The sequence below is a fragment of the Canis aureus genome, chromosome 8 (assembly GCF_053574225.1).
Source record: "Canis aureus isolate CA01 chromosome 8, VMU_Caureus_v.1.0, whole genome shotgun sequence".
Lineage (NCBI taxonomy): Eukaryota > Metazoa > Chordata > Mammalia > Carnivora > Canidae > Canis > Canis aureus.
This window is the reverse complement of record NC_135618.1, coordinates 13,162,769-13,306,947: the sequence shown is the minus strand read 5'-3', so window position 1 is coordinate 13,306,947 and position 144,179 is coordinate 13,162,769. Positions and strand designations below refer to the sequence as shown.

General features: G+C 36.2%; 1 long non-coding RNA gene and 1 pseudogene across 2 annotated transcripts; both read right to left on the bottom strand.

Moving 5' to 3' along the window:
• Positions 1-47,056: 47,056 nt before the first annotated feature.
• LOC144318023 (uncharacterized) lies at positions 47,057-130,356 on the bottom strand. 2 transcript variants are annotated; one of them, XR_013383887.1, is made up of 3 exons: positions 130,045-130,356; positions 129,712-129,808; positions 47,057-47,310 (listed from the first exon to the last, which is right to left on the bottom strand). It is a non-coding gene; the product is annotated as an uncharacterized LOC144318023 (long non-coding RNA). The 2 variants fall into 2 exon arrangements; XR_013383888.1 differs by lacking the exon at positions 47,057-47,310 and adding an exon at positions 109,031-109,114.
• Positions 100,869-102,247, bottom strand: LOC144318022 (elongation factor 1-alpha 1 pseudogene; annotated as a pseudogene).
• Positions 130,357-144,179: the final 13,823 nt, after the last annotated feature.

The following is a 144,179-nucleotide window of genomic DNA, read 5'->3' as shown; positions in this document are numbered from 1 at the left end:
TAGATTTGGTGGTTGCATAAGACACCAAAATGTCTACTTAATTATGAAGTAAGTCCAAAGTACCAGTTGGACCATTTCCCCTGAAAGAAAGCTTGAAATAAATGTCAAAAAGTCATCACTTACTGAATGCAAATTCCATGAGTTCATCTCTGTGTGTGTTATTTTTCCTTAAGGAATAAAATTCAAAAGAGAAACTCATCTTAGATGCAGAAGTCTTTAAAGGTCTCCCTTTGCTTTCTTTTTAGTTTACTCAGGCCCTGTGTCTTTTGGGTTCATTCCCAAGTTTCCTGTGCTACATTTTGCTTTGAAGTATTACCATCAATTCAATTCAGACTGGGGCATGAGGTCTATGTTTACAAAGTACTAATGCCTTCATTTGGGCTCCCAGTCTTTCTTTCTGACCTTCATACCTGCTGTTACAGAAAGAGCCTTGCTCTTTAAACAATAGAGTCCTAGACAAACATCCATCTCCCCTCAGAAGTGTTTCTTCACAGGCCAGACAGCAAAGAAGACATTAAATATCAAATCTAAGTTTGCTTTTCCAGACAAAGTATAAAGCCAGAATCTCGAATCTACAGTCTGTTTCTAATCTCAAACAAACATGGTTACCTTTTGAGAGGCTAGTGATTCCTAAAAAATATTGGCTAAGAAGCAATAGATCCTATGAATAAAAAAACAGATTAATCAACAAGTAAATGCTGAATTTTTCATAGGCTCTAGGTGATCATTATTGTAATGGACATTAAAAGACAAATACATCTGTCAGCCCATTAAAAGCAATGTTATTATCCAAATGGATTCACAAACATTAAATACATCTTCCCATAAAACATAAATAAAGTACTCTGGTTCTGACCTTTTTGAAGGTCTGTGTGAAGCAGAAGAAATGTTCATTAATGTTACTGGCCCGCATCCAGGTCTGAGCCAAGAGAAGTTGGTTTATTTATAAACAAAAGTCCCAATAACTTGCTTTTGCAGGATCACAGATTCCTACCATGAATCATTCTGAATTGTCTGATATGTTTTCTAAATTTAGGATACAATTCATTATCTAAATCCTTGCATGTTTCAAGACTTTTGCCCTTTGTTCTTCAATGTGTAAAAATAAAATAAAAGGTCCCTAAATCTACAGCACAATGTAACATGATAAAAGCTCTTTGTTTTAGAAAATTACATGTCAGTACTGTGTAATCTATGGCACCAATTAACCAACAATGATAATTATAAGTTTTTAAAAGCTAGCAAATTTGTTGCTGTGTCTTGGAGATGATGTTGATTTTTTTCCATATTCTTTTGAGATTTTCCCCTTACTTCATTTCATAAGGCCCCCCTTTTAAGAGTACAAAGCTATTTATAACAATAGATGTTTTAGGAATTGGCAAACTGTGAATTCCTAGATGGAATGGCATAATAGCCCCTCAAGGAGGGAATGGACTTTATTCTTGGTGAGTTCCAAATACACAAAAATAAAGGGCTTGCCAGTTGCCAGTGGGAAGTGAACATAATTATGACTTCACAGCTGCTTCTCCTAAAGAAAAAAGCAAGAGAGAGAAAAAAAGGAAGAGTCATGCTTTTTTTTTTTTTTTTTTGTACTGCATCTACAAAGAATATTCACAGAGGGAATATATTTGTGCCAGATATAAGAAGCCATAATCAAAGTAATACTGTACTACCAAATTCATGCCAAGAAATTCAGAGATAAGAGACATGCATTTATGGTATTCTAGTAATTAGAGCAAAGTATGGAAAATCAAGGTCCCCAAATATATTCCCACTAGCTTATTTTCCCTGACAGAAGTAGAATTTCAGCAAAATTGTCATCATCTGCTTTCTTCCTTTTTTTACAAAGTGACCTGTTAAGAGAAGAGTTTAAAACTTGATGTGTGGTCTTAAGGAAGGACAGTTGGAAAGTTTTGCTTGGGACATAGAAAATTAAATTTTATGAGTGCTATAAAATAGTCAAGGTTACTATTCATACCTGCCAGGACTGATCTATTATTTAATCTAGAACAATTGTTGGCAGCTTTTTCTGTAAATGGTTGGATTGTAAATATTTTAGACTTTGCAAGCCATATAGTCTCTGTCCCCGTTACTCAACCCTGATGTTGTAGCATGAAAGCAGCCACAAACAATATGCAAGTGAGTAAGTGAGAAGGTTGTATTCCAAGTTTATTTACAAAAGCAGGCAACAGTTAGATTTGGTCACAGGGCCATAGTTTGCAGACCCCTGAGCTAGACCCCCTCAACGGTGTTATCTGTTTAATGCCATTAGGGCTTTTAAGAATCATTTTATTTTATTTTGTTAATTGACTTGACAGAGCCAGAGAGCACAAGTGGTGGGAATGGCAGAGGGAGAGGGAGAAGCAAGCTCTCTGCTGAGCAGGGAGCCCAACCCAGGCTCCATCCCAGGACCCCAGAGATCATGACCTGACCTAAAGGCAGATACTTAACTGACTGAGCCACCCAGGCATCCCAAGAATCATTTTTAAGTGTGAGTAATTACTTTGAAAAATTTTGTCAGTTAGTCATGAAGAAATGGGCACCAGTAAAGAGCAGTTCTTTATCAAAAACACTGCAAAAACTGGATGCCTAGGTGGCTCAGCGGTTGAGTGTCTGCCTTCAGCTCGGGGTGTGGTTCCAGGGTCCTGGCATTGGGGTCTCTGTTGCGTTTCTTGTGAGGGGCCTGCTTCTCCCTCTGCCTGTGTCTCTGCCTCTCTCTCTGTGTCTCTCATGATAAATGAATAAAATCTTAAAAAAAAAAAAAAAACACTGCAAAGATACTTTGGTTACTTGCTTACAAAATCATTATATCAAGCAATCACATATAGGAACTTGTACTGGAACCAAAACTCTAAATAATTTTTTTTAAGATTTTATTTTTACTATTTATTCATGACCAAAACTCTAAATATTTTTTGCGTTCATTGGTCTGTACCAGATTAACAAATAAAAAGAACAGATGGACAGTCAACCTGATCTCAGTATAGATATTTTGGGGCAGGGGGAAAGGAGGTGCTGGCTGAACTGGAGTTAATTGTGAATCTTCTTGAGAACGCTTCACGGAAAAATAATCTCTTTAATCTGCCTCCTACATTCATAGGCTATCTCAGCCTTCTGAAGAAATGTCAAATTATTTGAGTGATAACTGTAAGTGAGTCCATGGTGATGTCTTTCCCTGGTTCTTCATGTAATCTGCTATTGACCTCTATATGCCACTTAACTTGTATTTGATCTATTTCACAATTTATAAAATAAAGGAGAATAAAGAGATGTCTGTAGAGTGGTTTGAAAGCCTGAGTGAAAGGCTCTCTAAAACAGAGACCTGAGCTTTGAGCTGAGCTTCAAAGAGTTAGGAGGATACTTTGGTTATTGAGAATACATTCTAAATTATGTAAGTGGACACAATCGTAATCTTGTGAATATCATATTACTCAGCAGTATTTCAGAGGGTCAAATAGGTAAGGATGACATAAAAGTTTAATATTCAAGTTAAACCTTTTGATTAAAATAGATACGAGAAAAATATATAGCAGGGGTTTGAATTGAAAGTTGTTATTTTGTGATGTGAGCATAGACATAAATTCACCTAGACATTTTTTCAGATGTTCTTTCATACATAAATGAGACTCTAGTTTTTCTTAAATTGTTTTTACTTACTTTTTTTACTCTATTTTCTTTCATATTGTCCTCTTTTCTTTGAGAAACACTACCTTGAACATTTTTAGTAATCCTGATAATGCTATAAAGTTAATATCATAGAAGCAACAGAAGGTATTGTGCTAAACCCAATACCAAAATATGGATCTGTATCATTTGCTTTCTTCAACCTTTAGTTTCTCCATCAGTAAGAAATAACAAGAAGCTTACAAGAAGTCTTTTAGGGAGCTAAAGAAGATAATGAATAAGAAAGTACTTAAGAGTTATAGGGGTTTAGTAGTGAAGACTTGAATTTGAGTTTGAATATGAATGAAGGATGCCGATTAAGTGAGATACACAGACTTAGTTAATTTCTCCTATAGGAAAAAGAAAAGGAACAAATAATTGCAGCTTTCCTAACAAAGGATGTGTTGGCATTGGGGCACAACAATTTTCACTGTGTCTTAACGCTCTTATTATAAGATATTTAACATCCCTCATCTTAATCCAAATCTTCCAAGAGTGCTCTGCCAGTCAGGTCATGGTAAAGACAAAGGAATGAACTTTTATGTTTCTAAAGGGTGGGCAGCAAGCCTGGGTGATAGTATAAACCATCTGTGAAACCAAAGAATACTGGATTATTTTGGCATTAAAAAATGTTACAGATACACTTGGGAATATACCAGCATATTCGTACCCTTCTCTTTAATGACTGACTTAGAAGTAGGGCAACTGTGAAAATGGAAAATTTCATAAGTACTAAAAACTAACTATAATCGTTGAAAGGATACAAACATATCCACACATACCCTCAAGATGGTTCAGTAATGTAGAGCCAGGGAAAAATGGTCATAGGTCCCTGTATCACCCTAGTAACTCAAAGGTAACATGGCTCAGGGCAGTTGGGCAGTCAGAGCTGGTGACAGACCATCACAGTTGGTAAGACCCTTATATGTTGGTTGGCTTTTGATTGCTTTTTATACACAGGAGAGATGCATAGGAGGTTGTCTAGCAGCAACAAAAGGAAGTTCCTTTGCTCTATGCTTAGGAAAGTATGTTGTTTGTGGAGGAAAAGAAAGGAGGAGGAGGGAATCAGATTTAGAACATTAGTTAATCCTATGATACAATTGTTGGAGAAGAACTTGACTTTTTGTTCCCATTAATCAATGGTAAAAATAAGAAAGTGAGAAAAGGTAGTTTTAGTGTTCATGACTAGTTCAAGGTGGACATAAGGGAAGTTTAGACTAAATAATTTATGACTAAATTTTTCTTTCCCCTGATTATTTTGATTCTACTATGAATAAGCTGAGAATTGCTTCTGAGTGTCTATTCAGGCTGCCTTCAAACAGAAATGCAGAGCTGATCAGTCTGGTGAAAAATGTTCTAGCTAATAGCATCCATTCATTGGGTTCTTAATATGTCCAGTTATTGTCCAAAGAATTTTATGTACTTAGTTCTATTCTTCACAATATATCCATTAGGTTGGTACAATTATTGTCTCCATTTTCAGATGAAGACATAGAACATGGAAAGTCAAATGTCTTACTTGAGATCACATAGTCAATAAGAGAAAGAACCTGGAATCAGAGCCAGAGCTACCTGATGAGTAACTCATATCCTATCTGGTGGGAGCACTGAGGCAGGGCTGAGGAATGGCAAGTCTAGTGAAAGCAGAGGAGTGATTCCAAATGGATCTAATAGTGCCCACACCACTCTCTGGGATCTGGGCTGCAGAGGACTAGAGAAGCCCACAGTTCCTAGATTATGTAGATGCCCAGATTCAGTGTTTATCTGTTTAGTTTGCTTAAAACCTTGCATCACCCCTGAAGGGAATGTGACTTCTATACCACCCACAAGGAGACAAAGTAAATCAACATATGAGAGGATTATCTTCAGGGCCCTTTAAGGAAATTCCCCAACCCCTACTCTGACATACTCTATCTGCAGGAAGAGATTTTCAAAGGAACGACTCAAAGTATACAGGGTGATCATGAATTTCCCCTCAACTCACAGGTAAAAGAAATCTGACTCCTAGTCACCAGGAAATAGGAAGTCTCCCCCAAGGTCTTTTGATCTTTTGTTTCTCTGAGGGGGCCCACATATCACTGCTTTGCCACTTCAGGCCATTAAACCCATTTGCTCCTTTATCTATCCGCTAAACACAGACACTGAAATGAAGAAATACAGCCTAAATAAGGACACCAATAACAGCTTGCAGGACACCAATAACACCAATAATTCTGCAGAAGGTAAGGAGCCACGCTCCTTCCACTGTGAGCTTTAAAGATTCTCTCTTTGATCAGCCACAAGGTCTCTTCACTACAGATAAAAAATCAGAAATGTCGAGGACTGTTGGATACTGAATTTTCACAGTGGATCAGTTAGAGGCTACGAAGCACAGGATGCTCAAGTCATAATGTACTGAGAAGGCAGGAAACTCACGTGTGTTCCTGCATCCATGTCCTGGAGGCCACTCATAACAGCAACCTCTTTGTGTGTCTTCTCTGTCCTTTGGTTCTGTGGGGCTGTGCCTGAGCTGATAAGAGTAGGGACCTACAGAAAAGCTGTGAGCTTGGAAGTCTGACAAACTGACCAGGACTACAGACACAGGAAGTTCCTCTCCAAGAGCAGATGATGAAGGGCGCTGCACACTGTCAGATTACTCATGAATCAGGGCTTTGGGGGGGCAGTAAGGCATAGGGGTTAAGCTCAAGGGCTTTGGAGACACATAGAGCTGGATCTGATACCTGATATGGCATGGACTAATTATGGGACTATTGGAGAACCACTTTATGTCCATAAGATACAGTCCTATTTTGGAATTCATATTAGTACTCCCGACATATAGGATTGCTATGAGAATGAAATACTTAATGCAATGTCTGGCTCATAGTGAGTGTTTCATTCATGGAGGGTGTTGTTATGGAGCAGCTTATTACGTGTGCATTACTATCTATTTGGAGTGCTGGGCCAAATAAGGAAGAAAAAACCATGTGGTTTGCCCTCCAAATGCATATAGTCTAGATGGATTCACGAGAACATTTGCAAAAAAAAATTAAATAATGTTAAGTAATATACAAACAAAATGTAAATTGTGTAGCATGAATGGTATGTTTTATCCATTTATTTATTCATAAAACACACAATGAGTGCTTCCTATGCAGAAGCACTGTGCTAAACACAGATGGGTACTGGAGCTTAATCTTCACAGTCACCTCTATTTTTGCTGTGGAATAACTGAGGCTTAGAAACAAAACAGAACATACTCAATGTCTCACAAACTATAAATTGCAAAGCTGCTATTTGAACCCAGGCCGGTGTGACCCCAAAGTTCATGATCTCGTAGAGCTGTTAAGAGCACAGAGGCTAGATGTAGAGCAATTGGCTTCACATCTGGACTCTGCTACTCATTAGTTCTGTGATGTTGGGCAAGTTACTTAATTTCTCTGAACTAGAGCTTCCTCATCTGAAAAGTGAACTTAAGATATTAGATTTTACTTTATATGCTGTTTTTTGCTTTGTTTTTGAGGATTAAATGAGTTAATACATTTAAAGACTTATCATACATTCTGGCACACTGTAAACACATATAAGCTCTATTATTATTTAGTGAGCACTATAATTATTTCTATCGTAACTGAGCTATAACGTGCATATAGAACATTATTTGGTATACTGTAAGCACCCTGTGCTATTATGTTTATGATTATTATTGCCCAATAGGTTACACTACACTTGAATAGTATGCCTGCCTTTAATCAAAATTGACATTCCCGGGATCCCTGGGTGGCTCAGCGGTTTAGTGCCTGCCTTTGGCCCAGGGTATGATCCTGGGGTCCCGGGGTCGAGTCCCACATCAGGCTCCCCACATGGAGCCTGCTTCTCCCTCTGCCTGTGTCTCTGCCTCTCTCTTTCTGTGTCTCTCATGAATAAATATATAAAACGTTTAAAAAAAAAACAAAAACAAAATTGTCATTCCCTACCCTTAAACCTCCATACTCCTTCACCCTGTTTAATGGTATCACGATACCCCTTATTTTTTTTAAATTTATTTTTTATTGGTGTTCAATTTACTAACATACAGAATAACCCCCAGTGCCCGTACCCCTTATAACACAATTTGAAAAAAAAAAAGATGACTTTGTTGACTTTGATAATCACAGAAATTCTAGGATTAGAATAGGCCTAGCTTTAATTTCTAAATCATGTTTTTTTTTAAATGAGAATCAATGTGTGATTACACATATATGATTGTAGCATGTCGTACATCCTCAAAAATGTTGGTTATTGTATGATGAGTTCATCTACTTTCTTTAAACACATCATAGTCAGTGAGTCCTATCACTTTTCTTTTAAAACACTTTTCATATCATTCCTTCTTACGAATCTCCTCCTTACAAATCTCTGGGCTCTAGGTGTCTCTACAGGTACAATCCATGCTGTGTACCATTGTCTGTGCCTTTAACACTTCAGTTACAGTAACACCACCATCCATGGTTTCCTATTTCCCACCATGTCAGACACTGCCTGATGGCCAAGGTCTTCTTTAATCCAGCTCTATTTGTCTGACTCATTTTACTTCTCATGGAGCCCCCATCCTATTCAAAGTACTCTCCTTATTATCGTGCTGTCTATGCTGACTTTACATTGCCTTCAGTGCTTTCTCATTCCTACCTCCCAACACTCTGTTTCACTCTCCACTGACCAAATTTGCCTATCCCTCAAGGCCAAGATCACATACTATCTCTTACTTGACGCATATCTTAACTAGATCTTTCCTTGTCGACCTTCACCTTTTCTGAAACCCTATAGCCTTGACTCTTCTTTCCCAACACAGTACACGATTCAGGGTAACATTATAAAAAGGTTAATTTAAACACACAGCTTCTTGACTTCTATTATCTGGGTTCCAAACTTGGTTCCATCTCATCCTAGTTATAGGATCTTAACTTTGATCCCATCCTATCTATGGGAGCTAAGGCCTCAGTTTCTTCATCTATAAAGTAAACATAAAAAGATCACCTGTCTCATAGAATTATTTGTTCTTAAATAACTTAAACCATGCAAAACACTTAGCATAGAAGCTGATATGTGACAAATATTCAATTATCTTATGATATGGTTGTTTATTAAGAATTCAATACATGTTTAAATGGATTAATTCAACTATTCTTTTTATTTCCATTCAGCTTTATAACGTACATGTTTAGATATAATATTCATGGGTGGATTGTTTGTTTCCTTGCTGTTGAGTTTAATAAGTTCTTTATAGATCTTGGAAACTAGTCCTTTATCTGATATGTCATTTGCAAATATCTTCTCCCATTCTGTAGGTTGTCTTTTAGTTTTGTTGACTGTATCCTTTGCTGTGCAAAAGCTTCTTATCTTGATGAAGTCCCAATAGTTCATTTTTGCTTTTGTTTCTCTTGCCTTCTGGATGTATCTTGCAAGAAGTTACTGTGGCCGAGTTCAAAAAGGGTGTTGCCTGTGTTCTCCTCTAGGATTTTGATGGAATCTTGTCTCACATTTAGATCTTTCATCTATTTTGAGTTTATCTTTGTGTCTGGTGCAAGTGAGTGGTCTAGTTTCATTCTTCTGCACGTGGATGTCCAATTTTCCCAGCACCATTTATTGAAGAGTCTGTCTTTCTTCCAGTGGATAGTCTTTCCTCCTTTGTCGAAAATTAATTAGTTGACCATAAAGTTGAGGGTTCACTTCTGGATTCTCTATTCTGTTCCATTGATCTATGTGTCTGTTCAATCATGAAATGAGCAAAAGACAGGAACAGAAATCTCACAGAGGAAGACACAGACATGGCCAACAAGCACATGAGAAAATGTTCTGCATCACTTGCCATCAGGGAAATACAAATCAAAACCACAATGAGATCCCACCTCACACCAGTGAGAATGGGGAAAATTAACAAGGCAGGAAACCACAAATGTTGGAGAAGATGTGGAGAAAGGGGAACCCTCTTGCACTGTTGGTGGGAATGTGAACTGGTGCAGCCACTCTGGAAAACTGTGTGGAGGTTCCCCAAAGAGTTAAAAACAGACCTGCCCTACGACCCAGCAATTGCACTGCTGGGGGTTTACCCCAAAGATACAGATGCAATGAAACGCCGGGACACCTGCACCCCGATGTTTCTAGCAGCAATGTCCACAATAGCCAAACTGTGGAAGGAGCCTCGGTGTCCATCGAAAGATGAATGGATAAAGAAGCTGTGGTTTATGTATACAATGGAATATTACTCAGCCATTAGAAATGACAAATACCCACCATTTGCTTCGACGTGGATGGAACTGGAGGGTATTATGTTGAGTGAAATAAGTCAATCGGAGAAGAACAAACATTATATGGTCTCATTCATTTGGGGAATATAAAAAATAGTGAAAGGGAATAAAGGGGAAAGGAGAAAAAATGAGTGGGAAATATCAGAAAGGGAGACAGAACATGAGAGACTCCTAACTCTGGGAAACGAACTAGGAGTGGTAGAAGGGGAGGTGGGCGGGAGGTGGGGGTGACTGGGTGACGGGCACTGAGGGAGGCACTTGATGGGATGAGCACTGGGTGTTATTCTATATGTAGGCAAATTGAACACCAATAAAAAATAAATTTATTAAAAAAAAGATATAATATTCAGACATGATAAGAAATTCAATAGTCTGCATAGGATTTATATTTATATTTATATTTACAGTTGGAGTGTTGTTAGAGTCCTCAGCATCATAGTGTGCACAGTCAGAAGGTCTAAGTGCCCTCCTCATCTTATTTTGGGTTTATCATCCCACTTCCACTGATCCTTATTGCTGCTAACCCCTTACTCAATCGTTGGAGAAAGGAAGAGGGTGACAGAGACTTCATGTCACTTTAGATAAAATGCACAAAGACAAACCCATTTTTATACAGAGAATGCTTTGGGGGAACGTTTAAGTTGAAGTCATTTTCCCTTTCGGAAGCATGGAGACATCAGTGGTTTAGAATCCAGAAGAACAATCAGATAGGGAAGGAGCTTTCCCTGCTTATGGAAGCAAGGACTGTCTTACAAGGCTTTCTTATGTAGTCAGAGCTTCAAAAAGGTTATCAGCCCTTTCTCCCTAACTACCTGCTATGCTTTCTTCTAGAGGTACTTCTACCCTTCTCTGATTTTTTTGACAGAAAATTATTTTTCCCACCATTCTCTTTTCTCCTCTTTAATCTTCTCCTTATTTCTTTTCTTTCTTTTTTCTTTTTTTTTATTTAATGACCTGGCTTTGTTGTCGATCCCAGTGTACCTTTCCAAGGGCACTTAGTAGAGTGATTGTCTGTCTAGGGTTTGGGTTTTCTCTGACCAGTAATAGAAGGAAGGACAAATGCCATCTCTCCAAGTAGCATCTCTCTTTACTGAACCTTTGTTCTGTTGCCTTGGGCCTTTTTTTCTTATTTACTGGTCTTGCACTTGGGCAATTTTCTTCTTATGTTTTATATTATTTCCCAATCTCTAGAATGAGTAGATTAGACATATTGTTTCTGGTTTCTCACTTGTAATAAATCACTTAACACATTTTACTAAAATTTTGGTGATAATATGGAAAGATGGAAAAAATCAAACCAAGGCCCAACTTCATATTGAGGTCCCCTGCTCTAGCTTGGTGGCCAGAGCCCCAGTCCTGAAACTCCAAATCATCTCCAAGATTAGCCAAACCTCCAGAGCTATTGAAGCTGGACTAGCTGGTCAAGGAACTGGTCCCACCTTCTTAACAGTCCCCTCCCTATTGGGACATGGAAGCAGTTTTGGAGGGCTGTGGAAAGGGGCCCTTCAAAATTTAAGGGTGTAATCACTCTATTAGTCATTCTGTGACCATTTAAGGGAGTCCCGTGATTCCACCATTCTGTGCCTACTTCTCACGGCTTCCTGAGACCTGCAGCCAGCCTAACAACCCTGGCCCACCACCCACCTCCTCCTTTCCACAATTACTGCCTCCACCTTAATGTCCTCACTATTTTTTGACTGAAGTTTTCTAGTACTTGTATTAGTTTCCTGGTGCTGCTATAAGAAGAGTACCACAAGCTAGGTGGCTTAAAACAACAGAAATTTATCTTCTCATAGTTTTGGAGGCTAAAAGTCAGAAATCACAGTGTTAGTGGGGCCATGTTTCCTCTAAAGGCTCTAGTGAAGAATCTATTCCATGCCTTTTTCTTAGCTTTTGGTGTTGGTGACAATACTTGGCTTTCCTTGGCTTGCAGCTGCATAACTTCAATCTCTGCCTCTGTGGTCACCTGGCATCCTTGTGTCTCTTTCTTTTTTCTTGTAAGGACAATAGTCATATTGAATTAGGGCTCACTCTAATGACTTCATCTTAATTTAATTACATCTGCAAAGACCCTATTTCCAAGTTAGTTATATTCACAGGTACTGAAAGTTAGGACTTTAAGATATCTTTTGGGGGGACATAATTCAACCCATAATAATCAATACCCTGATGGACCTTCCTATCACCATTGTTTCCTTCCTCTAATCCATCCTCCTTGTACCATCTAGTTGGCTTTCTAAAACACGTATCAGATCATTCACACTTGAAATAATAATAATAAAAAAAAATCTGCCCACTCTCTCCTTCAGATAAAATCTTCAGAATTGTATTTCAGGCCATTCTCATTTTAGATTCCATGTTTCTTGCCAGCATGTTCTTTCATTGTCTCTATCATAGACCCCATGGGCCTATCACTATGACTGTTAAAACGTTTGAGCCCTTACATATTTTCTAGCTGTAGCTCACCCAAGCCCTATTCCCTCCTTGAAATGAATCAATCCATTCTAGGTTTATTTATAACCCTTTGTTTATGCTGCTACTATAGGATTTGTCACGTCGTTCCATTATCTTATCCGCCCTGAATTTCCCACTGCCTGGTACCTATTATCTATAAATAAATGGTGCTGAATAAACTATTTCAGAGAGGAATAAACTATTTGGTAATTAATGTTGCAAATCTTTTTTTTTTATTCTTGTACTCTTCTTGAGTTCCAGAAACTTGACAGTAATTTGTCAATATAAATATCTCATTCAGATATTTTTAGCATGTAGATAAGGAGGCAGGGTTTGAAACCAACTTGCTTCAATTAGGAGTTATGTGATTTTGAGTCCTTTACTTAACTTCCCTGTCCTTCAATTTCTTCATCCATTAAATGACAATGAGTTTCTAATTTATAGAGTTGTGAAGATAAAATTTAAAAAATCCGTAGTGACTGATACAAATTAAATGGTTACTTTTCATTGGCTATCATCTTTTTGACTACTCTTACTATTATTCTTATTAGTTGTCCTTGTGGAATAAGAATTATATTATGTGTGGCTCTGAGGTTTAGTCAATAACCACTTTTTCCCACCAGAGATCAGAACTGTAGGTAAATATATTAATCAGACAGGCAAAAGTTAAACTTCATGTTTTATTTCTGATAAAATTGTGGGAAAACACAGCTTAGATGTTTGGCAATAAAGGACCTCCCAATACTCCAGCCCAGACCTGAGCCTTTCCATCCAGTCTCAGACACAGCTGAGAACATAGAGCTCTTTGCAGACATCTAGTGCCAAAAGAAGAGAGCCATATATGCCTAATTCTTTCCAAATGCTCCAGTTAGATAATATCACTTCCTCAGCTCCCTTGTGCTCTCCCCCACCACTTTCTCAACATGTGAGTGAGAGTGAAGAGAGGCCCAAGGAGCTCTTCCACATGGAAGTAAGAGGAAAAGGGGAGGAAAAATATCCCCCAAACATACAAGAGAACTCCTCACTTCATACGTTTTATATGTATTATCTCTAATCTTTAAAATGAATCTGTGACAGGCATAATTATTACCATCATTCAAAAGATGAAGGATCTATGGCCCTGGAAAGTTAATTAACTTACCTGATGTAACCTAGCAGCAGGTAGAAGAGGCATAAATTAAATCCAAAGTCCTCTGTGATGGAATGCCACCTCCTCTCTTTGGCACAAATAATAGTAAGTTACATCTATATAGATAAAGGAATTTTATTTCTTTTAATTTTTAAATTTGGACCTTTATAATGACAACAAAAAGCATTGCTTAAAAAATTGCCCCTATACTGTGTATAGTATATTAGTGGGTCACAGAAATACATACAAAGATACACAGTGGACCACAGGGAATATCCAATGTGATTGATCATTTTAGCTTGAATCTCAGCATAGTTAAATTGGAAAAACTGTGGCCCTTTGTGGCTAAGGGAAATATTTTTCTCCTGAATCCTTTTTCATCATCTGCTTCATATTATTTATTGTTCCTTACCTGTGTTTCATAATATTCTTTATGTGATGGCAGTTCCTATTGGATCATTTCATGGCAGAAAAATCTCTGACTGGGTCATTTGCTCAGTTTTCACTTAAGAACACAGTATACATTACTATGTTTCTAATCTTAGCTTTTCCTTTCACAGATTCTTACTATTCTTGGGTCTTTTAGCTTCTGCTATCCCCAAAATAATTTTGGACTCCCTAACCCATTCTTTTGCAACTCCAATGTTTTCTTTTCATTTTATCTCTAAATTGCTAAACTGCAAGTGACATGGAAATTAATGATTTATCTGCCTTTGTCACAGCTATATCTCTTGTGCCTAAGCAAAGTGCCTGGCCCAAATTATTTATCAAAACAGATGAATTGAGTGAGGTAAGATGGTGATCGTGGTGGTGATGATGACCTTATTCTTTAGCTTTTTGAAAAGATTAGAATAGCTTCCAGTTTGGAAAAAAAATCTTAATTGTTGGAGATCTTAATATAATTGTTATTGGTATCACATGATCCAATATTCTTTCAGCTCCAGTAGCTAAGAATTTTTCTCTTTATTTTTTTATTTAAGTTTCTGTGGACTATAGATATGTTTCATATCATTATCCTCCATTATGAATGGAAATATAATATATCATTGCTTCTCTCCAGCCGCTCAAAAAGTAAAGTGTAGAGTTTATTTTACATTCCAGGTGAGCCCTGTGAGACAGAATGAGATCATGTTGGCCTTGAAGTATGGTTTTGGGTTTTGGAATGATAGCTGCAACCTGTTCCTTTGACAATGCTGTTCAGTAGTTGTTCTTATTAGCAAGAGCTATTCACATTACATTGTCTCTGTACAATGTACAAATGTACAAAGACACTGTACAAATACCAATAGAACACAGTCTTGAGATGTGTTCTTATGTGACAATGACTGCAAATTTTTATTCACGGTTCCATTCAAGTGCCTGGTATAGAGGTAAATCTACAAATGGCAAATCTACATAATAATAATTCTGAACACAATATCATAACAACAATAATAATGGATGATGATGACTCTCCTCCTAAGTAGGCACATATGCCTTCTGTGGCTCTGACTACAACTTGTAAATCATATGGATGGAATCTTTGGGAAGTTTTTGCATAATCATACATGTAGTGCTAAAAGGTAGATTCTTAAGAGAAAAAGCTGCATTTACATTGGGAATAAGACACAGTCTAATTTCATCAGCATTTAACATGGGGCTCATTTTGGTTTCCCCAAAGAAAGAAGAGGCAGTGACTGAAAATTTGGTCTTACAGTCTCTTTCTTTTTCTTTCTCTTTTGATGTACATTAGTTCCCATGGAAACTCATTGGGATGGCTTGAGAGTGACATCTACAAATGTAGTGTAAGGTCATTTTTATCTAATGCTTTGAAATTTAAACCATGATTTGTGATGTACAGTGAGCCCTCCTTAACATATTCTGAAGGACTATGAAAAGACAATATTCTAAATGCAGAAACAAGACACGTGACTGCATTATGCCAGTTCTCAGAAAGTTCAACATTGTTCTGCACAGAAAAACAGAGCCTCAATTCCCCAGTTTGCCTCCAGGAGATCCTGGCAATGCAGTTGGCCTTCTTAACATGAAAGGGAGAGAAGTCCCTCTTTCTTTCTCCTTTCTCATTGCTAGTAGCCAGTGAGGCCACCAGGGAAGAGAAAAACAAGTGCTCAAGGTTTTAAATGCGGTAATAAGTAACTGCACATGGACTATGATAAAGCAGCAGGGATTTTCTTTTTTCCAAGCAGTTTCTACCACGACCCCTGGCCTGCCCTTCTTAGACCAGTGATGTGATTTCCTTTATTAATTTTCCAGGGTTTCACCTATAAATTCCAGGTCCATTTAGAGGGAGATACATTTCTAAGGAGGGAAACTAGAGCCCTGGGATAAAAATGACCTGAGGTTTAGTGGAATATGATCATCTCAACCTTTTCAGGCATTCTTCAGAGAAGGCCTGTCTGGACACTGAGTCAGGAGGTCTGGATTAAAATCCTGACTCAATAAAATAAAATAAAATAAAATAAAATAAAATAATAAAATAAAATAAAATAAAATAAAATAAAATAAAATAAAATAAAATCCTGACTCATTTCTTTTCTAGCTAGGTCTTGAGGAAGTCAAAACTTTTCTGAGCCTTAGTATCATGATCTAAAGAACACAATGACATTTAAATGGGTAAATATGTGCAGAGGGGATAATGTAGAAAGAAATGCTTAGTATAAGTTATATGCTAGGAATTCAAAATACTTGCATTGCATAAATGACTTAGTTATCCCATAAAAGTTTGTTCATACCTATCTTTATTCTCATTATAGTCCTTTATGCCATACGATGTGAAAATGTCCATCTCTTGTCTTGTGTCATAGTTAAATGTGAGTCAAATGGTTATCTCCATTTTACAATCACCATCTGGAATATGTAGTCTCTAAGGTCACTTCTGTCAGTGAGAGAGAGGGCTCCTAGTTGTCTCAACCCAGAAGTGACATGCATCACCTCCACACAGGCTACAATGATTCTAACCGAACTGCAAAGTTAGGCTGGGAGGCATCAGCAAATATGTCAATAATTGGTACATACTAACTCTCTCTTCCACGTTAAAAAGTTCAATAAATTTCATTGTTTAAAAGTGATTATTAAAATTTAAAAAGAGACTCATAAAGCAAGCACATTTCAAAAGATTGGCAAATGCTGTGTTCCTGATGACATTTTTGTATGATCTGCTATTCCAACACTGCTAATTTTATCTACATGGAGAAAAAGAACAATACATTCTTCATTGATATAGTAAGTCACATTTCTTCATGTCTCCTGCCCACAGACTTAAACTTTAAGAGGCATATAAATAAGCAACTTAGCATATGTGACCCCCTGACCGTGAAGTGTTAAATTCCAGGAACTATATTACTCCACCACTTTTATTTGTCTGTGGGAAATCACTTGATTTATGCCTGATCCCAGGATACAATAAAAATGTGCAGGTATGCCAAACTAGAACTATTGGAACCTGTCAAATAAAAATTTTAGTTGCTCTTAAAATCTACAAATAAAAGTAACCTTTGATTAAAGATAACACAGTTTATATCATACTTTTATCAGTATTCAGACAAAAACATATCCATACAATTGAATTTCAATATAGCACAATGCACCACAGCCTTTGGAGAGAAAGATCCCTGTATGATGAAAGGGAAATTTTCTTATCTGGGAAGAAGTTATAGCAGAAAGGCAGTTCTAGCCAGAAGAAGCTAAACCAGTATAGACACGGTAGATTAGCAGAAATATTCAGCCACGTAAGGTCTGAAGTTTCTCAAGTTTGCCTTATTTACATTGACCGTCCATTCTTATTTTATGGGCGTTAGAACTTCAGATGAGGTCCAGCTAGGATTATAAACTGAAGTGCCAAAAAAATCCACAAGACTTTAGGAAAGTAATTCCCGCTAAATTTTCAGGCTCAAGAGGTTGGAATCATTCCAAAATGATTCTCAGCTCTTAGATATTTTAGGCAGGTCCACATTGATGCAATGAATCTCAAAAGCAACCTGGAGAATTTCCATCTCATTAGCACTTCATTTATAGTATACTTATGTCAAGCCTAAGACTTGGGGTTCTGGTCTTAGCTTAAACTGAGGAAAACAAAATCTCTTCTAGTACAAAGCTGAGTACAGATTCTGTAATGTAGAATCAGCTGAAGCATGCTCACATCACCTGTAACTCCAACCATGCACTCTGAGTGTTCTTCAAAGGCTGAAATATTTCTTCTAAAAATTTTATGCCTTTATTATTTTTTTGTCATTAAATGTCATGTATTTGTATTCTGGTTTATTTTTCAAACTGGAAGTTTCGAGATATAATTGATATATAACTGAGATATAACCTTATATTAGTTTCAGCTGTGTAACATGATTAAATATCTGTGTATTTTATGAAATGATCACCACAATAAGTCAAGTTAACATCCATCACCACACATAGTTAAATTTTTTCCTTGTGATGAAAACTTTGAAGATCTACTATCTTAGTAACTTTCAAAAATACAATGCCCTATTTATTAACTACATGTTGTACATTATATCCTAATAACTTATTTATTTTGTAACCTGAAAAGCTGTAACTTTTGACCCCCTCATCCATTTAACTCACCCCAAACCCTCTGCCTCTAGCAACTACCCGCCTCTTCTCTGTATCTATGAGTTCAAAGATTTTCTTTTGGGAGGGGGTTAGATTCTACATATAATGAGATCACCCAGTATTTTTCTCTGTCTGACTTATTTCACTTACTGTAATGCCCTAAAGGTCTATCCACATTGTTACATTACAAGTGGCAACATTTCTTTCTTTTTTATAGCTGACTAATATTGCATTCTGTAGATAAATAATATAAATATGTGATATATGTGAGATATATATATATATGTGTGTGTGTATATATATATATATATATATATATATATATATATATATATAGCATTTTCTTTATCCATCATCCATCAGTGGATGCTTAGGTTGTTTCCATGTCTTGGCTATTGTAAATAATGATGTAATGAGCATAAGGGTGCAGATATCTTTTCAACTTAATGTTTTCATTTCCTTCAGATAAATGCCTAGAAGTGAAACTGATGTGAACTGATACAGTAGTTCCACTCCTAATTTTTTGAGAAACCTCGATACTGTTTTCCATACTGGGTACCCCAATTTACATTCCCACCATGAGTGCACAGGGTTCTCTTTGCTCTATGTTCTTGCCAACACTTGTTATTTCTTATTTATTTATTTTTTGTTTAATAGCCATTTTAACAGGTATGAGATGGTATCTCATTGTGGGTTTAATTTGTATTTTTCTAATGATTGAGTATCTTTCCATGTGCCTGTTGGCCACCTGTATGTCTTCTTTGGAAAAATATCTATTCAAATCTGCTCAGTTTTTAATTAAGCTGTTTGTTTTGGTTATTGAGCTGTATGTTATTATTTATATACTTATATATTTTATATATATTATATATATTAGCTCCTAGTCAGATAAATGATTTGCAAATACTGTTTTCCTATTTCATAGACTGCTTTTTCATTTTGTTAATAGTTTCCTTCACTGCACAAAACTTTTTAGTTTGATTTACAAACTGGATTTTTGTTAAAGTTATTAAACAAAATCACTTGGGTTTTAGGTCATGGTACATCTTTTTAGAGCATGTTCAGTGCTACTCTGAAAACACTCTGTACAACTTGGAGTTCAAAAAATGGCATCGTGAAACCTCAGCAGTGGTCAGGCAAGGTTTGTTCTTTATTCACCTTGGCGCCCCAGTATTCAAAGTTGTAACTGTCAAGCACAGATGTTCAATGTTTCAGGATGAGGAAATGAATGAATGAATGAAAATGAAATATTCTTGAATGCATCCACAGCTTATTCCAGATAGACTTTGCTCAACACTCCCCTATGAATCAGAATAAGACATTAGTCAAGCTGCAGAGTACATAAGATGGCACAGGTAAATTATCATCAGGATGGTGGCAGGCTGTAGAGAGGCAGGGAGACCTGAAGAGTTGCCACGTGACTGTACAGGTTATCTCAGAAAGTGATTCTAGCCAATTGTTGTGTTAGAGTTCCCATAGTTTCATAAATGCATAGTTTTAAAAATTTCTAGTAACTTTCAGTCACCTGTGATTCCACAAATGATCAGACCATGCAAAGTAATAGGCATTTGCAAAGTCATTTGTTTTAAGTTTGATATGCTATGCATCAGATTTACATTTCTAGTTGTGATTTTCACAGGCCAAGACTAACATCAGTTATTCTCAGTTTTTTTGTTTGGTTGTTGTTGTTATTCTCAGTTTTATAATTGAATTTGACTAAAGGTTATTTGAGATTAAAAACATGAAAAATTCAAAGATCAAAATATCTATATACACACACACATACAGATGCACACATGCATAAAACATAATTATGTATGAGCACATACACATATACTTCTATAAAGGAATGCTTATATAATTTCATATCATATATAACATATACTTCACAGTATATATTAATATGTATATGTGTATACACATGTAAATATGGAATACATATAATATGAAATTGTATGGATATTATGTAAGTATGTGTATGTATATATATACACATATGCATATACATATATATGCTATATAGGTATATATTTTATAATGACACCATTGCTTTATTCACCAATTATTATTGAATATTTATTGTATCTAAGCATTCTACTAGGCACTTAGAATATAGAAAGTAAATCTTTTCCAGACCCTGTCTGCAAGAAAATCACAACTTACTAGGGAAGAAAGAAACAAACCCATAAACAATTTAATGATGATACAGGCAAATACTTCCTAGAAACCCTCAAGAAAAGAATGTTCCAAACATTTACCAGTGTCTTCCATTTATTATACGCAGGTCTTTCCTCTTTTATCTAATCTATCCATCTTCCAAGTAATGAGCTTGCAGAAAATTTTTACCTTGATAAAAATCTCAAAATAGTTGCAAATGTTGGTGGCAAAATTTTGATTTATGCCTCTAAGAGCTATTGCATTTTTTTGCTTTTTCTAACATCACATGAAAATTTGTTGCTTGAATTTTCAAGAGGTTTCTTCCCTTTTGAATTTCTTCCCTTTTATCATGTTGCAATTTGTGAAATACAATGATTCATTTTTTTAAAAGATTTTATTTATTTATTCATAAGAGGCACAGAGAGAGACAGAGAGAGAGACAGACAGAGACAGAGACACAGGCAGAGGGAGAATGAGGCTCCATGCAGGGAGCCCAATGTGGGACTCGATCCCAGGTCTCCAGGATCAGGCCCTGGGCAAAAGGTGGCGCTAAACCGCTAAGCCACCCAGGCTGCCCAATACAATGATTCATTAATGATTTTCTTGTGATTTTCTTGTGTCATGCTATTTATAAATATCTTAGCAACATTTAGAGAGTATATGAAACTGTATACACCTGGAATGTAAATATACACACAAACATATGCATATCCAGATGATAAAAAAGTATAGCACAGCTATTTGTACCATGATGTATATGAGTACAGGGACGGTTGGAAAATTTAATATATTCTATTCTAAGTGTCTTAGAGTTTTCCATCTGTAAAATGGAACTACATTCCCTTCCCTTCCTGTTACACAGGATTGCCATGAATTTCACATAAGATAATATGAGTAAGTGGTTTATGAGGTAAAATATACTATGCAAATACATGTCTGGCCAAGATGTGAAGGCCATCTGGCTGCATGTCAGATTTTCACAGGTTCCTAAACTACCAGAATGGCTTCTACAGGTGACTACAAGGAAGCTCAAGCATATATTTGATATAGTTCTCTTCCAAATTACTTTTCCACATTTTTCAAAAGCCCAATTCTGTGCTCTTTCCTGACCTTCTTGTATGTGTTCTAGTTTCTATCTTTGCTTCTGTCTTTGAATTTGATGCTTTCTCTGGTACCAACATTGATTCCTCCTAAGTAACATTTGAGTAGGCAACCCAATCCTGTCCCTCTATCACTTTCCTTAGGTTGATGCAGAATTCTTTCACTGAGAATCCACCTCTTCTTTCAAGCCCAAGCTTCTGTGGTCATATGAAATTTTTACTAGGTTTTCTCAAATATTTCTAAAGATTGCCAATAGGGGGGAAGATTGTGGAGTAGGAAGATCCCAGGCTTACCTTGTCCCTTGGATATAACTAGGTAACATCCACATTAGTAAAAATAACCCAGAAAATGTCTTGTAGACTGCCAGAATAGACTCTCCACAGCTGAATGTAGAGAAGAGGCCACATCAGAAATTAGGAAGGGCAGAGGTGTGGTCAGGAACCAAAGAGATCTGCAGGACTGTGGAGGAACACTGTGGGCACAGAAAAGGGAAAGAAGCATACTCCACATCAGGCACCCTAGCACAGAGGACTTGCACTGGGAAGAAGAATCCCCCCATAACACTGGCTTTGAAAATCAGAGGGGCTTAACTTCCGAGTTTTTACAATCAGTGGGGCTTAACACATAAAACTTTAAAAATCAGTGTGCTCAACTCCAAGAGAGTTGGAGGATGGGAAACTCAAAAAGATAGCACAACAAACAGCCTCACTGACATACAGCACAGAAGCAGCAGTTTGAAAGATGCCCAAGATGTACTGGAGGGAGATTTGTTTGTTAATCTCAAGACCTGTGCTGGAGAGGGGCAGGGATCTTTGAGAGACTTCTATAAGAACAAAGGAGCTGATGGGTGCCGTTTCCCTCCCTGTCCCCACCAGCATGGAAACTTGTGAGAATCAATGCAGCAAGCATACTCTCCACCTAGTTTGCTAACAGCATACCCTGCTCCTACATACTTCTGCAATCCATTCCCTCCAACTTGGCCTCCTCCCACAGCAGATCTGTGCAAACCCTGCTAACACTACATGTCCTGCCTCTGTGTTCTTCTTTGGACTAGCCCCCTCCAACATGCCCTTGGTAGGAGTCCATCCAAAGCTGTCCCATAAGTGTGGTGGTATGCAAGCAGGCCTGACAGGGGTCAGCACCACCTCAAAGCAACTCCTTTCCTGGGGAGAGGGAATGATAACCACAGACACCAATCTGACTGTGACCCCAACAGGAGGCTGGGGGCAGACATACAGTCTGACTGCAGGGCCTGCCCACCAATGAAGGCTTTTCAGGGGACAACACAGGGAAAGCACCCTGCAGTTAGGTGAGACAGAGCTCTGGCAAACTCCTGATCTGACCCAACTCAAACTGAAAGCAACCCTAGAGTGGTTCACTAACAACACAGGGACCAAACCCTGACTACAACAGGCAAAAAGAGTCACTACAAATAACTGGACTAAAAGCAAACATGGCTCAGTCACAATAGCAGGGCACAACACATGTATGAGACACCTCTGAAGTGCCAGGTTCTGGTGAACAGGGGGCTTTGTACTGCAGGGCACTCCAGAACATCTTCTTTATAAGCCCACTACTCTTAAGAGCAACAGACAGAGCTGATTTTCCTAACATGTAGAAACAGACAGAGTTAAACAAAATGAGAAAGCAAAGAATATGTCCCAAATGAAAGAGCAAGACAAAATCACAGTAAAAGAGTTAAACAAAATAGAGAAAAGTAATATATCTGATAGAGAATTTAATATAATAGTCATAAATACTCAATGAGAAAAAATGGAGGATACAAAGAGATAGAAAACATAAAAAAAGAATCAACCAGATATGAAGAATTCAATAAGTGACATTAAAAATACACTAACTGGAAAAAGTGGTAGACTAAAGAAAACAGAAAAACAGATCAGTGACCTGGAGGACACACTAATTGAAAGCAATTAAGAAGAAGAAGAGAGACAGAAAAATAATAAAAAATGAAAACAGACTAAGGGAACCCAGTGATACCATCAAGTATGATAACATTCATATTACAGGGATCCCAGAAAACAAAGAGAGAGAATGGGACAATGAATTTATTTGAAGAAATAATAGCTGAAAATTTCCTGAACCTGGGAGGCACAGAAATCCAGATCCAGGATGCACAGAAGGCCCCCAACAAAATCAACCTAAGGAGGTCCACACTAAGACACATAGAAATTAAAATGGAAAAAAGTAGTGAGAAAGAGAAATTTTCTCTAAAAGATTTTGTTTATTTGAGAGAAAGAGAGAAGCACAAGCCAGGGGAAGGGCAGGGAGAGAGAGGAAAAAGCAGACTACCTGCTGAGCAGGGATTCCCTACTTGGGGCTCAATTCCAGGACCCTGACATCATGACCTGAGTCTAAGGCAGTTGCTTAACCTACTGTGCCACCCAGGAGCCCCTGATAAAGAGAATTTTAAAAGTAGTAAGAGAATATAGATATAAAAAAGGGAAACTCCTTAAGACTATCAACTGATTTTTCAGCAGAAATTTTGCAGGCCAGAAGAGAGTGGCTTGATATATTCAAAGTGCTGAAAGAAAGAAACCTGCAACCTAGAATACTCCATCCATCAAGGCTATCATTAAGAATAGAAGGAGAGATAGTTTCTCAGACAAACAAAAACTAAAGTAATTCATCACTACTAAACCAGTCTTACAAGAAATATTTTTTAAAATAGGAAACAATTTGAGTGGACGGGAAAGAACATAAGTAGAAGTAAGAAAAGCAGGAAGCACAAAAGCAGTGAAATTAAGTATATCTATAAAAATCAGTCAAGGGATTAAAAAAATAAAAGGATATGATGTATGACATCATATATCCAAAATATGGAGTGGGAGAGAGAAGTAAAAATTTAGCACTTTTAGAATGGGTTCAAATTTAAGTGACCAGCAACTTAATATATATGTAAAGGTATATAAACCTAATTGTAATCACAAATCAAAAACTGGTAATAGATATGCAAAACAAAATTAAATAGAAAGGAATCCAAGTATATCACTAAAGAAAGCCAACAATCCATGAGAGAAGAGAGCAGGAGAAGAAAAGAACAGAAGAACTACAAAAACAACCATAAAACAAGTAACAAAATGGCAATAAGTACATACTCATCAATACTTACTTTGAATGTAAATGGACTAAACAATCCAAACAAAAGACAGGATGATGGAAGGCATAAAAACAAAATCCATCTGTAGGCTGCCTATAAGAGACTCATTTCAGACTTAAAGACACATACAGATTGAAAGTGAAGGGATGAAAAAGCATTTTTTATGCAAATGGAGTGAAGAGAAAGCTGGGATAGCAATACTGATACTGGACAAAACAGACTATTTTATTCTTTTTAAGATTTTATTTGTTTATTCTGTGTGAAAGGCACACACACACAGAGAGGCAGAGGCATAGGCAGAGGGAGAACCAGGCTCCACAGAGGGAGCCTGATGTGGGACTCAATCCTGGGACTCCAGGATCACACCCTGAGCCAAAGGCAGACACTCAACCTCTGAGCCACCCAGGCGTCTCAAGAAAGTAGCCTTTAAACAAAATTGTACCAAGAGACACCAAAGGATACTATATAATCATAAAGAAAACAATCTAACAAGAAAATAAAACAATTGTAAGTATTTATGCACCTGCCATAGGAACAAAGAACGAGATACATAAAGTGCTAATAACATAAAGGAAGTAATCAGTAGTAATACAATAATAGTAGAGAACTTTAACACTTCACTTAAAACAATAGATAAGTCATACTAATAGAAAATCAACAAGAAAACAGTGGCTTTGAATGACACACTGGACCAGAACATTCCATCCTAAAATAGTAGAATACACATTCTTTTCAAGTGCACATGGAACATTCTCAGGAAATGTCACATGTTAGACCACAAAACAAGACTCAACAAATTAAAAAAGATTGAAGTCATACCATGCATCTTTCCTGATCACATTATGAAACTAAAAATCAACCACAAGAAAAAAATCTGGAAAGAACACAAATACATGGACGTTAAATAACATGCTGCTAAAAAATTAATACCAAGATATAATTACCAAGATATTAATACCAACCAAGATATCAAAGAGGAAATTAAAAAAATACATGGAAGCAAATGAAAATACAGTGGTCCAAAGTCTTTGGGATGCAGCAAAAGTTGTTCTAAGAAAGTAGATTAGCAACACAGACCTACCTTTAGAAGCAAGAAAAATCTCAAATAGACAACCTGACCTTACACTAACAGAGCTAGAAAAATAAGAACAAACAAAACCAAAATCAGTAGAAGGAAATAATAAAGATTACGGCAAAAATAAAACAGAAACTAAAACCACCAATAGAACAGATCAATGAAACCAGGAGCTACTTATTTGAACAGATCAACAAAAGTGATAAACCTTTATCCAGACTCATAACAAAGAGAAGACTCAAAAAAACAAGATGAAAAATGAAAGGAGAAATAACAACCAACACCACAGAAATACAAATGATTATGAGAATACTATGTGAAATTATATATGTCAGCAAATTGGACAACCTAGAAGAAATGAATAAATTGTTAGAAACATATAATCTCCCAAAACTAAAGGAGAAGAAGTGGAAAATTTGAGTAGACTTATTACCAATAATGAAATTGAAGCAGTAATCAAAAAACTTCCAACAAACAAAAGTCCAGGACCAGATGGCTTCACAGGTGAATTTCGCCAAACATTTAAAGAGTTAATACCTATTCTTCTCAAACTATTCCAACAAACAGGAGAGGAATGAAAGCATCCAAATTCATTCTATGAGGCCAGCATTAACCTGATACCAAAAACCAGATAACAACACTAAAAGAGATCTATAAGCCAATAGCTGATTAACTTAGATGTAAAAATCTTCAACAGAATATTAGAAAACCATGTACATTTAAAAATCATTTAAAAATCATTCGTCACGATCATGTGGGATTTATTCCTGGGACATAAGGGTGGTTCAATATTCATAAATTAATCACTGTGATACAACACATCAACATGAGAAAGGATAAAAGTCATGATTATTTCAACAGATGCAGAAAAGGCATCTGACAAAGCACAACATCCACTCATGATAAAAACCCTCAAAAAAAGTAGGTTTAGAGGGAACATACTTCAATATAATCAAGGCCATATATGAAAAACCCACAGCTAACATTATACTCAATAGTGAAAACCTGAGAGCTTTTCACCTAAGGTCGGGAACAAGACAAGGATGTCCACTTTCACTACTTTTATTCAACATAGTACTGAAAATCTTAGCCACAGAAATTGGACAACATAAAGAAGTAAAGTGCATTAAAACTGGTAAGGAAGAAGCAAAACTCTACTTGCAGATGACAGGATACTATATATAGAAAACCCTAAAGACTCCATCAAAAACCTTCTAGGACTGGTAAATGAATTCAATAAAGTCACAGTGTATAAAATCTATGTACAGAAATCTGTTGCATTCTTATACACTAATAATAAAGCAGCATAAAGGGAAATTAAGAAAACAATCCCATTTATAATTGCACCAAAAATAATAAAATATCTAGGAATAATTTCACCAAGAAGGTGAAAGACCTGTACCCTGATAACTGTGAAACACTGATGAAAGAAATTGCAGATGACACAAATGGACAGGCATTCCATACTCATGGATTGAGAAAATAAATATTGTTAAAATGTCTATACTACCCAAAACAATCTATAGATTTAATGCAATCCCTATGAAAATACAAACCGGATTTTTCTCAGAACTGGAACAAACAGTTCTAAAATTTGTATGGAACCACAAAAGACCCCAGTAGCCCAAGCAATCTTGAAAAAGAAGAACAAAACTGCAAGTATCACAATCCCAGATTTCAAGATATGCTACAAAGCTGTGGTTATCAAAATAGTATAGTACTGACAGAAAAGTAGATATGTAGATCAACAGAACACAATAGAAAGCCCAGGATTAAATTCACAATTATATGGTCAATTAATCTTTGACAAAGGAAGCAAGACTATGCAATGGGAAAAGACAGTCTTCAACAAATTGTGCTGGGAAAACTGTACAGCTACAGACAAAAGAATGAAACTGGACCACTTTCTTACACCATACACAAAAATAAACTAAAAATGGATTATAGACCTAAATGTGAGACCTGAATCCATACAAATCTTAGAAGAGCACAGGCAGTCATTTTTCTGACGTCAGCCAGAAAAATGTTGCTATAGCCAATAGTATATACATTTTACATAAATTTTTAGAATTATCCAACCCTATTTAATAATGGCAGAAGTACTAAGCATTTACTTTCGAAAATGGCTCAGGCCTCTCAAAAGGGTAGAGATTTTCTAGGATAGTAACTTAAAAAAAAAAGAAAAAAAGTTCCATCTAGATTTGTTTGGGGGTAAGAACCTTGACTCTCCAGATAATTGTAGCATTCCTTCCAGTGCTCCACTGAAATAAAAAGGGAAATATCTAAGTCTGATTAGACTTATGTAGACAGGTAAAATATGATCTTTTGGCTAAAAGATCTTCCAGGATGCATTTTAGTGTTGTGTTTAACACAACAGACTATTATTTCAGAAAAACTTGATTGTGAGTTTTGGCCATGATATTTAACAGATCAATGACACACAACAAGTTACTTGGCTTTGGCAAGTCTCAGTGTTTCCATATAAAGTGGTCCTGGTTGGCTACTTTTTTGCTTCAAATGTAGAAAGATGGAAGAGAATGACACTTTATCGTAACATTAAGGAAAAAAAAATCTATGAAGCCCTTATTCTTCTTAAAATCATTAGGGAGATGAGACTTCTAACCAGATGAACTGATTTCTAAAGACTAAGAAACCCCCTCCAGAGAGAGGTGAAGCCAATAAACTATTTCCTCTTCAGAAGAAAGAGGTGACTGCCGACTACAGCAGGTAAGGAGAAAAGCTAAGTATGAGTTAGTATGACAGAGTAAAATCCCCAGGAGTTGCAGATACAAGTAGAGTTTTTACTTTCTCAGAAGTGTTCTTCTTGTGAGCAAAGGCACTCACCAGAAATATTCTGGGGCAAGAAGGAAAATTAAGTGAACTGTCCCCTCAGCGGTGTATCTACAATTCTCTCAAATGAAGTAAAAGTCATAAGCTACCAATGAAAGAACAGGTGACCCCCTCATATCTCATCCTTCGAAAATATGAAATACTTAAGGATATATGTAACAATATATCTGCAGGATCTATACCGTGAAAATGACAAAATTTTGCTAAGAGATATTTTAAAAGACCCAAATAAATGGAGATATATACCGTGTTCATGGTTTTAGAAGACTCACCATTTTAAAAATATAGATTTCCCCCAACTCACCTATCAGATTCAATGCAATCCCAATCAAAAGCTCAAGACTTTTTAGTAGAACTTGTCAAGCCCATTTTAAATTTTATGTGGAAAAGCCAAGGGCCAAGACTAGCCACACAATTTTTAAAAAGGACAAAGCTGGTAGACTCATGCTACCTGATTTCAAGGCTTTATTTGCCAAAAGGGTGAATAAATTATACTTTAATAAATCGGACTTTAAAAAGTGTACATAATAAAGCACTGACTTCAAAGGGTTGTTTCATGAATTAAATGAGGTGACAGTACCAATATAGGGGAAGTGCTCAATAAATGGTAACTGTTGTCACTGGCATTTGTTATTTGTTAGAGAGTCATAAATTGTAATTCCCAGTTCCCTTCTGTTCCCTCTCCCCTACCACAAAATGTTCTGGAACTGAAATAGGTCTTTTTATGTGTGACATTATAAACCCTTTCTTTTCCTGGGTACTCTCTAGAGACTTAAGTTATTACTGTGTCTTGGATATGTATTCTGATGTATCAGCCTCAGAAGTGGGCATCCCTCATTTTACCTCATGAGTGCAACTGTGGAGGCTTGGCTGGAAGCATTGTCTTCACAGTGAGATAAATATGCCAGCTCCCCAATTCCCTTTTGTTAACACGTAGGTACTTTAGGGATTGAAGCAGACTCACTATAAAGAAGACTAATCTTCAGATCCCCTCACTTGCACTGGTTTCTTTCAAGGTCCCTGGAAGGAGACCCAGCAAAGTATTCACATTATCATAGCTTGCTGTAAAATTTGTAAAAGTAGAATATTTTACCACAGTTGTGAAAACCCACCACCTCTTTCCATTATGCCCTCTGTCATGTTGGGTAGTTTTAGAGTGGCAGTAGGTCTTTTTTTTCTCCCTTCATCCTTTTCTCCCTTTCTCTTTCCATCTTCCCCCCCCCCTTTTTTTTCCTTTTTTCCTTTCTGCATTTTGCTAAGGGACAGTTGAGTTGGAGGGACAGTTTGACATTTTTAGTCACCTCCAAGTATAATTAATTTATTGTTAACCCGAGTTTGAATGTCTTCCGGGATTATTCCTGTGATTCACTATGCTGACTTATCTACATTCTGATATAAAGGTACTGGGGCAAGATCACGTTGTGATATGGACATGAACTATAGAGCCCAGAAAAAAATATTTGGAGAGAAATAAAATTTTAAATATGTGGAGCTAGAAACTAGTCTTTGAGAATTCTTCTGAACCTCAGACATGAACAATTATAGGATGGAGGTTAGAATTAACTTTTTGTAAATAGCTAGTCAAAAGAAAGTTTCTCTCCCATTAGAAACACCTGAAGTACATATAATTATATTCTCTGTATATATATATATATATATATATATATATATATATATATATATATAATTATATTCTCTGTGTATATATATATATATATGTATATACATACACACACACAGGGATTATGTAAAGCAGAGTTTATCAGATTTATTTTATTTGTAGGCACAAACCTAGAGCAGTATTACAAAGAATGGGTGAGAGCTTCACACTATATCTGATCATACTGAGTGTATCAGATATATCTTATCCTAATGAAATCTGGCAGTCCTTTCCACCCTGTCTCCCCCAAAAAGTGTGCAAGATTGCTATACACAGTTAAGCAGCCTGAAAAAACAAGTGTCCCTGTGAAAAAGCATCTGCATACATTCATCAATAAGTCAATGAAAGTATTATATAAGAACAATTTGATTACATAGTTATCTAGCTCAATACAATACAGAAGACATTTAAAAATCCATTAGTGGGGGCCCCTGAGTCGCTCAGTAGTTGAGCCTATCTATGCCTGTGGCCTAGGGTGTGACCTGGGTCCCGGGATTGAGTCTTACATCAGGTTCCCTGCATGGAGCCTACTTCTCCCTCTGCCTGTGTCTCTGCCTCTCTCTCTCTCTCTCTCTATCTATCTATCTCTCTCTCTCTGTGTCTTTCATGAATAAATAAAATCTTAAAAAAATTGAATTTCTCTTATGCATGCCATAATTTCAACTAATTTTATGTATTTTTAAAATTATTGATCATATTATTGAGCAAAAGAGAAAAGATAATGTATGTGTACCACATACCATGATGCTAAACTAAGCACATGGGTGCTTTATAAAAAAACAGCTGCTAATTATTATTTCAATGTTTGGCCCATCAATATATAGCAACTATTTATTCTTGAGAGTGCTGCTTAGTTGATTATGAAGATTCCCTTGGGGAGTTTCTAGTGGAAGATGGATGGAGTGCACTGGCATGGACCTTTGGGCAGCAGACATTTATTTTTGTAGAAGACTTCTGCACCCTCAGTACTATCCTTTCAGACTTGCCTTGCTCCAAGTGGAGTCCACAAACGACCCTTCAAATCTTAAGGCTGCAGACCTGATCAATCTTCTTGCTCTTGTCAGATCCCTAAGAGAATTTCCAAATGCTTAGATCTGCAAAAGCATTTCTTTTTAATTATTTGGAATATAGGAGAAATGCCAGATGCCATTGTCACTGATAGAAAAGCAAGAGCAGAATCTCTCTCTTGTTTTCTTTTGCTGGCCAGATACTAGGTCAACAAAGAAATAATACTTAACTGTGCATCCTTAGAACTCCAGATATTTTCACACTACAGCAAAACATAATGGTTATGGAAGTAAATAGCTACTGGATATGTTATAAAAAAAAAAAAGAATGGGAACGGTTTTATATTCCATACCTGTTCAAATTCCTTGATAGCTTAAATTGAAAATATCTGAATGGAGTATTTTCCAGATTTCACATGTCCCCTTATGTAAATAATTCCAGCCTCATTAAAGTCCACCAGTAATAGAAATGATGATGGAGACATTGAATTGTCATTTATCTTTTTACTTGTTTTGTGGCACCTCATATAATAATAATTCTGCATTTGGCTATATGCAGCCAGGTAGAAAACTTAACAACAACTTAAACAGATGCGGGGTTATTTTTCTCGGCAAGAAGTTTGGAGATAGTCCAAGTTTCTGTAGTGGCTCCATGATGGCATTAGCGACTCAGGCTCCTTAAGCTTTCCACTCAACTCTCCTTATTTGTGGCTTTATTCTTATAGCTGCCTTAGAATCAAAAGATAACTGTTTCACTTTCAGCATCACCTTTCCTTTCTGGCAAAAATACAGTATAGTAAGGAGAAAAATACAAGGTGCAGGTCAGAACTTTCACCTTCTGAAAATATTTTTTTTTATATTTTATTTATGAGAGAGAGAAGAGAGAGAGAGAGAGAGAACATGAGCAGGAAGGGGAGAGGGAGAAGCAGATACCCTACTGAGCTGGGAGCCCGACCCAGGACTCTGAGATCATGACCTGAGCCAAAGGCAGATGCTTAACTGATTGAACCACTCTGATGCCCCCTGAAAATATTTTAAATAGCTTTCTTTTAAAGTTCTAATCTTCTGCTTCTATCTCATTGGCCAGCACTGTGCCAGATATGACACACTTGTCCGTTGCCTAGCTGCAAAGGAGGAGGTGGAGGTCTATGTACATAGGTATGCACGCACACAGGTGTGCACACATTTTTAAGGAGAACACTTTGCTGCCACAAAGGGATTCTGATAGAAGGATAGAGAGACTAGCACTGGAGTGGGAAACACATAGGGTCTGCCATACATAGTAACATAGGAACCTTTATAAAAGTCCTAGAGGATGGGTGTTAATATTTCCTGTCAAGAACAATAAAAGAAAAGTTAAAGAATCTTTCAAATAAGTTGCAAAAATTAAGTTTGCACCTAAGAAGTCATATAGGAGGGGAACTATTACAACCAACTTATCATTGATGTGCTTCAAAGACATATGGAAAAATCATAAGAAACCTTCGCAGGCTTAGAATTGTTTGTGCTTTGTAATTTTCTTCAGTTTATGAATGTTTTCCCGCTTCCATCCTTCTAGGCTTCTCTTGGTTGCTCTAACACTCCTTGGGGCTTTGTTCTTGTTGTTTCCTCTGTTTTGAAATGTTTTATCTGGTGTTTTGGCTGTCCAAATTATTCTCTTCCTTCAGGTTTCAGCTCAAATGCCATCTGCTCAGAAAAGCCTTCCATGAACTCCCCACCTGGGTGCTGACTATCCTTAAGTCACTATGGTATTATTCTGGGGTTTCCTACCTTTGTAGCTTATTACAGTAGTCCTCGCCCTGTCCACGGGGGTTACAGTCCAAGAGCCTCAATGGATGCCTGAAACCACTGATAGTAGCAAACCCTGTACGTGCTGTTTTCTATGCACATACACCTATGATGAAGTTTAACTCAAGTTAGGCACTGTAAGTTATTAACAACAATAACAATAACAAACTAGAACAATTATAACACTATTTGGTAATAAAAGCTTGTGAATGTGCTCTATCAAAATACCGTGTATTGTACTCACTGCTTATGATATGAGATGATAAAATAACTTATGAGATAAAGTGAAGTGAATGGCTTAGGCACTGTGACATAGTGTTAGGCTACTATTGGCCTTCACACCATGTGTCAGGAGAAGGATCGTCTACTTCCAAACCGTGATTGACTGTGGGTAATTGAAACTGTGCAAAGTAAACTGCAGATAAGAGAGGACTACTGTATTATCCAGAATTATTTTATTTGTTTACTTACTTATCTCTGTATTTGTCTCCACCAGAATTTAAGTTCCTGGGACGCTTAGATTTTTATCATTTTTTTTTTTTTTTTTTTTTTTTTTGTTCACCGATCTTTAACTGGTATCAACTTTAATGCTTGATAAATGGTAGAGTCTGAAGACATGTCTGTTTAATTTGTGAATGAATATACTCTGACGGAGGGTGGGCTTGTGGCAGTAGAGAGTGAGAGACTAGGGTGATGGGCATGTTTTTCCCAGGCTCTGGGTCAGTATTTATGCTCCTGTAGAAGCATGTGTGGTGGTAAGTGGCTGGATTCTGGCCCTAGGTAGATGGTTCTATTGAGCACAGTGAAGGCAGAGTGAGTGTGAACTATTAACAGACCAAAGTCAAGCCATCGGAGCCTTTTGGCATACGAGTGGTCTGGTTATTAATGGTGTTTACGTGGAATGGTGGGAAGAGAAAGCACAGAATGTGCTGTGTCTCTTTGAACTTTCAGAGTGCTTATTGCATAGACATCCGGCATGTCTGGAAAGAAATGCACAGCTGAGCAGAAGGCACCAGTTCTTAAGACATGTGGGTGACATGAAGTATAGTTCTGAGAAAAACCTAATTCAACCCAGAAAGCTCAGGAATGAACCCTTCAGAAATATTTAATTCGATGGTTATGAAGCATTTACTTGAGTTGAATAACAACTAAAGTGTTTTCCCCTTGCAGAAGAAAGTGAACAACCTTTATGCTCTTAAGCAGCATTTTCTTGCCAAGCTAAGAATTGTGACCCAGCAGATTGCATTTTGCCTACAGATGTTAGAGGGAACTGCAGGAACCAGTGGAGCTTCAGAAACAATTTAAAAGGTTAAAATTTTGACTTAAGAATCAAGTTGGTAAATTGTGCTTTTGTCACCGATAAACATTTTATTTTCCTCAGGTTTGGGGCTAAAGTATTGCTGAAAAACTGTCTCTTTGTTCTTAAATTATACGAGATGATTTCAGTGATATCATATGATATTATTATATTGTCTGGAGTGAGGTTTTTTAGAAGACAAAACCACTTGCTATGTTCTGTATGGAGACTTCCCTCTGGCTTGTGTTGACAGTAATCTCAAGGTAATCCTTTGAAATAAAAACCTATAAAAAATGCTGTGACAGGACAAAGAGATAACATGTGTGGCAGAGGAAATGAAACTAAAGTGTTTATTTTTCTGATAAAATAGGAGTGTCTCCTCTCTCCCAGTTGCAGCATAGTGACTCAGTTCACTGAACTATATAATCCTCTCTGGAGCTTAATTAGAAACCTTGTAAACTGAGTGCAAGAGGCCAGAATGTGTGTTGGATGAACACAGAAAAGGCTTTTTATGAAGACAGGAACTCCCCCCGAATCATCTTACAGTGGGATCTAATGACTTTGTAATTGAATTGCCCAATTTGGGTTCAAAAGAGGGAAACTTCTGTTTCTACAGAAAGATGATGAGAAATGTGGACTTCACATGTTTATAACAAAAGCATTCTTCTTTTGCTCCCTAAGTTTCAGAGGCATAAACCATATCGATCCAGAACCTCCTGGTAGCTGACCCGAGGGCTTATGAACTAAAGCACTGTATTGGTTTCCCGAAGGGTACCCTAACGAGCTGAAAGAGTTAACAGCCAGCTTCTCTCAGGGTATAGGGAGACCCTGGCTCAATAAAATAATAAAATAAAATAAAATAAAATAAATAAAATAAAATAAAATAAAATAAAATAAAATAAAATAAAATAAAATAAAATAAAATAAAAAAAATAAAATAAAATAGATAATAGGCTGTCAGGAAGGAATCTAAACTTGTTACTTCCTTGAGTAATTGTATGCAGTAGTCCCGCCTTTGAGGGGGGTGCTCTCTTCAAAGGGGTCAGTTAATTTCCTATCTCTTGAAAAGATAGAATCCATTTTTCTGCACTCAGATGGGTCCCTTCTAAATATCTCTGTCCTTTCATTTTTCCATTCCCCTTTCCTTTCCTTTCCTTTCCTTTCCTTTCCATTCCATTTTGCTCCCCCCAACCACCCCTTCATTAGCTCCTGCTTCAGCTTTTAACCTGTTTACTTAGTCCTAATGTGAACTTTTACTGTTTTTATTGTTAGTTTATAAGTTTCCATTTTGGAGGTTATTATGGTTTAATGAAAGCTGGTCTCCATTTTGAATCCCAGCTTGATTTATTTAAAAAACCTGCTTTCTGGGAGTGCATTTTTATTGACCAAAACAGCCATATTCTTTTCTTTGCCTTGGAGTTTATAGTCTAGTGTAGCTAAAGGTGTGGAAGGACTGGAAAGACTGTCCTATGTATGACTTTAGAACTTCTAAGTTCCAGTGGTAAGAAATTATTCTCTAAATTAAAGTATGTTTTGCTATTCATGTGACTCACCTTTTTATCAGTCACATCCATTTATATACTAATGTGTGTTCAACTTCTATGACATGAATAATAGTATATAAATGGATGTATATTTTTAAGGGGCAGCTTGTGATCATAAACACACATAAAGTTAACATCCAGTCAAATTCTTTCCGTTAACTCATCTTCTCAACTCCCTACATCTCCCATTTTCTGAAATATGGGAGAAAATGCTTACAATTGCATCCAAAAAATGTCCTTAGAAATTGTTTTTATATTTTTTGAACTTTTAAAATTATCACATGGTGGTGGTACAAGTATTTCTATGTGTCTTTCAGTGCTGATTTTGTGTTTTTGATTTTGTTTTCTTTTCTTTTCTTTTTACTTCATTCAACTGTATAACTGTTAGGCCTGGGAAAGAAGAGAGAAAATTGATGACCTCTTCTGACTGCAACATGCCAAGTGACATTGTGTATTCCATTCCCGTTTGCTAAAAATCAATCAAACAAACAAAAAAACCCTATAAGTCCAATGATGTTTTAAGATAGATTTAAAAAGTTTTCCTATCCCAAATAAGCTGTCATGGTTCTCTATATTGCTTCAGATGCCCAGCAAATCCTTATTTTGGCTGATGTTCTTCCCTAGTATATTTGGAGGTATTCAATTAGCAATTTCCCTAGTACCTATTACTTCTAAGTATATTATGCTAGAAATTAAGACATAATTCCTGCCCTTCAAAAACTAAGGGAGAATTAAACAAGGACCAAAATGACTATGCCACAAAGTAGAATATGACACATGCCATAAGGACAGCGTTAGTGAAGTAATATGTTCAAAGTGCCAGGCACAGAACTCCAGAGAGTATATGCTCGTGGATGCTGGTTTCTCTCTCCTCCTCACCAGGGTGGGAAATGGCATAACTGGTTAGAAGAATAAGTAAAGCCCTTTATGGACAAGATGCCATTTTGGTAAGAACAATGTGGGGAAATGTCTGTGGAACAGAAAGCAGCTTAACTAGAGTTGAAAGCAATGTAAGTATAGGAAGGAAGTTGAAATGCTTTTTGGAAAGGTGAGCTGTGGGTGGCCTCATGTGCAAGTCCTACCATGGTAAAAGGAGACATTTTAACTTAATTTGATCTATGTGAGGATGGCATAGAGGGATTCAAAGTAAGGAAAATCACGCTATGGCTTGTGTTCTAGAGAAATATTCTGAAAATTATGTGATAAATTAGAGAAAAATGTGACTTTGCATGGGTCCCACAGTTTGCCTAGGACTCAGTTTCTTTATATGAGGAGGCAAATCAAAGTTTAAAATTCTACTATCTATTTTCATACATCTAATTCTTATTATGGCTAGTACTGTGTGTTTGCACCCTAAGAGACAAGGGAATCAAATAGAAACCAATATGAGATTTTATCAGAACTTATTTTCTAACTAACTGAGCAAACTCCTCAGGCTCAAGTATAATGAATTTTAGCGAATTTTCATAGTACAATTTTTATAACTAAAATGACAGGAAATTTACATTTATAAGTCATACAAATTCTGTAGGAATAAGATATATTTAACTACAATTTTATAAGAGGTACATTTAAAAAGATCCGCTCAATGACATTTCACTTGCAGATATTCTAAAGTTAAAAAGGAAAAGTTTGAGGAAAAATATAAAGGCCCTAAACCCCTTATTACTTCGGTTCAACAAGGAATCAAGAGCAGAGTTCATCACAAAGATAATTGAAGACACCCTGGGAAGAGGGGGACTGAGGTTTTCAAGTTTATCATAAATCATTCAATGCCTTTGGCAAAGCCTTGGTGGAAATTAGGAAACTGAATATTGTAATGTAATTTAAGTTTTCACTAAGGACTACATTCTGATTCTGATGGGAATTTTGCCCAAGAAAGGGCTGCAGAACTAAATCCCAAGAGCCAGATTCTATTGATCATGATAATGTTTTGCCTTTTGCAAAAAGGTGAGCTGCTGTTTTGAACCCAAATGAGAAGCGTTTTCAGAAGCACCCCATCTATTCCTTTTATACTGAGCAGGAGTAAACCAAGAAGAGGATGTGAAATCTATTCCTCTTCTGGAAAAAGGATAAATCAGAGTACCTTTATTTGTATAGAACTGAACTTAGAAATCGTCTCTGAAATCTGTATCAAGTGTTTCTAAATAGTATAGGCGTGTGCATCAGTGATGGCTCAGTAGATCTAAACCTGTCTGAAAATCAGAGCAATTGGAAAATGTTTGTGCTCACTCACCTCCTGACAAAGGAAACAATAACTAACACAGTAGGAAGCTATAGCTATCTTCTGACACATTATGTTTCCAGCCCCAAAATGTCACCTGAAACCACTGAATGGAGATGAATGAAAACCAGCAGTGGTCGTGAAACATGCAAAAGGAGAAAAAGCACCAGCTACAAAAAAGGCCAAGGTTCTTCAAAGCCCAACAAGCTGTTGACTCAGACCTCCGCAAAGTCGAAAGCGTATGTTCTCTGGTTGAGGCCGAGGGTCTTATAATTGACCAGGCAGGGAAACTTAAAATGTCTAATTTGAGGTATAACTGCAACATGTGGATTCTTTGCAAGAAACCTTTAGATAGAAGAGCTACAGCAAACCTGAGAATGATTTTCCATTTCTCTGTCTTGAAAATGCAAAGAAAGACTCCGAAGCAGGAACATTCAAAGGAAAAGGGACCCAGGAGCTTCCAGGATTCAAACTTACTCTGCCAGGGTTGATCCTACAAATTTTGCACCAGGCATCCTGTGACACTAATGAAAAGAGTCCTTTGCAACTTCGTGAGACTTGAAGACAGCTGATAAGTGAAGATAAGTTATTCACTTTCTAGCAATGTCCTTCTCAGAGCTTTACCCGATCACTATTTTGGGAGTCAACATGAAATTTTTTTAAAGCACAAACATTTCCTAGTGAGTGAAATTAGAAATGCATACTCATTTTAAACTGAGTTATCCTTCATAACTCTTAAGCACTCTTTGGCTATTTGAGCCAATAGGAAAGAATTCCTCCATTCTTCCTAGTTTTCTATTTTCATTGACTGTTTGCCATGAATTGGTCTAGATTAAAATCTTGGCTATCTTTTGAATAGGTGCACAAAATCACAGTGTCTTTTGAGATCCAAGAACGGCTGATTTTGCCATGTTTGTGTGATCAATGTGGCCCTGGGTCGACATAAAGCACCAAGTTTTGTGACTTTTCCTGTTTCAGAAAGGCAGTGTTAGTGACTTAAATTATTGTTTAATTATTTTTTACCGTTGTTTCAAATTATTACTGTCTTTTCAATAATATTAACAAGCTCACAGACAGTCGGACCAATGTCACATTTTGAAAACTGTGTAGATAACCTCCTTAATTGAGAAGATGATATTCAGTTAAATGACTGGTTTCAAAGGTGAGAAACTGCAAAGAGAGAAGGGAATTAACTTAACTTTCTAATTGGACTACCTGCACTGCTCCCTTGAATAAATGAATTGCATTCTGACTGTGAAGGGAGTAGAAGAAATTAAAACAACTTTTAGGAACTTGTTATATTTGTGACCAGGATTTTTGGACAGGCTATCTTTATATTCATGAATGAGTCCTTGTATTGTTTTAATATTTTATTTATTATGAGGGAGAGAGAGAGAGAATGGGAGAGAGAAAGGCAGAGACACAGGCAGAGGGAGAAGTAGGCTCCACGCAGGGAGCCCAATGTGGGACTGGATCCCAGGTCTCCAGGATCATGCCCTGGGTGGAAGGCAGGAGCTAAACCACTGAGCCACCCAGAGATCCTGAGTCCTTGTATTTTTTTTTCCTTACAATAATATGAGATTTCACAAGATTGTTTTTCAACCCTGTGGAATTTGGATGCTGATAAAATATGTACAAAGACTAATGTATGTGCACATTTTAACTAAAATGAAGCATTCACATTAGGTTATGTAAATAGATTCCATAGGTCTTCAATACCAATTTGTAGTTCATAATTGGACAAAAAAATGGATCTTCTCTAATTTTTTTCAACAGTTGGAGCTGTCAGAGCTCAATAACTGTTCCATGATTCATGATAAAGTGACTCTGCAAAAAATGGAGGTATAGTGACTTTGTTTTCCCAAGAACTCGAAATCCCTTTGGCAGGTAACCCAATATGATCTATCATATAGTGAACTGAAATTCATATGAAACATTACACATTTACAGCTTCCCCTTTAATCCTGCAAAACTTCATTTTAGTCCTGTAGGTACTATTTTCTGCTATTTTAGCAAGAGTGGGCAAAATATATTATTGGAGAAATAGGCTGGAATAGTAAAGAGAACAAGGGTTGGGGCTATTAAGTTATATTAACAGCTTTCTCTAGCTTTATTTAAAAAAATTGATGCAATAAATGTCATTTTAAATATTTTATCATATATTTAATCTGGTAGAGTAGGACTTTGACAATTTATTCTTGAACATAATGTTTCTTAATGAGGTTTTCATACATGAAATTCATTAGTATTTAAGACAAAGAAAAATAAGTGAATATGTGCTATATTGTCAAGTTTATGATATGTTGGTACACTAAAGTAAATAAATATGGTGTATGCACTAATAGATTAATTCCACATACATTATTAGAGTGAACTCAATTTTCCTAATTTATTTTTTGACATCATATGTGCTAATTATATATATATATATATGTCTAAAAGTAATTGCTCACATTTTAATCATGTGAGGTACTAGTTTATAATGAATTTCCATCTCTTTGTTCTGTGACTTTGAATGTTCCTGGATATCCAAAGATTTAAAGTGATTAATTGAACCTTTCATTCATTCATTCATTCATTCATTCAGAGATATGTGTTGCTTGCCTAAAATGTGCCTGCCTAATCTACGTTCTGGGAGTATGATAATGAGAGGGCACAGGTGTCTGCCTCAGAGAATGACAAAAAGATATAATTTAGATAAAAGATATAAAAAGATATAATTTGTGGAGTTTGTGCTTCCCATGCTGTAAGTTACTCTTCTGGATTAGGAGTCTGGTTGCCATGGGGCAGGAGAACACTTCATTAGGAGGCATAGTAAGTGCCTTACAACCTTGAAACTATGACTAATGCTTTTTGGGCTTCTCATTTAAGTGGTCCCAAAAGAAGAGAAGAAAGTGATCACGTTGGTGAGGATAACTGAACCTGATTACTATGAACAGCTATGACTGCTGCTCCATAATAGTGCTCTGAAAAAGTATATTTAGAATCCAGGGGCTTCACTGGAGCTTTCCTCATGAAAACAGAAAATGGACCATCATAAAGACAATGGCCTAACCGGGATAAAGTAATTAACAAGTCTGACCACTCGAGGATGAGGGTCTGGGTTATCTCCAGACAAGTAAGTCTGAACCAACTGGGATGGCAAGTAAGAATGGAGGAAACAATGAATGGGATGAGTGGAGAAAAAAGATAATTAATATCAGTTATGGCCCAGGGACAAGTTGCAACAGAAGGGTCTCCAGTCTTTTCCACTAACTTTTCTATATTGAGTTGATTGTAGAAATTGCTGCTGGCCACTACGGTGAAGGTTCTCTGAAAGGTATGAGTGATGCAAGCGGTGGCCTTTTTGGAAACCTCTTATGTCTCATCCCACATCCTCTCATCTAACCTTTTTATTTCAACATTGATACAGCAACTAACTGATTGCAGGTATAAGCAGGCATCATCTAGTTCCAACCTTTGCCCAAGGGCTATTTTGTGTGGAACCAACTAACTAAACTCCATGGGACGACCCTTGAACAATGAAGATAAGAGCATATGACTCAGGTAGGTAATTCTGAAGTGTATTACACAAGGCTCCCCAGAGGATTCCTAATGATGCTGAGCCCTAATTATCTACAGGGGTCAGCAACTTGATAATGTGCTGCTACATCAGCTTTCCTTTCTTTCCCATTTCATTCTTTTCATTTTCCTGCTTCTGTGTCTTGCTATTACTTCCAAAAATACTTGCCTACATTCAAGGTCCTGTCCCAGGCTTTTTGGAGAGAAGTGGTGATATAGGAAAAATGGCGAGAATTGTTGTAAAGAAAAGTCAAGTAGGGAATGGGGTATAGGAGTTGAGTGAAAGAGAGAGAGAGAGACAGAAGAATTGGTGATATTTAAGGAGAGACCTAAGCATGAAAATAAGCATGTGGATATTCAGTGGATGAACAATGAAGGCAGGTGGAACTATAAGCACAAAAACCCTGTGGAAGTTTGCCTGACACACTTGAGGAGTATCAGGTGTCTGGTGGGGCTGGAGCAGAATGAATGTGGAAAAGAGTGATAGGAAGTAAATTTATAGAGATAATTGGGCTGATGGAATAGAGGCTTTAGTGGCTCTGTCAGCATATTTAGTATCTTTGGGCTCTCATTTGTAAGTGTGGCTCATAATGCTGACCTCTCATGGTCTTGGCAGGTATTCAAGAGAATGTAATGGATCAAAAGACTAAGCCTCTTATCTATATCTATATCACCTATATCTATATCATCTATATCTCTCCATCCATCCATCTAAGTTTTCTGCATTTCACTTTTTAATGCTTTCATTCTCCTCCATTTCCTCCTCTAGCATAGCATCCATTGAAATATAGTCTACTATGAACTTTGGCCATATAAGCAGTGATGGGAAGATACTAGAAAGCTGAGAACCTTCAGAAGATGGGATTCTCATACCTATGTATATGTCACATCACACCATTTCCCTCTTTTTTTTTCCTCCCCCCTGAGTCTCCCTTCAGTCTCTGGAGCTCTGTCATCTATTAGCCTAAACACATCATACTGCAAGGAAAACTTACATCCTGTTCACCTGGAGGGGCATACCCTTAATGATGTACTTTCTTTAAAGGAGCCTGTTGAACTTGTGAGGACCCTGACCCTGTCATGTATTATTAGTAGCAGGAAGGCTCTTACTTGGTTGAGTCTTATTTTATGCTATCTTTTTCATTCGGGCTATGAAGAAAATGTGAGTCACCATTATTGGAAAAAACACGGTAAAGGTGAGTAAGTTGGGGCTCATCAGAATATGTGTAAATTACTTGACACTTCCCACAGCAACTGACTTTATAATCTGTTATGAAGCTACTTCCTGTTCCACACTTTGTCTACTCACACATCTGTTCACTTTGTATCTGGTGACTTCATTCCTGTTCAGTACTGTGAATTTTACTGCTTATAGACTATATGAGATCCATTCAGTAATTTATTTGCCAGGTAATGTTTAATTTTATAGAGTTGTAAAAATTATTATGATTGTGACTTGGAGTATATTCAAACCTTGTCATCCTCTGCAAAAAATTTTTTGACACTTTTTACCAGGGCAGATTGGATCTCTCACTCTTTTCTTCAACAGGTATGCAAGTGTGGCTGATACAGTGCCAGCTAATGGGACTATAACAACATAGAAGATTTGAGCTTCCCTGGGACTCAGAGTCCTGGACTTGGGGTATTTGAAAAGTAGCTGTAGCAAAGGAGAAGTACAGGAATCAAAGGAGCTAATAACAGAGGGACTGGATGGGCATGGGCAGTTCTGGGAGCCCTGTAGTGCTATGTTCCTCATTTATGCACTTATCCTGCCACTTAAAGTCTGCTACCAATAATTGGAATAAGTTAGAGACTCAAGCTGGAACAAGAGGCAGTCTGCCAAAAGGCAATGTGCTCGCAGGAAACCAGGAGAGGAAGTTCAGCAGAGGACTTCTATAACGGAAGAGCCCAGGAACCCCTTAAAAACAGGCTTCTTTGAGACTCAACTTGGGTTCTGAATTACGCAGTTGGGTTTAATCTGGAATTAAACTAACAGGATAGTTGTCAAATTGTTTTGTTCTACTTTCTTTTCCTACCTACTCTTTTGTCCCCACTAAAGCCAAAAGCAGATGAAATATAAGCATTTTCTTCAATAAAAATGGTCTCCTATCCGGTGGTATTTCAAGTTATAAGGGCACTGATACAGCTCCGAAATTGGTGTGTAAAATCATAGGGAGTATATAAAGCCCAACTCACAAAATGTCTCTCGTGGCCTAAATATTGCAGAGTTCAGACTTTCACAGTGTCAGGAGTAGGAAATCCAAAGATGAAACCTTCAGGTTGACAGAATCAAAAGTCAGAACAAACATAAAGTAAATGGTTAATAGGAAATTCTAAAATTGGAGAATTTTTATACTGTCTAATATTAAAAAGTATATACATGACTGCCCCAAAGCAAACATACATATATGTGCTTATATTTGATTAATGTTACATACACGTAACACTATAAAAAGATTAAAGGAATTTCAGAAGAGATTTTTGGAATCTCAAAAGAATTAGGACACACTTTTGAATGCTCATGACACTATTTTAAATAAAGAGGAGATTTCACTCTCAGTTCTGTGCATGTTTTAATCAATGACTGTACAACTCAGATACTTTAGATTCCAAAGTAAAAATTTTTGTTTAAACACATTTAAATATATTCATTATGTTAAAATGCCATGCTATTTGGGGATGAATAAATGATTTCTTTTTTAGAAATAAGCACATAGTGTTCATCATTTTTAAAATGATTTTCTTCATTTGTCTTCTAGGACTCCATGCTCTTTCCCAAATTCTTTCTTTCCTAACTGACCACTCCTTCTTAGGCCCACTTGTTTCATTCTTCTCATCACCTTGAACTCTAAATAATAAGTGCTCAAGAACCTCATCCTTGAACTTCTCTCCCTTATCTGCTCTCCTAACCTCAGAGTCTCAAGGATTAAGAGGTCTGTAGTGAAGATTTGCCTAATATACAGACTCCTACTGACAATCGGTTACTCAATCTCTCCTCCTATATAGCTAATGTCCAAACTTCGGACCTACTTGCCCTCACTAAATGGTGCTTCTCCCCAATTTTTCTCCATTTCATAAATGGCAACTCTATCCTTCCGTTTCCATTTCCTCAGGTTAAAAACTTGGAAGTATCCTCGACTGTTTTCTTTCACATTTTTTATCCAATTTGCCAACAAATCCTGTATACTCAAACTTCTAAATCTATCCAGAGTCCAACTTCTTCATTCTACCTCTACTGATGACATAGGCCTGTATTATCTCTTATCTGGATTATTTTAATAGCTTCTTAACTACCATCTTCATTTCTTTTCTTATTCCCAATAGTGTTTTCTCAAGGTAGCTTGAGTGCACCAAAGTCATGAGGCCCATCATGTCACTCTTGTACTCACAAGCTTTTGATAATTTCCTACCTGAATCAGGATAAAATCCACTCAATGGCTCCTGATCGCCCTCACCTCCACACACACATTCCCCTACCATCACCATCTGTCTGACCTCATCAACTGCAGCTCTTTCTCCCTCAGTCTTTCTGCCTTTTCACACTGACCCCTCCACTATTCTTCACACACTCCAGAGATGCTCCTGTCTGGGGGCTTTTGCATTTGCTTTGTGCTCTGTGTAGAACACTCTCTTCCAGCCACCAGCTGAGTGGCTTGTTTCCTCACTCTTTCAGTACCCTTTGCTCACATGTCACCTTTTTAGAGAGGTTCTCTTCTTTTTCTTTCCTGCTTTTTCTCCATAATGCTATCATCTGCCAACATACCATATGGTGTACGGCATCTCTCTACTACAATGTAAGCCTTATTGTGGCAAATATTTGGTCAGATTTTGTCACTGCTGTTTCTCCACGTTGAACTAAATTTTAGGGAAAAGTTACTAATATGCACACATGAAGAAGCATGCATATTACACATACAAGAACTCAATGAGGTATATGGTATAGTGAAGACTGCATGTGGATTTGGCCTTGAAGCAAATTGTATGCAGTTAAGATGCATAAGGTGTCTTAAAGATCAAGACTTCTGCTTTCAGACTTTAAGAGTATATTTAAACAATCACAAAAAATGTCAAAAAAATATTTCTCTAAAAATATCATTTAAGTTTAAAATGTTTGCTACTTAGGTTAACATGAGATTACCAGCAGAATTCAATGTGTTAATAAATCACTGAAAATACCCAAAAATGATGAAACAAACTTCCAGAGCCAAATCTGTCTTAAATAGTGTAGATAGCTGACTATCACAGAAGACAATTCTATAATCCACGGTATGAGACAATTTCTCACGACCATTAAAAATCTCTACAAGTCCTGTGGGGCTCTAAATTGAAACAGGTCAGACATCATGGCATCCATGAAAAATTAGGCATGACGATTCATTAAAAAGTTTTATCTTTTGGGGAGAATTGATGGTTCCCTTAAATTCAGTACTGCAAAATAAAAGGAAAAAGGAATAAAATCCTAATATCATGTTTAACTGGCTGACATCCTTTCTATTTTTTTTAATAAAAAAAGGATTTCCAGTGCCACAATACCATATTCATTGTCAAACATAAGAATGGTGTGTATGCATGGGAAATAAGTGGAGATGAGCACGGTATGGATGATTGTCCATGTGAAATTTGTGAAGTTGTGCACATTTACGAACTCTCATGGTGCTGCACTTTGCATTCCTGGTAATAATAATCTTTGGAATTCAGGACTGCTTGTTTATAATTTAGGAATATAGTGTTTCATTTTTCCTGAGACTAATGGGCCTTATTAGCAATGGCATCTTCTTATTGTGAACACAAACATTTCTCAATAAATTCACAGCTTGGTGCTTTGGCAAAGTGGAAATGCCATTTAAAGGACAGAGCCTGCAAATTGAAATATGATGCAGAAAAACAGCAATGAGGAAATTATTGAAAATGAAACTCATCCTACGACAAGTTTAACAGCATTATTGAACCAATCAAGATTGCAATTTGGAGGCTGATTTCACCTGCTAATGAGTAGGCCACTCACAACTCCTAAGGTTTTGAGATCAGATTTTTTATCTTTTACAAATTTAAACACAAAAGCAAAGATTGGTCTACTTTTCCCTGTTCCTATCTGTGTCCTCAACCTACGTGAAATCTTTCTTAGGCAGCCTGGTTCTTCCCTGCTCGATAAAGTCAGATTGCTGTGGAGTGATAATTGCTCGGAATTGAACTATAGGCAGCTCTGTCCATAAGAGCGTATCATCAGACGAATATTTCAAAGAGAATACTGAAACTTAGAGAAGCACAAATGATCTTGGCTGTGGATGTCTTAGGATTTCAACTCCAATCAAAGGGAATAGGACCTGCTTAGAAATAGTCATCTCGATACACTGCAGCCTCAAGTTAGACCTGCATAATCACAGACAGCCCCTGTCAAGTCGGTGGAAGGCGCCCCTTAAAGCAGGCATGCACACGCGGCTCACGAGGCAGCACATTTGGATGATTTGTGGCACAGGATCAGAAACCGCTTCAACTTGTTTGAAAGGAAAGAGCAACATACTTTAGAAAAAGAACACAAAATCCCATGTGATCTTGATTCTTGGAAATACCTATTTTCTTAGTAAATGTAAAGCATGGCGCAGTGCATCTTGTATTATTTATTCCTGGCCGGGCGTGGATGTCAGAGTGGAAGGGCTTTTCTGTGCTGGCATACCGGATTGGAATGAGACAAACAGAGCAACACAAATATTCCATTGTTTGCCTCTGTAGACTGGAGGGGCTGGAGACAAAGGCCCTAGAATGCTGGAGAAGCACTTTTGTCGAAATGCTGGTGAGAAACACCGAATGCTCTCTTCCCCTTTTCCCCAGCTTGCTTTCATTTTTCCGGAGCTGAAACAAAAGATAACTTTAAACGCACACCCACGGAATAGGAAGGTGACGTGCCAAGTCAGTTATAAACAAGCAGAGCATTCTTATAACATTTACAAAAATGAGAACCTACTCGGAGCCCCCCTCATCACCATGCATACACCCTCAATTAAAACAATGCCCCTGATAGCAGGCAGTATAATCTGCATTTTATTTCACTCATGAGCAAAATAACAAGTTACTCAGGCCTGCGGCACTCATGAGTGATATGGGGCGTGTAATATCCTTTCCATTGAGTTTCCTATTATTAAGCTTGAAATAAGGAGTTCAGAATTAACTGTGACAATGATTTTATCTAGTGTTGGCATCACCATTAGCTTTTGCAGTTTACTGCTAATAAAACTTTAAATTTGCTATTACTTCTAATAACCTTCTTGCCACCTTAGCTGTAGAAATTAGACAAAGAACCCTGCTGACATGTGGCTAGTGACATTTTCTGGAAGTGTAGAAAACTCCGATGACAACAGTGACTGTTATTTACCAAAGTATAATAAAGCCAGGCCCTGCTGGCCTTCAGCAGCCTAATTTAAAGCACCTGTTCCCAGGGCTTGAAGAGGCCTATAAAAGAACAAAGCATAAAATTTTGGTTTCTGTTATTGTTGTTCCAAGCATCAGAGTTTTCTTTCATAGCAATCCAATAGATTCTAAAGTAGGAAAAAAAGTAAACTCATGATCAGGACTACATGAGTGACAAGGAATATTAAAACAAGTCATTGTATGGTTAACTCAGAAACCCAGATGTATTCACATAAAGCGCAGAAAAAATTTGCAGGGATAGACCCATCTGTGGCTTGATCACTTTCTCTCAAATCTCTAGTCTCATTCAGCTCTTCCTCTGTGATATTGGACATTACCTGTCCCAACAATTAGGGTCACAAATGTTCTTGTGTTTCAGACTGTCAGCAGAATTAATACTTATATTGGAATGTATGACTCTGGTCATAGGTCAGATCTTTCTGGCAGTGCCTTCCCAACAAAATTCCTTTAAATAAACAAATAGGATATGAATGAGACAATGGACTTAAGCATACAGAAAAGAGATAGTAATAAGTCTTATAAAATATTTTTAAAGCATTTGCTTTTAATTATGAAGAAAATAATTAGTTCACCAGACTTTTATTTGGGAATCTTCTGTTAGCAGTCAGTCAGGTTACGCCTCGCATATAAATTCCTTCCCTCACACATTTTCATCTCAGGGCATGCTCTGCCACTGGAGAGTTCACTGTTTACTCTCATTGGGCAGCGTGGCTATTTGATGAGAGAGTCTGCATTCCTGAAAGTTGGGGAATCAAAATGAATCTTGATGGCCAGTGAAAAATGTGTCATTTGCAGGGATGGGGTTCCTCTTTTTTCTGTCTTCTTGGGTCAACCCTCTTCTTGTTTTAAATAATTGAATTTTATTAAGAAACATGAGGCCAAGCAGAAGAGTCCTTTCTCCCCCACCCCTGCCAAGACATTCCATGGGAGGCGTTCTCTTTGCCACGGGAGGACTCAGCACTTGCAGCAATGCTCTGAGCAAGACTGGCTGTGTGAGCGGCAATAGAGCAGCGAGCAAGCTCTTGAGATTTCTTGAACTGTGAATGAGTTGTTTATAATTGGAGGAACAAGCTCAGACCATTCTCAGCCTTTACAAAGTTGATAATGGCTGCAGCATATGGTGGCAGTTTCTTCTTCAAGTAACTTCAGGGTTAATCTTCTGCCCCTTGAGGACTATAACCACGTCCTGAGTGAATGTTAGGCACGCACTCATCATGTCTTCCTCTTAGTCCTTACTCTCTCTCAGTCCAACACTCAATGAAGATGGAGGTTCTGCTACTGCTTTTTCTGTGCCAGCCTTTTCAAACTAGATAAGAGAGGATGTGGGTGTGAACACTAGTGTAAGTAAGTCTTGAAACACCGAGGAAATAATCCTCAAGGAAACACTTGGAACTGGACAAGACATTAAATGATATTCTCTTATTATGACTTTCTTGGTGACCCAGGAAGTTTTCCTTATGGCTTTTGTTAAAGTTCCCAATTCCCTCTCAATTCCAGGAAATGCTATCTCAGTATTCTGAGCCAGGGAGGAATAGTATCTTTCCCTTAATGAGCCAGGACTTCATTCACTGTGAATGTGAACTATTCTTCTCACATCTGGGATTCATCTGTTCAACCACAAAATGCCGGTTAAGAAAGAAGGAATTTAGTAGCGAAAGTGATATTCAAGGCCAGCCCATCTTAGCTGGCTGGGAATTTGGTTATAAGAGATAGAAAGTGACTGAGAACCAGGTGAAAAGCACTGGTGGCTCTACCGTGAGCTTCCGTTGCTCAGGGCTCCCCACTCAATTCTACTTATCTCTACTTTGGAGCCCCATCCCGAGTTTCTGCCTTCATGCCAAGCCCTTGTCCCTGAAAATTCTATTTTGTTCCTGTCATTTACAGACATGAGACTAGGGGAAGGAAGAAGGAAGAGGATACCCTGACTTCAGCACCCAGAGAAACTTGCTTCTGACATGCCCCATTTTGGGAATCATTGAAAGTTCGCAAAGTATCCTTGTTGGAAAACTGCTTTTAGACTCAAGACAGAGCCATTAGAAATTAAACTGTCACTAGATGTGACATTACTCTTATGAAGTAATACATTTTGGGTTTCCAAAATACTTCATTTCAAAGGAGATTTGGAAAGCACAATCGATTCATAAGTTGTTTTTGCAAAACTCTTGGTTGTGCTAATTTCTATAGATTGTCTTGGATTTTTGTTACCTTTAGATAGCTATAGAGTAATTCATATTTGTTCAACTCTTCTTTTTTATTATTCAATTGGAAGAAAAAAACCCAACTTTTCCAAACTAGTTATCCGTCCTATAAAACAGTATTGAAATTGTATGTACTTGTTTCCAAATTGCTTTCTACTCTAGTAGCTACTATCCATTTGGACTATTCATTTTAGTTGCTGAACCACAAAAATAGGTGTCTTTTGTTATATACAAACAGCTTTCAATCTGCTAATTAGGGCTAATTAGAGGGCAATTGAACTTTACTCTCCCTGTGTCTTTCTCTCTTTAAACTGTAGGCTGATGGCATTTTGCAGACTAATAGAATGAGCAGCCTTCCTGAGCCTCGTACTCTTTCCATTATGCCACTGCTACTATACATTTTCTTGTCAATGTTGGTGTAGAGAAACCCTAGGAGTGTAACTGTGCTTATTATACATGCTAAGGGAGACTAATTTAAGGTGACTGGATAGAGCTTGGCTGGTTCTAAAGAAAACCTTCAGTGTGGGGCGGGAGAAGGTAGCATGGCTCGGTAATCCCTTAGAGTTCACTTATTCTTGTGTTATTTAAAGTTATTTTTCTCCCTAACCATAAAAGTAGTAGACTTTTCTGTTACTCCGTTCCACATTAACTGACATGATTTCCTTTGTTCCTTTTATCAACCCTGTGGCATACACAGTTCTCTTTGCCCCATTTCTTTGAGAGACAGGCTTGGGGAGTTACCTAGAGAGGGAACATGGCACAGTAGAAAAAAGCACAGTCTTTGGAGTCAGACAGCCAGGCATTCAATTTCTGCTCCATGCTTTCTATTGTATAACTGGAATGTTCCCGAAACACTTGGAGTTTTATTTTCCCTCATTTATTTATAGAATGATAGTGTCCCCAAATTTGGTGAGACTCAGAGTCAAGGGTTAAACTGAGTTGAGCTCAGGATCCATTCATTCACCAAACTCTCATTGGCATTCAACTACTATGTGCCCCTTATTTTAAGATATTAGAAATACAAAGACAAACAAGATGCTGCCCAAATGCTCTAGGGAGTTTTGATCCTGTGAAGATGGTCAAGGCAAGAGAAAAACCACAAGACAATAGGATAAGCACTGTGGTATGTATGGCGGCTAGAGGAGGGGGTCACCTGATTCAGGTTGCAGGAATTCAGGAAGGAATCCTGGAGAGAGTCAAGATTAAGCTGGATCTTAAAAGGAGGGATAAGTTAACTAAATCAAAAGACAGGTGAGGTTAGGGCAACAATATTCAGGAAGCAAATGAGTAATAGCAGATGGTCACAAAGAGAATTCAGGAACCTATATAAGTTATGGATGAGAACACAGGATTCGGGGGACTGACTAGAGAAGGAGTTGGTGGAGTAGGGATAGGAGAGGTTTAGGATCATAATCAGGAAGGAGTCAGGATCTGAATGCAGATTTTCTGATTTCAAATCTTATCCTTTCTCATCACAGTCCCCTCCCAGCCCAGCATGTGCACATGTGTGTGGGCGCACATATGAATGTGCATGAGTGTGCCTGTGTGTGTGTACATGTGTATAGTCATATGTCTGGAATGAGCACTTCACATATATTTTTACCACTCAAGAGATGGTACTTTTTTTTTACAGCTAACATGTGGATACACATTACAATCCTGTTCTAATGGAACAGAAATGTCAACATACTTTGAAATAAGCCTTTAGCTATATTTTTACTTCCCGTTATCTGTACTTAAAAAAAAAAAGGAACAATTCAAACCATTAGAAGCTGTTTGTGAAATATTTCAGCTTTAAAAAGTCTTTGATGAGAAAGAGTACAAGCAAAGAAAGAAAGCAAAGCACACCTGGACAGCATATAGTTATCATTTTATCTGAGGTGAGAACCCACCATCCTAATGGACTTAGAAGCTGTAAACATTTCTCCACTGATTGGCAATTTGTAGACAGAATTGCAAGTAGCCTACCTTTTGCACTTGAATAATTATAAATTTAGATTCATAGATAGGTGGATAATGGATAGATAGGTAATTTATCTATATAAGGAAGGAGCTGTTAACATGTGTCCTTTGAAACACAACCAATGTGTGTAACATAGGACCTGGATTCTGTATAAAATGTAAATTTTCTGGTCCAGAATGTTACTTTCCTAATGAGAATAGATAAAATTGTATATTTCAAGAGAGACTCTGTGTTATTCTAATCTTCCAATCCAGGCCATTTGATTGCAGCAGGTGCAATGAAAATATTTGAGAATGAAAAAAAATACATACACAAAAATAATCTAGCTCATATCTAAAATTTAACAGATTGAAATATTTATAGTAAATGGACTCCTTACAAGGGTGTGATTTAGAAAGAATAGCCTAGAGTTCACATGCATTTTAACCTTTTTCTGGCAAACATAGGACATTAATAATTTCTCCCTTAATGATTACAACCCATTATTTAAAAATATAATCTATGATTTAATCTCTAAAGAATAATCCATGTTTCCTGTTTTTCTTGTAAACTGGAAGAAATAATCTGAATTAGAAAGTTGGGTTTTTCTGTTTTTGTTTTTGTTTTTTATAATGGGAGCAGTAAGGGGAGGTGAAGAAGAGGTTAGTCATTCCCATGGCTCCTGGGAACATTATTGCAGTATTTGTACTTGCTATATTGTTGTATTTGTTAAGAAGTAGAAGGCAGAGGTTAACAGATTCCCATCTCTTTTGTACTCCTTTGCTTAATTTTGTTTAACTTCTATTTCTCAATTTCTTAACAGTTTATATTCTTTTTTAAAAGATGTTATTTATTTATTTCACAGAGAAAGAGAGAGAGCACAAGTAGGCAAAGTGGCAGGCAGAGGGAGAGGGAGAGTAATCTCCCCATTGAGCAGGGAGCCTGATGCAGGACTCGATCCCAGGACCCGGAGATAATGACCTGAACCAAAGGCAAACCCTTAACCAACTGAGCCACCCAGGGGCCCCTTACATGCTTATATTCTTATTTCATATTCATAACTCCCAAAGCCAACTATCCTTTTAAATTTGGTCAGGATATGTTGTATGTACCATAAAAGGCTGGCATTTTCTAGTTCTACAGCAGCTGAAAAACTGCAATTGTATTGCCTTCTCTAGAAGCACAGAGCATCTGTCTAAAAATATGACTCTATGCCCTGCAATGGGGTATTTTGCATCTGCCCCTCCAAATCATTCTCCAGGTTTCTCCCCTTGTCCTATATTCCAAGAACTAATCTGAAGGCAATGTGAAGCAAAGCTTCTTTTCCTCTGGCTCTCAGTGAGGCTCAGCCAATGGGAGGCCCTGGTCACAAAGTGGACAAGAGGAAGGAAACACTAGGGTGTTTGTTCCCTTGGCTTCCTCTCATTGGTTCATGGGTTGGCAGTGTCTGAGTGGCTCTTCCCTGGGCCATAGCTCCTGTCGTGAGACCCTCTCATCAGACACAGCCTCACACTCTAATCTAAAGATACCTCTTCTTGTTACTTCAGCCCTGGTGGTGGTGGAGAGGCTTAGGAATGCCTACTTTACCCTCCTCATTTGGTTTCCCTCAATATTGCTCACCCTTTGCGTCTTCATTAAAACTCTCTTTAATCACTTCCTTTGAGTGTGCCATCTGTTTCTTGCCAGAACTCTGACTGATACAACTTCCCAAAGCCAAACGTGAAGAAAACAGTAGGAATAAATATCAAACTTGGGCAGTGAATCATCTGAAGTTTATTTTCCTGCGTCTCCATACCCTGCATGCAGCAAATACATGTGATTACAAAGTATTTGATCTTTGGAAAAAAGAGATTCCTGTCTTGGAATTTTAACTTGGTCATATTACACCATGTTTAGTGTTTGCTGTACATTAAAAACATGCAAGTGGCATCAATTTGCACTGAAAAGTAAATTGTTTTTTTCTCTTCTAGACAGCCTTTATTTAAAAATATGCCAATGTTTTCATGCAAAGAGACACACAAAAGATGGAATGGCAGAAGTCACTCCCAGATGACTTCAAAGTCTCAGTATTGATCATTTTAGATGTCTTCATTCTCTTCTTCAGAATACTCCTGATAATGGTAAAGTCCTGCTCTCCATAAATGGGCCTGTGCTTGGATGACAACGTTCATCATGTAACAACTTGCCACTATCTCCATTAATGCAATTTGAGGTGCTTGTTTTATTTCATTCTGTAGCTCATTTCTTACTCCATGCTGCCTTGGTCTTCAGTGCTGCTTCCTACCATAAGTTAGAAATGAATTTTTTAAAATAAGCACTTGTACTTTGAACCATAAAACAAAATCTAAAGCTGAAATCAAAGGAAGAAGGTAAATTACTTTTAGTGCTCTGCAAAGAAACTTTCACTTGGCTATTTCCTGTTGTTTTGAAACTCTGAAAATCAATACAGAAACATATCATATTCTGAGGCAGGTCATCTGTGCACTAGGTGTTTTTAACAGTTGGCTTTGAAGGGGATACTTATGCCCCCTTGACATGAATCTACAGTTCTTTACACTAAGTGTCCCCATGAAACTACATTTTTGCTCGGGCTATCCATCTCAATGGTTATTACTTTTTACTGTTCCAGGCTCCCATCTTCTATTATAGATTCACTGATAGATCAATATGACAGAGGCAAGATAAAAGTCAGTTAGCTGCACATGTCTATTATGAGCCTCAAAATTCAGACACACATTTCTCCCAACAAAAGCCAGGCACGTAACTGAGTCGTTTAGTGTCTGGGTGGTTTTCTAGTCCTTTCTGTACAAACTCACATTTCTTGACATCTTTCTTAATTTTGAGGTCCTCATGGCCTGTCAGGGAATTAGGAATGAGTGGTTCCCTGGGGGAGAGAGTGATTTTAAAATACAATCTTCACTTTTGAAAGGAAAGAACAAAACACATTTGCTGCTACACTGAGGCAGTAAAAAGTAGTGCTGACATGCTCAGTTTTTAAACCACAGGCAAGTGAACTGTAAAACCAAGCAATGGTTCAAAGTCAAGGAAGGAATCTTTGTAGTCCTCTAGTGGGTAATGGGAATGACAAAAGTGGCTTTGGTTTGGTTGGAAACCTCAGTTCCCTCTGAGGTTGATCACTTTAGCTATGAATCAGCAACCATTATGAGAAAGAAGTAGAAATCTACTAAACACTTTAGCCACTGTCCACACGATGGTCTACAATAGCCACTAGCATTGTAGGGAGAGAGTATTTAAGCAACATCTCAGAAATGGAAGAAATGGGTAGCAAAAGAGGCTAAGATTCAATGGTTTCATATTTTAAGATTTCAGCTTTTATTGCAAGTACTCATGGTTAGATTCCTGACCAGAGATATGAAACCTGAAAAGTCCACCAAAGGTCACTAGAAGGGCAATTAAAATGTACACCTTTTACCTCATTAATTTACTGTCTCATGAGTAGATTTCATAAACATTTACTGAGTTCTTACTGTGTATCCCTTACTGTGTTTCACTATGAAAGATGTTTGGGTTAGGAAAGACATGTCATTCAGAAGGACTTAACCTATAAACCAAGAATCCATTCACATTTATGGATCCAAAGAACACATTATATTCTATGGGTGAAGTAGCAGGAAGAAATGGGGAGAAGAGAATAAATAAATGAATAAATAAATGAATAACAGGGAAAAAAAGAAAGACATTGCATAGACTGATAATGGTCTGCTAAGGACTGAATTTGGAAAAAAAAAACTAGACATCACAACACACATTGCTGCTAACAACTGGATGAGGAGAGGTACTTAGCTCAGATGGCTTTAGGAGAGACCTCTTGACAGAAGCAGCACTCAAGGAATTTCTGGAAGATGAGCAAGGGTTATCAGGTGAAGAGAGATCAATAAAGATATATTGTATCTATATACATATGGATATACTTATCTATATTTTTTATTGTGGTAAAAGATGTGTATTATGATATCCACCCTCTTAGCAAATTTTTTAGCATACAGTTCGGAATAGTTAACTACAAGCACAGTGTTGAACAGTAGATCCCTAGGACTTTTTCATTTTGCATGGTTGAAACTTTATACTCAGGTAACAGCAAGTCTCCATTTTGCACCTCCCCCAGGATATTTTTTTTTGAATTTTAGAAATTTCTTTATTATTACTTATTAAGCACCAGCTTAATACTGCAGAAAATTTCAAATCACCCTTCAACAACCCATTCTTCCCTCCCCACACCCAAATTCTTGATAAAGAGCTCTTCAAGTGAAGACACGGTCTCTTTTTTCTTCTGTATAAAACTTTTTTAAATAAAGGCAAAGAACTGTGTACATCTTGCTGTAAAATGCTGCCCACGGCTGTGGGAAGTGTCTGCCCAGGCTCCTTTCACTGTCCAGGTCCTGAAAGACTCTTGTTCATGAACTGTCCCTTCACAAAGCAAGTCCACCCCTTGCTTGGTTTATCATTCTGAGGGTCAAAAACTTTCTCACAAAGTCTCAGTCCAGTCTTTTGTCACAGCTGCTGTAAGCAGGCCCTCGTCACTTCGTTCCCCAGGATATTTACCTATTTTCATTTTCAATTTCAATTTCTACCCCTTCCCCACCACCCACAAAGACAAGGGAGCACTTACTTAAAAAGCATTAGGGGAGAACATAATGAGTAAGTAGTTACTATGTCAGAGGGGAGGGCTGGCAAGATCTCATGAGATTGTCTGACCATTAAAGGCCTTACAAATTACTCTAAGAAAATTTTATTTTATCTGGAGTGGAAGGAAGCCAGTAAAGTTTTTTGTTAAGGGGCATGAAATGGTCAAAATAGCTCCTTTACAACTATCACTCTGGGGACAATTGGGAGGGGGAAACCAGAAGCAAGGGAACCAGTCTGAAAGAAGTGCTAATTGAGAAAAAAATAATGAGGGACTAAAGGAAGGTATGGCTATGATGGAGGTGAGGAGAGGCAGTAAGACAGGCTCTTGGATAAGAAAAAAATGTGGGGATGGGGGCAGGACAAGTGACAGTATTGTGGAATGTCCATTTACACAGTCTCACAAGATAAAGCAAGTTCAATCTCAAGCCTACTGCTTGAAGGGAGGCACTGGACACTAAATCAGGAGCAACTCTGAGCATGCCCAGTTTGCCTATAGTTTATACACTGAAGTTGACCTTCATATGCAAACTCTAAAAACTTACAATGGGTGTCCTTTCTTTCCCATAGATCAGTTTTAAGAACAAGCAGAGCATGAGTGAGTATCACAGAAAATAAGGAAAAGGCAGAGCTAGAGCTCTTTGAAAATCAGTGTCTAGTACTGAATATCAAAAATTCTCCATTATTTCATTTTTAAAACATGTTAAATGTAGTCAATAAGCATAGTTCTAGAGAAACAATCCTAAGAGTTTTGTTTTATTTTGGCTATATAGCTCTTCCAATCACTGAAAATAGATGAAGAATGGCCAAGGTCCAGGAATTCAAGAGGGATAGAATAAGAGGCTAAGATAAATATTAAGTCATGCTTTGGTCAGAGATGGGATAAATCTTTATATACACATATTATGAAATAGCTTTATTGAGATATAATTTACATATACATAAAAATCACTCATTAAAGTTCACAATCAAATAGGTCTTAGTATTTTCACAGAACTGTACACACATTCTATGATCTAATTTTATGCTTTTATCACCCAAAAAGAAATCCTTGTACTCATTAGTTGTCACTCCTCATGACCCACTGCTGCTACTCCAGTGCTAGGTTACCTCTAGATCATTATTTCATTTCTTTTTATTGCTGAATAATATTTCATTGTATGGATATGCCAAATTTTATTATTCATTCATCAATTGATGGGCATTTGAATTGTTTCCACTTTTTGGCCATTTGTATAATATTATTATGAGCATTTGTGTACAAGTTTTTGCATGGACCTAGGTTTTCTTTTCTCTTGAATATATATTTAGGAGTGGAGTTGGTATGACTAACATCTCAATGAACTGCTAAACTGTTTTTCAAAGTGGCTGCGCTATTTTACATTCCTACTAACAATGCATGAGAGCTCCAGTTCTCTACATCCCAGCTAATGTTTGTTATTGTCTGTCTGATTATAGTTATTCTAGTGTGTATAAAGTGGTATCTCATTGTGGTATTGATTTGCATTTTCCTATGTTTGTATTTTAAATCTGTTGACTCAATCTCTTTTTCATTATTTATGGAGTATATTTCACTTGCATTTTTTATAAAAAAATATTTATTTATTTATTTGAGAGAGAGAGAGAGACAGAGAGAGAGAGAGAGAGAGTAGGGTGAGGGGCAGAGGGAGAGAGATTCTTAAAGCAGACTCCACACCCAGTGCAGAGCCTGACTTGGGGTTCGATCTCATGACCCTGAGATCATGACCTCAGCTGACACCAAGAGGCGGACACTTAACTAACTGTACCACCCAGGTGCTCCATCTCTTGCAGCTTTTTTTAATCTTGTAAAACTTTGTGAAAACCCATCAGTCATACATTAGTACAATACGTGCCAAATATATAGTACAAAATTCAAGGACTTGAAATATTAAGCATCTATTAGCTTGTGAACCCACAATTTAGATTGGGCTTCGCTAGGTAGTTCTGACCTGAGCTCATTCAGAGGCTTGCAGGTTAGCTGATTATTGGCTGATCTAGGCTGGCCCTGATAGGACAACTCCACTGGCCTCCATGTGTTTCCTGCCTTCCAGCAAATAGAACCAGCAATATTCTTCCCAGACAGTGGTAAATACAAATGCTTTTCCATGCCTCCTTTGCTTCTGGTACAAGTGCTTACACCTCAATGGCCAAGCAAGTCCCATGACTAAACTCAGAACCAAGTGGCAAGGAAATACATCCACTTCTTGATTGGAAGAACTGCAAGGTCTCATGACAAAGGGCTTGGATACCACGTTGGTGAAGCTTCTAGGCTATTCATGGTATCCGTCTACCACATATATTATGCTGTCACTCAGAAGAGAGATGGATTAAATTGGTAGGTCTGAAGCTGTTGCTTCACTGACCTCTTACACCAGGGCCACATTTATTCTTGGGTTTGCCTGTGTGAGAAACAGATTCATTAGCTATTCTCTAGGGTTAGATATTCTCCTGGTAACAACAATTCTATTTTTTGGAAAATAGAAAAGCTATTTCTGTGTCAAATGAATATTCTATTGTTTGAAAACATCTCCAGCGCCATAATGAGAAGTCAGGACAAACCTAGATCAAATAGCAGCAGGTACTCTGAAATATTCTGGGAAGTATTTAAGCATAGGATAGATGGCATTATTTAAGTTTTTATAAATGTCATATCATCTGTTTTAGAAAAAGCTAATAGAATGTCTTGCAGACATTTCAGGTCCCCCCAAAAATGCTTCTGTAATCTATTTCTATAGGATCGGCAAATGTGGAAGCGAACGTATTATGGGTCAATACCAGTGAAAGGACTCTCTGTACAGATATAGGATTCACAGTCCATTAAGCTTCAGGTCTGCCCTGATGTGGATTCCTCTGATATATTACTATTATATCGTATTTTTGTTGACTCAGTTACTATGTCAGCAAAACCAAACATTTTGGCTTGTGGCCCAGCGTCGAGCTGTCTATGGAGGGTATGTTTTTGCCTTTACCACCATGACAGTAATGAGCAACTGGCATTAGTTTGATTTGCATAATTGTGTGCTTCCAACTTACACTCAGTGTCAGTAGGAAACAACTTATTGTGATGATACCCACAGCATATTATCTGTTTTGTGCTATCAGCATTTATTTATGTAAATTCCATCATTACAAGGGGTCATTTTCCAACCTTCTACGACGAAATCACATTCTCTGCCAATAAGCAGGAAGAAAATACTATAGCAGACGAGCCAGGCATATTTTGTCATTCACAGTTGTTGGTCAAGGAGTCGGAAAGGGTATTATTGGTGGTTGCTTGCTGGCTTGTTCCTTTGTTTGTTTTAAGCTAGTTTATTTTAAGGACTGACAGATACAATGACAATCTGAAATTTTTGTCTATGACTATTTAGAACTAATGCCATCAAGCAGATACATTCTTTTTTTCTCTCACATACACATATACATACACCACAAAGAGTGTCCAACTCATCCAAGATTTTCTTTAGGAATAATTTATGATCAAAAAAATATTTTCTGTTTTCTCGATGATGAGTCGAATGTCTTCTTTGATAAGAAGCAGAACTCTGTAATTTATTCATGCAAGAGATAAAAAGAATAACTAGTGAGGATATCCCACTTGTAAAAGTACCTGAAAGAATGAGAAGGAACCACATGGAACCGAGATTTTGCAAACTAAAATTCACAACTCTGTTCACAAAAAACATAACCAAGGTCAATCATGCATTTTGTCATTAGAGGTAGACGAGCATCCTAAATGTCAGTGTAACTGGAGCTGTAATTTATACATTTCTTTGATAGTTTCTCTAGTTTAGCACAAAAAGATGTCAGCATTTAACCCTACTTCAAGGAATGACAATGCAGAAAAAAGGGGAAAAAGAGAAAGAAAGCCCAGCAGTCAAGCATTTTAAATCTAGTTGACATCTGTCAACTTACGAAAAGGAGGATAATTAGAATATCGTTTTATTGTGAGCTCAGTTTCTAGCCTGGTCTGTATCACGCTTCAGGCTGGTCAGAGATGAGAAAGAAGAGGGAAAACAATAAAAACGAAAAAATCAACCAGAAATCGAATCTCATACTTCAGCAACCTTACATTTAACAGTTGTCTTTGCAGAGGCTCTTAATGGGAGCCCAGCTGATCATTCAGCTCAAAATGAACTCAGAAATGATCTTTTAAGGAATGCAACATGAAAAACCACATTTGGTAAAGTCTGTAAAGGAGAATTACATGGGACTTCCCAAGAAATCTTTCCAAGCGTCTGTGTTAAATTGAGGGAAAAAAAAATCAGAAAGATACTTCTTAGTATGAAATTCCTTTCAGAGTCTCCTGTTAGGTGTGTGTGTGTGTGTGTGTGTGTGTGTGTGTGTGTGTGTGTTTTCACTTTTGACACTTTGGCAGGTAGGAGGGCACTTATTCACAAGTGTACAAGACCCAATCATGTGGAATATTTTTTCCTCTTATATAAGCATTTAGAGCTACAACTCATAACTGAGATGTTTCTCATTATTTTCTCCCCATTCTCTCCATTTCAATTTCCCTTTTCAGTAACATTTTCTTTATTTTGTATTGTATGGATGAAATGATTCCACATAAAACACATAGAATCTCCTGCCACTTTGACTTGTTCTTTGACCACCTGTGGCAAATGAAACTGAATGAGGAATCAGCGATCAAATGACAGCTGCTATGATGTACTGCACAAAACATCTGATTAGGAGTGATTAGACAGGATTTCATTTCTAGCCATTTGCACTATTTATGTAACATTTGTCAGCCTTTTAATATGTTGGCTCCTCAGCTTCTTCATTTGTAAATTGCAATGGAGAGCTCTAAGGGTCCTTTTAATGTGATCTTTGAAATGGCACCAGGATTTATGTTATCATTTGCTCAATTGCTTGCATTGGGAATAGAAGTAGGAATGGAAAAGTGAGGTCTCTTGATGTTATTTCTTGTGTGGACAAGTTCTCAAAGGGAGAGGAAAAGGTGCTCAAAGAAACATCAAGCCAGGCAAGCAGAGCACACATTCTCATTGGAATACCTCCTCAAAAAGAGTTTAAATAAGCGACCGATAGAAAGGCAAAGCTGGTTGTGGAAGAAAAGCTGGGAGAAGCAAAGGTCTGGCCACTGCTTCATCTACAGTGGGGGAGTTACACCACACACATGTCAAAGGGAGAAAACAGCCTTTCTGAAGAGCCCACCACGTACCAGAGAAGTGGAAGTTGAAAGGCAATGTGAAATGTTACCTAAAAGCCACAGGGATAGAACAGCCGCAGCACTGGGAAAAGCAATGCCAATCCCAAAACGGGGCCAAATCCCAAAAGGATGTAGTTTAAGGAACCAAACTGAGGGAGACCCATGCGGGGCAGTTGAGCAAGAAGGACTGAAGTAAATGACGGTAGCAGTTAGAAAAAAGTTAATATATTTGACCACAGGCACTGGCAGAGGCATCTGGAAACAATGAAAAACAGAATTTATTTTTCTCTAGAAGTTTTCTTTGAAAATAACTCTCCAGTGGAACAAAAACCATAATAATATCCTTAACATTTCACTTTTTGTGTTTTAAAAATTGATGTAAGAAACAAACACAAAAGTCTGGTTTTGTTAATTAAGGGGAATTATGATTTCCCAAACAATCCCTTGTAACCTTTCTGATTTCAACGAGGTCTTATTCCACTTAGAAGAAGCCCAGGGCATAAGAAGAGAGCTTAATAAATACTTTTTCTCTATATTCCCTATAGCCATGCTTTACTCTGCTCACCCTCTTTTGGACATATGGAAACATAATGGGGAATGAACAGAAGACTCAATGATGTCTTTTCTTGGGTAATGACAAAGGAAAAAACCCATGCTGATCATTTATCATATGTAATGTACTCATATCAAAGATAACATAATCAGAGGAGAGTGGGTTACAAACTACCCAATTGACTCAGCAGGTATCACCAAAATATTTGCAGGTTGCTTGGTAACCCAATTAAAAGTCTCTATTTAAATCCCAGATCATTAGTGACTGAAAATCACTATCATTTGATGGCTCATCTCAGTCCAGTTCTTAGGGGAGATTTTCCTACATCAAAAAACCACCAACATATTTGGCACTAATTGGCTCCCTTGGTGGCAATCTCAGCCTATAGGCCAAGAATTGAGTGGACCTGGGAGGCTAAGCTATATCCCCAGCCTGAGAGTTGGTGCTTCTCAGCACGGGCTGAAGGACATTGGTGGGTTAATATAAAATTTTTACATAGATATTACCTGTCTTTGGATTAATTGAAATGTTCTATATTTAAGGATATCATATTGGTGGCAAGTTCTTTTTTTAAATTAAGTTCCATTTAGGACTTTCTTATTAAAATCTCTCTCCTCTCCTCCCCCCCCCCTTTTTTTTCAGGTCCTTTCCCAAACTTGCAATAATTAACAGGAAGAATATGAAACTTTATCATCTCAAAATTAGAAACCTGAATTACAGATATTGATGCTACCCAAAAGACAGACCCAGATTAAAAGGGAAATTGTTTCTTCACTAAAATTAATGGGTTGATGGCCTTGTTACTATGCTGGATATGATAGGAAATTCTGCAGTGATAGATTTCCACAGTATTCAAATAAATATATAAGAGACTTAGAATTATTTGAGTACTTTTCTGTTGAAAATTGATCTGAAATTAATCTTTTAAGATAATGAATTTTCCATAAATTATCATATTGAAAGTTGTAGAAAAATTCAAAATCAGCAAAGAGTCATAAATAAGGGGAACATATTTATGCAGAATCCTAGATTTGCTACCAGTAATGACACTTTAACTAAATATGTCTATCTTAGACATTTGACTATAAAGAAAAGGATGATACAGAGTATTGCAAGATAAATTCATTACATTTATGGTACAATATCTGACACACACACAAGATAATAAAGGCTGTAGAACAGCATAATAAAAAAATAAAATCTAATACAAAAGAACTGGACTAAGAGAAAGGCTGGGCTCCAGGCATATCATTGCTATCTCTTTGGTCCTCATTTTTTTTTTTTTTACCTGCAAACCTAGAAATAAGTGCCTACACCACCTCTTTTTAGCTCAGCAATTGTGGGATTCTTTTAGAAAAGATTCCTTTGGAATTTTCTTTCTACTCTTGTCTACTTTTGGTGTACTGGGATGGGAAGGGTCAGATATATTTTGTCCTCAAGAATTTTACAAAAATCCTAAAATGACAAAGCCTACTGAATTTATTGGATTACAGGGTTTTCTAAAATGAATCTCAGAGGATTCACTATGAAAAATATTTAACCAGATACTGATAGTTTTAGTTTCATTTGGCCACAGTGCCACAAAGAAGAAAAGTGGACTTGTTGAGTAGTATTGAGACAAACAGTGGTCAAAACCTCTAACATTTTTATAGCAATGAAACTTTCTCAACACAGCAGTCAAGACCACAAAGATGCAGTGTCTCAAATGATAAAGTGCATTAGCTTCCAACCACTTACAAATCAGAAAGATTGAGTTTTTTTCCTGAATTATTTACTGAGAGAAACAGATCACAATACTTTCTTATTCTCCACCTTGATTGTTAATAATTTTTGTTGAATTTGGGACTGGCATTTTGCAATTTATTTTATGCAGGCAATCTTTCATTCAATTACTTACAGTGAAGGCTTTGAGGAGGCAAGGTTCCAAGCACTATTCTCCAATTGATTTCTATGAGAATATGTATAACCCATTTAAGTCCCATAGGCATTCAAATAGTCTCCTTTCTTTTTTCTATGGCTGCTGTTCATAGGTTCAGCTTATACAGTAAAGATGATCCAGTGCTAGGAAAGTACTTGGATGTGTCATAAAATCATGGAAGAGACTGCAGTGGTTGTGTCAAACTATCTTTGATTCATGAATTCTCTAAAAACACGGAAGTTCACCAAGTAAAGTTTGTAAAATTCTAGTCCTGGGAGTGTCTCAATGAAAAAAAAAAAAAAAAAAAGAAGAAGTTTGGTGTTCTGTTAGTCTAGGGAATGTTGTATGATAGACCCTCCCAATTAGAGAATCTCAGACCATAATAAAGTTTTTGGGAAATCCTAAAGTGGGAGGCAAACATTGTTAATTTGCTTAATCTACAGTAATGTAGGTTATTTGCTTAATCTACCCAAATTTGATCATAAATCTATTTTTCTTTTTTAATACCTATGTATTTGTATCCTAAAGCCTCGAATAAAGCAGCCAGGCACCCTCCGTAGTATGGACACTCAGAGGTTTTCCAGGAAATTGCGCCTTTTTTCCCAGGAAGTTCTTCCATACATTGAACTTCTTAATGCCTTCACCTATTCATTGTTACTACATATCTTAAAGATACACAATGAATATCGACCTTGTGGCAATATTCCGAATATTTTAAATCAAAACAAGAATTCATTTTTTTCTCTATGACATCTCTCCTGCTTGCTAAAAATCTTAGTCCTTTAGACATCTCTTCTTGCCACAGTTTCAAGAAGAGTCCCCTTCTCTGAATATGCTCCAATTTACCACTACTCTTAGAGGCAGCACTAATGAAGAATATAGTATCCCAAGGGGGTAGAACAGAACAGAGTAGAGGGAAACTACTACCTTCCCTATCGAGTAGTTAGTAATTTATCATATAGTCAAGATTACTTGCTCTGCTTTTGCTAAAGAAGACTTGGGCAGATGTCCAGTACGGTAGGTAGAATTCTAAGATGGCCCCAAATCTCCTGCCTGCCTCTTCTTCATCCCCTAAACAGTCCCTGGGACTACGAATCTGATGAATTTTACCCCTACAATTCATTACTATATGGTGCAGTTGGCCTTAAATTAGGGTGGGCCCAAGAGAGTCACGTCAGCCTTTTAAAAGCAGAGAGTTTTCCCTCCCTGCTCCCAGACCAGTAAGTCAGAGATCCAAAGCAGGAAAAAGATGCAAAGAGCTGTTGTTGGCTTTCAGATGGAGGGGGCCACGCAGCAAGGCATGTAAGTGATTTTCAGTGGCTGATAGCCCACAAGGAAACAGGAACCTTAATCCTAAAACCACCGAAACTTAGTTTGGCCAAAAAACCTGAATAATCTTGGTAGGTGTATCCTTTTTCAGTGTTTTGAGATGAAAACTTTGTCAGGCTAACACATTGATTTGGGCATTATAGGACCCTAAGCAGAGAAGAGAGTAACATTGTAACAAATTACTGATGATAGAACTCTAAGCAAATAGATATCTTTTTAGGCCGCTAAGTGTGTAGTAATTTGTTAGACAATAAAACCCTAATAAATCCGGATGACCAAAGCTCACCATCTTTTGCCATATTTTGCTTTTATTTTATTTTTTAAGATTTTATTTATTTACTCATGAGAGACACACAAAGAAAGGAAGAGACACAGGCAGAAGGAGAAGCAGGCTCTATGTAGGGAGCCTAACGTGGAACTTGATCCCAGGGATCATGCCCTGAGCTGAAAGCAGATGCTCAACCACTGAGCCACCCAGGCGTCCCCCATATTTTGCTTTTATATGCATTTTGTAATATATGTCAGTAATGTATTTTCTGTTTTCTCTGGCTGAACAGGTTTAAGTATCCTACATAAATATTACTTGCATGCCTCCTTTTCTTTGTTTCCAATAAGATGCTGCCAGCATGCAGAGTACTCTGATTCATGGATTCCCTACAAATTCATATTTTATGGACATAAAGATCTATCTCACATTTTTTTCACTTGCCTTGGACCTTTTCATTAAAATATGAAATTGCAAACCTAAATTCTAAGCATGAGACATACAACATAGCTGATTACTTATGATAACTACCTTTTCCCACTCAAATTATAAGTTTACTTTGTTGATTACCCAAACCCCAGTATTGATATACTGATTGACCCCAACTATTGATTATGACCTCTTTTCTCATTTGCTTTTTTCTTGAGAATTACCAGGCATCTTCTCTACTGTTATCTTTCTGACTCATGTTCTTTGTCTTAATAATTGGTAGTAAAGATTTTTTTCCATTTCTTCTATATTTTATTTTCAGCTTGTACAGTTCTGTAGCACTCATTCTTTGATCAGCTATCTTAGTCCATCATCCTTAAAATGGATGAAAAGGTGGAGGTGTTATCTGGCACCACAAATCCTTCAGTAGTATATTCCAGAAGAAGGTATTTGTTAACCCATTTCTGTTGCTTTTGCTTATCCTGCATGAATAAGCAATTGTAGGTAATAGTTAGACAGTCGGGTAACTCTCAGAAGCTTACCATATTGCACAAATCTTGTTCACGAACTAGCAACTTCTGAATGAACAAGTCACCACTAGATGATTGCTGCCACATTCTCCTCCTTTTGCTGCTGAAAACACTAGCCATTCCTTCCCAGTCTCCTTTGCTTGCTCCTTCCCTAATTAGATCTCCCTACCCACATCTCATTAATGTAATCTTAGTAAACGATGACATATTCCCTTCTCTTTTGTACTTTTAATGAAAACTGAGGAGTTATACCTTGAAAACTATCTGATTTTAATATGGCTGGTGATCTAGGCTATAAATATCAAAGATTAATATCTTCTTTAGGCTGAATTTTTACACACACCCCCCATTCATATGTTGAAATCGAATATTCAATGTGAAAGTATGTGAAGATAGGAACTTTGGAAGGTGATTAGGTGATAAGGATAGAGCCCTCACAAATGGAATAGTGCCTTATAAAAAGACCCCAGTGAGCTCCCTTACCCCTTCCACCAGGTGAGGACACAGCAAAACCACAGCTGTCTATGAACTAGGAAGTCATCCCTCACCAAGCACTGAATCTGATGACACTTTAATCTTGGATTTCCCAGCCTCCAGGTCTGTGAGAAATAAATATTTATTGTTTAAGCCACCAGTCTATGGAATTCTTGTTACAGCAGCCAGAATAAGCTACGACTAATCTAATGACATTTGCCTTAAATCGCCACATGGCTTCTAGGTGTCAAGAAGGGCAAGAGGTTTGTCTTATCTTCCAGATAACAAGGTTCAAAGAGAGTTCTATCTTTGGCCTTATCCAAAAGAATAATTGAGTTCAAGAACCTCAATAACCCTTGGTCTACTCTAATAGTATCTATCTTTTGTTATTACTATGTGTCTAGTTGCTTTAGATCTGAAAACTTGAGTAATTGGGGGGAGAGGTGGCACGGGCACATGCATGTATGGAGTGGTTCTCTTTGGTTATTATATTTTTCTAAATGTTCTTCTATGCTTTCCTCTTTGTTCATTATGAAACTCATAACTATTATTTTGATTTCTTATTGCCCTATTAAATGTAGCAAATACACTTGATTTTCACCTTAGAAATTTCCCAGTTAATCAACATCTCCCTAATTAGTTCAACATTTTCATTAATATTTACTTTCATTAATATCTATATTCTCCTTCAACTTCAGTTCCAAACCACAAGATCTGAAAATATTTCTTTAACTGCACAAATTGGGCAACTCATCAGTACAAATTCTCTTTTACCCTCTCTTTTCAATGACCATAATTAAAAATTATCTGAATGTATTCATATTGCTTATATAGCATTTTGACTTTGCCTATGTTCTCCTGAAGACTAACATGTTATTTTCTGTTATGTACTTTAATCTTACAGCAAAATGAATGTAAGCAGGCTCTTAAATGTGAGCAGGCTCTTAAATCATTGAGAAGATAATATACATACCCACTATTATATATAATTATTATATATTATAATATTATATGCCTATTTGCATTATTATATCTTTTCATGAAAAGTCTCTTAAAGAAAGGTCATGCTGAAAACTGACAAATCAATATTTTTATTCAGCATTGGAACAGATTATTGTTTCCCTGGTTAAGTTTCAGAGGAAATGGCCAGCATGAATTTGGGGGGTATGTTGTACTAAAAATAAGTGTCTTTAAATGATAAAATTGTGCTTCACTCAGTGATAGACAATATTGAATAGAAAGTGAAATCATTTCTCCATCTCTTGTTAAAAAACTCAGGCTTCTTTAATTGGAATGGTTGGCAAAAATTTTTTGCTGTTACAAAATTGTTTTTTTCTTTTCTCCTTGACTTGCTTACTCTCTCCTTTTGTCAAAGATAGCTGAATTTGAATAATTTAAATCAAGTGACTACACATGCAGAAAACAATATATTGATATGATAAGTATCTTTTAGTTGACTAACCTTAAAATAAGACAAAATAAAATATACTTTATTTTACTTACTTTCATGAAACAGTTTAAGTTTTTTTGTTTGTTTGTTTGTTTTATTTTGTTTTGTTTTGTGAGAAACGAGAACATGTAGAACAGGAAGATGAAAGAGAAATTTAAGATTTTCCTAGCAGTTATCCTATGCCAGTAATCCTATGTGTTGTGCCACCAAATCATCAAAATAATCTAAAAAAAATGCATGATTTTATTATTCCTATGGATAAGAAAATAGACTCAGCAAAAGCATTTGTTTAAGGCCATACAAGTAGTATAAGTAAATACTTCTCTACTGGGAAGGAGATAGGTTCCAAAGACCAAGTTTACTTCAGAGACCCACTCACCCCCTCCTCCCGTCTCCTAACCTTATTCCTATTATAAGATAAATATGTTTAGGACGGTAGGTTTCTTAACCTTATTAACTCTCCCCATAGCCCAAGTACATCCATTTTTATGCCATTTATAAGAAACAGGAAATTTATTCCTTGTGGTTCTGATTCATGTATACTTTACTCAGAAAGAGGTCTGATGTTTTATCAAGAGCTTTTTGAACTGCAAGCCAGATGACTTTTTAATTTTTTTTAAGTTCCTGGCAGTCAAATGTTGATGTAAACAAAAGGGAAGCACCTCAGACTATTGGATTAAAAGCAAGACTTAAATCCCTAAGTTTATAGTCATGATGATATGCTATAAGTACAGCAAAGCATATTTTATTGTTTATACTTTTGATTGCCTGAAATTAACATTTTAAACACAGTGTGTTTTTTCTCCTTAGCACTTATCAGGTGTGTGTGTGTGTGTGTGTGTGTGTGTGTGTATTTTCTCTTGAAAATTCATTGGCAAATATCTACTTTAAAAAAATACCAATATTTCTAGAACCTTTTCTTCTATACAAGTCAGCGTTGTATGTAGGCCCATGATTGAAGTCATACTTGAATATACAATGCCAACGATTTCATGCAAAGTTAAAGACATTCGCTTTAAAATTATAAGAAGTCTGATACTTAAGAAACATTAAAAGTAAATTTCCCAATTCTCTTTAAAAAAAAAAAAAAAACTTGAGACTGTGGAGGAAACAAAAATTGGCTGGACACTGGTGAACTGAGGAAATAAATCCCACTCTGTATAGATTGGCTTCCTAATGTCACAAGTCAATTTAGAAATTATGCACAAGATAAATCTCTTTCCTATCATTGCACCAATGTATTTAGCTTAATCGTGAGCATCAGTGGAGACAGAGTTTGAAAAATAAATTGTTCACTGTCTCCAAGACAAACCCCAAATAGGAAACTTGATATTCTGCATAAACTCTATCACTGCAATATGCTTTTGAAAAAGACATGGTATAATTATATGTAGCATTATGAGACTTTTGTGTTTATAAATATTTTCAAAAGCCTTTGAAATTGTTTGTAAATCCAAAGTTTATAAATGACTTATGAAATCCACAAATTTGCTAAATATGTTTCTGTATTTTTGTATTATGCTCTGTGATTTTTCTTTCTATGTGGTGTAAGTCAAAGAAAATGATATACAATATGACTAGATGGGACTAAAATTTCCAAACAAAAGAAGCATCTGTTTTTCTAATTTAGTTTTTGAATTTATGTTGGTTTCACAATTGGTTACACTGCAAACAATGTGGTTCAAATGACAATGACATTGATTACAATTCTACTTTGCACTAAAAGCACTTTTTATCCACGATTGTCAACTCCTTTAACTAGCAATAACTAAGCCTTTCTGCACCTCTGTACCTTGAGTATTGTGTTATCCAATCTGAAGCAGATTGAACTGTAACTTTGCAGGAGGCTGACACAGTTTCCATGAAGCCAGAGATGGCTAGAATTTTAAAGAATGTGTTGCAATAGCTTATCCTTTGATGTGCATTTTAAAAGTTTTGAGCAAGCTACTTATGACTGTGGTTTCTCTGCTATGCTCATCTTTCTAGTACTTTGAAATGATTCCTACCGAGTTCAGGGACCACTGGCCAGGTGAACTTTGTCTCGTCATTAATTTCTACTTTCTTTGTGTTTCTGTGTGGTGTGTTCCTACTTCCTCCCTTAGCCAGTAGAAGAGGCTATGTCATAAATGGGCAACAAGCCTTCCAAGTATCATCCCACCATATAGATCTTTGATTCTTAGGATGGTTCCACCATTTGCTTTAGTCCAAAATTTCGCTTCACAGATCATCTAAATATTTGTGTCTGCCCCTCAATTCTTACAAACCTTTTCACATCTATGCTGTATCCAAACAGACTGTGAGTCCTTCAAAACAGGGAGAAATTTGCATTCCTTGTATCTCTGTCTTAGTCATTTGTTCATTCAGCAACTACTTGAGTAACTATTATGTTTAAATAGTATCCTCAGTGCTGGTGCATAGGAGCAACTGAATATGATTTCCTGTTTAAGATATTTATTGTTTCAATAAGGTAAGAACTCTAAGGAAAACTCATTGGCAACTGAGTTGAATAGTGCACTCTACTGAAATATTTTCACACTGTAATTTGTATCTATAATATTAGAACATTTACATTGTGTAATTTCTATAGTTACAAGATCTTTAGTACTGATGACTACCATTTTGTACTTTTTCTTTGTTGAGTGGGAATTGTATTACTCTATGAACTAGAAATGGAAAACTCTGAATCATCTCCCAAGGGTTTTGTTTTTACTGTAATGCCTTTAATGATTTCATTAGTTTTTAGTTGTATATTAAAATACCACTTTTGTCTTATAAGTAAGATAAGCTTAATGGGCATTTTTTAAAATGACAAGAACAAGATGTTATTATAAGGTATTAAATGGAGATCATTTCTCAACAGTGAAACCAGACCAGTTTTAATGTATGCTTTATCAAATGGTATTCTATACTATAGCAAGGAGAAATTGCCAGATAAATTGTTTAATTTATACCTCACTAAGAGAGCCAAAAATGGCTTATTAGCCTAATTCTTGTCATGCAATTTTTGACATTCCCAGATATGTAAATCTTACTTAAATGGCCTTATAATAAAGTATATAGCCAACCCAATTCTGGAATCAAAAATAGTTGGGTATAAAATCCACTTTTGCCTCTCATAAGTTGTATAGTTATGAGGAAATACTTTTGTCCCCTGAGAACTCAGTTTTGCTATCTGGGGAATGGAACAATAAAAAAAGTATATTAGTGAGTTAGTGATGGACACTTAAAAAAGAGCTTAGTACAAAGCAAGCCCCCGAGAAACGTTAGCTAATGCTATTACAATGGGTGTCAAATAAATCAAATTTTTGCTACATTTATTGGAAGAGATGAATCAAGTCACATAAGCTCACAGATGAATTAGTAAATTATTATTAACTGATTAGGATGAAGCCAGGCATTTTGGTGATTCTCAATCTATCCTTATTTTGCAGAGCCTCAGCACAGTTTTATTGAAGTGACTATAGCATCACTTAGTAACTATAAGAGACATTTAGTGATCATATCATCAGAACAGCACTATCAGGTAGATAATATGGTGTCCATTTTAAAAGTGAGGAGACTGAAGGTCAGCATGTAAAAGTGATTTTTTTTTAGGGTAAAACACCTGTGAAAGGGGCAGTCTCGGGATCTACATGCTTTAACTTCTACATATTGCATGTTTTCCAATAGCCTGTAGTTCTAATTAGCATTATTTAAATGCAATTAGCAATTAGATTTACCAAAAGAGTCAAATCATCACTGCTGATCTAATAATTATTAAGTGCCTATTACTTGCTAAATACTATGCAACTGTCTTTAACACATATTTTTATAACATAATCCTTCAGTCATTAGCTATACTTATTGCCATCAATTTTGCTGCTATACTAGCTAGCAAGAATATTCTAAAGATGATGCATCCCTAACTATAAAGAGCTTACAATGTCATAAGGGAAAGGCACAAATAATCATACTCTAGTAGAATATAAGTGTCACCACAATGACTTTTCATCCCTTTATCCCCATGTTATAGATGAAGAAACAGAGGCTTAGTGAAAAACATAAGCAACTACAAGAGAATGATTAATATGAGGAACAGTCTGTATTAAAACTCCAATCATTTTACTGCTTATTCCTTTTAAGTTTTTAATATGCCATGCCTACTCATTCAGTGGATTTCTGATCCTAAGAGACACCACTCACTGTGTAGCTGCATCTTGATTGGTGTGGTTCTAGACCTGTCTGGTTCTAACCTAAGGGAATGTTTTAAAATATAGAAGGAATATAAAAATGGCAGATACTGTTGCTTGCATACTAACCACCATTCCCCAACTTTTTCTTTATTAAGAAAAATTGTTCAAGTATCTCATACTCATACATTTCTAGATTCCCCCAGCTCCAAATAATAAATCATGATTGGCCAAGGGACCAGGGCAAGCCCATCTCCCTTGATAGCTTAGACTAAGGTCTTATCATTCAGATCTGGCAAATAGGTTGAGAAGAGACATCTTCTGGGAACCATCTGGATAGAGTCCATTAAAGAGATACACAGAAGAAAAAGACTCATTTTATACCTTTCTACATTTTGTAACCATCTTGGGTCCATAAAAGACAAACCTACTCACTGAAGATGACGGATCATAAAGAGAGAAATAAGTTAGGTCATTGATGATGTCAATATACCACTGAATTACTCAACTCTCAAACCACTTTACCTCCAGACTTCTAATTATGTGAAATAATGATTCTACTTACTGCTTAAGTAACTTTGTATTGGATTTTCAGATTTTTGCAGAAAAGAACTGTAAAAAGGTATTTTTGTGGGATTCATCAACATAGGATCTTATTAAAAAACTTCTCTTCCAAAAAAAAAAAAAACTTCTCTTCCTTGTTTGAATTTTTCTCATGTTCCTCTTCCCTCCTAATATGATATTTTAATGACATGTACATCTTACAGTCATACTGTGGTGTCTAAGATGAGTTTTATGTTATTTTATTGGGCCCAAATTTGACTATCAAACCATGATTTTTTTAATAAGGCTATAGTTACTGGGCAAATATGAGATATTCAAAGACACATATGGATTGTTTGGCTTTAAATACATCTTACTCTGGAAATATATCTGAGTACCTAAAAGTATAGAGCAGGAGCAGGGCAATAAACCTAATTGCCATACATAAATTTAGATGACAAATCAATCAAAAAATGATTCCCTTTTACTCAATTTTATTGCAAGAATAGAAGGCAAATGCAACTAGAAGGAAATAGAAACATGCAAAAGAAGTAACAGTATATTTTGCTACGTATATGTGATGAGCTGTATTGTTCTGATACTCAGTCTAGGTGTATCAGTGCTGTAGGAGAGGCTGTAGAAAATAAGTACCTATATGCTATCATTTGTGTGCGACTCTATGACAGACACTTAATATAGAAGAAGAGGGACGCCGCATAATCTTTGCCTACAGTGTAGCCAACATATGGAGATGACAATTAGTGGACAAGTAACTGAACAGCTACAAAGTACAGTCATAAGTGCTAAATAGAGATGTGCCAGGCAGTACTTCCAGGGATGCCTAACTGTCTGAAAATTGATGGTAGTGGATTACCAGTGGGTTAGAGAAAGTAAATTCTATAGAGAAGGAAGCACTTGATCTGAATCTTGAAGAATGTACTCAAGGAACTGCAAATAGTTAGGGTAGCCAGAATGCATCATCCATGCAGCAGTGTGGAAGGAAGCTAAGGTGAAGAGGTAGGTAGGAGCCAGATTGTAAACAGGGTAAAAATCATGAGGAACTACATTAAGGTACTAAGGAACAGAATTAGCTAATCGTAAGGTGTCTATTTAACTCATTAACTGTATCATCCAAATTGAAATAAATTTTAGAGTGGAAGAGAGCATGATTAATAGCTGTGATGGATAACAGGTATAAATGGGGACTGTTTGGGGGTAAACTATGGTGGGCACCATGCTAGTCAAATTGGCATATATCTCAAGAGCTTTTTATTTCACAGCATTAACACTATATACTGGCTGACCTGCTCTGGGAGTGGCAACTGAGGATAAAGAGTGTAATATCCTCAGGCTTCTCATGTAGGCAAGACTACATGAGGAGTAGTGATGACTTTCACTGAGGTAGGAAATATGGAGGAAGAAACAGGCTTTTAGGGAGGTAAAAGGAGTTATATTTTAAACATGTTGAGTTTAAGGTGCTTATAGGAAATTTAAGTAGCCATTTCTATAGACATCTGAAATGTGGATTAGGGAATCAACAGTGAGATGTTCAGTACTAAGATAAAAATTGGGAAATCATTAAAGTAAGATGAGAGTTCAAGCTGTGGGGAGGGTAACTTTTGCCTTCTTGACTCACTGAATACAGGAAGAGACAATAACCAAAAAGAGAACTCTCATGAATAACAACAAACGTGTCATTTAGAAAAAGAGAATCCTATGAAAACAAGGGGAAAAAAGTAATCAAAGAGACAGGAAGAAACCAAATTTTAGGATAGAGCCATCTTTAGTTTTGTCTATATACCTGTGAAAATAAATAAAGGAAAAATTTCATTCAAAATGGCTTTGGGAAATCCTCAAGGGAAAGCTCTTATATACCTACCACTCATCAAAGCTAAGTACGTACTCCAGCTGGAGGAGGGAAGATTTTCTCTTCTCCCAGCAACAAACCACCCAGTGAGAACCACAACTCAGCGAATCACAGGTCTCCACAGCCCCAAACTCTCACTGACCTCCAATGAACTTTCATTCCACATGGCCTCTTCCAACTTCCTCCTTTCCTCTATAAAAGAATGTTCTCCTTTGTTCTCCAGAATTGTCTATGATTTGTTATAATTCATATGTCCCAAATTGTAATTCCTCTGCTCTTCCAGAAGCTCAGTTTGCTCATAATGGACTATTTTATATTTAAGTTTGACAGTGCCTATCCCCTTTATCTGGTAACAGAATTGCCTTTTCTGCGGGAACCCTATCCCTGCACTCCTGTCTCTATCTCTCTCTCTCTCTCTTTCTCTCTCTCTCACACACACACTCAACACCACAATTGATCATTTGATGCCAATTATAGCCCAACTGTTCCAGATAATGATGATTAAATCAGGAGTAGTCTTATGACTTAAATCCATTTCTCCAAGGCATTTTGATCTTGACTTAATTGGCACATGGAGGCATGGCAGTGAGAGGTGAATTATTCTAATATCAAAGTTCAAAAGGGATTATCCATAAGATCCTAACTAAGATCTATGGCTCAACCCTGATTCCTGTATTTTTTCAGCCTTGGTTATTCTGTCTTTCCTTAGATTCTGTGAGTTAACTGTAACCTTACAATAAGGCTGTTTTTTGTTATTGTTATTGTTATTGTTGTGTGTTGTTATGTTTTGTTTTTTGTTTTTTTTTCGGTTTAAGTTATCTAAGGTTTCTGTTGCTTGTAACCAAGGAACTCCAGAAATACTAAAATAGGTAACTGGAAGTGGAGTGTTACATTTAACCATGTCTAACATGGTGTTAGAGTTGGTTTAGTGTACAGGACGATTAATTTTTCCCTCCCAGAGACATTGGCAAACTTCTAAAAATGGCAACAAAGCATTTGCTTAAGGTATTATCTGTTGCATTTTGCGAATTAGACTATGTGCTAATGAAGTTGAAGCTTTACAATACTCAATATCAAAAATGTCAGGACGTTGGAATGTATAGATTTCTCAGTGTAGTCTTTAACATGGTTCTACAAGAAAAGGAAATATTTTAGTCTGAGCTGGTTCATGTGGAAGCAGAAAAGTAAGACTATGTTAGTCTGCCTTGGAAAGGTCATTTACGACTTTGGCTAGCTGTTTAAGGTGGTTGAAAGTTTGCTAATCATTCTCTTTTGTTGAATGGAAAAGCCAGTTATCTTCCCTCACTAAAATTAATGTGAATCTAAGTAGGGGCAAAGACACATTGGTGGTAGACAAATTTGGGGACAAAGAGGAACTAAAGAAGATAAAAGGAAGGGAGGAATTGACCACTTTGTTTTCTATCACAGATTTCCTGCTGTATATCTTCTGCTTGATAAATAAAAATTATTACCACTAATGTGAAAAAAATTAAAAAAAGAAAAAGAAATACACTGATATATGGCCTAGTGGCCAGTGAGAATATTAAGTAAGAGTGCTTTACAATTGCTGCCTATTGCTTAATATTGGCATTTTTCTAGCCTTAGAGAGATTTAAGATAGCACTTAGGTTCACAGGTCTTGAATTATCAAAATTCTGAGTTTGGTTACTAACCCAGGTGTCACAAAAATACAAATAATCCAGCAGTTGTATAAAATCATAGAAAAGTTATACAGCCAAGAAATCCTCAAATTTAGCAAACTGAAGCGTATGTTTCTTCAATGCTTATACCATTTCTTGGTTCCAAATCCTAACCAGAGATTGATCTGCAGAAACAGAAAAGTCTCCAAAAGGAAAATACTCCCCATTTTCCCTTTTTGTGTGGCAATAGAGGGCAATGGATAAGGAAAAGCCTCTCCTGGAGGGAGCCAGGTCAGTTGGCCAAGGGGCTTACTCCTCTGCCAGGGGAGGCTTCACAATCCTTGCCCTTCAGAATATGCTCTATGTCCTCACCCATTTACTCGAATACATCACAATCTCTTTTCCATCTGTGTTGTTGTATATTACATTCCCTCTATGTATCTCTTTCTCACTTTATTTCCAAGGCAATTCTATGCATACCTCAAATCCCAGCATATGAAAGGTTTTCCTAAAGCCCAACTCTCCTAGTCCCAGCCCCCACTGCAGTTAGTGCATTCCTGTACTTCTGTATTTTTTTCTATATGGTTCTTTTCGCCATTATAAAACTATGTATTACTTCAAGTCAGAATAAGTTGCATTTCCCTTTGTTTTTCCAGGGTTTAGTCCAATATTTGCCTTCAAAATGGCAAACTACAAATGTTATTAAATGCTCTCTGAATGATAAAGAAATAGATCAGTATAGACGATTCACTCAAGAATATTTGCTGTGAAAGAAATGAGTGTAGATAAGGCTCAATAATTAATTAATCAAGCATTAATTATGAGCATTAAGCTCTTACCACACCCAGGTACTCTTTTATGAGCTTTATATTTTATTAACTCAAATATTTTATTAGCTTTCAAAATAATTCTTCTTTAAAATATCTACAGTTATTATCCCCAATTTACTGATGAGGAAACTAAAAAACAGAGAAATTAAATAACTTGTCCTAAATTATACAATTGACAAATGCCAGAGAAGAGTTCGGTCCCGGGTACTCTGACTTCTTAACACAATTCTATTAACCACTACTTTATACTGCCTTTCTTGAATATGAGAAAGCTCAGTGCAAAGTCCACTTATTTTTAAAAAAATATTTAAATGTTTATGTGCTGTACAGGTTGTTTGAGTTTTTCCAACTAGTTTTTTGTTGCTATCTAGACAGCTTATTTCTACTTCAGACAGCTTAAAACTTAACCTGCTGATTATATTCTATAAAACAAAAAAATGACTTCTATACCTATATGACATAAAATAAAATGTCAAAATAAAGCAAATTATAAGTCTAGCAAATCCTACCATAAATACTGGTATGAATTAAATGATTTTTTAATATGTCATACTAATATTTTCAAGCAGCTACTATGTAGAAAATTTGTGATTGTAACACTGGCAGTTCTTCAGAATTGTGTAAACTTGGCTGTGTTCATTGGCTATTGGTACTTTTGACTAAATTTCTGTTTAAATAATAATAATAATGAATTACTGAATTCTACATTTGAAACTAATGATGTCCTATACATTGGCTAATTGAATTTACATTTTTAAAAAATTTTAAAAAAATACCTAAAAATTCATATACTTTTAAAGTAAACCAAACTAATTAGCAGCAAAGTAATTTGAATTTACTCTTTTGGTTAAATTAGCAAACTGACTACTGTCATTTACTTTCTGACTTTATAATCCTCCAAAATGTCTCCTACTCTCAATATCATTTTGAACTAATAATTTTTTTGTGAAAAAAAATCTTGAATGGTAAAAGAATTAGAAGTTTTCAGTGTCAAAAACAATGATATAAACAAATCAAAACCACAATGAGATACACTTGATACCAGTCAGAATGGCTAAAATTAACAAATCAGGAACCAACAGGTGTTGGTGAGGATGAGAAGAAAGGGGAACCCTCTTACACTATTGGTGGGAAAGTAAACTGGTACAGCCACACTGGAAAACAGTATGGAGTTTCCTCAAAAAGTTAAAAATAGAGCACCCAATTTCACTATTAGGTATTTATCCAAAGGATACAAAATATAGTGTAAAAAACTCTTCAGGGGGGCACATGCACTCCAATATTTATAGCAGCAATGTCCACAATAGCCAAAATATGGAAAGAGCCTAGATGTCCATTGACTGGTAAATCAATAAATAAGATGTGGCTTTATTTTATATATATATATATATATATATATATATATATATATAATCAGAATATTACTAAGCCATTAAAAAGAATGAAATCTTGCCATTTGTAATGATGTGGATGGAACTAGAGTGTATTGGGTTAAGTGAAATGAGTAAGAGAAAGAAAAATACCATATGATTTCACTCATATGTGGAATTTAAGAAATGAAACAGATGAACATAGGGGAAAGGAAGGAAAAATAAAATAGGATAAAAACAGAGAGGGAGGCAAACCATAAGAGACTCCTAACTATAGGGAACAAACAGGGTTGTTGGAGGGGAGGTGGGTAGGAGAATGGGGTAATTGGGTGATGAGCATTAAGGAGGGCATTTGATGTAATGAATGAACACTGGCTATTACATGCAACTGATGAATGACTAAATTCTACTCTGAAACTAATAACACATTATGATTACTAACTTGAATTTAAATAAAATTTTTTAAAAGTCCCCAAAACTATGATGTAAATAGAATTGTTATTTTGAGATATTTCCTTCCAATCTTTAATTTATAAATTTATGGTTATGGATACCTTGATAGTTGAATGTATTTAGATAGAGACAGACATAGATGCAGTAAAAGTATCTATTTTTAGACATCTTCACTTTTTACTTGAATTTAAAAATGTCCATATTTTATTAAAGACTTTTTAAAAAGCTGTCAAATAGGACATTCATCCTATGGGTACATTTTAATTAATTACACTATTCCTTTTTTCTGTGCATGCAGGTAATATTCAGATTTTATTTTTATAATCAGATAAATAAGAAAATCACTATGCATAAATCCTTGTTCACATTTCTGATTATTACTTGAGGATTATTTTTTAAGATTTTTTCTTTTTTTTTATAGATGTTTTTGTTTTATTTTTATTTATTTATTTAAAAAAAAATTTTTTTATTTATTTATGATAGTCAGAGAGAGAGAGAGAGTCAGAGACACAGGCAGAGGGAGAAGCAGGCTCCATGTACCGGGAGCCTGACGTGGGATTCGATCCCGGGTCTCCAGGATCGCGCCCTGGGCCAAAGGCAGGCGCTAAACCGCTGCGCCACCCAGGGATCCCTAAGATTTTATTTATTTATTCATGAGAGACACACAGAGAGAGGCAGAGACATTAGGCAGAGGGAGAAGCAGGGTTCCTGGAGGGAGACTGATGTGGGACTTGATCCCAGGACCCCAGGATCACGACCTGAGCTGAAGGAAGATGCTCAACCACTGAGCCACCCAGGTGCCTAAGGATTATTTTTATAAATAGAATTACTGGGTCAAAGAATGAAAATTTCTTAGCTTTCTTTTTATGTATTTTAAAATTGCTTTTCTGAAAGGTTGTTCTAAATTGGTGTCTCACCAGAAGGGTGTGAGAATATTATTTCATACCTTTGTCCAACGTGAAAAATGATAAAACAAAAAAATTGCTAATTTGGAGAACAAAATTGTTATTATATTCATACTTAATTTCCACCTTTTTTGTGTGCTGAACTTTTTTATTGACTGTACATTTTCTGTAACATATCTTTTATTCATATAATTTATGGTGTTTTTCATATTGATATTTGTGTGCTTTTTAGTAGTATGTCTATTAACACTTTGTTCATTATTTTTGTGACCGCTATTTTTATGACATTATTTTAATCTCATATATACATTTGGGGCTTCCTTTAATTTTCCCATGCTAAATGTTTTATCTATTGCAATTTTTAATGAAATAAAGTATCTGAGTTATGTCACTGAAGTTGTGCCAGTAATATATCAAATAGTTTAAACACTGGCAAGTAACTGGACAGATGACTGGATTTTTCACTTATTTGCCATACAGTGTCTAAGTCTCTAAGTGTTTAGAATGAGTAAAGACTGATTTAAAATGAAAGGAATTGAGCAAGTGTGTCCTTTACTGATTTTGTATTGCAAACATTCTGCTTGGTAGAGATGAAAATAAGGTTTGACCTTCAGCCTTCTGTTCTAATCATTGGCTTTATTCAAAGAAAATTTTAAGCAATTAAAATGCTATCAGTTGCGAGATTCAATATAAGCAAATCCTGTGGCTCTGAATTATTTGCTATTCATTTAACAGTGTGATGCTGCTCTCAGAGAGGTTCATACTTGCCAGAACATTGCAGATTTCTCAGCTTCAATCTATAGAAATGCTTTCCAGATATGTACAATATAGGTATTTTTGACTTTTAGAGAGAATTAAGTTTGGTTGAATAAACTATTAAGATTATGTCTGAAACTGGGCAGTAACTTAATTAGCCTAATACAGAAAGAATTTAATGAAATAAATGACAAAGCCAAATATAATCTTACTAAATACTACTTAATCTTTCCCAAGATTCATATTCATTGTTCTTAGATGATCTGATCTACATGCTGTACATATCATGTGACTGGACAATTATTAAGTTAAGACTTTAACCTGGTCTAATTGAAGAGACAGGTATTTTTGACTAACTGCTTGTTTTCAGTGTATACAAAAGATATTTGAACCCAAACATTATATGGTCCTTATCATCTCATCTTTCAGTTAAACTCATATTACAACAATCCTGTGGGGTTGTTTGGAGGGAAACATCAGGAAAGACTGTTGGTGGGCTTATGAATATTGCCAAATATTTTTTCACTGGGATATTAATTTACTGTTATCCTAACATAACTGTGACATACTGCAAAATATATTACAAAATAATATTTCACGTGCTAATAATATAAATAATATAATTTTAACATGGAGGGTTTATAAATACGTTGTCATTATGCACTTATAATAACACAATAAATTTCCTGCAATTATTTTTAGAACCAAGTGAACATAATCTCTAAAGCAGAAGTGCTCAAATATTTGTAATGCTGTGCCCAGCGGATAGCTCGTAAACCAATAAAAGAGGACACAGTGATTGGATAAATGTTGGAAAGTTTAGGGCTACATTTGTTAATACTGGGTGTTTCAGATGTGAAGACAATAAGCTTACGACCTCGAACCTGTTTTCTTTAGCTTCTCTGGCTAGCTGAGCAGACACCCTCTCTGTTCTCACTCCTCCATGAATCATATTCCCCAAGCTGCACAACTGAAGGAAGCAAATGACCTTTCCTTATTCAGTAGTTTTGTTCTTCCTCTGAAATGCATCTTCTCCATTCTAGTCACCACTACTAGTCTAGCTCAAGGTTTTTGTAGCACTCCCTTGGATCATCACAGCAGCTTTCTAAATGGTCACTTTATTTCCAGTCTCATTTCTAATAGCTATCAGATTCATTTATTTAAATCATAAATCAGGTTCATTCATTTAAAGCATCCCTCTAATTTAAGCTCATAAGAAATAAACTGGAATCTTCATATATTGCTGGTAGGAAGGTAAAATGGTATAGCTATTTTGAAAAAAATGGTTTGGCAGTTTCTTAAAAAGTCAAGTATACGAGTATACATTTACTGTATGACCTCAAGTATCTACCCTAGAGAAAAGAAAATATACGTCTGTGCAAAGACTTGGACGTAAATGTTTACAGCATATTACTTATAATAACCAAGTAAACTCTTGCAGTATTGCTGCCAATCCCTTAGACATTCTAAACTGTTTCTTGAATCTATGCCTTTGCTCATTCTCCTACACATCAAATGCCATTCCCAACCCTGCCGCCGCCCCCAACTCCTTTACCAAGCATGCTTCTTACTCACCCTTTAAGCTTTAGCTCAAGCCACATCTCCAAAGAAATTTATCTTGGTCTCCATGTTTATCCTTCCAAACCCCTAACCACAGAATGAAGTGCTGCCCAAATGATCCCATATCTCCAGATACCAAACAATATGCTTTTATACAGCTGTTTATTTATGAATCAACCTCCTTCTTCAGATTCTGACTTTATTATTATTATTACTTTTGGTATATTTAGAACCTAGCACAGGGCTTGGTAACATAAAATGTTCAAAATGTTTGTGAAATAACAAATTAATATATGTACAGCTGTTAGAGATTCAGAATCCATGTTTATGGGGCATTCTCATCCAAAATGACATGAACAACTTCTTCAACTTTATTTCTGGCAGCTGAATTTCAGGAGAGATGACATAATGACATCTACATGAGATCACAGGTTAAAATATTTCATTTATGGACTCACATCAGTTCATGTTTTCCAAAATGTGAAATGGCAATCTTCTGACCAAATCCATCACTTGCACATAGAATGGATCAAGTGTATGCGTGTTGTGACTGGTGACTTGCAATAATGATAGATCACACTGCCTAACAGGCTGTCATTTCCTGACATGATTTACAGTTCACAGTAGAGACCACAAGAGAAGATGAACAGCCACTTGGGGACCACCTGCTACAGGTGAGGAATGCAATATCATTTTCAGCTGTTATGAAATCACCTCATCAGGAGGATTTGGAAGCTAGTCGATAGGCAGTGGGTAAACAAATATGCCAGGCAAACTAAACAACACCAAATGACGGATTTCAGACATGGGAGTTCAGATAAAGCTAGAAATTTCACACTGCTTCATTTAGTATTACTAGAACTACATAGGGGATTGTGGCATTACTAAATTCTGCTGTACATCTAAATGAAGCCACAAAAATGAACACTATTTCCTAGGGCAGTAATACCAAGACAATATCATTCTATACAGTAGAAGTGATTTGTTTGTTTCAAGGCTCTAAGGATTATGATTGAAGACAAAATGCATAGCAAATGTTCTAATACAAACTGTGAGCAGAAACATGTTATTTATTCATAAGCCTACAAGAAAATATAATAAAATCTTTTAGAAAAGGGTAGAAGGAACCATGGGTAATCTTATGAATTTTTGGTGTGGACTCACAGATTGTTGAGTAAAATTCCATGCACCCCTGCAGGGCTGTCTATTTCAGACTTGTGGAGAAGGCAGTGATACCTTCTTAAAAGTGCACAGAATTTCTGAAAAATGCAAGGGGAGTCTGGGGCTACACAAGGAACAAGAGCTTCTATTGGTTGCAACGTGGAAGTTTAATTGTTCTTGCTCTGGTTTTAATTTTGAAATTTACAAAGAATACAGGAAGTAATTAAAGATGGCAGAAAAAAGACATTTCTGCCCTGCTCTTTGAAACCAACTTAAAACCAAAATGCAGAACAAAGACGCAGAGATGAAAACTTGGAGGGCTGCCAAAGTGTTGTGAAATTTATATCTAGGTGGAATGAGGAAAGCAGCAGGAGGTGTTTGTCTCCATGTTGCAGGAAGCAGGCAGAACTTTCCAAAGGTAACTTGCACTTTCTGAAAGTTCAAGTCAGTGACCTCTTCTTTGGAACAGCAAGGGCTCCTTGGCTTTGTGGGATGTTGAGCCATCACCAATTCTGTCCAGCAGAACAGAATGACATAAAAGGTGAAGCTAAGTACAGTGCCTCCATATCATCTTTGCAGGGGGGAAAAAAAGGCAACCAGCATAGATGGGTGGAAGGGGAAACATGGGTAGTAAGCAATCGTCCAGTTCATTATTTGGTGCACAAAAGTAATATAAACTTCAAATCACTACTCAGAAGCTGGTGGCATACTTTACCATGAGACATGGAAAGCATATGCTAATGGAAAAAATAATCAAAACTCTAGGATGGCCTTTTGTTGGGAAATGTTTCAGGACAAGGGATCTGAATTTGAGCTATCTGAATATCCAACTCACTCCACTGTTATCCTTTCTAACATCATCCTCTAATGCACAGTGGGCCTGGGGAAAACAGCAACACAGATAAACAGAAAGAAAGCACATGAGAGAGCATAAAACGTTCTGGAAGAGAAAAAATAGAAAAAAGGCAAAAACACATAAAAAATATTTTGTCATAGAAAACATACAGATTATGAGGAAACTCTTTTCTGAGAATTCAAAGATAATTCTAAAAATACAGTTTTCTGAAATATGTATAGTCAAGTTAACTGCCAGAAAATCTACAAGCAAAGAATATGCTTTCCAAATTAAGGACTAAAAAACTGAAAAGACTAAAGCATACACAAACAGGAAAGACAGACATATAGCAAAAATAAATTAAAAAATCAAATAACATTAAATCATCAAAAGTATAACATGAAATAAAATGCCAGAACTACTTGTTATACCAGTAAATATAAGTGGAATAACATCACCCATTAAAAGTAAAAGGCCCTCCATTAGGATCAAAAAACAACATAGGTGCAAAGTATATTTATCTAAAATTAAAATAAGGGCTGGATGTAAAATATAGGTTAAAAAATTCAAACTAAAAGCAAGTCAGGGTCATTTTAATGTGAAAAGCACATTAAACTACCAAATGAAAGACATTTAATAATGAAAAGTCTGGAATCTTCAATTAAGATTTGTTGTGAATCTTTACAAGCTAAATAGCATAACATCAAAATTCAAAATGCTAAAATTTCAGTAAATATAAGCACTAGACAGAAATGCAATAATAGAAGGAGACTTTAATTAACCTCTCTCAGCCCTTGGCAGATATATTAAATAAATATTAAGTAATGTTTAGAGGAAATCAATAACATAGTTAAAATAATTATTCTTGATAAACAACAAAATTTATACCTACAATTAGACTATAGCCTTTCTTAAATTCCGTTGAAAATTTATGTATTGATCATGTTTCAAACCACAAAGAAAACCCCAATAAATTCCACCAAGGAGATATTATACACACCACATTCTTAAATCAAAATATCAGAAACCAATGACAAATATAGAAAACAAACCCTAAACTGCACAGAAATTAAAATATATATTAAAACAATATTTAGGTAGAGAAATAAAAAATATATATTGTAGTATAAGTAGGAATACTAATTTTAAAACTTTATAACTCTATCAAATCTTATATAATGGATGAGTTCCAGTGCTCAAAGTAAATTCTATCACAATAAATAATAGTGTTACTAAGGTAGTAAATAAATGAATTAAAATTTTAAATAAGTGAGATAAAAGTCCAATAGAAGCATTACATAAGTAGAAAGAATAAAAACAAAGGCATATAGGAGAGGCAATAAGCTGATACTACAGTAAACTAGTATTTACTATGGAAATATAACAAAATAATACATAAAACTAAGAACTAAGATGAAAATCTTTGTAAAAAAAAGTTATCCATTAGATATGTTAATTTTGTAAGAAAAACAAGAAAGTTAGTTACTCAAAATACAAACTGAAAATGGGTATATAATCACAGATACAGAATTATAAAATAGTAAGTTTCCATATTCTCTATAGATACTTTTAAAAACCTGAATGAAATAAATGATCTTCTGGGAAAACATAAATTAACAAATCTGATGCCAGAGGATTTAGAAATTCTAAAAAAAGCTGATTATATCCTGAAAGAGCACCAAACCAGACAGCCTCAGGCAAATTCCATAAAAGCATTAAGGAGAAGAAAAAAGGGAGAGAGAGGGGAGGGAGAGGGAAAGAGAGTAAGAGCAAGTGCAACAGAGAGAGAGACAGGAAGACAAGTTCTAAATTCTTTTTGTGTAACCACCATAACCTTGATGTCAAGATCTGGCAAAGAGAGCACAAATAAAGACTAACAAATAGCATGTATGAATAATGGCTCAAAATTCCTAAACAATACACTGGCAAATAGAATCCAAAAGTACTTCAGAAGAAGCATATATCATGTCCAAGAAATGGGTTTCCCTAGGAATGCAAGAAGGTTCCATGATGGAAAATGTTTACATCTAACTTAGGGTAAAAAAGAAAAAAACAAAACAAAACTGGTTACTTCTATAGATTCTGAAATTAATTCAGAAATTAATTTCCTAAAATTAGAAATTAATTAATTAATTAATTAATAATTAATTTACCATTAAAATTATTTTAAAATAATCTATAATAAAATATTAGTTTACACATGGGTATTTCCTTAACATGTATGCACACACACATGCACACACACACACAAGCCAGCAGCATCATCCTTATTAATGAAACACTAGAAAATTTCTTATTTATTTATTTATTTATTTATTTATTTATTTATTTATAGAGAGGGAGGAGGGAGGGGCAAAGGAAGAGTAGAGAGAGAATCTTAAGCTGACTCCACACCCAGCACTGAACCCCAGGTGAGGCTCTATCTCAAAACCATGAGATCATGACATGAGCCAAAATTAGAGTCAGATTCTTAACCAACTGAACCACCCAGGTGCCCCAAAATTCTCATTAAATTCAAGACAAACACAAGACCAAACACAAAGCAGAATCTTGAAAAAAAGGTAATAAATACAAGTATTCAAACATTATTTGGTCACATCATCATATGCAGCAAAAGTACCTGACAAAATCCAACGTACATTCATGATCAATACTCTTCACAAGTTAGGAAAAGAAGCAAACTACCTCAACTTGATAAAGAACATGTACAAAATTCCTACAACTAACATTATAATTAATATTGAAAGGCTGAATGATTTCTAAGATTAGGGGAGTAAGGTAGAGATATCCATTCCTATCTTGTCACTCTTATTCAACATAATACTATCTGATCTAGCCACTGTACTAATGCAAGATAAATAAAAGGCATACAAAAAAAAAAGGGCATACAGACAGGAAAGGGAAAAATAAATTTGTTCTTATTTGTATGAATGTCTATGTGGAAAATTATGAGGAAACTAAAAAATTTTTTTAAATACTTCTAGAACTGATGTGAGTTCAGCAAGGTCTCAAGATATAGGATCAACATGCAAAAATCAATTTCATTTTTATATATTAACAATGGATATATAAAGAGAAAAAATAAAAAGACTACCATTTACATTCACTCCAAAGAAAATGAAATACTTAAGTATAAACTTAAAAATACATGTACAGGATCTGTATGCTGAAAAAATGCTGATGAAAGAAATTAGATAAGGATCCTGTCCAAGTAAGGCAAGGATCAACATATTAAAGATATCATTTATTCCCAAACTGATACACAGTTTCAACACAATTCCTATAAAACCCTAGCACAGTTTTTGTAAATGTAGACAAAACCATCCTGAAATTTCTATGAAAATGCAAAAGAACTAATAAAATAGCTGAAACCATCTTCAAAAAGAATATCATTGAAGAAATTAGTTTTATTAAATAACTACACTAATGGTTTGATATTGGCAAAGGAATAGATAAATAGATCAGTAGAACGGAGTAGATAACCCAGAATGGCTACACACAAAAATGCCCAACTGATTTTTGGCAAAAGTGCAAAAGTAATTCAATAGAAGAAGGATAAGTTTTTCAATACAGCAATTGGACCTCTATAGGCAAAAATGAACCTCAACTTAAACCTCACCTTTGTATAAAACTTAACTTTAAATGGATTAGCCTTAGGGACACTGGGGGGCTCAGTGGTTGAGTGTCTTCCTTTGGTTCAGGGCGTGATCCCGGGGTCCTGGGATCGAGTCCTGATCAGGCTCCCCTCAAGGAGCCTGCTTCTCCTTCTGCCTATGTTTCTGCTTCTCATGAATAAATAAAATCTTTAAAAAAAATAATAAATGGATCAGCCTTAAATGTAAAACATAAAACTAGTAAAACTCAGAAAAAAATCACAGGAGAAAAATCTTCAACATCTATGGCTTGGCAAAGTGTTCTTAGACTGGACACCTAAAGCGTGATTAATAAAAGGAAAAAATAGATAAATTAGATTATTAAAGTTAAAAGTGTTTGCTCTGTGAAAGACCCTGTGAGGGGTATAAAATATATTAGAAGAAATATATATATATAAATATATATAAAATATAAAAAATATATAATATTTTAAATATAAAAATATATAATATAAATATAATATATATAAATATAAAATATATAAAATATATAAATATAATATATAAAAATATATAATATAAATATAATATATAAAAATATAAATATATATATATATTAGAAAAAAATTGACAATCACATATTCAACAAAGGATTACCTGGAACATAAAATTACTATCAAAATACAATAGTAAACACAACAGGTTGGAAACAATTAGAAAATAGTCTAAAGATATAAAGAGAATTTCACTGAAGAGGATATAAAGATGACAAGGAGCACATGAAAAGATGTTCAAGTCATTAGGGAGATGAAAACTAAAACCACAAGGAGATGTCACTACATAGTTATTAGAACGCTAAAATAAAAATGTAACACCAAATGTTGATGGGCATGCCTCGAAGCCGGATCACTCATGCGCTGCTGATAGAAATGTAAAATGGTGCGGCCACTCTGGAAAAGTGAATGGCAGTTTCTTACAAAGCTAAATGTGTGCTTACCATATCATATGACTCAGCAATTTGCTGAGCATTTATGTCAGAGAAAGGAAGACTTCTGCTCACACAAATACCTGGACACAATTGCTCATACAACCTTTAACTGTAATGGTCCCAAACTGGAAACAATTTAAATGTCCTTCAGTGAGTGAACGGTTAAGTAAACTCAGACATCCACACCATGGAATATTACTCAGCAATAGAAAGGAATGGACCATTGACACATACTTGGAGGGATCTCAAGGAAATTACATGGAGTGGAAAAAAGCCAGTTTCGGAAGACTTCGTACTGTGGTTCCATTTATAAAACATTTTTTTAAATGACAAAATTACAGAAATGGAGAACAGATTTGTGGTTTTCAGGAGTTAGGGAGAGGCAGAGGAAAGAGGTGGCTGTGAATATAAAGGGGTAGCAGGAGGACCCTTGCGACGAAATTCTGTAACTTGGCCATAGTGGTGTTCACACAAATCTACATTGATAAATGCTTAAATTACACACACACACACACACACACACACACACTAATGTAAAACTGGTGAAATCTGAATAAAGTTGATGGATTATATCTTTGTCAGCTTCCTACCTGTGATACTACACTATAGCTATGCAAAATGTCATTAGTAAGGGAAACTAGATGATGAATGTATGGAATGTCTGTAATTACTGCATAAAATTGCATATGTACCTACAATAATCTCAAAATAAAAAGTTTAAAAAGTGAAACTATGGTAAAAAAATTTTTGACAAAAAAATAACAAACTAAAAAAATTGACAAGACATATAAGAATGGGCTGAATGCTTCTAACATATTTTGAGAACAGGAGGAAGATTATGAACAGATAATTCAGATGAAAAGGAAAACACAAGGGGCACCTGGCTGGCTCAGTGGTTGAGCGTCTGCCTTTGGTTCAGGTCGTGATCCCAGGGTCCTGGGATCAAGTTCTGCATCATGCTCCCCACAGTGAGCCTGCCTCTCTCTCTGCCTATGTCTCTGCCTCTCTCTCTGTGTCTCTCATGAATAAATAAACAGAATCTTTAAAAAGGGGAGGGACACAAAAAACTTTAAATATGTGAACATATCTTCATATTTTTTTTCATAATAAGACCAACACAATTTAAACTGCAATAAAATATATTTTTGAAAGGATCAAAAGGTTTGATAATAAATGTCATTGACCAGTGGTCCGAGGACATTTTAGGGTACTGTAGGTCATAATATAAAGGGATATAAACTCTTTGAAGGATATTTGGCAATATCAAAATTAAAAATTCACTTGCCATTTAGTAGAAATTTCGCTTCCATAAATTTGTAGAGCACGTATACTAATCCATGGATAAAGCCTATTATGTATAAGCATTATATATAATAAGGGCAGGAAACTGCATAAATGTCCATTAAAGGACAGTGACTCAATACATTATGGCAAATCATACAACCAAATATGTTATTAAGAAAAATATGAGGGGGATCCCTGGGTGGCGCAGCGGTTTAGCGCCTGCCTTTGGCCCAGGGCATGATCCTGGGGTCCCAGGATCGAGGCCCACGTCGGGCTCCCTGCATGGAGCCTGCTTCTCCCTCTGCCTGTGTCTCTGCCTCTCTCTCTCTCTCTCTCTCTCTGTGTGTGTGTGACTATCATAAATAAATAAAAATTAAAAAAAAAGAAAAGAAAAATATGAGGTAGCTCTGTAGATTCTGATACGGAATAATATTGAAATTGGTGTGTTAAGAGAAAATCATGAGGTCATGAATAGCATATATAACATACCCTCAATGATATAAAATTAAAAGATGCATATATGTGTAGGTGTATATACTTGCATATACATGTGCTTCTGGAGAGTTCGCAGGACGTTGGATAGTAGTTGCCTCAAGGAAGTTAGCAAATGTCTCTCTGTTCAGAGAGCTGTATCCATTCCCTTCAAGCCTGTTGTCTGACTTGCAATAGTTAACATGTCTGTCTTCATTATTGATGTGTCCCCCCAGAGTCTAACACTAGCTTCGTACATTGTAGTGGCTCAATAAACACTTGGTGAATTGAACCAGTATTTCTAGGTTACTCACCCTCAAGGAGTAACCTTTAACATTGGGACCATTAATTACATTCAGGGGTAGAAAGCTCTGTACTTTTCTAAAACCTTTTCTAACACATGCTCTTACTTGTCCCTCAAATGTTTTCCAGTTTATACAAAGTATTTGTAAGTCTTACCTGTGAGTATATTTTGCAGTTATACCCTGCAATGTAGTCACCTGTGCTTACACAATTGCACACCTTTTATAAACTCTGTTTTCACATTTTGTTGCCATTTCTTTTTGCGCTACGGTTTTTTTCTTCTGTAATTGTGTTTCACCCTTATAGCCAGTTCTTCTTTACTCTTTCTTTAAAAAGATTTTTTTTTAATTTATTTATTTGAGAGAGCGAGAGCACAGGTAGGAGTGAGGGGCAGAGGCAGAGGGAGAAGCAGACTCCCCGCTGAGCAGGGAGCCTGATGCAGGGCTTGATCCCAGGACCCAAGCCAAAGGCAGACACTCGACCACTGAGCCACCCAGCAGCCACCCAGGGACCCTGCTCTCTTTCCTCCTGGGCACAAGTGGCCTACCACCTTCTGCATCACCACATTTAAAATATATTATTCTTTTTCTTTCTACTTTTTGTTTACAAAAGATACTGCAGCTAGTTCTCTATGTGTCCTTCAAGCATTCCTTTGAAAATCTATTTAAAAACTGTGTTGCAACCCCATATCCACTAGTTTTCTATACGGCAACAATTCCTTCTCCAGCCCAAGAATTATTGGCTCAGGCCAGCAGTTTGTCATAAAATAGTCTACCTGACATCCATGCTTTGTCCTAGCTCTTCTATTTCCTGCAGCCTCTTAAACATCTTTTTTAATATCCTTACTCTCAAATCCATCAATTTCCGTGTTATAAGGAGAAAAGGCCTTTGCAATTACTCTATGTAATACTTTCCTGACTTCTTTTTTAAGGACCTCATCCTATATTCCTTTTTCTGCTTCCTTTAACCTATTCTTTTGGAAAGTTAGCCTTTTCTCTTTAGCCCCCTTTAATAGTTTTATTTACACTTCTGTTTCCATATTCTAGACCTTTTACTTTTCTCCTAAATTCTTTAAAAAGCAGGTACTCCACTCATCAAAAATGTGAGCGTATTGTGTCCATTTCCAGAATTTTCCCCCTGATTTTGACTAGTTGCTTATGGTGAATTAACGACTTTGTACTTTTAACTATTTAATTACTTACTTTGAAGTAGTTCCACAAAAAGAAAAAAATAAAACACAACAAAACCTCAAAGCTTGGGGACACCCGGGTGGCTCAGCGGTTGAACGTCTGCCTTCAGCTCAGGGCATGATCCTGGGGTCCTGGGATCAAGTCATGCATCAGGCTCCCTGTATGGAGCCTGCTCCTCCCTCTGCCTGTCTCTCTGCCTCTCTCTCTGTGTCTCTCATGAATAAATAAATAAAGTCTTTAAAAAATGCTTTTTGATCATTTGCTTTCTTTTTTTATGCACAATCATAATCTGATTGTCCATTTTTATCTCTTAGGCTCAGTGCTCCAGTCTTCCTGATCGCTCTAGGAGGTTTCTAGAAATTTCTCAGTCTTTGTTCTCTCATTTGTGCTTTGGGTGTTCAAGAGTTTGTTTACAGTTTTCTCAGGGTTTTTTTGTTTTGTTTTGTTTTGTTTTTTAATTTACATGAGAGATACAGAGAGAGAGGCAGAGACACAGGCAGAGGGAAAAGCAGGCTCCCTGAGGGGACCCTGAGGCAGGACTCGATCCCAGGATGTGGGATCATGCCCTGAGCTGAAGGGAGACGCTCAGCCACTGAGCCACCCAAGCTTCCTTCTCAGTTTGATTTCTATCTCTTTAGTAATCAAGTCTGCTGACAAGACCTCCAAAATTTCTGTTTTTAGCTGTAGCAATTAAGATAGGTCTGTCTGCTTTATTGGCCATGATGCTGTATAACAAACCACCTTGAAATGCAATAGTTTGCTAAAACAAGTGTTTCTTTTTCTCAGCCATGTGCCTGTAAGTCAGTGGGGACATTTCTGCTCTAGGTTGAGTATTGGCTGACCTTGGGCCCAGCCTTTGGAATTGGTTTTGCATCTGCTCCACATCTTCTCATTGCCCTTGGACCAAACAGTTCTGGCCATGTTTTTCTCATGGTGAAGCGCAAAAGGCCCACACAAGTCTGTTTGAAGTCTCTGCCCATGTCCCCTTCCTCTCACTTTGCACTAGCCAAAGCAAGCACAGATAGACTGCTTCCTCTGCTACACTGCACAGGAGGGGTTAAAGAATTGAGAACAAGCATGCAGTCTGCCACAGCTGTATACAGTCTGCTCCTTTGGAGACCCTATGGCTAGGTACCGCCTTCTTGCTCCTTAAGCAGAAAAATCCTGATGTCTCCCCCTGCAGTCACTGCATCATACTCAGCTTTCAATTTCTCTCAGTGGTGTATAGTCTCCGCTATCAGATTTTGATTTGGTGCCTCATGGTTCAGTTAGTTACATGCTTTTATTAATGTAAAGATACAGCAAAGCCTCTCTGGGCACAGCAACAATCAAACATGAGGTTCCCTGGCTGTAGAGTGAGCTCTTCTGTCTGTCCATCTGGTAGACCCAGGTTTTGCTCTTCAGTAAGAACTCCCTTGTCCATTTTCCTTGGTGGTCCCTGGCTTTGCCCTCTGAACAAGTTTTCCTTCTCTATCATCCTGTGGCCACATCTGAGGTGGACATCCAGGAGCACGTCTTTCCTAAGGGTCATGTTATAGAGCAAATCAGTTCCTATTAGTATGGTTTCAGGACACAGTGGATTCTTTTTGGACAGTGAGTTACCCTCAAAAATGTGGTAGGCTTATAGCATTACTGGCTTTTTAGTGATTTCCAAGTGTGAGTAAACACAAAGTTCTTGGATAAATGGAATTTTTAAGCTCAAGGACACTGGTCTTTTTATTTATAGACCTCTGTGCTCTGCCCATCCAAATAATTCTCAGCTTGTTGTCTGCTGCATTGAAGACATCTGAAATAATGTACTATCTTTGCCAGCAGGCCAACCACTTTTGAATGGTGGGGCACCAGTCATATTTATTGCCAAGAGGAGAATTTGCAGACACTTTTTTAACTGCCTCAATTTAGGATATAAGCAGTTGGCCTTTTCTCTTCCAAAGGTTTTCAAATTATCAGTCTCTCAATCAGCTGACAGTGCAGGTTATAGGCAAAGAGTTCCTTTAATCTCAAAGATGCAAGTACTTTCTCTTTCAACTCTCAGATTGGCCAGCTTGTTCCACCTTAAATTCATCATTCTTTTAGGATTTCGCTGACAACCCATGCTAACATTTTGCACATATTTTGCTATTTTTCCTGATACCATATAATAACTTTTGTGAGCATATGGTTGGCTTTCCAGTATGTGGCAGGTGATGATTTGACTAAATATTTTATTGTTATACAATAACAGTCTTGACATTTTCAGTTTTCATTATCTGCAGAACTAATTTGCACCTACCTAAGTTCTGCCTCCAATCTAGGACCAACTCTTAGCTTCTGTTACTTGAAGCACTTCACTTCTGGGTACCATAACAGTTGGACTAAGTGTTAAATCCATATAACTGAGAAAAGAAATACTATTGGAAATGATAGTGGCTTAACTGAGATAGAAGCTTATTTCTCTCTCATTTAAAAGAGAATTTTGAAGATAAATCATCCAATGCCACCCTACAGGCATTAGGATGTTATCAGAAACCAGTCTATCTTTTTCTGCTACTCTACTTTTAGGATAAGGCTTCCTTCTCTGTCGTTACCTCATAGAATAAAATGGCTGCTGTAGCTCCATTCATCACTTCTGTTGGTAACAGAAGTGGTGAGGAAGGATAAAAGAGTATCTCCCAATCTTGAATCAGTGGGCTCCCTTTCTTTAAGCAGTCTTCCCGGAAGGCCACTGCAAAAATCATAAGCCTGCATCTTATTGTCTAGGGCTTAGACATATAATTTCATCTTGCTACAAGGGATGATAGGAAATGTAGTAATTTATTTGTTAACTGAATACAATTGGGATTTGGTTATTAAGGAAGAAGAGAATTACAGGCATCAGAACTCTGCAATCAATAGTCTCTACCAGAGACTCTGTCTTGAGATTTTTAATTTGTTAAGCACATGTTCAGTTAAGCTTTGACATCTTGAAAGGACAGAAAATATTTTCTCTTATCATCCTCATATCATAATTTAAGTCATCCCTATTATAACAGTAATTTACTCATCCTTCATACACATATGCCACATCTCCAGCCTTTGTAAAAATTAATTTCTGTCACTAGTCTAGCCTTATTTAAAAGGACAGGATATTTTACTTTATATAATACAGCAGTAATTCTTTTACATAGATCTTTTCAACCTGACTGGTCCATTTCCTTTTCTTTTAAGTACATTTCAGACTCCTACCCTGTTTATCTAAATAGATTTGTTTTGTTTTGTTTTTTTCTAATTGAAAATGATGTTAGTGATTATCTATTTAATTTGCTCATTTTGTAGATGAGGACGCTAAGACCTAGAAAAAGTATCTTGGGCCACTCATGTTACACAGCAAAGAATTAATAGACAATCTTTATGCCTATATCCTTGGGTTTGTTTGCAGTTAAATATGTTCATATATTACTTTTTCTTTTCCCTAATCAAATTTCCTTCTACGTTTTTAGTTATTCAGTTAAAGTCTTCTTCCAACCATTCTTATTATATGCAGGAGATAAGTCATGACCCAAAATAATATTTCCTTTTCAAATTTCTCTTATGGATGAGGATGAAACATAGTATATTCATAAATCTGATATTTCCTCTCACTGAGGAAATCACACATACGATCATATATCTTCCACTTCAAATCTCATATATCTTTGAACATTTACATTTGTGTGATTGGCAACCCTTCTCCTTTTATGATTTTTTTTCCCCTTTTGGCTAGCATAAAGCCCTGAACCAAGTTCCTATCTATGTGAAAGTAAATTCCCCTTTAGGTCCTTCTTCTTAAATGATTCCATAACTCTCCCCCCCTCCCCCCCACACACTGTATTCATTCTGTTTGTTGATTAAGTTAACAATATTTACGGAGTACCTTTACATGCGAAGTTCCAAGAAATCTGACTTAAAGTGGAAGCATGCAACACAAATAACATGAAAACATATATTTTGCTTGTCCCCAGGAAATTTCCTTTCAAATCCCAGATCTCTTTCCCTACTGTGATTTTCTTCCTACTGCTTCTCTTTATCGCCAGAACACAGCATGCAGTAAGCAGCCATACATGTTTTTTACATAATGTTGAACCTCAGACTCTGCTATGGCAACATCCCTTTCTGCTTTCTTCTTTATCCATCAACATCTCATTAGCAGCAGATAAACAACTTGTAGTGGTTGCTTGGCTGGGAGACTGGAAGTTTGGGCTTGGTGTTCCGTGGGGTGAATTCAGGACTTAGCATGTATGTGCCCACTTCTGGGTTATGCTTTTGGTACTGCTGCTATTGAAATGATATATTTTTTTTCATATTAAATTTCACTTGATTTTTCTCACACCATCCTGTCATCTTTTTACCTCTTGGAAGGTAGGCTTGACCTTGAGCCACCTCTGCCATTTTCACTTTCCTAATTTTTTTCCCTTTCTAAGCTCCACCCAATTCCCCGTTTTCCCCAGGTAGCTTCATTGAATTCCTTTCAAACTGCACTATTGCTTCCTGCAATATTGATAATCATGAATATTGAGCCTAACTCTGTCACTCAACAAATCAAAACCCCATTTTTCTTATCTTTATTAAATGATCTTCACCATAATTCTGTATGGTGGATTTGACTGGCCTGGGATAAATTAACCATGGCATAAGGTACTGACGTGGTAGTTAAAGACCATCCTGCAAATTATTGCTACATTAGCAATAAGACACATCTAAGTTTAAGGCGTGGCTCTGTCAGTCATCATTATGTGAAACTGGCAAGTTACATGAGCTTGACTTCTTTTGGGTGTGAATTAGGAAATTTAATGCCCAATGTCATTGGGATGATTTAACATTAAATTGGAGTAGTCATATCTCACTTGTCTGGTGCATGGCAGACGTGCCAGGAAAATCTGACCTCTTTTATATGGAGATTATTGGATACTCAACCAGTGGCATTTATTGGGTACTCCCCTTAAAGTTGTTATACATATCTTTTTTTTTCTTTTCCTTACCCATTTATAACAATCTTACTAATTATCTCTTGATATTCTTAAGAGTTTATACGTGGAAGTATGTTCGTTCTCGTTTTTTTTTTTTTTTAAACACATCAAGGGAGGAGAAAAACTAACAATTTGAGAAAACAACTTTTAGCCTACATTCAACCTATTCCTGAGTATACTTGTTTCCCTGAAAGTTGAGGTAAAATATGCTGCTTCTTGGTGGTAAGGAATTGATGTGATATTTGTTTTGAATAAACTTTGAAGGGGGAAAAAGCCATATTTCTTCAGCACTTTCTCATCTTATCTATATAAAATGGCAACTGATTTAGGTTAAAGCTCTTCTGGAACTGGTCTTGTAAACTTAGCTCTAATAAACTAAATGTCAACGTGATAAAAAAAATCCTTACTAAAGAAAAAATATCTGCTTCATTCTAAATCTGAAAAATATGCTTTGCTGCAGCTCTGAGAGGTCCTTTTTGGTATACTACTGGGGTCCATTCATTTACTTTTTGTTTAGCATCGGCTTCCAGGGAGAGTTTGGGTAAAGTAGCCACAGCAGTTCTTTCAGTAGAGGATCGCAATGAAGTGCTAGAAAGGTTTGTGTTCATTTCACTTCTTGATGAGTCCTCTCCCTCCAATGATCCAACTTGTACAATTGTGAGGAAGAAGGACTCCTGCTCATCACATTCACAGCTAACAAGAATCTAGGATCTAAGTTTGACAAGGGGACAATGATGTGCTAATTTCAACAAAAGGACATTGTACAGAGAATACTGCGGTATCATTTAATTAAAGGTCAAAAGTGGGCTCTACTGGTACAGGGTAGTAAAGATGTGTCTTATTAGTAGCAACCTCTTGGGGGAGAGGAAAAAAAACAACTCTTTGTATTTTGTCACTAATTCAGTTCCCTCTCAAGGCCTTCCATTGATTAGCACCACTGCTCACCTCCTCCCTAACTGTGATGGGCCTGTCCTTCATTTTGCGCTCACTGTCCCCTTCCATCATACTCATCCTTCCTGTGCCCTGATTTGACTGCAGCCTTCACTTGTTATTTATTTCCTCCTCCTTAGGCTTTCTTCATTCTCTCTCTCTCTCTCTCTCTCTCTCTCTTTTTGCATGGATAACTCTTATTTATCATCAGAGTCTCAGATTAAATGCCTGAGAAAACTACTAGGCTTCCACACCCCCACTGGGTTAGGCGCTTACAGAGTATCCCCAACTTCGGCTATTTTATAACCGGGACCTACTATATCATTTACAGGTTCCATGGCAAAATGTAAATGGAGGATCCTAGCAGCAGCAGGAGAAATCAATCTCCCATTATCATAGGTGGTCATCTCTCTCTACACATGTCGGATAAATGCCCCCCAAACAATGCAATCTCCATCCTGGGAAATACCTGATGGAGTGTGAATGCAAAGTATTCATCAAGTCATCTGCTAATCCTGCTATGGCTCTGCCAACCAGGGCATGGATGCATGCTGCTTACACATACACACATGCCCTCCCCTCCCCAAAGATGCCTTGAGTTGTGCTTCTGTCCCTGACTTTCTTTGTGCTCACACATGGGCAACCCATGGATGTAATGGCAGAAGGCAGGCTTTCACTGGCCACTGAGACCTGTTACCATCCCAGTGGTGATCAGCAGTGGTTGGGGTGCCAAAGGGAAGAAAGCTGGGAGCTAAGCACCCTCCTGGGGAAGGAGGTGAGCAGTGAGAGGCCAGCCTGCCTGAGCCAACAAAAGTTCCATTGTTCCACTGGATTTTATTTATAAAACGCAAATTCAAAAACAAAAACATTAAACCTTTCAAGGCAGCCACTGCAGGGTTTAAACTTCAAGAGCTTGGCCCTTCTAAGCATATGGCCCAGTGTGACTGTTCTGGCTATGTGCCTGTGAAGCTGGCTCTGTTTTTCACTGGTCACGCTTTATTTTTATTACCATTAAACTGTATTCCCCACCCCCCCACTAGATATTTATAATATGGTCCCAAAGTATTTCGTAGTATTAATTTCTTACTACTTCTGCTTTATACAGAAGCATACTTGTCTTTCCAATTCCAGATTAAATAACTGATGACCTGTCACTTCTCTTGTGAAATCTCTTTAGACTCTACCATCAATTTTGGAGGGTGATGTCTCTGTGTACTCTGCACATCAAGAGTCCTTTGTTATGCCCTGGCATTTGACTGAATAAATGGTCAATCAAGTTGAACTGTAGCCTCTTTGATTCCAGAAACTGAGTTTCCATTATTAGATATCAACTCTTTTGATGCTGTTTAACATTGTTGAATTCAATTAATATTGAGTTTACTAGTTTAACGTACTATAGATTAAAGGTTTTTATATACCAAGACCTATGTATGTTTCCCAGGGAAATAAACAAATAAAAATGATTGATTATGAATACTCTTTCCTCCCTCCCATCACACACAGAGACATACATAACAGAGGAGATAGAAAAGTAAACACAGTCAAAGTCAATATTGTACTAGACACAAGGAAAAAGTGTTTTTGACAGTTAACATATCTATAGAGTCAAAAAAATCATAATGATGAAGAAATTAGGAACTGTAAACTCTTGAGTGTTTTGGAAAGAATTAGTTTTAGAAAACAGAAAAGTCTACAAAGTAACTTGAAAATCATTCAACTGAACAATTTATTTTTTCCTCATTAAACATTTATTTATTTAGTTATTTCTAAAATTAATTTTATTTATTTGAGAGAGAGAGAATGAAGGAAACAGCACAAGCAGGGAAGGACGGAGGGAGAGGGAGAAGCAGCCTCCCTGCTGAGCAGGGAGCCCTTGTAGGGCTCGTTCTCAAGACCCTGAGATCATAACCTGAGCCAAAAGCAGACACTAAACTGACTGCAAATACCTAAGCACCTCTAAACATGTTTTAATGGGTCTCAAAATTCTAACAGATTTTTGGTCAGGTTGTTTCCATTAAAAAGTATTGTTTTTAAAAAGTAACTATTAAAACTGCCATACACCCCCCCCCCAAAAAAAAAAACAAATGGTCCACAGAACCTTCTCCTTTCCTTCTGAAGGTTTTGCAATGCACTGTTATCAGGAACCAGTCTTTTATTATTAAACTTAAATGGCCAGTTGACACAGGCAATTCTGAGACCATTCTTCCACCACTGAGTAAGACTGGGGCAGCAGGTATTGGGATAATATTTATTTAGACTTCTGAGTGTTCTGGGAAAACTTGGTGACCTTGCCAGCTCCAGCTGCCTTTTTGGCCACTGCTTTGATGACACCACAGCAACCTTCTGTCTCATATAACAAAGAGCAAAACAGTCCAGAAGAGGATACTCAGAGAAGCTCTCAACACACATAGGCTTGCCAGGGACTGAATCAATGATGGCAGCATCACCAGATTTCCAGAACTTGGGAACCATCTTCTAGCTTTTTTCCAGAATGACAATCTGTCTTCTCCTTCAGCTCAGCAAACTTGCAAGCAATGTGAGCTGTGTGACCATCCAGCACAGGTGCATATGTAGCATTGATTTGGCCTGGATGGTTCAAGTTAATCACCTGAGCCAGAAAGCCAGCTGCTTCCATGGGTGGGTCATTTTTGAGGTCACCAGTCATATTGCCAAAACGAACATCTTTGACAGATATGTTTTTGACATTGAAGCCCACACTGCCCCAGGAATAGCCTTGCTCAAAGCTTCAGGTGCATTTCAACAGACTTTACTTCAGTTGTAACACTGACTGGAGCAAAGGTGACTACCATGCCAGGCTTAACACCATCTCCACTCAGCCCACAGTACCAATACTACACATTTTGTAGACATCCTAGGGATCTAGGCAGACACAAGCCAAGGCTTGTCAGTTGGACAAGTTGGTTATTGAATGCAATACAGAGCTTCAAGGTGGTTCCATTGACATTCCCATCTTTACAGGTGACTTTCCATTCCTTGAACCAAGGCATGTAGGCACTTGGCTCCAGCATAGTCACCATTCCACCAGAAATTGACACAAATGTTACTACTGTGCCAGGATTGTAGCCAATTTTCTTAATGTAGGTGCTGACTTCCTTAATGATTTCTTGGTATCTCTTCTGACTGTAGGGTGGCTCAGTGGAATCCACTTTGTTAACACCAAGTATTAGGTGTTTTATACCCACTGTATAAGCCAGAAGGGCTTGCTCATGGGTCTGCCCATTCTTGGAGACACCTGCTTCAATTCACCAGCACCACCAGCAACAATCAGGACAGCACAATCAGCCTGAGATGTGCTTGTTATCATGTTTTTGATAAAATCCATGTGTCCTGGGGCTTTGATGATGGTCACATAAAACTTGTTGGTCTTGAATTTAAACAGGGAGATATCAATGGTGATATCATATTCTCATTCAGCTTTCAGTTTATCCAAGACCCAGGCAAACTTGAAGGAGCCATTTCCCATCTCAGTAGCCCCCTTTTCAAATTTTTCAATAGTTCTTTTGTCAATCTTGCACATTTGTAGATCAGATGACCAATAGTGGTAGACTTGCCCAAATCTGCATGTCCAATGATGACAATGTTAACATGAGTCTTTTCCTTTCCCATTTTGGTTTAGGTTTAGCAGTGGTTTGCATGACATCTGTGTTCTAATGGCAAACCTGTTGTGGGAAAAAAAAAAAAAAAGCCAGCTGAAGAAGAATTTAACTTACTTTGTGCATTTTTGGAGGACAGAAATAGAGCAATAACAAGTGGAAGTTGTGAAGAGGTGGATTTTGGATAATGAGGGTATTAAACAATGGAATGGATTTCCTTAGAAGGTGAGGATCTCCTCATTGCCGGAGGTACACAAGTAGATGTGGAATGCCCAGCATCCCTTGTTGACTTTGTAAAGTAGAATGAAATGAGAATATTTGTGATAAAATGATTTGGTGTAGCACATGCTGGCACAAAATATCAGAAAATAAGAACTTTAATCCTGGCACTTTATATTCCTGGTCACATGAACATACATGCTGACCTCTTTGACTTCATTCCCTCATCGGAAAAATGGAGACAACAGAATCTGCTTCAGATGGTTGCTGTGAGCATTGAATGGGATCGAGTAGTTGGAGGCACTTTTCAAGCGATATGAAACAGAAATTATTATTTATGGTGCTAATAAGAAAAAATAATAATAGTCACATGCTTATTTCAGTCTCTGTGGTCCTAGAAGATAGAATAATTATCTTCTTACATGTAAGAAAAGTATCAGATTACAAATAACCTTCCCATAGAGACAAAGCTGGTCAATAAGTGGCAGAACTGGGAGTCAAGACTTCTCCTGCGCAGCTAGGAATTATTTCCTCTGCAGCACACTGCCTTTATGATGAAGGAAACTATGACATTTTATAGTTCCCAAAGTACTCCAGACTGAAGTCACTCAAGTAATAATAGACTCTGTTCAGACATCATTCTTTAAGTGTTATGCTTATGTGATTTTTCACTCAGGGTACCAGGATAAAAATAACACACGTTGGCTAGATCTACTCTTTCTTCAGTAAACAGCACCTTTCTTTAATAAATGTTGATAGAACTTTTGCCAAATAGGAGCTTTAAAAAGACACACCAAGGGATTACTCAAGAGGAACTGAATACCCACTCTGGAATACCACACATATATGTGAAATTATAAATGATAACAACTACTATTACTCTTAATATTGATTACCATCCCTCATTATTCTGGTGATTGACTGGATCATATTTCTGTTCTTGTCCTTTTCAACCACTATCTTTCTCTGCATGTTCTCTTATTTAAATGTTCTAGTTCTTGATCCCATGGTGGCACGTGATGAACCAATCATTTCTTTGTGACAAGGGAGATACTTTGCACAGGATGTTCTCAGTATTGGTTCAGTGTTCAGTCACATAAATGCAGATGGTTTCTGCCTAAACTATTCACAACTTAGAAACTATCTTGATGTCTACTCCTAATTGCTGTTACATAAATGTCTCAAGAAGGAAATTCAGGAGATGTGTCTATCTTTTTTCTCTATAAAAACAATATTATCACATTGTGATAATTTTCTGGGGCTTCTATGGCAGGAATTGTTTCAGTTTTCCTTGCATTTAAGGGTACAAAATGAGTATCTACTAGTCTGAGTGCTACTTTGTACTCCCTCTGCTATTACTTAAATTTTCTTTCTTCTGTCTTCCCATTTTTGCCATCAAAAGGACCCCCACCTCCCCACCCATTTATAAATTTTTAGGATTAGAAGCTATTTTGCTACAACAAGGTGTTTTCTCAAGAGGAATGTGCTATTTAACTGTTTGAAGACCACCACACTTCATTTGCACTTTTATACATTTAATCTTACAAATATACACCAGAAAAATTGAGAAAGTGGTTAGATACAGTCAAACCTTTGAAAGGATGCCGCCTTTGGTTTTCTTTTTCCTGTCAAAAGCTCACAATTCACTAGCTAAGTAGTTTGTGAATATTTTTGTATTCTTTTTATCTGTCAAAATGCATGATTTTAAAGGACTTAAGAGTTTTTTAATCACATGGAGTTTTAGTGCCAACTCTCTGCACTGGTAATAGCATAGGTCAGTCATGAAGCTTTAGCCCCACCAATAATTCAAAATCTCAATAAACTGGAAACATGCTCCTCCCCAGGAAGTCACAGCAGGGTCCTTCATCCCTTTTATGTCGTTTATATATTTTTAATATTAACATAATAGAATTTATAAATCCATTGAAAAGGAAACATACAGAGACTTACTAGCAGTAAATCTAATCATTGCCTTTGTCTTTAGAATGGAAAAGAGGAAACTCCAAAATTTTTCTATTTTAAATAATCTAGAAGGAGAGGAATAACAATGGCACCAATCACACGCCCCTTAATAACAATGGCACCAATCACACGCCCCTTCTCTTTTCTTCTCTAAAAGCATCTGGACTGGCAGAAAAAGGCCCACTCTCCTCTGGGCGGCAGTGCTGTGCATGTGCTATGGTTTTCACTTTCAAGCTCAGAGACCATTACAAGTAATATCCACTTATATTCCATTACAATCGATTGAATATTATACATCAAAAAGTGGAGAGAAAATGTTTAAGATTTTATGAATGCAAGCGAAATGATTAGAGCTCACAAAAGCTTTGAATTTTGAAGCTTGGCTTCTATCTTGTCCTTACATAAGCATCTTTGATCTTCTCTTCACCCAGCTTTTTAGATTACTTTTATGTGGTCTTATAATTGTTTTATTATTTTAGGAGAATTAGTCATGTAGACTTCTTTTTTAAATTTTTTCTATAGAGGGTATTTTTAAAAGAAAGTTTCCATTCCATTACAAGTCAGGGGATTTCTCAAACCAGATGGAATTAGTGTTTACTCTTCTCTGTGTTGTAAGGAATAAAAGATGGAAGAGTTGGTTAGGTTCTAATCTTAGATCTTCCATAAAATAATGTTGTGACCTTGGGCAAATCATTCATCTGATCTGCTTTAATTTTTGTCTTCCTATGACAGGCTACTTGTCACTTTTTTCAGGATTAATAAAGTTAGATAATTTTGAAGAGACTTGAAAACTATCTTACAAATATGAGGCATTATTAATGTAAAAATCCAAGTTTTAAGGTTAGGCTTATAATAAACATTCTTTAATAAATTAGAAGAAACTGCACAAAGGACAGTCAGCCTCTCTTCAAATTGTATTGTTTTCCTATTAATAGCCAACCTTGATTGTGCCTTCATGTGCAGTGGCAAGTTGCCAAGGTTTTGCAAAGTTTTCCTGTGGGGAACCCCTTAAGCGTAATCTCTCAGAATAGAGACAGGATTAGGAAACACCTGGAACTCTTGGTTTCTGCATGTGCGCCAACCATTGGAAAGTCTCCAAATAGAATTTTCATTATTTTTATGGTTCTACCGCCATTGATTTACTATTTGCCCAATTGGATCAATGATTTTTTTAGCACTTTCTCTGTGATAGATGCTTTTCTACACACTGGAGTTACAGTGGCAATGTAAGAGACCATGTCCTTCTACTTTGAAAAGGAAGCAGACTCGAAGAGAAATTTTGGTGAAGCAAGTAGCAATTTTCCAGAAAGCCAGAGGTAGGCTCTATGTGTGTTGCAGAAAAATTTACCTTCACCTGCTTTTTTCTTTCTCTCCAGGTGTATACCTGAGCAAGAGTTTTCCTTCCATTCCTGCTTTTCATTTTTCCTGATTTGAGTAATGCAGTCGGTCTTCAACTGTGGCACTCCCTGTCACATCCATGCTGATCTCTGCCATGTTTTGTCATTTTTTTTTTTTTTTTGGTCTTTTGATCACTGTATGTAAGGCAATTTTTTCTTAAAGTATTTTCCATGAAAACGAACCTTGTTTGTAGGCTCTGAGAAGTCCTACAGTAAAGAACTCTCTTCAACATAGTTTAACAAAGAGTTTTCCAAACTTATTTTGACCACAAATCGTGTTTCACCTCAAATCTTCCCTAATACTATCCCTTGGTGCTTATTATCTGAGTATCACATTCTAGGAACTGCTGCATTAAGCAGTCTTCAAAACCCCCACTAACCTCTTTCCCATAAGTCTCTCTCAAAGGCAAGGTCTTGATAAAAAGGTTGAAACAAGAACATTTTTTCCCTTAGCAATATGTTTCCAAGTTAAATACATATATATGTATAGCAAATATATAGTTATTAGATGATTTCTTTTAATTACTGAAAGATAAGAAATACAATGCATCTGTTTTAAAGATTAGCATATTTATTCAAAATAAATTGAGAGTAGAATTAAACAGATCAGCAATCACTGTAGTATTAGAAAATGTTGATGGTTTGAAAGAAAAAAGGTTAATTGTATGAGGAAGGTGCTAAAATGATAACAGCTATTGAATTATATAGCTAGGTAATCTAGTAATATTTCTAAAACTTCTGAAGATATCACCTTGACATAAAACATCACTATTTAACACATAAACTAAGGCTCTCATGAAACATTAAGACATGAATTGAGGTGCAGAGTTCATGGGTTTATTCCACTTTTTCCCTTTTTCTTAACTTTGTTGAGAAATAATTGACAAATATAATTGTATATATATTTTTGTGTACAATGTGATGATTTGACATACATATACATTGTGGAATGATTACCAAGATCAAGTAATCAGCATAATCACCTCCTCACATAGTTCTCTCTCTCTCTCTCTTGTTTTTTTTTGTAGTGACAGTGCTTAAGATCTATTCTCAGCCACTCTTCAAGTGTATCATGCTATTAACTACAGTCACCATGCTGTATAATAGGTCCACAGAATTTATTCTTGTAACTTAAAAATCTGTACCCTTTGACCTATATCTCCCTATTGCCCCTCCCCTTGCCCCTGGCAGCCACCATTGTATTCTCTATCTCTATGAAATCAGCATTTTGTTTGTTTCTTATATGTTTTCGGTTTTGTTTTAGATTCCACATAAAAGTGATAGCATACAGTATTTGTTTTTCTCTGACTGATTTCACTTACCTAATGCCCTCAAGATCCATCCATGTTGTCACAAAGGGCCCGATTTCTTTCTTCCTCAGGACTGAATAATACTCCATTGTATATATACCACATTTCCTTTATTCATCTCTTGAAGGACATATTTTTTTCATTTATCTGTTCTTTTTATAATAAATTTATTTTTTATTGGTGTTCAATTTGCCAACATATAGAATAACACCCAGTGCTCTTCCCGTCAAGTGCCCCCCTCAGTGCCCGTCACCCATTCACCCCCACCCCACCCCTCCCCTTCCACCACCCCTAGTTCGTTTCTCAGAGTTAGGAGTCTTTATGTTCTGTCTCCCTTTCTGATATTTCCCACACATTTCTTCTCCCTTCCCTTATATTCCCTTTCACTATTATTTATATTCCCCAAATGAATGAGAACATATAATGTTTGTCCTTCTCCGATTGACTTATTTCACTCAGCATAATACCCTCCAGTTCCATTTATCTGTTTTTTTATCCTTATTTGCTTTAATTAAAAATCTTATAAAAATGTTCTGATTGGGATGCCAAATCAGTAAGTTCTTTCTTTTTAAGATTTTACTTATTTGAAAGAGAGAGTGAGAGCACAGAGGGGGAGTGAGAGGGACAAGCATACTCCCCACTGAGCAGAGAGTTCGAGGTGTGGCAAGATCCAGGACCCCAAGAACACAACCTGAGCCAAAGGCAGACGCTTAACCAATGAGTCACGCAGGCACTAGACAGTATGTTTTCTTAAGAGTATTGTGAACAGATTTTATTCAAGTCTTTTCTGTCATGTCATTGTGTTACGTAGCTCTTGCAAAGATCTGAGGAATGAAGAAGTCTGATTTCTCAGGAAGAGATGAGGATGTCTTTGTAAGAACTGGTGTCTATGTTCTTGCTTATCCCTTCCTGTTCCTTAGCTCTGCTCTTCCTCCAAGTTCTACCATATTTGAGATCTTCTTTTCTCTTTCACTCTAGACATTCTTTTTGGACAATCCAGCTTTCATAGCTTCATATGATATTTGTATATATTTGATATATCTGAAAAGTTATATCTTTTTTTTAAACTCTTTTTTTAAAAGATTTTATTTATTTATTCTTGAGAGACACAGACTGAGAGAGAGAGGTAGAGACATAGGCAGAGGGAGAAGCAGGCTCCTCACAGGGAGCCCGATGCGGGACTTGATCCCCGATCCCAGAATCACGACCTGAGTCCAAGGCAGGCGCCCAACCACTGAGCCACCCAGGGGTCCCTGAAAAGATATATCTTTAAGCAAAGTGTTTCCCCTAAGCTCACGGTCTAAATATCCCCCTGGGGATGGCCTTCTCTGTGCCACATGTACTGAACCCTTCATCTTTTACCTTAGCCCATCCTGATACCAAGCAGATAATATACTCCGTGCTTTATTTGCATTTCACATCTATCTTTTGCAGACCTCTATCCTAGCATCTATAGTATTTTACTCTTTTCTATTCAATGACAGTCTTCCCTTATTATATTCTAACCTTCTCAAGAGCAGCAATTAAAAAAATATTTTTATTCTCTTTTATCCTTATGTAAATATTTTATCCTCAGCATACAGTATAAGTTCTGGCACACAGAAAGTTCTTCATGTCAATTTGCATTGAATGGATCAGTCCAAGAAAGAGACAAAACCAGATAATGGCCGTAGGGAAAGTGTGGCAGTGTGGTCTAAGAAGATATATTATCCTGAGAAGATAACTCTCTAACTGTGGGGTGAGTTCTAGGGGGGAAATAGTAGGATCGCAATTATACTATAAAAGTGGGTGAAAGTGAGGTTGACTTCCCATTACTGAACCTAAAAATCGGGCTGCCATAGTCAAAGGGCCAGAAGGCTTTGCCTCTACTGCTTTGGAAATTAATAGAGTATTAATGTTGTATGTCATCTTTTTCTGTTCCCAAACTGGAACTTCAAGGAGGGCAGAATCAAACCACAATCATTTTTGCATCCGTGGTCCTTGGCTTAATGCCTGGAACACAGTAAACAGTTAACAAATACTGTTAGATAAATAAATGGCCTAGTTAATAAACCTGTTTGAGTCTTACCCTTATGATATGTAACATAGGAAAAGCAGCAACTGCTTTAGTGGTTATTTTAATAATTAAATGGGAAAGTGTAAGTAAAACAACACTCACAATGATTGGATGGAAAGTACTGTAAAAATATGCCATTTTCCTTAATGTTTACTATTCTAAGACCAGAATTGTTTCCCACGTTTGGAAGAAAAAAAGGAAAAAAGAAATTATAACATGTTTTACAAGCCTACCAAAGGTCTATGCTTTCATGTATTTCAGAGACTCTTCTGTGAAGGAAGTCGGCCATTTTCCAAGTAAGAAAACTGATGCTTTATGAAATTAAGTGCCCAGCCCAAATCAAACAGTTAAAAGGAGCAGAAATGGGATTGTAAACTATAGCTTCTGAGTCTGACTCAGGAGTTCTTTTCACTGTAAGGAATAGGAATTAAACTTCCTTGGTAGCAGTGGATACTGCTACTGGGTCGGACCCGGGGAATCATATAGGAACTTAATGTTTGGACTTCTAGAAGATAAACTGATCATGTTAATTGTGCAGGGAGACTGGTACAGCCACAACAAAGACTTTTCAAAGAAACTAAGTTTAATTAGTACTTAGCCAATGTTCTCTTCACCAATCATAGCTTATCTTTAAAAGTCTCTGTATTCAAGAACCTCTCTGAGCTTTAAAAATACATCTTTCTAATATTAATCACTGGAAGAAAGGGGTGGTATTGTGAAGAAGCAGTGTCAATATGTAAAATCTCTTCTCTTGGGATCTATGCATAATGACTAGCATATTTTTCCCAATTTAAGGAGCATTTCCATTCTATTTCCTTGTATGGGAAGACTCCAGTTTTGTGGATGATGATAAATGGATCTTTAATCACTCCCATTCTTACTCCTGTCTTCTCTCCTACATCTCAGACTTGCTCTCAGGTCTTTTAAGTTTTTCTTCTTGACTTCATTTTTCTACATTAACAGATTTGGCAGAGCAGCTTGGAAAACCTCTGGGAGCAGAAAACCAACATATTTAAATGTTTACTGAAGCTGGGGAATTATAGTTACATCCACTCTAACAGATGACAGGGATGCCACATTCAAATGTCTGAAGGGGCTTATGGGGGTTTTAATGCATTGTCTTTCCTCACTTTGGTCCAAAACACTCAAGCCTATATAATGTCCTAGGTTAAATTGTATGATGGCCTAGCCCTGTTAGCCTAGTAAATAGAGTCATATTTGTTATTTTACAGTCTACATGCTCATACCGTCACACATGAAGTTTTCCTGAATGATTTTATGAATAATAATTTAGCCTTGCATTATGTAGACTCAGGAAACAATCCCTTCCTCACTGATTCTTAGAGGAGACTTAGGTTTTCATGTGGTAAAAACTGCCTCATATGTCTTTGGAAAATGAAATATAAGGATTTTTTCCTGATAATTAAAACCTTAAATGAAACATATATCATCCTCTTATAGGATTAAATTAATGACAAAAGTATTAGATTCCCTAGAAATGCTTATTGTGGTATATGTTCTTTATTATTTTAATGTAGTTTGAAAATAAGAAGCAGTGTTGGGTATCATAAATGTAAAATTATATTAGCTATGCAATCAATAAGAAATTACCAACAGACACAAAAGTATTATTGAATATATAACATGATATAGACATGGTCTCTACTGTACTTAAAAATGGAAGAATTCTTATTGCTGGGCTTAAAGAGAACACAACAAACTTTAAGTGCCATGAAAAACAAAATCAATTTTTCATTATTTCCTTCGGTTTACAGTCCTACAATAACTTGCAGTTTTGGGTAGTACTTAAGAGCCCCAGGTTCTAGATCTCAACTGTCAAATTAAAAACAGGCTCTTCGACTTAAAGGCATGATGGCCAGCAACAAGTCACTTACTTGGTGTGCCTTGATTTCCTTGTCAGCAGTATTGGGAGGCTAATACCTACTTTATATTCAGATTGAAGGAGGCAATAATGCTAAGAGTGCTTACAATAGTGCTTAGCACGTATACGACCTATATAAATGTTTGCTATTACTGTTGGTGTTTCTATCATTGTTATTAAAATTATAACTAATATTATTGATGTAATGTCTTACAATTAACTGATGGCAGATGATGATGAGGAATAAATTAATGAATGTACTCCAACCTACATTTTTTTCTTCTTGTCACAAAACAAACAAACAAAAACTTCCATTGCAAGGTTGAGTGTATTTTAGCAGCTAGCCAAGCCTTAAACAAGAGAGAACACACACACATACACACACACACACACACACACACACAGTGATGAGTTCTATGAAGGAAAATAATAGGATCAAATGATAGAGACTAGAAGACAGTTGGTGAGAAACTGATGGAGACAGGATTATCAAGAACTGCCCCTCTGGGAAATTGGCATGTAAGATGGCAGATGGAGGATGAGAAGAAGACTGAATGTGAGGAGTTGAGGGAAGAACCTTCCAGGTGGAGGGGATAGCATGTATGAAGAATGGCGAGGGAGTCTGCTGGAGCTGGCCACAAGACAAAAATGAGGAAGTCAGGAGGGCTGAATCCCTCAGGAACTTGCAGGTGAGTGAAGAACAGTGGATTTTATTACACGTGGAATAGGAGACCTGAAGGATTATAAGCCAGATAAGTGACATCCTGAGGGTTTAAAATGTAAAAGCTCATTATAGATGTTTCCTAAATAACAAAATGGAGAGGGTAAGAATGGCAGAGACAACTTAGGAAACTATTGTCATATTCTAATCCAGAGAAAACAGTGTTTACACTAGAGTCGTGATAACAAACAGTGGGGGAGAAAATGTGAATATGTGATGCAAATAGGAGGCAATAGTGACTTACTAATGAGGCTTTCATATAGGGATTGAAGGAAAATAAATCAAGGACTCCCATGTTTTTGATAGTTCCCCCCAAATGAGAAAGTTGAGTGAGTAAAATGGTGTTGGGATTGTTTGAGTTTGGTTTTATTCAATTTAAAACCTCATAGAGCTGTCAAGAAAACAGTCTGATAGAAAAATCTGGTGCTCAAAAACAAGAATCTTATCTAAAGGTAGAATTTGGGGAATTGGAAGCAAATAGATGGTATTTAAACCTGTGATGCTGGATGAGCTCAGAGACAGGTGTTGCTAGAGAAGAGTTCAGTGCCAGGAATACTCTGGGACATGGAGCTAGAGGCAATAATGCTGTGGAAGGAGAATGAGAAAGGCTGGTCACAGAGTGGGTGGGGGAGTGGAATCTAGGAGGCTGAAGTCATGGGAGCCATGTGGTATTTCATGAAGGACTGAATGCTCCTGAATGACTTGAATGCTACTGAGAAATCTAGTAAGATGAGGATTGAAAAATACTCTGTAGATTTGAGATGTGGAGGTCTTTTGTGACTTAGGCAAGAACAATTTTATTATTGTGGGAGGATGCCTGATTGAATTGCTTCACGTTGACAGGTAAGAGAGAATTGGAGACACTGGTTGTAGACAATATTTGTATTTATGGAAACCAGTCTTCCTTGTTTTGAGGGGAAAATGTTTAATCGTAATGTGATTAAAATCATGCTGAAGAAAGCAGCATTTATTAAACTATACACTCCTCTGATAAGTGTTCTAAATCTTTTTTTTTTTTTTTTCCATTAGGGACCTCTTCTCTCCTGTTGTCTCACATTCCTCCTCCAACAAAAAGATATATATCAGAATTGCCATATGGCGAGAAGGAGAAGGCAGATAGAAAGATGTTTATAAAAACAAAATAAAACCCTGGAGAGACAATGTAAGCCAAAAGAAAAGGGGCAGATGGATAAGCCTCCCCAGAAGAATTAGCCCTTAGCCTCTGCACAATCAATAAATGTTGACTGGCTATTGACAAGAAAGGGGACAGGAGAGCAAGAGAAGCACATTGGGGGGAAAAGCATTTCTTGGTAACAGCTGCCGTTGCCACCACCAAGCAGCTGTTCAGGTCCACAGCTCACAACTTTTTGCTCTTCTTACAACTCTCCTCAGAGGCCCAAACTCACACCCTGATGCTGCAGTCTTAGAAGAGATGTCATGTGTGATTTATAATGTATTGAGCCAGAAATTGTTAAATCACCGAGTAGGCTAGGAGAAAACTGTGTCTATGCAATGAGTGGATGCAGTGTACACCCCACTTTCTCTACACCCTGAGCTTTGGTCATTCTCAAAGCCAAGTGGTAATATGCAGTCAAACAGAGTCATAGCCTTTCCAGCTATAAAGAAGAAACTATATTTTAGAAGTTTAGAAAGGGAAAAATTCTCTCATTTACTCAGAGGGATTAGGTTTAGGATGGTTAAAATGAGATTAGGTTTAGATTATTGCACCCTAAATTCTCCCATTCATGTAACTGGGAATACTGTTCTAGTAATATGTATAGTCCGAGAGTCTCTTACTGGTGCATTTCAATGCCCCAGATGAGGAAGCTCCTCTACTGTCTGTTCAGGGCACAGTTCACAAGGAGCTGAAATATCAAACAAATTCCCTTTATTTTAAAAATAAGAAATGCTAATTTTTTAATTACCTAGTGATGTCCTAAACAAGGGCGAGAATATTTCAGTCACTAATAAAGCATATATCTCAATATCAAATATCCAGTCAACTGCATCAGTAACTAGATATCTGCTTGGTCTATATGCATGTGGAGGGATGCTTATTTCTGGCTGTTCTAGAAAAGAATGCGTGGCTACTCAATCCACAATAGACTATACCTCCATAGCCATAACAATGCCTGTCCTGTGGATGGGGTTGTTGATTTTAATACCAGAGAAGAAATGACAACACTAAATATTTTGTTTTTTTTTTTTTTCATGCAATACTAAAATATCACTAGAAATATTGGTATTTTTGTAACAAACAGGTTCACAATTTACAATTTTTAAAAAATGAAAGTAACTATGTTTTATATTTCCACACAAATGTCTCACCACATGAATCTAGTATCATTTGATGGAGGAAAGGCAAAGGGGGATGACAGGAGGTCAATGGCTTATAGGAGATGAATGGGAAAGAGAGGCTGAGAGGGGTTGGCTGAGACCATCCAAGTGGGGAACAGGTAATTGGAAGGCAGAGAAGCATGAGAACATGGAAGAGGGAGTCAACAAAAGTGAACAAAACTGCTGATGAATATCTGAGACAATGTTATTAGACATACAAAAATACTATCTGTTCAATTTTTAAAAGCAGCACAGAATATCAGAAGGTCACTGTTACATTTAATAAAGAAGTCAGGAGAAACACTGGTGAATATTTGCCTTTTGCTTTCTTTTCTTCAAGATTTATTCAAGACCACCCGGAAAATGCCTTTTTATTCACAGTCTATAATTACTAGGTTTCATCTTTACTTATTGCTTCTGACAAATAAAAACATATGTTAACGTGCTCTAGTCTAAATACTAGTGTTCAGCACTAATGATTTAATTACCATGGCATGCAATCTATGTACACATTTATTCTATTCATTTCCTGCATTAAGTAAATCTTCCATGACCCAGACTTATTTGGAAAGTGACAGTAAAATGCAAGAAACTAATCCAAAACATTGACTGTTTCATCTGGGAGAATCGGACCATGCAGAGAACAAAAGCTGAAGAGATGGGATTAATTCGCTCCTTGTATATTTATTGAGCACTATACAAACAGGAGGAAAAAACACATGAATAAGTGCAGTTTTTGCCATCAAGGAACTTACTGTTTAATAGGAGGTGGGGAGGACTGACTCTAATAAACAATTTAATCAGGTGTCACTGGTGTTAGAAAAAGAGTGAATAAGGTGCTATGTATGGAAAGGATTTTATTCCAGACTAGAGGGTGAGAGGAAGAGGGAAGTGACAGAAATGGTAGAAGGAATGAGTCCTAAGCTGAAGTTTGGACAAGACAGAAGTGTATTGATATTCTAGGCAGAGATCCATGAACAATGGCCTGAAATTGAAGAGAACAAGACAGGTTCAGGGAGGTGAGATTAGTTGCTTATGTGGCAAAATCAGACATGGAATCTGATGGGGGAAACAGTGAGGGATGCATGGAAAGGAAAGCAGGGGGAAGGCCAGTTGAGGCCTGCTTTTGCTATTTGGACTTTAACTTAAAAGCCATGCAGAATCCTGGGAAAATATGAAGACAGGAGGGACATACACATATTTGCGCCCTAGAAAGTAACCTCTGGACAATATTAAGGAGAATAGATCAGAGAAAGTGATGTGCTGAAAGAAGGTGTGCTCCAGGGTAGTTTAATGAAACATTAGAGGATATGTGTGTGTTGATTAGATATTTGTGTATTGAGCAGGGTAATGGGCCATGGGTGTTAAGCTAAAAGGACAAAGAAGAGAATAGAGTAACTGAATGATGAGAAAAGAATCAGCGATCTGATCATGAGCCCAAAGAACAAATGTAGGATAAAGGAGATGTGTGTGTCATAGGGAAAGATAGCCTAGTTCTGGGAGGAGTGAAATAGGGTCAAGGTGAGAAGGTGAAGGAAACATTTGTGAAAACTGAGAATATGAGAGAATTTATCTGCATAGGGATCTTGAAGGCAGCCCAGGTGGCTCTGCGGTTTAGTGCCGCCTCGGCCCAGGGCGTGATCCTGGAATCCCGGGATCAAGTCCCATGTCAGACTCCTTGCATGGAGCCTGCTTCTCCCTCTGCCTGTGTCTCTGCCTCTCTCTGTGTCTCTCATGAATAAATAAATAAAATCTTAAAAAAAAAAATAGGGATCTCGACAGAACAGCATACCAAGAGAGGAGAGAGCTAAGATTGGAGGTTCGAAGAGAGGAAGCTCAGAGTAGTATGGGTGTTATGCTAACAGAAGAGGACAGATGGCTGGAGGAGTTTGATTCTGGCTATGACAAAAGGTGACATGGACGTGAAGTATCTTGGATCCTCTAATAACTCTTACATGGTCACACAGATGGTGAATAAGAGCTGGTTATAAATCTTTGCTTTTTAAATTGTCAGTGCTGATGTATTTACAGGTTTGTCCTTATAAAGTCCATATGCATGTGTGTGTGTGTGTGTATGTGTATAAAACGTCCTTATAAAGCATATTTATATATATATAAAGTTTAATTTATCATAATAAGGCAAACACATATCATTTGAAAAAGATAAATGTGAAACTAGTGAAAAAATTTTATTATAGTTTTCTAAATGACACATTAAAAAATGTAGCTTCTTTTTCCCCAAATCTGAACACTTTTAAGAAAATTAATTATACATTAAAGAAACTAAAAAGGAAAGAAGTTCCTTCAAATATTATATTTATCAAAATAGCTGACCAGCTTCTAAAGGCTTTTATTTTAAACAGTACAATTGGTTTTATTAATTGAATTGCTTTATAAAAGTTTATAGGAAAATGTTTTGTAGACTTCCAGGTGAGGGTGAGGTTATGGGCTGAAATTCAATTTATAATGACAAATAGTATTGAAGTGGAGAGGAGCTGGCATCTACACGAGAAACTAGAGATGGTTGCCTTCCTCATGGCAGAACCTTCCGGAACATCTAAGTGTATGCAGATAGGGACAGCTGAATGCGGAGCATCCTACTACAAAGCAATCACTTCACCACTAGTTAAGTAAGGAATCCCTCCTAACTTAGGACTCCTGTCTATATTCCTTGCATATTCATCTTTTGTATTTACTTGACCAGAGATAATTTCCTATACTTTTAGAACGAATTTAGCAGTTCTACCATTTTTTTTTTTTTCAGTGAACCACTTATCTCCATTGTTAGTTCATGTGGTTGGGGTGGTGCTGGTAATATCTGTATTTAAAAAGACTGGATTTGGGTCACCTGGGTGGCTCAGTGGTAAAGTGTCTGCCTTCTGTTCAGGTCGTGATCCCGGGGTCCTAGGAATGAGTCCTGCATCAGGATCCCCAGACAGAGTCTGCTTCTCCCTCTGCCTATGTCTCTGCCTCTCTCTCTCTCTCTCTCATGAATAAATAAAATCTTAAAAAAAAAAAGACTTGATTTAGCTGTGAATGATGGAAAACCCAAGATAACAGTTAAAACAAGGCTGAAATGTATTTTTTCATGCAAATGAAGACCGCAGAAAGACCAGGACAGGCAATGTATCTTATGATGTTACAGATCTAAGCTCCACCATTTCTGTTGATCTACTGTCCTGTCCCATTAAATTCACTTTTCTGAAGAGGCATGTGTCGCTTCTTACCTGCTGTTGATCAGAATGCAGCCACAAGCACACATCTAGCTGCAATAGAGGCTGGAAAATTAAGCCACGAGGCCAACTAAAATCCAAGGGTTGTCTTTGTAAGGTAAAAAAAGGAGAATAGATTTTCAGTGAAACTAGCAATCTCTGCCACTCAGCTCTTGGTTCTAGAGTGGCCATCAGAGCACTGTATCCTCTTGGCTGCTATGATTGGTTCAGAGATAGGTTCACATCCAAAGCCTGTGTACTGCAAAGTGTATCAATGATTTTAAGAGAAATGATAAATAGACCAAACAGATATGACTAAATTCTGAGAAGCTCTCTTCTTCTAGACTTAATGGTGGGTCAACATAAGCCTGGAGCTGCTGGACGCCACCATAACACCATAAGAGAAACGCCAAAGAAGAAAATTGATCTAACAGATGGAGAGATGAGGACTGGCAACATCTAAGCCTGGAATAGAGCCATGTCTGAATTTTGACTGAGATATTTCAATTAAGTAAGTCAATAACTTTTTGTTGGGTTTTTATTACATAGAATGAAAAGTTTATTGGCGAAAAGAGAGGGCTGGAGCTAAGGGAAACACAAAGGGAATATACCCTTGTATTCTACTTTACCACCATGAATCATCTCCATTTAAAAACGGAATCTGAAAAACAAACAAACAAAGAAAATACCTTAAATCTGGGGCAAGATGGTGCACTTCTATACACAAAAATAAAAGAATGAAAGATCAAAGAAGCCCGCATCCAGACACATTCTTGTAAAGTCTTAGAGTATTAAGAAAAACTAAAGCATTCTAAAATTTTTCAAAAAGAAAAAAGATGTCTGCAATGCCTACAACACCGAAGGAAAATAAGTTTCAACCTTGAACTCTAAGGTCACAGAAAGCCATAACCAGGTATGACAAAACTAAGATATTTATAGACGTGTAAGAGCCTAAAAACCTTACCATGATTTTCAACATATAATTGTATTCAGTAGCTAGCAACTGAGATCAGAAATAGCAGTTGCTCAAGTGGCATATGTTTTTCTGTCTTCCTTGTCAAATGTATTTGTAGTCAGTATCCATATTTGTATGTACAATATATTGTAACACGGCTAGTATAGCAGTTCTATGATGTCAACAAGGACACAGATTCCCCTCTTTTGTTGTGCTGTTCTTGGTGCATGGCTTCCATTCTCAAGACTGCCTCATGTTTCAAATGACTGCTGGAGTTCCTCCTGTCACTTCTGCATTCCGGTTAGAAGTAGGTGCATGTGTGTCTGCTGAGTGCTTACCAGCTATTTCAACCATTGAAAGGGTGTTCCCTGAAGTTGCACCCAATGCCCTCTTAAATTATTAGAATTACCTAGCTGCAAGCTGGAATCTTTTATTTGTGCACTTTTAAGTCTAAAAAAATAAATTGGGACTCTGCTCTTAAGTAAAGAAGGTAGGGTAGATATTGAGGTCACTAGGTCCCACACCATCTAATGAGCAGCCACGCCTCCCAAATCTCATTCTGTAAAGTTAGCTGAATTTGTACTCTAGATAAATGAGCGAGTAGATTAAGAAAGAAAAAAGACATACTAACAACGAAACAGACAGTTATAAAGAAAAAAAAAAACACCTCGGGATGATAATGGTTTATTAGGTCTAAGAGAGGCTCTTTTAGAATGGAGTAGAAGAATGGTGGGCTCTGTGACAGTGGTCTCTTAATGTAAAAGTCTTAAAAGGAATTGTGTCATGAAGGGGATGGAACAAATTTGAGATGAGATAAAGCGTGTTATTCAAGATAAAAGGAAAAACAATACAGAATTCAAGAGAAAAATTAAATTGTATATAAACAATTGATTTCAAGCAATTGTTGGAATGTAAGACAATTCATCTTTGTCTTGATGCTCTTAATATTCTCATCTAAGTGGCTCAGGAGTTATGGTATTGTTTACATAGGAAAAAAGAATGTAATCCTAGTGCTTATTCATAATAATATAATAATGTCTTAATGGTTTTCAGCTTTAGTCAGCCCATGGATAAACTCTGTAAAACTTAGTTGTAAATGCAGAACTTGGAATGTAAATACTAACAAAATTCCAGTATACATGTAAAATAATAGCACACAGTCAATGGGAAGTGGAAGGACAGAGGAATTATGAAAGGGAATAGAGGTGCACTAATATTTAAAATATGAAATAAAATATAATAGCCAATAGAAGAATCACACACACACACAACACAACACACACACACAACACACACACACACACACAAATGCTACTATCAAGTGCTGAGAAGGGGAAGAGGGATTAAAAGGTTACTAAGGAAAACTATTTTTAATTTAGGAAAATCAATATTTATTTGGAATATTTAAACTGAGGCAGAGATATATGTATGTTATTTAGTGTTTTGAAGGTAACAGAAAGTAAAACAGGTTGCTCCTGGGGAGTAGGACTATGAGTTTGAACAGGTATCGGATGGGGAGGTATAGAAATTATGATAAGCTAACATTATTATTTGATTTGTTCACACATATCTTTAAAATATGACAAAAATAAAAGCAGCAATAACAAAAGGCTTCAAGTTTGGCCTGGGAGGCTTACAAAGCATAAATCTCAGCAGAGAAGCAAGGGCTTAATATTGGAGTAACATGGGCTTCTCTCTTATGTGGTGGGTGACAGGTAGGCAACTGGCCACGGACACAGTGTGAACCCACTCCAGCCAAAGAAACTGGATACCAAAAATTGACTGTCGGTGAAGTAGCTTTACTAAACACAGGAGGAAATGAGAATAGAAAATGTTCCTCCTCTGGGACTGTCTTCAACTTGGACTGTCTCCTCTCAGGTTGTTGTATAACTTAATTATTAATTGAATTTAGATCTATTGGTTTTGTTAGCATGTTTGAAAATTCTAAGTATAGCCAGGCATATAGTGAGGGGGGACAAGATGTGCTCTATTTAGAGATATATGTATCTTAGATAAATATCATAGGGAACCAGTGAAGAGATTCACGATATAAGAAAATAGCTAATAGCAGTTATTATGAAGAAACAGATCACAATTTAAGAATAATTATGATAATCAACAGAATTAAGTTGTACAACTTACTGAAATGTTAGGAAAAGATTAGGAATGGTTATATGGTAAGCTAGTCAGGATAGGCAGGGTTTTGCTGCAGTAACAGTCTAAAATCTCAGTGATCTAAAGCAGGATGATTTGATTTTTTGTTTATTCCACAGATTTAACATAGGTTGAAAATGGGCTCTATTCCAAGTTGTCTTCATTTTAGGACCCTATAGTATTGCTGATCACAGAGGCACAGGGATTTTAAAGTGAACATGACAAATATCCCATGGCTCTTAAACCCATGTTAAGTAGTAAGATCTATGCTTGCCTTCCACTCACATTTCATGGGTCTAACCAAATGATATGGTCATGACAATCTGATTAGGGAAAAAAAAAAATACAGTCCCTGTAACCAAAAATGGAAGACTTACTATGTGTGAATAGCCTTAATTACTTAATATCATATTAGGGAATGAAAAAGCAAATCCAAAATGAAAATCATCAGTAGAAATTCAGAAATTAATTGTAAATTCAGCAAATCAAATGACTTATTTGAATGACAAATGATAATTACTCCCAAAGTAAAGTAGAAATATTTTAAATAACCCCTAAAGATAATAAGAATGAATACAGTAGCTACTGAACACCAGAGACAGGAGATGAAACATGCAATATTTCTTAATAAAGATGAGAGGAAAAACACTGAAGAAGCTTTTGGTCTGAGAAAGGCCCATGTGTAGAGATCAAAATGCTCACTGAGCAGTAGGAAAAGTTAATGAAAAGATTAAAATGTCTAGATATATCCTGGCTCAATTTTAAAACCTCAAGAATAATGAAAGCAACCTGGGTATGCAGAAAGGGAAAATTTACTTTCCTGAAATTGAAATATACATTTAAAAAAGTGTATAAATTATCATTGAACACCCCAATGAATTACCCCATGAGAAGACATTTGTGTTCACGATTCAGGCTAAGAAATGGAACATTCCCAGTCCCTTAAAGATATCCTTATGCACTCTCCTCCCCAAAGGTAATCACCATCTTAACCTCTAAACCTGTATCAGTTTTGCCTAGTTTCAAACTTGGTATAAATGGAACGACATAATGGAAGCTCTCATATACTTTTTTTCTCTTACCATTATGTTGAGGTTCCAACTTGTTTTATTATAATTGTAGTAGATTCAGGTTCATTGTTGTATATAATTGTATCATGTGAACATACTAAAATTCTTTTTTTAAGATTTATTTATTTATTTATTTATTTATTTATTTATTGATGAGAGACACAGACTGAGAATGAGAGGCAAAGACATAGGCAGAGGGAGAAGCAGGCTCCTTGCAGGGAACGTGATGTGGGACTCAATCCCGGATCTCGGAATCAGGACCTGAGCCAAAGGCAGGCGCTCAACTGCTGAGCCACCCAGGCGCCCCTAAAGTTCCTCTTTATTCTAGTGTTGATATACTCGATAGAGGTGTTTCAAGCTATTTACTATTACAAATAATGATTCTATAAACATTCACATACATATTTTTGCTGCACACAGGTATTTCTGTTGGATGTGAAATTGCAAAATTTAGTACTACATTGTTATCTTTATTGGAGGCCATCTCTGGGTGCCATGTTTAAAATTGCAATCTTCCTCCTTTTCTCTTAGAGATCACATTCTCTTTTCTCTGCTTTATTTTCTTCACAGCACTCAATCCTCATCAAATAAACTATGTTCAAATCATTTATTTCGTCTACTCATTTTTTTTATTGTCTATAGTTAGCTCATTGAAATATAAGCTCCATTAGGGCTGAGATTTGTGTTTATTTTGTTAATGGCTGTTTTCCCAACATATAGAAGAGGTGCTCAATAACTTTTGCTGAATGAATTAATTATTTTATATTATTATGAGTGAGGCTCAATATTGCGTCATATATTTTTGTACATTTGTAATTGTTTTTCTGTACCCTGCCTATTTGTAGCTCTTGATTCCTCTTTGAGATTTCATACATATATTTTGAGAATTTGAAAATTTACTTTGTGTTTGTTATGTGTTTTGAAAAACTGTTTTCCAGTCTGCTGTTAGTCTTTTGACTTCATTTAGGGTAATTTCTTAAACATATGTTTTATTTGTATGTAGTTGATGTATCTATATTCTTTTTTCTTTGAGGTTCCTAGATTTTATGTCCAATTTAAAAAGGCCTTTCTTATTTCAATATTACGAATAAATAAACAGTGCTTTCTTTCTAGGCCTTTTATGCTTAGATTAAGTCTTTGCTCCATCAAAATTTATTTTGTTTTGAGGAATGAGGTTAGGATCCAGCTTTACTTTTATCTCAGATGATTTATAGAATTAACCCTGCCTTCGCCACTAATTTGAAATACCATCATTACCTTAAAGGTAAGTCAATCATGTTTGAATCTATTTATTTTCCTTCTATTCAGTTTCATTGTTTGGCTTAACTTACCTGTGGTGTTATTATAAACATTTATTCATCACTAGTGCTCAAGTTTCAAAACTTTATATTTCAAATATATTTTAAAACTGTATATCTATCCGTCTCTATTATTAGAATTTTCTAATTTTCTTCATTGTTAAAAGATGTCCTAGCTATCCTCACATATTTATTTTACAAGATGAACTTAATATATTTTGTTTAGTTTCATATGGCAGGCAAAATCAAATCCCAAACTAAAAACTACAAAGAAAGAAGCATGCAAACAATTCCTCGTTTGTTAATTAGGTTTGTGTTGAATATATAGATTAGTTTAGTGAGAAGTGACATAACCAGGGATTATATCTTCCAATCCAAAAGCATATATCTTTTCAGTTATTTAAATTCTCTTTACTGAGTTTTCATAGATTTTTAAAAGATTTTAAAATCTGGTCTAATACCATAATTATAAAATTTATATCTAAGTATCTTACCATGTTTCCTTGTTTTTTGAAATAATATACTTTTTCTCATATTTTATTTTCTGACTGGTATTATTTGAACATAGGCAATCTAGGGATTTTTATATATTAACTTTCCATTCCATCACTTTATTAAATTCTAATATTTCTCTAAGAGGCTTATATCCAATTCTCAAAAGCATATAGGTATCATTTTCTCGAACTATGATAATGAATTGATAAAAGCAGAATTTTATTAATACAAAAGGAAAAACATAGAATTGATTTATAAATCTGAGATTTAAGAATATTGAAAAATCCAATTAACTTAAAAATGTTCATCAGGTAGGTACATATTAATGAAGTTTTCAAAAGAAAAATATAGAGAGAGGGAAAATAAGCAATATACACTAACAGATTTAAAATATCACTAAATTGTTAGGTATAACTCTTTAACCGACTTTTTGATCTAATTTTTAGGTCTATGATCCATTCTGAGTTAATTTTTGTGTATGGTTTGAGATAAGGGCCAAGGCTCTTTTTTTTTTCTATTGGGATATTCATTTATTCCAATACCGTTTATTAAAGATAGTATTTGTTCCCTGAGCCACCCAGGTGCTGACGTGCAGCTCAGGCCCTAATCTCAGGGTCCTGGGATGAGCCCCTCATTGGGCTCCCTGCTCAGCAGAGATTCTGCTTCACCTTCTCCCTCTGCCCCTACCCCTGCTCATGCTTGCGCCTATGCACTCTCTCTCTCTTCCAAATAAATCAATAAAATCTTGAAAAAAAAATACCATTTGTATCCATATTAATATAATGTATCAGTGGATTCCCTTCTTATAAAAACATAAATCCTATCAGATTATGTCCCTTTGCTTTTGACTTCATTTAACCTTAATTACTTCTTTAAAGGCCCTATCTCTACTGTCACATTGAGAATTAGGGCTCCAACATATGAATGGGGGGAGGCGGCATAATTCATTTCAGAATGGTGCTCAACCCAAAGGACTCTTGTTTCCTATGTTCTTCAACAGTTCCACTTTTCTTCCTTCCATCTTTTAACTATAAATTAATTAAAAGGTAAGTATCAAACCCTCTTTGTTTCTCATTCTGACCTAGCTCTTCTGTCACACTCCATCTAAAACCCACTTCCAAATACTCTAGTCTATGGCACTCCCTAACCATGGAAGACATAACAAGTTCTCTAAGTGACAACATCATACCAAAGTGGAGGGGTCACATCACAATGAGACAAAGGGTAGATGTGCGACTATCTCCAAGTTGACTTTTAGGTTCAGTCTTTAACAACCAGAAATGCTCATCTGGATTTGTGTTAGTATTTCATTTTATATCCCATCACACAACAATGACAACCAACATTTATTGAGTGTTTACTATATACCAGGAACTCTTCTATGAGCTCTACATGCATCAATTCACCTTTGTAATTCTCATGACAATTTTATCCTAACATTATTCCAATTTTACAGACAAGGAAACTTAGTCATTGGGATGTTAAGTAAATTAATTAAGGTAACACAGCTTGTAAGTAACTGCAATTACCTTGTGGTCTGTCTCCTGGGGCCATACTACCAAACTCTGTGCTAGAACTATGATTATGTACAACATATCTTATGATAAAGGTGGCACTTTAAAACAAGATAAGGAAGTTTTAGTTTAAAAAAGGATAATTAAAATATTATTTGAAAAATGTTAAATAATTTTTTTCTTTATGGTTTACGTCAAATGAACTAAAGACTTGGATATAAAATGCAAATCCTTAAAAAGTAGAAAACACACAAATGGCCTTTAGAATACTTTCAGTAGGGGAGAGGCATTCCTATGCATGGATTTACAAGATGAAAACAAAGATAAAAACAAAGATAAATTAACAGATTTGACTATGAATACTTATTTAAGATAGTGTTATGCTACCAAATGCCACAAATGAATGAAAACAGGGAGAAAGTAATTGTGGATTAACAAGAAAATAAATGCTACAATAGAAAACCAGTATATAACATAACAAATATCTCACAGGAGGATATATGAACATATTTCATGTATGTACAAAATCACCAGATAAATAAAAATTAAAACATTTTTTTTCTTTTTAAATAGTAAATCTATTTTTTAATGAAAAGTCCCGGTGGGTGAGGATGTCAGAAATTTTATACTCTCACATTGCTGAACTGGTGTGTGTATAATTGGTAAGATCTTACAGGAGAACAATTTTGTAATAGATATTTTGCATTAAACATTGCTCATTTGTCTTGCAAACATTGCTACCTTTATCCTAGCATTTCTATACTAAGAAAGTTACTCTAATGGAATATTTGTTTTTCTGTATATTTATTTTGTAAGGATATTTACTCAAGTTAATTATAGCAGTGAAATATCGGTAATAATCCAAATATCCCACATGAGAGGATTACCACAGTGGGTTGGAAAATTAATTTTGTTAATTTATCTTCAGACATATAACATTTCATTGCAGGGTTCAAGGTTGCTTTCAGAAGTAGAATCTCCAAACTGCCAAGTCAAGGCTTGAATTGAGAAACTAGATGATAGAAGATTCAGAGGCCTATGAAAACATTCGAGACTCCTGTCCTATGGCTTTTGACATAATGCGATTTTATTATATCACATAATTTGAACTCTGTCACATTAATTTAGTTTACCATATGCTGGGTAAAGTAAAACTTCTTTATGTTTTCTAGAACTGCTACAAAGAAGTAGCTTCCCTTGAGAAAACACCTATATCATCATCATCATCATCATCATCATCATCATCATCATCATCATCACCATCATCAAAGGGGTGGTTTTCACTTTGTCAATTTGGTTAAGCCAGGATATACTACTCTCTAAATTCCCTTCTCTGGGTTACAGTTGGCCAAAAAGAGATATTTGCATGAGATTTGGAAAGTGGAAATGAAGCACCGGTCATTATCCTTTAAAGACTGTTTTAGTCAGATGTCTTGATGGACAAATGCAGAAATGGGATCCTGTTTTTTTCTTACTCTCCTCTATTCCATGTCCAGCTCTCCTTCACAACTGATGACCATGTTGACCAAGAGCAGCTCCAGGCCTACCACTAAATGCTGGTCTGTAGACCTATAGTGGTAAGACCTAGACTGAAAAGATATCTTCTCATAGACTTTACAAAGAACTTGCCCTTCATAGTCTAGGGTTGCCATATAAAATACAGTTCAGATAAACAACAAATAATTTTTTGCCTAAATATGTCCCCTTACTTCAAGAGTTGATTATAGTAGTGAAAAACTGGTAATAATCTAATATCCCATAATAGAGAATATACCTGAATGCATTGGAAAATTAATCTTGATACTGTATCCTCTACTGTAAGTACATACTTATCCTTTAAAAATTTGTTGTTGTTTTACTGTTTTTCTGAAATTCCAATTTGATTAAAGAATCCTGTACTTTTCATTTGCTTCTATTTTAACTTCATCAGACTATTCTAACTTTTGTGGATTATGTGATCAGTTCTTAGACTGACTAATTGATGATCCACTTTCATAGCCTCCATCTCCCCTTCTAAACCTTAATTCCTTCAGCATCTTAAACTATTGTGTAAGGTCTAATTCTTAGGATAAACTGCCTTCCCCACAATAGTCATAGGGACTCTGCTCCTCTGATTCCTATATTCCTATATTCCTTCCAATAATAGTAATGGTGGTAATAAAAACAAAAGCAAATGCTAAGGTTTTTTAAAGCTTACCATGTGCCAAACTCTGTTAAATATTTTACAATAATTCTATATTAGTTAGTTACTCCCATTTAAATTTAATACATCTCAGAATTTGACTGATACACAGTACTTGGATACCAATTTCCATTGATCTCAGACAGTCTACTCCTCTCTTTCCCTTCTCTATTTTTCCTAAAGAAAATGTGGAGTGAATTAGTTACTTCAGATATCTGTGTCTGTTAAGAAAGGAAACTGAGGCACCAAGGATTTTAGAGGAATTCTCAATGTCATGTATTGAGTTAATAGAGCACTTGGAAGTAGAATTTATCATCTCTGATATTATAAACTGTTGTCTTGACTGTTGTGCTAAGTAAAACTATGTATCTCTAAAAGAAAGGGAAAAATAAACCTTGATATTTCAAAGAATCAGTCTCCATTAAATTTCTATATCCTGCATGAAAACATTTATTATTGATCAAAATGTCCAAATGTAACTCACTTCACAAGTTTTAATATTTATTTTTAATCCAAGAAGCTTACACATCCCTTTGTTGTTCTTTTTTTTTAAAAGATTTTATTATTTATTTGAAAGAGTGAGTGAGTAAGAAAGAGAGAGAGAGAGAAGAGAGAAGGAGAGAGGAGGGGCAGAGGGAGAGGAAGAAGCAGGCTCCTCACTGAGCAGGAAGCTCCTCACTGAGCTGGGATTCAATACCAGGACTCCGGGATCACGACCTGAGCTGAAGGTAGATGCTTAACCAACTGAGCCACCCAGGTGCCCCAACATCCCTTTATTTTTCTTATGAAAATCAGATTTCATATTATTTATCAAACATGTCTTGAGTTCAGTTTTTAAACATAAGTCTGGTTTTCACATACATGCCTCCAAGACCTGAATAATGGGCTTAATATGTAACCCAAAGAAGAGATTTAAAGTAATTTCTTGGAATTTCTTGCTTTATCAGAGGTTATTTCTTTGAGAAGGATTTTCATGAGAAAAGTTTGTGACAAAAATTAAAGAAAAAAAGAAAATGGCAAATATTCAAAGTGAAATGAACTTAATTGATATAAAGATTGCAATGAAAGAGTAACACTTATCCTTCCTTAACAAGTCAAACCTGAAACAATCTCGTGAGAAAATGCAATTTCAATATAATTCCAAGTGCTGCTATAAAACCTCTAAGCATAATTAAGATATTTTTCATTTGTTCTATAATTGATCAAATATAGGATTTCCAACCACAGCTGTTCAATTTTCTCTCTTTTTCTGATTTGGGGAATATTTGGCATATGCAAGTCCTTTTCTCCTACAGGTCAATCTCCCACATAACTCTCCATATAGTCCATGTATGATAAGGTATTTATTTTATAAAAAAACTACTTTTTTGGTAATACCCTACCTAATGTCCAGAATGGAAGACAGAGGGAGAAAGAGGAGAGCCTTGCCTAGACCAGGAAGACTGATGTCAAGGAGCTGGCTTTAGCTTCATGAATTATTGTTTATTTCCATAGTATTCATAAGCACATTCCTTAGCTTAAATTAGGTATAGTAATTTATAAAACTTACTTTTCAATTTCCATAGCTAGTCTATCTTACAAATTTTCCACAATATTCCAATAAAATAATCAACTATAACTGCATTGTGTAGTGACTTAGAGCAGTGTTTCTTAGACTATCTGTGATGAAAAGGTAGTTGTTATTTCCCATTCGCTGCAAGCCAATATTGTGTAAAAATACAATAAACACAAATTACTATAAAAATAATCATATACTTGGATGTTGAGACTATATCAAATAGTTACAAAAGTTTTCAAATACTTATGCTCAGTTTCTGCACTTATTTTGTTATGGACATGCCCCAGCTGATGGACCATTCTTTGAGTAACATGGCTTTAAAGTATAGTATAGTCTTTGGTACTCAGTTGCTTGGATTCAAATCCCATCTCTGCTAGATTCCACTCACCTTGGTCAAGTTACTTCAATGTAAAATGAGAATAACATTGATACCTTCTTCAAAGGTTGTCACGAAAATTTAATGATATGCTATATGTGAAATACTGGGAAGAATGTCTAGCACACACTACAGAGTCAATAAAGGTAACTGCATGTAGTTTTACAATATACAAAATTTTTCCCCATACGCTTCATTTATTCCCATAAAACCGTTGTGGGGGTAGGCTAAAGAAGTTATGATGATCCTCCACTGTACATTTGAGAAAACCAAGGATCAAGTGTTTAAGTGGCTCTTCAAGTGTTCAAATGGTTGTACAGCTTGTAAATGACAAAGCCAGGAGTTATATTTGATGCTAGCTCTCCTTATTCTATCTTCCCCATCTTGCCCCTCCTTCAAGGCATGTCAAAAGCTACACAAAATAGTTTTCTTCATACAGAAGAAAGTCTTCCCACTGGATTCCCAAGAGGTTTATGTCACACCTTGACAAAATAACAGGACCACCCTAGCAATATCCTTAATTGCCTCTCATTGAGTAGCTTCTCTCTTCCACAGGAGAGATTCTTGTTGACCCTGCTCCCTTGTTTCCTTTTCAGAGCTACCTAAGAGCAAGATGTATACACTTTATGCTTTTAGCACAGAGTGCTGTATATCTGGTGTTAATGTGATGGCAGCTATATTTTAGGTGTTGGAATCATTGCTTGGAAAGTAATTTCCTACCCAAAGATGAAAGGTATGACCATTGCTTTTTGTGGGTCAGTGGACGGTTTTTGGCTTACCTTTTCTACTTGAACATGTTCAGATGATAGGAAGGTTTCTTTTTTCAAGGTTTGGATGTTTTACTTCTTATAGATCCAAAGAAATGTTTACTTCTTCCTGTGGTTAAATCATGCATATGAATTCTCAGAGAGCAAGGCACATAAGAAATTCATATGGGACATTAAACATTCTAGTAATTATGATATCTATTTGATTCAGAGACAAAGGAAGGAACCAAACTCGAGATGTGCTAAGAGAATAAAATTTCTCTGTGTTAGTAAATTAAAAACGGAGTTACAAAAAGCAAATACTGCAGATGCATTTTCTCCAATAATGCCTTCAGGGAAACTTACTTTCAGAAAAGAAAACTCTTCAATTATACAGCAGCACAAAATGAGCTTAGTGTAAACAAACCATTGTCCACTACTCTAAAAAAGGTAATGAACATCCATTAGCTAATTTAAAAACTAAATGATAAAATTACTTTCAAAATTGTGTAGAACAAAGAAACATGGGTGAAGATAAACCCAAAGCATTCAGAATTATGTTTAAGTGCTACACCGTATATATCAAACATGTATAGAAATTAGTCCTTAAGAATGAAACACTCTCTCTTCTGTCAAAAGTGTCAAGTAAATGAAATAACTCAACCACACTTGTTTGGGAATAGCCCTGTGCTCTGAAAATTCCAGGCTGAGGTCAGGAGTGCTATAGCAACCACGACGAAAAGTGAGATTCCATTGTGCCCTAGACTCTTGTTTACTTCACATAAAGGACTGCACTAGAGAAATATAGAGAGTTCCAGGCATTGCACTGTTAGTGGCCAAAAAGCAAATAACCTTTAGTTGGAAAGTAAAGCTGTCCCAGACCTAATAGACAGGGATTGAGAGCTGACTGCAGTGAGCATGGTAGAAACTTTATTTTATTAAAGGTGAAGAAAGATTACCATGGCGGATACAACATTGCCTGCAATCTGTTAAATATTCTCTTTGTTGTACATTCTCAATAGGTGATCCAAAATTTTGAAGCCAGAATGAAAGCATGGACATATATGAGAAATAAGAATCCTAGTTAGAAAAAAAAAAAAAAGTCCATGATTAATTTGAGTTCCCTCAGAAGTAGACCCTAAGGCTAGAGTCTGAGAAGTAGCTATTTGGCAAGTGATCTCAGAAAACATTGGTAGAAGACTAGGCATTGGTAGAAACGAGGCAAGAAAGGGAAAGCACAAAGTAAAGGGTAAATTTTCAAGCCACTGGGACAAACCAGAACTCTGGGGTCCCTATAGGACAGATTCTTCCACAGTTATTTCAGTCCAGGAGCCAAGGAGTTGTGCTATTTGTATACTGAATCTATCATTGGTTGGGGAGAAGAGATTACAGTTTAACACTACCAATCTGATGTAGGCAACTGGGTGTCCAATAGAGCCTTTAGTGAGGCCTGAGGTGTTATAGATGAGGCATCTGCTACAATTTGCAAAGCCAGATTTCTTTTGGGTTTTATAGCAATTGGTGCTATATCCTTAGGAATTTAAACCCACATATACACACACATTTGACTTAGGAATTATCTTCATTTGCTTTTAAACATAGATGTGTGAAAGGCATAAAGGCAGCGAATTGAGACAAGATGATGCACAAGATGATAAAGTGAAAATAATGAAATGCTTTGAAGTTACATTGACCAATATTCAGATCCTAGCCTTACTAACCAAGTGAGTTTGAACAAGTGATTTAATGTGCTAATCTTCTAAAGCAATTCCATCTTCTTTACTGGCAAAATGAGTAAATAATAGGCATTTTGCAGAGTTGTGATAATGTAGTTCAAGCTCCTAACTTAAAGCTTGCGATATAGTAGTGTGTCAATGAAGATTGGCAGTATGTCAATGAAGATTAGTTATGATCACTAACATCTATACCAGGAATACCACCACCACCATAATCAGTATCAGTATCATCATCATTGTAACTATCACCATCATCATCATCATCATCATCTTTTTTCTTCCTCAAAATGCCTGATGGTTGGTCCGAAGGAAAAAAAAAAAAGATCTCTTTTGATGTAATGGGAAAAAATCAGAATAATCTTCTATCTGTAAAAACGTGAGAAGAAGTCAAGACTCCTCTGAAATGAAATGTGTCGTGTTTTTTATTGCATTTAGCATTGGGTGTACAGCTGCTTATGCTAGAACACTTAGACAGGTACTAATTAACAGGCACTAACAGCTTCAAGGGAAAAGAGTCATGTAAATACTTATTTGGAAAATATTTAAAGTAGTCATTACAGAGATTCTCCAAATTGCCACATATTTTATGGTAATCTGTTTTCTAAAATGAATCAACAGGACTAAGCCATTCTGTTAAAATGCCATTTAGTAACACCTCCATACAACTGGCTGTGCCATCATATGGATCCAAATATAGATTTAACATATTTAATTTCTTTTCCTCTCTTCTGAAAATTAAAGCATTAAAGAAAACACTGGTCATTTGCATAAAGTAACTATACTAACTGGGTATCATTGACTGAGTCTACATACATGAAGAATTTGGATAGTTTAGGTTCTCAAAGGCACCATGACCTAAGTACATCATAACTGACCAAGGAAGTCACTTTGTATTTGATATCTTAGTGATTCAGATGTGAAAAACCCAGGAATTGTTCTGCCTTAACTGAAAAATCCAGTCATCTTGATAATGATAATGAACCTCTCTATTTATGGAAATGCAAGGACTGCAATAGTACCTCTCAAATCAGAGGTAGGCTATTGTTTATTCTGCATGTCTATAAAACTATCCTACTTGGGACTGCAGTGAACATTAGAATCCCAAAAGCTACTCCAACTTTCTATGATTGTCTCAGAATCAGCTGACTCTCTGAATGGATGCTCAGGATTAAATTTTGTCTGACTATATGTGGACTTGCCTGCTCTCTATTTGACAATTCATTCCTGAGTTATTTTCCAAGTTTAAGGTGAATTACAATTCAACAATTTCATCTGAGGAAGAAGCTAATATGAGCTCATAATTTTGGATACACAAATAAGAAAAAGTAGTGATATTCATCTTAGATAAAACACATTTATAGACACTATCTCATTTGATCACCACAATTCTGTCAGATAGGGGCTACGGGGCTAGTGGAATAAATATTTGTTAGCTACACGGTATGTGCTAGACTTAGACGTTAAAAAAATTCACATATAATATAAACAACTGTGACACAGATAGTCTTAATGCCAAATGTGTGACTTATTAATTATTGATCTTGACTTTAGAAATTATGAATTTAAGGCTCAGAGAGGTTAAGTGACTTGTCCAATAGCATGCAGCTGAGAACAAGTGAAGTTAGGACTCCATCTCAGTCTTCTGATTCAAGTCCTGTGGATTTCGCATTATCACAATTGCTGCCTCTGACACTAATGATGCACATCAGAGATGTATTTCCTCAGCTTTTTCTGTTGGTTGGCATTTTAAAATAGGCTCAGAGAATAATTTACTGTCTCCTTTTGCATGTGTGTGTGTATGGAAAACCTTTCTCCATTTACATATGCTTCTATTTGCAGATTCATAGTCTAGACGGCCACGGCTGCAAGTATTCACTGGTGGGCCATTATGATGATATTTGCTTTTTCTCACTAATATCATAAATAGGTGTAAGGTTTGATAGCTCTAAGTGACAGAAAAATATTTTTATAGGTATAGCAGGCACCCATGTCTTGTAATTAAGCTTGCCTGAAATAAGACCAAATGCATCAACATATTTATGCCTTGGATTGTGCAGTTTCTTTTTGTGTTATTTTATTAACATAAAGGGTGCCTTTAATTATGCAGAGCTACAAACTGCATTATTGATATTCTATAAACAGTAACTACACCCAACTCTAACGAAGCAAAAACAAAATACAGACTCTTATTTTTTAAGATTCTTAGGAAGTTTACATTATGAAATAAAAGTAATTGGAGGCATTAGCTTCCTTGAGTTGTTACTATGTATGGTTACGGATGTAATCATTTTCATTGTTGGGATTTCCCAACTCCATACCTTTTGTTCAATTTGCCTGAATTACAGCAACATTTTAAAAATGATACTGGAGATTTGTCATTTGACTCTACTTGACACAGTTTTCTTTTTTAACTTCTCTTATTGCATGTAGTCTACAGAGACATTTATGAGAATATCTCAAAAAGGTTGACTTCCACTTGGCATTTTATTTGTGACTCTGAAATCTGTCAATCAAGTTAAATTCTTAATGGATTTAAAGGAAGTAGCTATTTTCCAGGGTCAAGTACACAAAATGACTTTTTTACTCAGATTTGTATTGCTTTCTATTGTTTTACCAGTTGAATTAGGTTTTGAGAGACAGTGTGAGAAATATGGATGGAAGGAGGGAAGGAAATAAAGGAGGTGGGAAAGAAGGAGGGAGGAAGCAGAGAAAGAATAACTGTCCACTTTGCAGTTTCATGGCCTTAACCTTAATAGTTTATTTATATATAAGTCACATGGGATTTATTACCATTAGAAAATATTGTGAAAAATCAAGAAAAAGGGAATCATAAAAATAATAACTACTGTTTCCCAATTTTAAGGAAGTTACAAGAATTAAAAAGGGCTTTGTCTTGCTTTATTCTGCTATATCTTTGACTCTATCTGCCAAAATCCCTTTCTATATTAGATCAACTATGAAAACTTTATTAAAAATACTTTGAATAGAATGACATCCAATATTATATAGCTATGGTAGTGAAAGCCAGATATGCCATTGGAACCATCTTGATACTTTGTTCTTAGTTCAAAACTTTGCTACAAGTGTATTTATGAGCTTTTTTTTTTTAAATGGCATTTTTTAAATGGCATTGTTCTCACAAAACTGTGGTACTTAGGTGGTCTGATCTCTCAATAAATACAAATAGATCTTTTCTCTCTGGATAAGGAAAATAATCAACCAGTCATGATCTCTGCATTTCTAATGTTTATGGTCTTGCGTAGAAAGATATAGAGAAAGTCACAAAAACAATTGCAGATTTTTTGATTATCAGACACGTACTTTAAAATAGCTACTAAAATAAATTAAAGAAAGTATAGGTAAAGATATATATTATGGTTGAAAATGGGGAGTTCTGGATCAATATGGAAAGTAAAAAAGGAAGAAAAGAAGAAAGGAAGGAAGGAAGGACTGAAAGAAGGAAGGAATGGGAAAAAAAGAAAAAATTAAAAAGGGTGTCTAAAATGAAAATAATCCATTCAAGAACATTAAAAGCAAATTGGGACACTGCACAAAAAAAGGATCAAAGGACTTAAAGACTCATCAATAGATATTAATAGACTGGTGCACAGAGAACATGATAAAAAAAAGAAATAATGAACAGAGCCTCAGTTACCTGATAAGCATATATCAAACTATTTAAAATACATGCAATTGGAATCCCAGAAGGAGAAGGGAGAGATAATAGGGCAGAAAAAACTATATACAGAAAAATAATGCCTGGGAAGGTGGCTCAAGACGGTAGCATAAGAAAATCCTGAACTCACTTGCTTCCATGGATAAAACAAATATATAGCTAAAAATGGAACAATTCCCTGTAAAAAGAACTTGAAAATTAACTGAGCACCTGCTCAAGAGCATAGGGTAAAAGGACTACACCAAGAAGAGTAAGAGAGGCAGAGACATGCTCTTGCCAAAATTTACCCACAGTGCAGCAACCCACAATTAGGAGAAGTTTAAACAAAACAAAATATGAATGGATCTTCTCCCAAAAGCAAGAAACCCCATCCCTTGGGTCCTGCACTAGAGAAACAAGCCCCCCAAAATATCTGGTTTTGAAAACCAACAGTAATTATGTGCAGGGGAACAAAGAGCTGTAGAAAAAAAAAAAAAAAAGATTTTGCTCTTAAAGATCTCCCACACAGATCCACTGCCCTGGGACCTAGTCCAAAAAGTAGCCATTTGAGAAAAGCCTAGACCATAGGTCAAGACCATTGCTCCTCCCATGCACCAGTCCTGCTTGCACAACAGGATAAGTTGAACAGCCCCAATTCCCAACTGTATAGGCATGGGACTGCCAGGCACAGCACTCAAACTGTCCCATCCCCCCACCCACTCATAGCCCAGATATATGTAGTGGGTAAGCAGCCCTGCACCCCTCAATATATTGTGCATGGTCTTATCAATACAAATGAGGATGCACAATTCACAAAGGCTGACTCTTGAGTTCCAGGCTCAAATTGCTGAAGAGATTGCCTTTCTGGACCCCATTGGTCAGAAAAACTCCAGAGACAGCTCAATTACAATATAGGGCAAGGTTAAATGATTAGGCTCATATCCTACACAGAACAACTCTTTCAAGATAGGGAGAAATTGCTGTTTTGCTTCATACACAGAAACAAACAGAGAGTCAAGCAGAATGAGGAAAAAGACGAACATGGCCTAAATGACAAAGCAAAATAAAATCCCGGGCGGGGAGGGGGAACATGAAAGAGATAAGTGATTTACCTGGTAAAGAGTTCAAAGCAATCGTCATAAAGATGCTCATTGATCTCAGGGAAGAAATGGATGAATTACCAAGAACTTCAACAGAGATAGAAATATAAAAAAGTATCAAACAGAACTCATAGTGCTGAAGAATATAATAACATAACTGAACAATGCACTAAAGAGAATCAACAGCAGACTAGATGACAAAGAAGAATGTATTAGGGACCCGGAAGACAGAGTTGTGCAAACCACCCAAAGAGAACATTAAAATGAAAAGAACAATTTTAAATGAGGAGAGCTTAAGGGATCTGTGGGGCAACATCAATCATACTAACATTCACAAGACATGGATCCCAAGAGGAGAAGAGAGAGCAAAGGGGCCGAAAACTTACTTGAAAAAAAATAATAATGGCTGAAAATTTTTCTAACATGAAGGAAAAAAAGACATTCAGGTACAGGAGGCATGGAAATTTCCAAATGAGATGAAGCCGAAGAGATCTATATGAAGACATATTATAATTAAAAGTTAATAAAGAGAGACTCTTAAAAGCAGCAAGAGAAAAACAACCATTTATATACAAGGGAGCCTCTATAAGACTATCAGCTGATTTTCCAGCGTAAACTTTGCAAGCTGGAAAGGAGTTGCATAATATCCTCAACATGCTAAAAGGAGAGAAAGATTGAACTAAGCATATGCTACTCAGTAAAGTTGTCCATTCAGATGAAAGAGAGGTTAAGACTTTTCCAGCAACCAAATACTAAGAGAGGTCATCACCACTAAATCAGCCTTACAAGAATTATTAAAAGGACTTCTTTAAGCTAAAAGGAAAAGGCCAAAACTAGAAATTTTAGAAATATATATAAAGATATAAACACAAACAAATGTAAATATATATATGAAAGATAAAAATCTCACTGATAAATGCAAATATATAGTAAAGACAATGCATCAACTGCTTAAAGACTAAGAAGATTAAAAGACAAAAGTAAAATCAACTATAATAAATGTAAATATATATATGAAAGATAAAAATCTCACTGATAAATGCAAATATATAGTAAAGACAATGCATCAACTGCTTAAAGACTAAGAAGATTAAAAGACAAAAGTAAAATCAACTATAATAATTAACTAAAGAATACACGAAATAAAAATATGGAAAACATGATATCAAAACATAAAACATTGAGGGAGAAGTAAAAATGTAGTGCTTTTAGAATGCAGTGGAACTTAAGTGACTATCAACTTAGAAAGGATAGTTATACATTTATAAGTTATTACATATAAATCTCATGGTAACCACAAATTGGAAACATAATTGATATGCAAAAATAATGAGGAAGGAATCTAAACATAACACTAAAGAAAGTCATTAAACCTCTAGGGAAGAGAGGAAGAGAAGAAGAAAGGAACAGAGAAGAATTCCAAAATGATCATAAAAATAATCAACAAAATGTCAATAAATACATGCCTATTATTAATTACTCTAAATATAAATGGACTAAATGCTCTAATCAAAAGATAGGGTGGCTGAACTGATTAAAACAAACAAACAAACAAACAAACAAGATCCATCCTTAAGCTGCTTAAAAAAGACTCACTTCATATCTAAAGACATACACAGACCAAAAGTGAAGGGATGGAAAAAGATATTCTATGAATAAATAAATAAATAAATAAATAAATAAATAAATAAATAAATAAAAAGGAAAAATAGTTGAGGTTGGCAACATAACATGCAAAATTGACTTTAAAACAAAGACTAACAAAAGACCAAGAACGACATTACATAGTGAAACAGAGGTCAATACAAGAGGATATAACAATTGTAAACATTTACCCAACACAGGAACATCTAAATATATAAAACAAATACTAACAGACTCAGAGGGAGAAACTGGTATCAATACAGTAATAGTAGGGAACTTTAATACCCCACTTATATCAATAGATCATCAAGACAAAAAAAATCAATAAGGAGACATCAGTCTTAAACAACGTATTAGACTACATGGTCTTAACAGATATATGTAGAACATTCCATTTCAAAACAAGTTATCTTGTTTTGTGCACATTATCTCAAGTGCACACAGAACATTCTCCAGTATAGATTACAGGTTAGGCCACACACAAAACAAACAACACCTCAATAAATTTAAGAAGACTAAAATCGTTAACTTTTCTGACCATGATGATGTGAAAATAGAAATCAATTACCAAAAGAAAATTGGGGGAAAAAAACCCACAAATATGTGAAGATTAAACAATTGTTACTAAACAACTAATGGGTCAACAAAGAAATCAAAAGGGGAATCAATCATTTGAGACAAATGAAAGTGGAAACACAACATTCTAAAACCTATGTGATGCAGCAAAGCAGTTGTAAGAAGAAAGCTCATAGTGACACAGGCTTACCTCAAGAACCAAGAAGAATCTCAGATAAACAATCTAACTTTATACCTAAAGAAACTAGAAATAAAAGAAAAAAATGGAGTCTAAAGTTAGTCGAGGGAAGGAAATAATAAAGATCAGAACAGAAATAAGTGAAATAGGACTAAAAAAAAATAGAAAAGATCAAGGAAACTAAGAGCAAATTCTTTGAAAAGATAAACAAAATTGGTAAATTTCAGCCAGACTCATCAAGAAACAAAGGAGAGAGAGTCCAAATAAGTAAGATCAGAAATGAAAGAGAAGTTACAACTGGTACCACAGAAATGCAAAGAATTATAAGAGACTAAATTGAGTAATAATATACCAACAAATGGGACAACCTGGAAGAAATATATAATTCCTAGAAATATCCAATCTTCGAACAATGAATCATGAAGAAATAGAAAATCTGAATAGATCTATTATCTGTAATGAGATTGAATCAGCAAAAACAAAAGCAAAAACAAGAACAAAAACAAAAAACAACTTTCAACTAACAGAAGTCCAGTACCAGACAGCTTCACTGGTGAATTCTAGCAAACATTCAGAGTTAATACCTATTCCAAACTATTCCAAAAAATTGATGAGTAGGGAATGCTTCCAAACTCATTTTACAAGACCATCATTACCCTGATACCAAAATCAAAGACACCACAAAAAAAGTAAATTATAAGCTCATAACCCCTAATGAACACAGATACAAAAATCTTCGACAATATATTAGCAAACCAAATTCAAAAAAAATTAAAAGGATTATACACAATGATTAAGTGAACTTTATTCCAGGATCACAATGATAGTTAAACATTTGCAAGTCAAAAGTGATTCATCATAATAACAAAATGAAAGATAAAAATCACATGATCATTTCAATAGATGCAAAAAAAAAGCAACTGGCAAAATTTAACACCCATTTATGATAAAAAAAAAAAAGACCTCTCAACAAATTTGGTATAGAGGGAATGTATCTCAACATAATGAAGGTCATATATGACAGACCCACAGTTAACATTGTACTCAGCAAAGAAAAGCTGAAAACTTTTACTGTAAGATCAGGAACAAGACAAGGACACTCACTCTCACAGCTTAAATTCAATATAGTACTGGAAGTTCTAGACCCAACAATCAGGAAAGAAAAAGAAATAAAAGGCATCCAGATTGGAAAGGAAAAAGTAAAACTATTACTATTTGCAGATGACATAATACTACATATAGAAAACCCTATGAACTCCACCAAAAAAAAAAAAAAAAAAAAAAAACTACTAGAATTAATAAAGGAATTCAGTAAAGTTGCAAGATACAAAATTAAGGGTGCCTGGGTGGTTCAGTAGGTTAAGCATCTGCCTTCAGTTCAGGTCGTGATCCCAGAATCCTGGGATCAAGCCCCAGAACCCTGCTACTCCCTCTGCCTGCTGCTCCCTCTGCTTGTGCTCTCTCACTGTCAAATAAATAAATAAAATCTTTTTTTAAAGGATACAAAATTTAAAAAAAACGGATACAAAATTGATATGCAGAAATCTGTTGCATTTGTATACACTAATAATGAACTGTCAGAAAGAGACATTAAGGAGAAAATCCCATTCAAAACTACATCAAAAAGAACAAAACAGCACACTGGCCCTGGAGAGATAACTTCTCTCCCTGTCCCGGTTTTCTGCTTACCACTAACAGACTACCTTCTATGTGGGTTGTTTTGTGTTTTAGTGGGGTTTGGGCTTGGTCTGTTTAGTTCCCCCCAGGAATCAGGTTACTTACCTTGGTTTTACCTGCTAACTTCCTATAGGTTGGAGCCCTGTGAGCCACAAGGCAGTAGTAAATAGATTGATGCAACCTTATGTGCTTGGTTCAGTCTGTCCTATAACAGGAGTTTCTCAACTATGCGTTTGAACACAAGGCTTCTTGAAAAAGCCTGACCCTGTGCTTCCCTGAGAAAGAATAATGAACAGTACTAGTTGAATCGGTCTCATGAGGCTTTTGTGTAACTTGAGGACTGCCTAAAGGCTGTTCCCATTTTGAAGAATCAAGGATTATTGTTAAACTTTGACAAGATTTTTAACTGGTATCCTTCCTATCTGGAGAAAGAAAATATAAATCTAAAAAAAAAAGAACAAAACACCTAGAAATAAATTTAACCAAGGAAGTGAAAGACCTATATTCAGAACTATAAAGTACTAATAAAAGAACTTGAAGAAACCACAAATAAATAAAAGGATATAGCATGCTCATGGATGGATAGAACGTCCATACTACCCAAAGCAATCTATAGATCGAATGAAATCCTTATCAAAATACCGATGGAATTTTTCAAAGAACTAGAACAAAAAAATCCTAAAATGTGTTTGGAACCACAAAAGACCCTGAATAGCCAAAGTAATCTTGAGAAAGAAGAACAAAAATGGAGGTCTAATTTTAACTATACTACAAAGCTATCAAAACAGTAGGGTAATGGGCACAAAAACAGATACATGAATCAATGGAACAGAATAGAAAGCCCAGAAATAACCCATGCATATGTGATTAATTAATATATGAGGAAGCAGACAAGAATACACAATGGGAAAAACAAGGCTCTTCAATAAACAGTGTAGGGAAAACTGGACAGCTACATGAAAAAGAATGAAACTGGACCACTATCTCACGCCATCTCACGCTACATAAAAATTAACTCTAAATGAATTAAAGACTTAATCATAAGACTTGAAGCCACAAAACTACTAGCAGAAAGCATAGGTGTAAGCACCTTGACATCACTTTTAGCAATATTTTTTTGGACTTGACCCCACATGCAAGGGCAAGAATTTTAACAATGCAGTACAAGGAGCATGAGCTATGGGTTTCAGTATATCTCAACTTTAATCTCAGTTACATAATTTATAAGCAGAATAACCTTGGAGATGTTTAATAACCTAAGCCTGAGCTGCTAATGTAAATAATAGTACCAATCACAAAGCTTGACATGAAAAGTAAACTAGCTTCTTTATTAAAAAAATAATGAATGGGGATCCCTGGGTGGCTCAGCGGTTTAGTGCCTGCCTTGGGCCCAGGGCGTGATCCTGGAGTCCCTGGATCGAGTCCCACGTCAGGCTCCCTACATGGAGCCTGCTTCTCCTTCTGCCTGTGTCTCTGCCTCTCTGTCTGTCTCTCTCTCTCATGAAAAAATAAATAAAATCTTTAAAAAATAATAATAATAAGTGTGGGCATTTAAGAACTGTTATACTTTTCCCTTGCCCTAACACCCCCCCCATACACTAAGTTACAAATGGTCTCTGACCTACAATGGTTCAATTTATGATTTTTCAACTACACAGTGCTGCAAAAGTCATGTGTATTCAGTAGAAACTGCACTTCAACTTTTGAATTTTGGTCTTTTCCTGGGCTAGTGATAGGAGGTATGACACCCTCTTGGGATGCTGGCCAATGATAGCAAGCCCCAGCTCCTGGTCTACCACGTGATCAAAAGGGTAAAACACCAATACTTACAACCATTCTGTACCTATACAAACATTCTGGTCTTCACTCTCAGTACAGTATTCAGTAACTTACACGAGAGATTCTATATTTTATTTGTGTTAAATGATGTTGCCCAACTATAGGGTAATGACAATATTCTAAGCACATTCAAGGTAGGATAGGCTAAGCTATGGTGTTCGATAACTTAGACATATTAAATGCATTTTCCACCTACAGTATTTTAAACTTATGATTTATCAGGTTTATCACAGTTTATCAGGACACAATGTATGAATCAAGGGAGATGTGCACATAATATAGACTACTGATGTATTCGTGTTGGCATTTGAGACCACATAATCTAGTTATATGTAAACTCATACAACTCACGTTATATCATTCCTGTTAATGCATGTTATATCATTCCACCACTCACTCCTTTCCATTAAGCCAATGTCCTAACTTCATTCAGGTTCAGATACCCCATCAATTTTTTTGATGATTGTTTACATATGCTGTTGGTTCTACTACGAATATTCCTCTTTATCCTTGCTACAAGATAAACCTTTTACATCCTTTAAAATCTGATTCAGTCTTAAGGATGTTTATCTTTTCTCAGATAAGCAAGTTTCGTCCTTCCTCTATTCTTTCACATCTGGGACACTTCTAGAACATGCATTATGTTGTAATCTAGTTTGATCTAAACACATAAATCATAAGTTACATTCTAAGTTAGGAGGGCAGTGACTGAGTTCTTCATATCTCAGAGTCTCAAATGTTCCTATCATCTTGACATATAACATGTGTCCAACAAATACTCTCTGAACACATCAATAAATGGATGAATAATATTGGTGAAGCAAAGCACAAATGAAGAGATCAAGTTTGATCTTCGTCCTAAAGACCTAATTTTAAGCCTGAGTCTTGCAAATTTCTAGCTGCGTGAGGCCTTTGCCAAGTCACCTTATCTCTGTGTTTTAGTTTCCTCAACTGAAGGATATATCTTCCTGCCTGAATTGTTAGAATTAAATCACACTAAATACAGGGAAGTAGTTTGCAAACTTTAAAATAATCTAAATTACTTTTTTATTAAGGATCAGTAAAAGAAATTTTTATTTAAATAATTTGTTATAATGATTTCCCAAAGCAGGCGGTCTCCATTTTGCAATACACCTGGAATGTATAACAAGTTTTACCCCTGGACTCTGCTCTTGGGAGGGTGGGTAAGTGCATTTGGAACAGCAGTGAAAGGAGGATAATTTTTGTTATTTCTGTAAAATATCCTTTTTTTTTTTTTTTTTTTTTTTCTGTAAAATATCCTTAATGAAGTGAATACAGATTTGGGAAGAAAAAAGACAAAATAGAAGAAGGGATATTCAAAGATGAGGAAAATGGTTTGGCTTTGTCTTCCTGGCAAAGACTTTGAGTGAATACTTGTTTAGAAGCATATTTTGTTTTTAATTATGTGCCCCCCACATACACTTTCATTTACATTGTTTTATTGTATTCTTAGTTAGAAAAACTTTTAATTATATATTCTTCCATTTCCCTAAGTCTTCAGGCCTTAATTCTCTCACCTCTAAAATGAGAGAAATAGGGATCCCTGGGTGGCGCAGCGGTTTGGCGCCTGCCTTTGGCCCAGGGCGCGATCCTGGAGATCCGGAATCGAATCCCACGTCGGGCTCCCGGTGCATGGAGCCTGCTTCTCCCTCTGCCTGTGTCTCTGCCTCTCTCTCTCTCACTGTGTGCCTATCATAAATAAAAAATAAAAAATTAAAAAAAAAATTAAAAAAAAAATAAAAAAAAATAAAATGAGAGAAATAATATCAATCTCATAGCACTTTGTGTATATTAAATGAAATAATACATAAATGTGTCTAGCACATGATAAAGACTGCAGTAAACATTTTGTTTTGTTATTTCAGAGAAAAATATTTTCAATAGTCAATCTACTCAATAAGTGGGATATTTTTCTGTATCAGGACTAACTGCAATCTCACATTCTTAGTCATCTTTGTTGTTCTCACTGGGAGCAGGACATAAAACTTAAGAGAAAACAATTCCAATGTCTCTCATATGCAAGAAAACAAGTCTTTGAAGTTACCTCACGGGATTCCAGAGATCTGAAATGAAAG